This window comes from Camellia sinensis, chromosome 10, assembly GCF_055761805.1.
Source record: "Camellia sinensis isolate YWXY chromosome 10, ASM5576180v1, whole genome shotgun sequence".
Classification (NCBI taxonomy): Eukaryota; Viridiplantae; Streptophyta; class Magnoliopsida; order Ericales; family Theaceae; genus Camellia; species Camellia sinensis.
This window is the reverse complement of record NC_138970.1, coordinates 122,820,130-122,964,308: the sequence shown is the minus strand read 5'-3', so window position 1 is coordinate 122,964,308 and position 144,179 is coordinate 122,820,130. Positions and strand designations below refer to the sequence as shown.

The following is a 144,179-nucleotide window of genomic DNA, read 5'->3' as shown; positions in this document are numbered from 1 at the left end:
CCCGGTGCATGCAAAACAGATGAATAAATGCAAACATGCTATCATACTGTATGCTAATTGAAACATGCCCTAATCTAACCATCATAAGCTGGTAAATAAAAGGGAGAAAGACGTGGGGTTGGAAGACAAACATCACACACACGCACACAAATTACAACATTGCCCTCGCGCAGAGGGTCTGAATAAATAATACAGTCCCAAATGAATAAATAATACAGTCCCGAATAAATACGGAATCCTAATTAATTAACAAATTAATCTAGGAAAGCGATAAATTGGCATGCAAGCCAGGGACTGCCTCAACTCTGATCCGGATGATGAATGATGCATGTTCAGGTTGCCTTGCGCGGAAATCCATTGCGATGCCCCAATTAGCCTCTGTTTGCAATTGTTCTTGGGATGCGTGCCAAGCTCCGGAAGGTTGCTGACTCTTGATTTGCTGTAACAGAGAGCAAGAAAGGGACATGGCAAAGTATTTTCACATATGTATGCATGACTACCCTTCAAGGAGTGTAGTCCTCGATCCTCGTGCCACCAATCACGCATATCGATGCATGATGACCGAGGAGTCGAATTGCACGACTCAATATGAAATGAATGCACATATAAACACAACAAAACCTAAACTCCATCATGGATAATCCGGAGTGTCGGCAACCGAGGAATTGAGACACGTTCCGTCACTCGAAGTACGAAACGTCTCTCGTTTCCCGTGCTCGGGCTAACTCCTATCCCAAGAACAATGCAATATGCATGACATGCATGAATGCAACTAATATACAACCTAGCATACACAATGCTATGAAATGGCATACACGATGCACGAGATAACATGGCATACACAATGCGCTAACATACAGCCTAGCATACACAATGCTATAAAATGAAATGGCATACACAATGCGCAATGGACTTACACCAACATGAGTGGACCACATCCACACTCACATCAGTAGCCATGAGATGAAAATGAGACACTCGAAATGCGTGCACACATGCACGCAAACCGAGGACCGATCCTAAGGCACAAATGCCACTCTAACAAGACATGGCAAGGCATGGAACATGGCATACTAGCATGCAAATTTCAGTAGCAAAATATGATGCAAAATAGCCCCAGAACATGGAAACATGGCACCCGATACATGGAATGAGACCCGAAACATGAAATTAGGTACATGGAATGACCTATGGCTATGCAAAGCATGCATTATTTGAACACGAAGTGTGAAGAAAGAATCAAGAAAGTCCCAAAACAAGAATATTTACAGTTTTAAGCAAGGCCAAAAGGTGAACACAAATAGGGCTAAGTTAACATGCAAAAATGGCCCCAAAAGAGAGATAATGAAGCAAGTAGCATCTTATGGCCCTAAATGGCCAAGATCCCTTCAACAAAGTTGAAGAGGGGCTAAAAATGAAGCACTTTACAGTTTACAACAAGCCACGAAAACAAACACAAGTATGGCTAAACTATTGTGCAAGAAATGGGCCAAAAGGGAGACAAAGAAGCAAGTGATGGTTTCTGGCCTCAAACAGAGGAGGGCCCTTCAACAAAGTTGAAGAGGGGCCCAAAACATGGTGTTTTACAGTTAGTGACTAAACCCAAAACAGTGCACATGCAAGCTTAAAATACTATGCGAAATAAGGCCTAAAAAGAGGTTTAAACACCAAGTTTAAAAAAGGAGCCTCAAACAGCAAAATACCCTTGATCAAACATTAAGAGGGGGTTAAAATATGACTATTTTTAGTTCTGGTCGGAGCCCAAAAATACAAGCACAAAGGGCTAACAAAACATGCAAAAATAAGGCCAAAAGAGGGATAAAGAGACAAGTGACAAAAGAAAGACTCAAACAGTGAAGAACCCTTCAACAATGTTGAATAACGGTTCAAAATAAGCCACTTTTCAGTTTATAACCAAGCTCAAAACAATTTACAAATGAGCCTAAAATACTATGCAAGAAATAGGCATACAAGAGAGGTAAAGAAGCAAGTGTAAAAAGGAAGCCTCAAACAGGGAGAGGCCCTTAAACAAACATGAAAAGGAGCTCAAAATAATGCTCTTTTTAGTTATGGTCGGAGCCCAAATATGCAAGCAAGAGGAGCTAATATATTGAGCAAAAATAGGGCCAAAGAGAGGGATAGAGGACTTACCCTTGAAGACCAAACCTTTGACAACTCTTGGACCAAGTTTGGGAGCCCTTGACCTCTGGAAATGGCCTTGAAGCTGCTGGAATGGAGTGTGAATTGGTTGTCTTGGAGATGGTGTGGAAATGGTGTAGGACTTGAGGGGTTTTGATGGTTAGAATATAGAGAGAGTGAGAGATTGAATGCAAGAGGCTTAAACCAAAACTTTCTAACCCCCTGAAATGCAGCTGGAGGTGCTGTATATATAGGCAAAAGAGGGGAAAAAAAAGGGGGGGAATAGGATTCAAATTTTCCCCCAAAAGTTGGCCCCCCCGAATACACAATCTGGGGGGAAACAAAATACATATTTGTAATGTACCAGAGGAGGGGATCATGGCCGGCCGGGTATTGAAGTTGCAGGTGGCCGGTCGGCCTTCCCCATGGCCACCGCCAAGGGTCAAAAGGGTCAATGAAGATTAATGGCCGGCCATGCCAAAAAGAGGGCCTCTCATGTGTGCACAACACAACCATGTGGTCAAAAACTGGAGAAAGTAAACCACGAGAGAGAAAAGCCCACTTTTTGGAGGGGTTCAAAAGGGTCAAACACAATTACTGGCCGGCCATGTGATATTGGTGGCCTCCCAGGTGTGTACAACACAAATATGTGGTTTAGGGCTGGAAAAAGTGGCCATAAGGTGGTCAACATTGGCTTTCAAGTGAGAAAAACGGGCGACGGAGGGCGATGGAGGAATAAAACTGGTTGTCAGAACAATTGCTGGCCTCCCACCCTTCTACGACCTTCCTAACAATGAAACAGAGGTCCCTGCCAAAAATGAACTCAAACCGATGCAAAATGAAGGTTCGGGGGCCGAAACGCGCAGCCCGAGGCCCCAAAAACTGACTGTTAGGCACCGGAAGTGGTGTTCGACCACGAAGTTGGTTTTTCGAGCCACAATGTCCCTCAAAAGGGAGCAAATAAGATGCATGCCAAAAACCGGAGCAAACGGAGGTGGTTAAGCGGTCCCGAACTGAGGCACACGGCCAACGGCTCCGAAAAATCGAAAACCGGACTCCAAATGGGCAAAATGGCCTACGACCACGAAACGTAGCCTACGACCACTGAGAGATGATCTACGAGACCTCTCCCTCCCTTTGGGAAGAGAAAACAGAGAAAATGGAGCCTGGTTCGCAAACCGAGGCAAGACACGAAAGAGTCCAGAAGTCCGGAGGCAAGGCTCGCAGCCGAGACTCTAAAACCTCTGAACGGGCACGATATGCAACATCACCAAGCGCTCAATCGGTGACGTCTAAGTCTTAAGGTCGGTCGAAAATAGGGTGTCTATAGTTGCCCCTCTTTGACAGAACTCGAAAGTCATAAGTGACGGGAGTGAATGTCAAAGCCCAGAGACGACCCATTTTTGACAAGGCCGAAGACTTAGACAAACAGGTGAGATAAACAGAGATGCGCCCGCAGGCGTGCCCGCAGGCAGGGGCAAAATGCAACCGACAATGCAAGAAGCCGAAGGTACTTCATGATCATGCAAATGCAGTAAGCTGTAATGAAGCAGATATTCACAATAAATGCGATAGTTTTAAGCGGGAAGGCAAATCAAACTACATTTCATGCAGTTATGATGCAATCTTAGCGAGCATGTATGATAGATACACAAAAGTGAAGAGAGTGTGATGGATACACTAAGCAAACACGTGATAGATACACTAAGCGAATGTGTGTGGTGGATACACAAAGTGAACGCGTGATAGATACACAAAATGAGCATACTGTGAAGCAAGTGTGATGGATACACTATATGAAGCAAAGTGTGATAGACACTGAAAATGAATACAAAGTGTGATAGATGCACTATGTGGAGCAAAGTATGATGGATATACAAAAAGTGAACGCAAAGTGTGATAGATGCACTAAGTGAACGGGATGTGATTGATACACTGAAGGTGAACACAAAGTGTGATAGATGCACTATGTGAACAGAGTATAATAGATACACTAAAGGATGAACACAAAGTGTGATAGATGTACTAAGTGAACAGGTGTGATGGATACACTAAAAGCGAACACAAAGTGTGATAGATGCACTATGTGAACAGAGTATGATTGATATACTAAATGTGAACACAAAGTGTGATAGATGCACTGTGTGAGCAGAGTATGATTGATAAACTGAAAATGAACACAAAGTGTGATAGATGCACAATGTGAACAAAGTATGATTGATATACTAAATGTGAACACGAAGTGTGATAGATGCACTTAGTGAACAAAGTGTGATTGATACACTAAAAATGAACACAAAGTGTGATAGATGCACAACGTGAACAGAGTATGATTGATATACTAAATGTGAACACGAAGTGTGATAGATGCACTTAGTGAACAAAGTGTGATTGATACACTAAAAGTGAACACAAAGTGTGATAGATGCACTATGTGAACAGAGTGTGATTGATACACTGAAGGTGAACACAAAGTGTGATAGATGCACTTAGTGAATAGAGTATGATAGATATACTGAAAATGAACACAAAGTGTGATAGATGCACAATGTGAACAGAGTATGATTGATATACTAAATGTGAACACAAAGTGTGATAGATGCACTTAGTGAACAGAGTATGATTGATATACTGAAAATGAACACAAAGTGTGATAGATGCACAATGTGAGCAAAGTATGATTGATATACTAAATGAATGAAGTGTGATTGATACACTAAATGAATGAAGTGTGATTGATACACTAAATGATTGAAGTGTGATTGATACACTAAACGAGAATGTATGTGATAGATACACTAAAGTGAATATGTTCATGGTAGATACACAAAATGAGAATGTGTGTGATAGATACACAAAAGTGAATGAAGTGTGATTGATACACTAAGTGAGAATGTATGTGATAGATACACAAAATGAAAGAAGTGTGATTAATACACTAGGTGAGAATGTATGTGATAGATACACAAAATGAAAGAAGTGTGATTGATACATTAAATGAATGAAGTGTGGTTGATACACTAAGTGAAGAGAGTGTGATTGATACACTAAATAAATGAAGTGTGATTGATACACTAAGCGAACGAAGAAAGTGTGATAAATACACTAAGGGTGAATGAGGTGTGATTGATACACTGAAGAAATGAAGTGTGATTGATACACTAATTGAATGAAGTGTGATTGATACACTAAATGAGTGAAGTGTGATTGATACACTAAATGAATGATCTTAAACGGAACTTGTTTGAATGAACCGTACATACAATATCGTGCATGAATGAGAAAGAAACTTGATAGGTACAATGCATTACAATGCATGATGCTTAAGGAAAGCAATAAATGGACAAAACAGCGCTTTAGAAAGCACCTCATGAGGTGAATGGCGGTGAACTACTCTGCTCCGATGGGGATCTTCCCCTGTGCTCTTCGAACACTTACCTTCAACTCACAGTACAAAGGCTCTAAAATACTGACAAGGATTCTTCACGTAGACCACTTTGGATGTTGCCTTTCTTCCTGATCATATTCACAACTTTCCCTATTCTCCAACGGGGTGACAGACTAGGTTGGTTCAGTATCCAGAATTGAGGTGCATACACTCTATCTCAACCTATGGGGCTTCCATACAGATTTCAAGCCGAGGACACACCTCTGGGTATCTAAACCAGACTTTAGTCCCGGAAATCCCGAACCTTTACGTTCTAGGCATCAGCCATTCGAACTCTAGTTTTCACCTTCGCAGTTGGTCTCTTAGGAACTCATTGCGAACACAGCCAAGATGCCTCTGGCAAGGAATGGTACTCAGGGAGAGCGCTTTTGATCGCCATTCTGGCTTGAAGCAGACTTGATCTTGAGCTTGAGGCAAAGGTACATTCATACTTCGGAGCATTGGCAAGACCTGAAAAGGTACACACGGAATGTAGTCCTGGAACTTACTGAAGTTGAAACAAACTCAGATACCCGACATTTTCCTCTTTTGCTTTTGCTTTGCAGTCCGGAACCATATATAGCTTCAGATAGGTCCTGGTTCTACTGTTCTCACATGACCTGGGTTGAATCCTACGATTTTATGAAAGAACAAATTCTGTTTTGTACAAATGTGGAGAACGGCACAGCACTCGGAGCACAAAACGATTTTATTTTTGAAATTGAGAGATAGGTTTTCGACTAAGTATTGAGCCTACAACTGAACACAACGCACTACGACTCAACAACGGAAAACAAAAGGTAAACAACCTAAACACAAATACAGACACTCAAAAAAACGACTCAAGACAAGAATCAAGGTAAAACAAAAAGACACGACACTCAGACGCGCACAGGGAGCCTGTTTGTCTGGGTATTGTTTCCCACCCTTTCTCATTTGTGATTCTCACATCACTCGACCTTCAAGCTCGGTTTTTCTCACAAAACCCTTTTCTCACTTTTCTTTCATCGTACATCTCTCTATTCTTTATTCTCTCATTTTTATCCCTCCCCAGGGTGGTTGATGGATAAACAAAAAGTTGTGGGCTCTTGCCCCTAGCACTCAGCTAGATTCTTCTTTTTCTGCGCGCAGCTAGTGAGTTCATTCCACAGAGGGGTTGTGCTGCAACTAAGCATGTAGCGAATGTGCAGCTGACATCGGCTGTCGGTGCTCTGCCGGGGAGTTTGGACGTGGTTAGATCTGTCTAGATGAGGGAGTGGGATATCTTGATTCATTCTAGTTCGTGCTTCGCACTTGACTTGATACCTCGTTGCTTGGAGGATGTGAGAGCTTTCTCCCCTGTTGCGGTCAGCTTTAGTGGTGCCTTTTTCCGGCAGGTAGAGTGTCCTTCTTGGCAAGTATGGTGCCCTTTTCTGGCAAAGGCATTGGCAACGGGGAAAAGACAGGAAGCCTGACTCAACTGTGCCCCTAGTTCATCATTTTGACCATTTTTTGTTTTTGCTTTCTACTAAAACAGTTTTAACCAACATGAGAGTTAGATTAACATGTTTGTTCGATTTTCTGATTTAAAATCATGCAAGTCAGGCTGTGAGCACTGAAAATTTTCCTGTTTTAGGTCCAAGAAATGGTTCAGTTTTGGAAAAAATGGAATAATTTTCGAGAGAATCAGTCAACCTCAGTAAAAATTCTCAAAAACTATTTTCGCAAACGACCACTGCACAACGAGCACGGAACCTACTCTTGAGATGCACAACCTTAGATCTGAAGGAGAATTGCCCCTTGCTTGGAGGACACTGCATGGCAACGGAAAGTTGCCCCTTGTTTGGACAGCACCGCAGCGCATTGAATGGCAACGGAAAGTTGCCCCTTGTTTGAATAATGCCACAGCGCGTGGTATGGCAACGGAAAGTTGCCCCTTGTCTGAATGGCCCCACAGCGCATTGTAGTCAGTCCTCAGAGTGACGAACACAACCAAATTCTCGGATACAGAGAAGACAAAGATGACCAGAACCATCACATGGACACAGTCAATTTGAAGTGTTTTAGGGCTGGACTTCAGAATGAAGTTGCCTACGTATCCCAAAGATGGGAATCAAGCCTTACGTAGTTCGGGGTTAAGGTACACTCGAGTATTTAACCTCTCCTTTTTATGCTCTAACTTTTGCCAAGGCACCTGTTGCGGGTTTTCGACCTTGCGAGCTTTGTTTTTCTTTTCTTTTCAATTCTTTTCATTTCATTTCTTTTTTTATTTTCTTTTTTTTTTGTTCTTTTCTTTGCATTTTTCTTTTTTTTTTTGTTCTTTTTCTTCTCTTTTTTTTTTCTTGCTCTAACTTTTGCCTGGGTCGCCCTTCCGGGTTTTCGGCCCAACGAGCCTCTCAAGGATAAAAGTGTAGCTTTGTCCATGTCAAATGGTTTTGAGATCCTGAAGTCGTCTGAATCCAGGAGAATGGCTGTTATTTGCTGACGAAGTAGAAATCCATCCAATGGGGGCTGAATTTGCCCCTAGTGTTGTGGATAGGAACTCGGCTGTCCTTCAGCAATACTTTCTTCTTTCCTCCCTTCTGGGATTTGGCATTCTTGCTGATCTTCATTAACTTGCGGAATGATCCACCTTTGGCTCTCCAAGCTGTCTGACATTTTTTTGCCCCTAGTTCGAAGGGTGCTTCTGACCTAGCTTTGTAAGCTTCTTTTGATGACATCTGGTCTTCTTGATCTGACTTCCTTGCCTCTTGTTCGATGGCTGCTTTGAATCTGGCCACACAGGCCTCACATTGTAGTTGACCGTTGAACGTTCTGAATTCGAGTTCAAGGTTTTGAAAGCAGAGGGGTCAAGTCTCGAGGCTGAGAGCGATCCTAAGCTGCACAATCTCAAGAGGGATTCTACACAGGTCTTCGCAGGATCGCGCAAAACATTTTTTGAAATCTTTTAAGAAAGCGACCAGTCACTCGCGCTGAAGACAGTGTAGAACCAATCTGGATCAAGCTAGGATCCTTCCCAGTACTTACACTAACAAGCATAATCTCAATCATTAAGGGCTTAGCATGTCTCTCTTTCTCTCAATTTGATCAAAGTTTTGCAAATCCCGAGGAATTCCTTCCTCCTTGTTTTCGTCACAATGTTCAAAAGGTTTTGAAAAACTTAGGTCAATGCAATGATCTTCAAAGCACAGAAAAACAGGTGAAAAGCACTGTCGTTTCATTCAGAACTTCTGGCACAACTGGCACAAGGCAGAAGCGAACACAAGAATGTGAAAATCACTATTGTTCATTCAAATCTGTTGGCATTACTGGCTCCAAGACAGAAACAGACTCAAAAGAAAGCAAAACGACAAACACAAAACAAAACAGTGATGCCCGAGGTAACACCCCAGGAATCACCTGACTCTAACAAAACAAGACCGACTCGGTACAACAAGACAGACCCAACTGACTCAGTAAGAAAAGACTGACTCTGTACAAAACAACAAGACTGACCCAATACCCAAGTCAGACAGTACAAATTAACAACATTCGCAAATGTGCTCAAAACAGTGCATGCCATTCCTACGTCTGGAGTTAATCGAGCGCCACCCGCAGCTGGTTCATCCCCTGATCACATCACATTATCCCCCAAGTTCACCGATCTAGTGCCGATAGACTTTGCAGGACCTGACGCGAAGATGACCTTTTTATCAATTAGATCTTGTATTTCATGGTGAAGACGAAGACACATGTCAGTGTCATGGCCGGCTTGTTGATGAAAGACACAGTACTTCGCCGGGTTGGGGAGAGAGGAAGTTTATTCAGTAATGGTCGCGGCTCCAGGGGCTTCAGATGCCCCTTTTCGATCAGGACCCTCAGGGCCGTTGACAGAGACATGTCCAATGGAGTGAACACCCTCTGGCCCCGAGGTGGGTATTTGGTTTTTTGTGAGCTACTTCCGGGCGCATCGGTGAATAGGGTAGCTGTTTTTGATGTGGTGGTGGTGACCATGCCCACTTCAAAAGATCTTGCGGCCGCATCACCACTGGTGGTCCCATTCGAATTGCGGGAAAATGGCCGCCTAGGCTGCTCCTTCTCCTGGTCAATAAGGCCCTGCTTCATGGCATCCTCGATCTGTACTCCCATCTCATGCAAATCTGAAAAGGTAGGGAAAGGGAGCACGATCATTTTCTGCATTAGTTTGGGCTGGAGGTTACGCACAACCATCTGTATTTGATCCTTGTCCATTGGCCTAATGGTCATCATCGAAGCCTTGGCCCTCCATCTGGTCACGAATTCTGAGAAACTCTCTTTAGGCTCTTGCCTTGTTGTCTCGAGATCACGGGTTGTAATCTCGATTTGTGTATTGTATGAGTATTGCGTAATGAAGGCCTCGGCCATCTCGTCCTAGTTTCTCTTGACATCATCTTCTAATTTGGCATACCATATGGCCGCCACACCCGACAGGGTTCGGCCGAACAGAGATAGCTTCTGAAGTCTGCTGAGGCCCATTGGCCCTAAAATGTCTGAAAACAGTCTCAGGTGCACCATAGGGTCCCCGGACCCATCAAATCGATCAATGTGCGGCATTTTGAACCTGTCAGGTAGCGTCACAGCTGCGTCGATATATCCATCTTCGATGTCAGGGATGATCTTGACTCCTTGGGATCTCTTGAACAGCTTTTCGAGCTTGCTCAACTTCAATGCTGTGGGATCTGTCTAGAACTCAAAGGGAGAGTCCAGTAGGTTGATCGGTGCTTTAGATGGCTGGGGTAGGATCGGGGGCGGAGGTGGCCCTGCCGGAATGCCTGTATCTTCCTGGACATTAGCTGTCTCCCCGGGGGTTAGAATTCCTGGCGGGGGAGGAGCAGATGCTCCTGTTTGCTGCTGCAGCCGGGCAATTAAGTCTGCCTGTTGAGCCATGATCTCAGCCTGCTGTTTGGCAAATTCTGCTTGACGAGCAGCCTCTTGCTGCATGGTTTTCATGCTCTCTTGGAGTTGACGCATCATTTCCTCCATTCCTGCCATGTTCTGCTGTTCCGACTGACTGACTGGTGGGGTCACTAAAAACTGATAAAAACTGAGGCCTCAGCCTGGCTATTCACTGGTGGGGTGGATAAGGGCCACTGATCTGGTAACTGCTAAACCGGTGATCTGTGCCTAACTGACCCCTTTTACCCTGCCTCTGGCGGAGGAACATTGATTTGTCCTTGAACTAAATCTCTGACCTGACAAAGTCTATCAGCACAAGTCTGATGTACCCGGGGGATATCGGAGCCTTCTGAAGCTATGGTTCCAAGACTACCCTAGCAAAAGAGAAAACATGCAGCATCTCAGCCTGATTTCACCAAAACAGATATGAGCATAACAGGATGACTGTGCCCTCTACTGAACTCTGCCCCAAAATTCGGCCTGTAAACTGTTACCCTTTGGTAAACCGAATCCCAAAATGCTGAACTAGTGCCCGCACGCCTGATGCCCGAACGCCCCAGGAGGGATGAGTTCCCGTTCCGTTCGATATTGGGCTCACTACAGTTCGGACTCTCAAATTGTCACGGTTCGTAATCTGAACCAAAAAGTCCAAATCCGGCAAATCGTTTTGAGAAAACAGATTTTGAAAGAAGTGCCAAACATGGACTGCTTTGCCAGATACAGAGTCGCCACCTAAATATTTTATTTTTGGGGAAATTTAGGAAACCATGACTCGTTGCCTAAGGCCACGTGTCCGTCATCACCAAAGTTGCCTCGGCTCGGGAACTTGGGTACGATTGGGGAAGGTCACTTCGTGAGCACCGCCGCTCGCCCGATCAAAGATCGGCCTCTACTAACCATGATATCTATTTTTGAAAACATTATGCATTCTTATTCCGGTTATTAGCCTAGATTTACTATGTGATGCGCACATCATACAAGTATAGACTGGATCACCTGAATTGGAACAAAATATTTCATGTTTGTTTGTTTGAAAATGGTTTGATGGTGCTACCCGCAAGTAGGCTAAGACGTGGATTTGCCACCCTCAGGTGGGCTTAGAAAACATGATTTTGCCACTATCTAGTGGGCTTAAAACACACATTTGATGAATTGTTCCAATTCAAATAACCCAACCTTCACCCACAGGCATTCAGGCAGTTATATCACATAAGCATATAGCCTCATGGTAAGCATGCTATCATGGCAGTCACTCACACGCATGCAAGGATACTAAAGCATAAAACTTACCGAGTACTCCAAGCCAAAACAGAAGCTAATTAGAAATCTATGCATGATCCTAACTATACAGAAGTGCCTAATGCAACACATGCAAAAATGCAACTATAGCAGGCTCGGCTATTCTAAACATGGCATATGAAATGCTACAGCTAACATGTATTCAACTTGGAATTGAAAATACAATGCAGTAAGTATGATGCGCCGAGCCCGGTGCATGCAAAACAGATGAATGAATGCAAACATGCTATCATACTGTATGCTAATTGAAACATGCCCTAATCTAACCATCATAAGCTGGTAAATAAAAGGGAGACAGACGTAGGGTTGGAAGACATACATCACACACACGCACACAAATTACAACATTGCCCTCGCGCAGAGGGTCCGAATAAATAATACAGTCCCAAATGAATAAATAATACAGTCCCAAATAAATACGGAATCCTAATTAATTAACAAATTAATCTAGGAAAGCGATAAATTGGCATGCAAGCCAGGGACTGCCTCAACTCTGATCCGGATGATGAATGATGCATGTTCGGGTTGCCTTGCGCGGAAATCCATTGCGATGCCCCAATTAGCCTCTGTTTGCAATTGTTCTTGGGATGTGTGCCAAGCTCCGGAAGGCTGCTGACTCTTGATTTGCTGTAACAGAGAGCAAGAAAGGGGCATGACAAAGTATTTTCACATATGTATGCATGACTACCCTTCAGGGAGTGTAGTCCTCGATCCTCGTGCCACCAATCACGCATATCGATGCATGATGGCTGAGGAGTTGAATTGCACGACTCAATATGAAATGAATGCACATATAAACACAACAAAACCTAAACTCCATCATGGATAATCCGGAGTGTCGGCGACCGAGGAATTGAGACACGTTCCGTCACTCGAAGTACGAAACATCCCTCGTTTCCCGTGCTCAGGCTGACTCCTATCCCAAGCACAATGCAATATGCATGACATGCATGAATGCAACTGATATACAATCTAGCATGCACAATGCTATGAAATGGCATACACGATGCACGAGATAACATGGCATACACAATGCGCTAATATATGGCCTAGCATACACAATGCTATAAAATGAAATGGCATACACAATGCGCAATGGACTTACACCAACATGAGTGGACCACAGCCACACTCACATCAGTAGCCATGAGATGAAAATGAGACACTCGAAATACGTGCACACATGCACGCAAACCGAGGACCGATCCTAAGGCACAAATGCCACTCTAACAAGACATGGCAAGGCATGGAACATGGCATACTAGCATGCAAATTTCAGTAGCAAAATATGATGCAAAACAGCCCCAGAACATGGAAACATGGCACCCGATACATGGAATTAGACCCGAAACATGAAATTAGGTACATGGAATGACCTATGGCTATGAATGCATTATTTGAACACGAAGTGTGAAGACAGAATCAAGACAGTCCCAAAACAAGAATATTTACAGTTTTAAGCAAGGCCAAAAGGTGAACAAAAATAGGGCTAAGTTAACATGCAAAAATGGCCCCAAAAGAGAGATAATGAAGCAAGTAGCATCTTCTGACCCTAAATAGCCAAGATCCCTTCAATAAAGTTGAAGAGGGGCTAAAAATGAATCACTTTACAGTTTACAACAAGCCACGAAAACAAACACAAGTATGGCTAAACTATTGTGCAAGAAATGGGCCAAAAGGGGGACAAAGAAGCAAGTGATGGTTTCTGGCCTCAAACAGAGGAGGGCCCTTCAACAAAGTTGAATTGGGGCCCAAAACATGGTGTTTTACAGTTAGTGACTAAACCCAAAACAGTGCACATGCAAGCTTAAAATACTATGCGAAATAAGGCCTAAAAAGAGGTTTAAACACCAAGTGTAAAAAGGGAGCATAAAACAGCAAAAGACCCTTGATTAAACATTAAGAGGGGGTTAAAATATGACTATTTTTAGTTCTGGTCAGAGCCCAAAAATACAAACACAAAGGGCTAACAAAACATGCAAAAATAAGGCCAAAAGAGGAATAAAGAGGCAAGTGACAAAAGAAAGCCTCAAACAGTGAAGAACCCTTCAACAATGTTGAATAACGGTTCAAAATAAGCCACTTTTCAGTTTATAACCAAGCTCGAAAAAATTTACAAATGAGCCTAAAATACTATGCAAGAAATAGGCATACAAGAGAGGTAAAGAAGCAAGTGTAAAAAGGAAGCCTCAAACAGGGAGAGGCCCTTAAACAAACATGAAAAGGAACTCAAAATAATGCTATTTTCAGTTATGGTCAGAGCAAGCAAGAGGAGCTAATATATTGAGCAAAAATAGGGCCAAAGAGAGGGATAGAGGACTTACCCTTGAAGACCAAACCTTTGACAACTCTTGGACCAAGTTTGGGAGCCCTTGACCTCTGGAAATGGCCTTAAAGCTGTTGGAATGAAGTGTGGATTGGTTGGCTTGGAGATGGTGTGGAAATGGTGTAGGACTTGAGGGGTTTTGATGGTTGGAATATAGAGAGAAAGAGAGATTGAATGCAAGAGGCTTAAACCAAAACTTTCTAACCCCCTAAAATGCAGCTGGAGGTGCTGTATATATAGGCAAAAGAGGGAGAAAAAAGAGGGGGAATGGGATTCAAATTTCCCTCCAAAAGTTGGCCCCCCCAGATTCACAATCTGAGGGAAAACAAAATACATATTTGTAATGTACCAGAGGAGGGGATCATGGCCGGCTGGGTATTGAAGTTGCAGGTGGCCGGTCGGCCTTCCCCATGGCCGGTCGGCCAAGGGTCAAAAGGGTCAATGAAGATTAATGGCCGGCCATGCCAAAAAGAGGGCCTCTCATGTGTGCACAACACAACCATGTGGTCAAAAACTGGAGAAAGTAAACCAAGAGAGAGAAAAGCCCACTTTTTAGAGGGATTCAAAAGGGTCAAACACAATTACTGGCCGGCCATGTGATATTGGTGGCCTCCCAGGTGTGTACAACCCAAATATGTGGTTTAGGGCTGGAAAAATTGGCCTTAGGGTGGTCAACATTGGCTTTCAAGTGAGAAAAACGGGCGACGGAGGGCGATGGAGGAATAAAACTGGTTGTCAGAACAATTGCTGGCCTCCCACCCTTCTACGACCTTCCTAACAATGAAACAAAGGTCCCTGCCAAAAATGAACTCAAACCGATGCAAAATGAAGGTTCGGGGGCCGAAACACGCAGCCCGAGGCCCCGAAAACTGACTGTTAGGCACCGGAAGTGGTGTTTGACCACGATGTTGGTTTTTCGAGCCACAGTGTCCCTCAAAAGAGAGCAAATAAGATGCATGCCAAAAACCGGAGCAAACGGAGGTGGTTAAGCGGTCCCGAACCGAGGCACACGGCCAACGGCTCCGAAAAATCGGAAACCAGACTCCAAACGGGCAAAATGGCCTACGACCACGAAACGTAGCCTACGGCCACTGAGAGATGATCTACGAGACCTCTCCTTCCCTTTGGAAAGAGAAAACAGAGAAAACGGAGCCTGGTTCGCAAACCGAGGCAAAACACGAAAGAGTCCAGAAGTCCGGAGGCAAGGCTCGCAGCCGAGACTCTGAAACCTCTGAACGAGCACGATATGCAACATCACCAAGCGCTCTATCGGTGACGTCTGAGTCTTAAGGTCGGTAAAAAATGGAGTGTCTACAAACATCAATAAAAAGTTAAATAAAATTATTTTATTTTTAAATTTAAACATTTAAATTTTATTGAATTTTATTAAATATAATACATAATGAAATAGTAGAGGGTCAAAATGGTCATTTTACCACCTAATCCCAACAGTGGATAGTCCCCCAAAAGTTGTCCCACACCCCCCCTAGGATACAATAGTCCCCTATATGGGGGATAAGGGGTCCGGCTGGACTCCATGTCCGGTGGACTAAAATAAAAACAAACGGCGGATTGGATGCTTCCCCCGGATTACAATCGGCACAGTAAATAGTCCCCCCTTATCTCCCCAATCAAACACACCCTTATGGCATTATTTTGTTTGATTATTATTTGTAGTGCAGTACTATTATTTAGATTATCTAATTCTACTTCTAATGCTTATATATCAAGATTAGGAAGGCTGAGAAACCAAGCTCTGATATCAATTCTAAATAGACTTTAATTTAATATTAATTATTGTAGAAATTTTTTATCATACTCTAAATTTGTTTTTTTTAATGATATTTCTCTCTTAAGTTTAGCAATTTTCTAACTAGAAATTATAAATTGTCCTAAAAGAATAGTTAAAAGAGACTGTAATCTTTCTAACTCACTTTTTAATTCGAAAATGGCCACTTTTTAAACTGGAAATATAATCCCATTTTTTCTTGCCAAGAAGAAATTCTTTATAACACTAGCCCAATAAGCATAATTGGAATCAATGAGTTTACAATTGATAGCTTGGATTTTGGTGTCCAACATTGTAATAAACCAGGGATGGATTAAAGTGTAATAAACCACAAGCTAAGGGGTCACATTGTTATAAATAAAAGACTTACAAAAGAACATAAGAGAAGAACAGGACTAGCATCAGAACATAAGAGATGAGCAGAGAGAGAAAGAACTAGGGTCATGAACTAGAATCAGAAGTCGTGATGCTGATGAGGCAGAGAATGAGGAGTCGCGATGAACCGAGAGAGTCGAACTTGATGACCAGATGAAGTAGACGAACCCAACCCAACTTAGATGGGTTGATTCAAACCAGTGGTATCACGAATCGACAATGATTAATCGCAATTCACAGTAGATGGGTTGCGATAAGGAGTCGCGATTGAATTGAGAGGCAAAGAGCTCTGGGTTGACTTTAAATAGTCTTCGAACTAGACAAAACCTTTGAGTCAGACGAAGAACCAGATGGAGTGAACCCACTACGGCTGCTAGGGTTTTGAATCTTCAAGCTAGGGTTTCAAACCAAGTTCTGATATTATGTAAGTTTTTTCGAATGATCTATATATTCAACTTGTGTTCTAATACAAAGAATACATCTAATTATATAGTAATCCTAACCTCTGTTATCAGAATCTTACGATTCACGATTCGATTCACGATTTTTGCAAAATCGATACGAATCTATGAGTGAATCTATTTTGGAAGTGAATCACTAGTGAATCACACGATTCACAATCGATTCACGATTCGATTCACTTTTTACGATTCATGCAATTTTTGAAATTATTGTTTTTAACTCATTTTTTCGATCTTTTTAGTGAAAATGACATAATACAACTTCTAATAACATTTAATACCAAAATAACCAACATATATATATGATTTGTTGTTATTTTAGTGATCATGGAGTTTTTTATAGGATTCAATCAGATTCAGTCAAACCTAACATATTTTTAACTTTTCTTCTCATTTTTTTCCCCTTCAAAAAATTGTAATATATCTTCTAAAGATGTTTAAGATTAAAGTTACACTATGAATTATCTATTACTATTTTATTAAATTGAATATTACATATGTGAGGTCAGTTTTACTTTTTAAAATGTTTTAGGCTTTAAAATAAAATATACTAAATAATTCTTTCTTATTATTTGTTCACTCTTATTTAGAAAAGTATATATGCTTATTATCCAAATATCAATATCGTTGTTAACTATTGTTACTTTAGAAATTAATAGTTTGTCTATTTGGTTATTATCTTTATTAAGAATGGTTGATAAAAAATATCTAAAAAATAAAAAAAAAAAGGTAAGATAGTGATTTTACATAGAAATCTTTGTTAACTTCTTACCTATTAAATGACGTGATTATCATTCAAAATAACATTTTTGTTGATTTAAGTCTAAATATTTTACATTCATAAGATATATTTAACATCTAAATGTGTAGATATATGTTTTTAAGTAATTTAGAAAAAGTGACCGAATCTTTACGATTCACGATTCGATTCGATTCACGATTCGGTACGAGGCCATTTCGATTCACGATACGAATCCCGATTTGACAACTATGATCCTAACCCTAAGACTAAAAAGGAAAAAAAAGCACTGGCATATATATACACCTATACAATCTCTCAGAATATATACATAGTATACACTACTATATATATATATATATATATCTAACCTAATATTCTCACAGTTACAACAATAAAGAGTGATGTGCATACTATCCAAACAACTTGAAAGTTTCCATGGAAATGTTGTTGGCTGTTGTTTTAGAGAAGACTAACATACAAGAGCAAAAAGATGATAGTGTTGAAGATTTTAAAGAAACTATGAAAGACCAAGATGAACATGTTGATAATGTTGAAGATATTGAAGAAACGAAGGCGAAAATTAATTTGCTTACTAAAGAAAGCATGAAAGATCATCATGATCAAGGTTCTAAAGCCAAGGAAGCCAAAGAAAATGATGAGAATACCACTGAACTTTCTGGTCTTCACAAGAAAAGAGTTCACATTGAGTTTATTATTCCTAATAAATTTGATGTGGTCAATGGAGTGATGACAACATTGAATTTTTTGATTTTCTCATCATTCATTCAAAACAATTAATTTGAATGGTTGCAAGTGCAAAATTTCATAATTCTTATACTTCAACATTATAAAACTCGAGGTCAAGTTTTTTTTGAATGTAGGGGAGAATGATGAAGATCAAAGAAAGAAGAAAAAGAGTAAATCTGGAATTCCACATGAAGCAAATTTAGCGCATCAAGAATTAAAAATTTGGAATAATTTTGAGTTTTTCATGTCATTATAGTAGGTTTTAGTAATTAAGGGTATAATGGTAGCTCCAATAATTGTTGAACATAGGTTGTAGAGGTCACCCATGGGTTTTATTTTGGGTCAAGTTATTAAATGGGTTTTATATATGGGTTTTATTATGTCTAAAATAATTTTAGTGGCCAAAAGTTTAAGTTTCCTATTTTGATATTGAAGTAGAATTAGAAGTCATTAAAGTTTCCTATTTGATTGAAGTAGAATTGAAAGTCATAGTTAGTCTAGAATATTAGTAGTTGCTAAATATTTTAAGTTTCTAAATTTGAATTATAGTCCTTATAGAATTAGGAGAGCCTTTAGCCTATAAATATATGCGTAACTCAATGATTGAGGAGCCGGGTTAATATTATGAAGATTTGATATTGTGTTTGTATGATTGGCCTATCTCTTGTGAGGGTGAAGCACCTCTCTCTCTCTCTCTCTGTCTCTCTCTCTCCTCTTCTTCTTCTTCTTCTATCCAGCAAAGCTACTGTTCACGTCACTGTTCATGGTGCTTAGAACAACCACCCAACTATCTCTAAACACTTGTGTTTTCATTCCCAAAACCCTACCTTTTTACAAACCCTACCTATTTTTTAAATACTTTTGCAGCCACAAAATCTCACCAAATCTAGCCATGTAAGTCTATTGTTGCTGCTGCCAGTATACTTAAATCGGGCTCACTACGTGTAGGAAAGTAATCTCTACTCGTCTTACATCACTCATATTTGTTCATGAAAGAATTATTCTGTTTTATGGTATATTTGGAAGGTTCCAAAGGGCTATTGTTTGAAAAATGATGAATTCAACTGATGGGATATTGGTTCGCTTGGTCAAGTAAGAGTTGATTTCTTGAGTTAACACAATGAATCATTAAGTTTTTTTCTCCATTATAGTAGGTCAATTGGTGGTGTTATAGTTCTGATTGGGTGTTTTGTTGGTTTTCAAAGTGTAATGTGCAGAGTTTTATTTTTTATGTGATTCTGATTCAGCTCTTATAGATTGTCTCGTTCTAAACTTTGCCATGTTTGATAAATTGCCTAAAAGGAGTGGAGAAAAGAGTGAGAGATTACATTGTACAGACAAAAACATTGTTTCTATTATTGGCTCTTCTACACCTAGATGGTTTCAATGGAGCAAAGGTGGATTTGTTACCTTGGGTTGCCATATAAGCCATTCCATGTGCCACAGGATATTACGTAATATTATTACGAAGGTCAAGTTTTATGTACCTTCTAGAATTAGAACTTAGATCTCACATTGAGCTTCTTGCAATTGACAAGCACTTGAGTCTCCATTTACCTTCTGTAGTTGTTCTTCAAGCTAAATAACATGCGAATTTTGCGAAGTACCTAAAGACACAAGCTGGTGCCTAAAGGCACCCATCAAGATGAGTCGCCTTGTGTTGGAACACTTGGAGGGTGGTTTGTTTTCTTTTGTTAAAGTGTCTATTTTTGTTTTACATTTCATCTTTTTTTGGTATTTTCAGTTAGGTTCAGAAATTTTGCTTTGTTCAACAATCATTCTTTGATATGTGATCACTTTGTATGAATTCAATTTGTTATTAGGGAAGTAGTTTACTCTATTCTAACTTTTGTTTAACTTATTAATTATATGCAAGATGTAACATTTTTTTATGTCATTTGATTCCTTATCCTACTACCCTTGTGTTTTCAAGATTTTGAGGTTTTTTTTTTTTTTTTGAGTGCTTGATTGAAGTTTTTTTTATTAGAGATTTGTGGACAGAAAGAAAAAAGAAAGGAAAAGGTGAAAAAAATAACCTTTATTTCACACTTTTTCTATATATTTTTCTTTCCTGTCACAAATTCCTTTTAGATGGATATAAATTTCAAATCAAGCAGTTTGGAGTTGCTTCAGCTATGGACATGGGCTATCGTGCGAAGCACGACGCCTCACTACTAGTAGATAGATATAGAGATATAGAGATATTTTATTATCCATACTATCTATATAAAAGGGTCATAAAATAATGTTCGGATCCTCTGGATAGCTTTTCTCTAGGGTGATCACGCAGTGTATGAAACGACGTGGTTTTGTGTACTGTTGAACCAAAGGAAAAAAAGAAAAAAAAAATTATAGGCCAAAATGTTAGATGTTAGATTCACATATGAAACAAAGAAGAACAATAGAAAGAAAGGAAGAACCAAAAGACTGCTCAGTTTATTATGTTTATTATCTTACCCTTAAACACATTAGGGTTACACACATTTATAATAAAAGACTAAAGAAGCAAATGGCATAACTACCCTCACACACACTAATACTTAGCACTCCCCCTCAAGTTGGTGCAAAGACATCTCTCATGCCCAACTTGCAACAAATGAGGTGAAAAACCTTACTACTAAGACCATTAGTAAAGACATTAGCCAATTGATCTTCAGACTTCACAAAAGGCATACATATTAAACCCTTATTCAACTTCTCCTTGATGAAATGTCTATCGATCTCAATATGCTTTGTTCTATCATGCTAAACAGGATTGCGAGCAATACTAATGGCAGCTTTGTTGTCACAATACAGTGTCAATGGTTCACTGCAAACAAACCCAATATCATTTAACAAGAACTAGAGCCACATCCACTGTTGGAAATTAGGCTTTTAGCGGCGTTTAAAAAACGCCGCTATAAGTACCAAAAACGTCGCCAATTCTTTTTGTGACGTTTAATACCAAACGTCGATGACGCGGCCGTCGCTATAACTTTATGGCGTTTGGAAAACGTCGCTGTATTAGTATAGGCGGCGTTTTTAGAAACGCCGCCAAATGCCCTGCCCTAACAATACTGTGACGTCAGTATGATTTTAGCGACGTTTTTAAAACGCCTTCATAGGTTTTTTTAATTTTAAAAATTCCAACCGTTATAGTGGCATTTGAAAAACGCCGTCTTATCTTTCTTTTCTTTTTTTGGTTTTGAAATTGTGCTAATTTTATGTGATTGAACTAAAAGAACACCAATAATAAAACTAAATAACACTAATATGAAATAATAACTCCCATTCAAATAACAAATATAGTATTAATTCACTTTCCCATTCAATTTAATATAGCATTAATTTTTCCACAAAATAACATATCCAAAAATTGAATTCACAATTCTCAATTAAAAAATTACTACCTTATATACAAAGCCACAAAAGTTAAATCCAATTAAAACATAAAACCAATAAGTACCTTAAAAATGTCTTGGCTTCGAATTGTGGAAGATACATTACAGGGATTTAAAATTATTAGAGAAACTTACTAGAAAAGGCTTATGCCGATGACTATGAATGGCAATATATTACCTAGAACAACCACAACTAGCTGAGTCCTAATTAATGAATTAGGAATCATTTAGATTATCTAAGGCAATGGCAAATCATTCGTATGCTTATATTAATGCTTCTCCTACGTAAAACATTTTCGGAAAGTGTTAAAAAAAGAATAAAGAACAGGAAATAAACTCGGCCGAAGTTCTGGGTTTTCTCCGCAGCATGCTTTTGATGAGGGCCTGACTGGAAAACAAAAATAGAGCAAGGATTAGATTAAGACACTAATTAAAGGCCACAATATACAAATAAGAACACAATTCCTCACGAGGAAAAATCTAAATTTTCATAGGCATAAAAAATATGCCAAGTTGCAACTTGCATTCATGATTGCATTATAACTTATATATGTATTTATGTGACATTTGTGTATACACTTACCCAAGGACCAAATGTCTGACTTAGAGCCATAAGGTATGTCAGCAAGAAGCTCAGGGCACATATAACTAGGAGTTCCTACAACCTGAGTTACGAAAAAGAAATCTTGAACAATAAAACTAATGCAAATGTTGAAACTTGAAAAATGAACCAGTTAACCACAAGACTTACAGAGGATGCAAGATCATCTGATGGCAACATCTTAGCAAGTCCAAAATCACCTGCAACAGGATTAATCAATGGTGATTCAGCAAAATACTGACACCTCTCAAGACTATTAAAGAAAGAAAACATATCACTTACCAAGACGTATGTCTTGATCTTTTGCCAAGAATATATTTGAACACCGCAAGAACAAGACTGTCAGTAACATGCAATTTCAGAAATTTCAGAAGGATAATTCATAAATCCTCTAGTATACAGATAGATGCAACTTACCTTAACATCTCGATGAAGAATATGATTCACATGTAAGTAGTCAAGAGCCATAAGCAATTGAACAAGCTATTTACACAGCTTCTATAAACAATTTAACATCAATGTATCAGTGAACAAAGAAATTGTGAGCTGATACAAATTGAAAACTGCAGAGGTGGGAGGTAGAATGCACACACTATAGCTCAACCTCACTCTCTTCGTCTTCTTCTTCTTAGCGTTGACACAGAAGCACACACTTAGGGTTCTTGCTCTTCACAGGTACTCATATGTGTTCTTTCATATCATGTTTTTGATTTTCAGAGTTTAGATCCTACTTTCAAGCTCTGTTATGGGTTTGAAAGGGTTTTTTTTGGGTGATTTATAGAGTTGTTTTTTGTGTTTTTTGCTTGAAATCTCTAAAATGTTGTTGTGCTCTTGCTTTGTAGTGATGTTTTCTTGTTGATCTGTTGGGTTTGAGTTTGATCTCTGTTTATTTGCTTTATTTAATTTTGTTTTTTTGGCTTTTCAGTGTTTTGGGAAAGTTTCCGCTCTGTGTTGTAGCTGTGGCTTCTCTGACATTTAGGCAATTTTCTATTTCTTATAATATGGGGTTTTGTTGACTTGTATGACCCTTTTCTGATCTGATGTGTTCACTTGGGTTTGTTTCTGGAAATTCTTCTGCCATTTCTGTTTGAAAGTAGTCGTCTTGCTGCATTCTTTATTTATTTGTTTTTCTTTTTGGGTCTTTTTTTTTTTACTCTCTATTGTGTGTGTGTGTGTGTGTGTGTGTGCGTGTGTGTGAGAGAGAGAGAGAGAGAGAGAGTTTTGCTCTGCCTTTTCTAGCATTTTGTGCTCTGCATGTCTGCACTGTGGTCTCTGTCAACATATCTTGGTCATTTTGGTTGTGTTTTGGCTCTCTTAATGCCCAGCTAGCTTTGTTTTGGGTCTGTGACATCTAATGTTGTAGGCTCCTGAAGTATTTTTTGTGTAACCTTTTTCTATTTTAGCCTCTGAAACATTGCTTCTGGAATTCCTTTTTTCCCTTAACTTCTGTTTTGTTTTTTACTTTTTTAATTTTTTCAAAAAAAAAAAAAATTAGCTTTCTTGGAATCTATTTTCTTGGTTTCTTTTCCTAATCTATGGTGAGGTTATGGTCCTTCAGCTTTATTTGCATGCACTACAAGATTAATGATCTAAGCTTTATTTTGGGGGGCTTTAAGGGTTTATGGTTATTCATGACTGTATATGCCCTGTTGTCTGTTAAGAGTGCTCATTTTTTGTGCTAGAGTTTCATGTCTGAAAGCCTCATCAGGAGTTGTAAATGTATCGAGAGTTTCATATGCTAAATCTGCAACTTTTTTTACATTTTAACAACCAATACTATCTTTTTGCTTTGTGGAGTTTGTTTCATATGTATATATAGTGCTCTTCGCAGCTCTTCCTTATTGGAGCGCCTTCGGTAGCCTAATGATTTCCCGTTCCAGTGTCATCTGTTCCTATGATTTTAATTGTCTATAGTGTGATTTGAGTTTGAACAAATGTTCTGCATTTTTCCTTTTTTTTTTTTTTATGTGGTTTTGTTTTTGTGCTTGTTTCTCCATGCTACTGCTGGTGGCATGTTATGGCTTATCAAGTTATCAAATTTGTTTTAATTCATTTATGGAAGGCTGTTGATTTCTGATTTATGGAAGGCTGTTAATTCATTTATGGAAGGCTGTTGATTCATACATTCATTTTTTCACTCAACTATTCTGAAGTGAATAGAAAAATAAATAAAAGAGGAAAGTCACTGTAACAGTTTTAATTCATGACATTGCTTAATTAGCTTCTCAAAACTTTCATAATCTAGGTGAGCAGAGGAAAACACATGTTGGATTTAGAGAACTACACAAAATAATATATATATATATATGTATAGAAAGAGAGAGAGAGAGAGAGAGAGAGAGAGAGAGAAGTATCCATAAATGATGGCATTTAATGAGTAAAGTTTCATAATGTTAAGACCAATGATCAACTGGGTTAAACAATGAAGCATATGAAAGCAATATCAGCATGACAGGAAGGAAGGAACAAAAACAAATAGAATAGACATTCAGGTAGCCTATTAGACCATCAGAAAACAAAGGATGAAAGAAAATACTAATGTCAATTGAACAACATCAATAATACGAGATATAACATCTACTGACCTTCTCTACCCAAGAATCTTTATACTCCACAATAAACGGATTCCTCATTTTGGCAATAAGCTCCATCTACGTAGTGCAAGAAAAACGAAAATATTAGTCTGTACTCTAGTAATCTGACAATGTCCCAGATAAACACCACAGCAAAAGTTCAGCATGTAGCAAAACCAGCTAAAGTATAAATGTCTACATGCTAATTAATGATAAGTATGCGCAATTGTGTGCATAGCACTTAAATGCTCTTCATTTGACATTCGAAGAGTGCTTCCATCACGAACTTGCTCCATAATAGCTTCCATGGGCCTACCCTTGTTTGAAGCGAGGAGGCCCATTGCATCCAAGTTACCGGAATCACCAACAGCTGAGGGAGGTAAGTTCCTTATGGCTGCCTCAGAAGCTCCTGGTGCCTGCAAGCAGCAGTTAAATATTAAAAAGGCGTCAGCGTGACATTTTTACTTTCATCTCAATTAGTTTGAATAATCCCGAAGTGAGGAACATCAAGGCATTTTGCAGAAGATGAGAAGTCAAGTTATTACAAATTAAGTTCGAAGAAATATATAACTCACAATTTTTCCATTTTAGTCGAAGTTAAAAAGGGATTGTGAAGGTCATTCCCCCCCCCCTCCCCTCCCCAAAAAAAAAAAAAAAAAAAAAAAAAAAAAAAAAAAACCCTCATGTAAATCCACAATATAGGGACAAATTTTCTAGACATCGCTTGCATGCCTAAATCAATGAAGTTAATTGTAGCAATCAACATTCTGGCTTCATTTAAGACAAGCAATTTTAGCCTATCGAAAGAAGAGACAAAATTCTTTTAAATGTTAAATATTAGATACAAGTGATCCACGCCTTCGTTAATTTTGTAAACTAACCCTACTCCAACATCCTAAAACAAATATAAGAATAAAATAAACAAATAAACAGCAGTAAAGGACTTAGACTCACCCTGCTCCAACGTCCTAACCCTTGTTGTTTGGCTTGCTCTTCAAGGCGTAGCAGTTCCGCTAAGAAAGGACTAGCTTCTCCTTTCTGTTGACCCTGCTCCCTAACCTGCAAGCATCAGATTTAGCTAATGCCCATACATACAGAACAAATCCAACGTTGGAAATGTATGCACCAAAGAAAAAGTGATATAACCTTTGCCCAGCCTCCAGCAACAACCATCAATGAGACATTCTTATCGCCGAGGAAAACTGAGCCGAATTCTCGCCCTATGGCTGGTACAGTATAATCCACTCTGAAAGTGACATCCTATTCAAAAAGATAAATTGGGTAAGATGCGATAATTCCAACTCGTTCATTAGAAAACTGATATGTTGCAATCATAGCTAAAGGCATTTAAATGAGCACCTTTCCTATACAAAGCTTCCTTAAATACTCTCTGCTCTCCCAGGCAAATGACTCGTCAATACCGCCTCTACGAGCCTAGAATGTAAATGAGGGGAGGGATGTATAATAAAGAAATAAAAATTTGATAAAGAAAATGTACAAAATATGAAACATGTAATGCTAGTTAAATAGACTAACCAATCTAGGGGCAATAAGGGATGACAGAGTAATTGTCTTCTCAGGGGGAATTTCCGCCTTGGTGCTCCCCATTATCACCAAACTATCACCAGAAGGAACAACTTTAACTTTTCCTCTTAACCATCCTGTGGTTCCAGCTGTTGACGCCATCTCAACAGCTAAGGATCTGATGAAAGAAAAATTAAATGTCAACATCCTACGTGACAAAGCACCAAGACACTTAATGGGAAAAGGACATCTTCAAGACAATTCCATTCAACCGCCATCTAAAGATGTCTTCCTTTTCTTTTCTAATTCTTTTTCGGTTCAATTATCCCATATTTAAAAGAGGCAAAAATCTCAAGCTGTAATGTGTGAAGATACAATTCGAGTATAAAAGAAAACATTACATCCAAATTAAGGCGAATTAGGTTTGTGTCTAGTTGATTTTTCAATTAACTATTATTGATAAGTTTTCATCTCATAGGACTTGTCGAATATGCTTGACAAGAATTCAGAAAAGCCCTTATGACCGAGCCGAAACAGTTGGACAAACAAGTCATAGATACACTCAATTAAAAACATCAACCAGGCTTCCAAAAAAAAAAAAGTGTCTTCAGACGAATAGGCGACAAAACGTAAACTATCACAATTTTACAACACAAAATCAAAGTAAATATACACCAGAAACACTACATCAAAACACAAAGTGTATGCTTTGATTGAATGAATAGATCTTCTAAGAAAAATTGCCCATAAAGAATCTTCAGATCCGTAAAACAAGATTTAATAAAACAATCAAAACCTCCGAAAACAACAACCATACGCATATCCTTTCAAAACTGATTAACAAAATTTAAAATTTAAAAATAAAATTTCTTGATCTGCATAATGAATAAGGTCTTCAAGTACATGCAATCTGCAAACATCGCGAATCAGCTTAATGCAGAATCTATACGAGCTAAAATTGAATAGATAAACACATGCATACACATATACACATACAGATCTGAGAAAAACACCTGATTGATCAGAGAAAAAAGCAGTATGTTCTGGATCGATCGAAACCGGAAATCGGAGAAAACCAAATCGATCGATCGATCAAACTTGTATCAAATTATTGAAATTGAACACAAACGAAGAACAGTTTATGATTAGAATTGCACGAACAATCACAATTGATATGATGATTTATATATAGATATATATATAAGAGAGAGAGAGAGAGAGAGAGAGAGAGAGAGATGAGTACCGAAGAGATTGTGTCCGAGAAGGAGTCGGACAGCGGATCAGAGCGAAACACAAATCTGAAAATACTTGCGAAACACAGATCGAGAGAGAGAGGGAGACAGAGACAGAGATCGAGAGAGAGATCGAGAGAGAGAAGAATCGACGAAACTGAGATTGGATTGAAATCGAAATCGAAATCGAAATCATGCATATCGTTAGTAGGCGATGCAGATGCAGATGCAGATGGTGATGGCGGTGGCGGTGGAGCTTTGAAATCAAAATCATTCTGAGATTGGATCGATCGAATGATGAATCACCGAGCTGAAGAAGGTTGAATCAAGTTAAAGGAACTGAAGGGCTTAGAGAGAGAGAGAGAATCAGAGATTTGAGGGATCGGTTGCTTTGAGACTCTAGGGTTTCTCAGATTCAAATAAGTTGTGAGAGATTTGAGGGCTTGAAGACAGAGAGAGAGAAACAGTGTAACACATTCAAAGGCGCTTTTTAAACGACTTCATTACTTAAACGGTATCGTTTTAATAAAAACAAAATGTGACGTTTATAAAATGTCGTTAAATATTGAAAATAGTGGCGTTTAAAAAAACGCCGTTAAATAAACGCCGTTAAATCATATATTTCCTGTAGTGATCAGTTCACATATACCATGCGCTATAGCCCTGTATTCTGCCTCTGCACTAGATCTGGACACCACTGTTTGTTTCTTACTATGCCATTGTGACTCAATACCCCCCTACAAATGCACAGTAACTGAAGGTTCCCCCCCTACAAATGCACAGTAACCGGAGGTAGATCGCATGTCATCTATAGAACTAGCCCAATCATCATCTGTGAACGCCTCCAACCTCAAGTGACCATGATTGGAAAATAAAATTCCTTTTCCAGGAGCATATTTAAGATACCTCAAAATGCGATACACTGCATCCAAATAAAGTGCACGAGCCTCATGTATAAATTGACTCACTGTCCCAACTGCATAGGCAATATCTGGATGAGTGTGAGATAAATATATAAGCCTTCCCACAAGTCGCTCGTACCATTCTTGCTCCACAAGATTACCAACACCACTACCAAGACGGTGATTAGCCTCAATTGGCGAATCAGCAGGTGGGCAGCCTGGCATGCCAGTTTCTTCAAGAAGATCTAGGATATACTTCCGCTGAGAAATGAAGATGCTTTTGTCAGATCTGGAAACTTCAATTGCAAGAAAGTACCTCAACAGACCAAGATCTTTTGTCACGACCCGCTCCCCGTACCCAAGGGTTAAGCATCGTGATGGACAGTAACTGAAATTACCTCCGACCAATTCTTGAACAAATTAATAAGCGCGAGCGGAAATAATATTTAAGTGAGGGTACCAAAATAATCGTTAGAGCTTCTATTTTTATTACAAAATTTATTGACCAAAAAGACCGATATTTACATATAAAAATATCATAAAAGTGCTGTGTGTGTCTATTCCGCAGCCCCGCGTCTAAGACTTTCCAAAAGCTATTTCTGAATTGCATTGTTTCCTGAAAATTGGTAAACAGTTATATGCACATGGCAGAGTAAGAAATATTATACCAAGAGTATAAGGGACACAAAATAACCATGAATAGTTATGTAACTAAAATATTTAAAATAACTTAATCTGAACAAATAATCATTTAAGTAGCAAAACTAAGATTATGTAAATAAATAACCATAACCACGGTACCGAACGGAACAGAACAGAGGTCACAGGAGTGACAGTCAGAACAGAGGTACAGATTCAAAAGGTGGCTCGTACGGATTATAGAGGTGGCTCCCACAATAGTGTAGCACTTATCTTCGCACAGCACTTTGCTCCGCACAGAGCAGAGGTCAATGAATCCATGACAATAGAGGATCACAAAGTGGTCAAACAGAGACCAATGGTTATTTAAGCCCCCAAGGTGTGGGACTCCTGTGGTGGTACTTACAAAACATAATTGTTTATAAGGTTATAGTCAAATATTCTTTAAAATATAAATAAACATATCCATGGGTTTCATTTTAACAAATAGGATTCAGAAAATAATCCATGTAACTAAAATATTAATATAGTTTATAATAATTTATAAAACATAACTCGTATAAAATAAATTATGGTAAGTCAAAACATAAGTAAAATATATAAGGGTAACTCAAGGTATAATATAGCTCACCTTAACATTGGCCCTTAGCTTTTCTTTTACTAACACAGCCTTCCTGTTTACGTACCTCTTCCTCTCTTTTCTTTTCTTTCTTTTCTTTTTCTTTTCTTCACTGGTTTGATCAACTCTTCCTATTTATAGGGAGGAAAACCCAATACTTGGCCAACACGTGGCCAGCCGAATCAACCCGCGGATCTGCTTCATTACTTCACCTGATTTGCTTATTATGAACCTAGATTTATATTTATCTTATATTTAAGATAATTATACTTTGGCCCAACTTCCTAATATAACTATATAAACTAATTAATCCCTAATTAAATTATACTTTATCGTATACCCACAGAAAATTAATTATTTATTTTACTACCACACCCACTATTATTATTATTATTATTATTATTATTATTATTTATTAATATATCATCACATACAACCATAATTATATTTAACTATTTAATGGACAACTTAAATTTTCGGGTTATTACATCTTTGATCGCAAATTCCTTAGCCAACATCATCTTAAGATGTGCCACTTCTTTCTTATCATTACTTGTCATAACTATGTCATCCACATATACTATAAGCATAGTTACCTTATTTGCATGGCGTTTGACGAACATTGTATGATCTACATGGCTTTGCTGATACCCGAATCTCAACATAGCCTTCAAGAATCTGTCAAACCAAGCTCGAGGAGATTGTTTCAAACCATATATACCTCCTCCTCCAAATCACTATGGAGAAATGCATTCTTCACGTCTAACTGCTGTAAAGGCCATCCCAAATTAGCTGCACATGAGAGAATAGCTTGAATGGAATTCATCTTTGCCACAGGAACAAAGGTTTCTTGGTAATCAATTTCATATGTCTGAGTAAACCCCTTGGCCACTAATCGTGTTTTGTACCGTTCAACTGTTCCATTTGTTTTCTGCTTGATGGTGAACACTCATTTACACCCTACAAGCTTTTTTCCATTAGGAAGAGGAACCAACTCCCAAGTGTTATTTTTTATCAGAGCTTGTATCTCTTCTACCATAGCTACTTTCCACTTAGGATCATTGATAGCTTCCTTCCAACCCTGGGGAATACATGCAGAAGACAAAGACGAAACAAAAGCACGATATGTAGAAGACAATGAATCATATGACACAAATTTAGAAATGAGGTGTTGAGTACAAGCCCTAACCTCTTTTCTAAGAGCAATAGGAAGACTCGAATCATTGACAACAGGACTCTCAACTACAGGTAGAGGAATAGACTGAGATGCATTACTTGGAACTGGCACGAGGGATGATAATGGGTTTGATGGCACAAGGGAAGCTTGCTTTTTCGGACGCCAAAAATAAGTCTTAAGATCAACCTTGTCCAAACGACCACCAATGTCAGGCTCCACATCAAGAGAACTATTAGGCTCCCCCTCATCACAAATAACAGTTCGCTAACTAGGAAGGAAAAAATACAACTTATGCTGACAGGCCATCTCCTCATCTGTAATCTCATCCATACCACTACTACTCTCCCCCTGAGGAGATAGCGGAGGAGAAGGAAAGAAAGACACAGATTCACAGAAAGTGACATCCATACTAACATACGCTTTGCGAGTGTAAGGATCATAGCATTTATAACCCTTCTGAGTAGCAGAATAACCAATAAAGACACAACGCACAGCCTTAGGATGAAGTTTCCCACGAGTACGGGGTTGCAAATGAACAAAACAGACACACCCAAACACCTGGGGAGGAAGAGAGGAGGTGAGATATGCTACAGGAAGCAGTTGAAGAGAAATCTGGAATTAGAGGACATTGGAAGGCATACGATTGATGAGGTAAACAGTGGTAAGAACAACATCACCCCAAAATGACTTAGGGACATTCATGGTAAATAAGAGAAAGCGAGCAACTTCAAGAAGATGGCCATTCTTGAATTCGGCAACCCCATTCTGCTGAAGAGTACCAACACAACTAGTTTGATAAAGGATGCTATGCTCCTTGAGATATGCTCGAAAAACTCCATAAACATACTCAGTCCCATTATCACTACGAAGAATTTTGATTTGAGCATTAAAAAGATTGGTCACCATTTTATGAAAAGTTTGGAAATAAGAAAAAACTTCACTCTTAGTTCGAAGCAAGTAAATTCAAGTCACACGGGAATAACAATCAATAAATGTAACAAACCATCGATACCCAGAAGTAGAAACCACAGGGGAAGGGTCCCACAGATCGGTATGAATAAGCATAAAAGGAAAAGTACTTCTTTTATTAATTGAAGGGTAACAAGTACGTTTATGCTTTGCAAGTTCACATGCATCACAACCAAAAATACTCCTAGGATAATCACGAACTAAAGAGGGAAAAAGTTTCTCTAAAACACTAAAAGAAAGATGACCCAAACGGCGATGCCACTGATGAAGGAGATGAGCCATTAGTGCACTTGAGAGCCTGAGATGGAACAGCAGGAGGAACGACATCCAGAAAGTATAGTCCATCTTGTGCTCTACCATTGCCAATCGTTTTCCCCGTAGCCAGTTCCTGAAAGACACACTGAGTAGGAAAAAAGGTCACTGAGCAATTTAGAGAAGTAATAAGACTACTAACAGAAAACAGGTTAGTGAAAAAATTAGGAACATGAAGTACAGAGGAAAGAGACAGTGAAGAGGAACAATGAATCGAACCCTTGCCGGAGACAGAGGATAAAGTGCCATCAGCCACTTGAACCTTGTCTCGGCCGGAATAAGGAGAATAAGAATAGAAAAGAATAGAGGCACCTGTCATGTGGTCGGTGGCACTTGAATCAATAATCCAAGAAGGCGATGAGGAGGTACTAAGAGCACTAGCCGGAATACCTGCGTGGGCAAAATTGGAAGAAGCTGGAGTGGAAGAAGCTATGGTAGAAGGAGAATCAAGTCGAGCCATGAAACGCCTAAGAGTGTGTAACTCATCTTGGGAAAGAATGCCAGTCTTAGAAGAAGGACTCGCAGCAATCTGAGACACGTGTGCTTGGAGACGAGCTGTACTACCACGACCCCGACCCCGAGTAGGGCGACTATTCAGTTTCCAATAATGCTCTTGATCATGTCTATCTTTCCCACAATAATCACACTTCAATCGATCTTGATCAACCAATGTACCCTGAGTACCAAACTGAACCGGACTAGGTCGAGGAGCTCGAGTTGGAGGAGCAATAACCAAAGCAGAACGATCCTGAATAGAGGAATAAACCATAGCACTACATCGACTCTCCGCATGTTGGACAAAGGCATAAGCCACACGGAGGGTGGGAAAAGGTGAACGACTCAACACCTGGACGCGAATCTGATCATATTCCAAGTTCAAGCCAACAAGAAAGTCATACACGTGCTCCTTCTTCACGGTTTGCTGAAACAAAGTGGCATCTCGAGAACAAATAGCTTAGAAGCTTTGGTAATAGTCTAGTTTCTGCCACAAACTACTCAACATAGTACACTGCGAGTGATCTATCCTTCTGATCTAAGCTCCGAAGTTTCTTCCTCAACTCATATGCTTGTTCATTATTATCTTGTTAGGAGTACATCTGGGCTGCAGCTATCCAAATCTTATGAGCAGTATCTAAGAGAAGAAAGGACCGACTGATAGTAGGCTGCATAGAGTTAATGAGCCAGGTCATAACCAAAGCGTTCTTAGAAACCCACTAAGTACGCGAAGCGACATCAGTAGTAGGCTGGGGAAGGTCACCGGTAATGTGGCTAGTCAAACGGTGAGCAGCAATAGCAAGGCTACAAGAACAGGACCAAATTAGATAATTGGAGCCATCAAGTTTCACATGACTGATTTGGAGAGATGGACTATCACTAAGAGTCATAACACGATGCACGCTGCCCTCTTCACTAACCCTAGGGTCTTTATCCTCAATTCCAGCAATTGAAAAGTAATCCCCAAAATAAATAACAGTCCAGGAAACCAATAATAGTGCCAAAACCTCAACAAAGGACCAGAAATATACCTTTACAGAGCCAAAAACAAGTCAGGAAAGCAAAAAAATGAACAAACATTGAGAGAAACCTCGCCAATTCTTCAAAACAGTGACTCTAGCCTCCTCTAATGATCTAGTTGGCTCCCAAGGAAAGGGAAGGAAGAGAAGAAACAGCCTTAAAAGGGCTCTAGCAGTGGCTTCCGAAAAATAACCATTTTTTTTCCTAAAAAATCTACAAAAATTGGAAACACCACCAAATAATTACCAAAAAATTAAAAGAAAATCATGGAGAAGAAGCCCATAAAATTTTGAGTCTGGAGGAATTTTTTTTTTTTGGTGCAGAAAAACGAAGAAAAAGAGTAACAAGGAAAGACCACAATCTTTAAGGAGGAAGATGTGGCTCTGATACCATGTTAGATGTTAGATTTACATATGAAACGAAAAAGAACAATAGGAAGAAGGGAAGAACCAAAAGACTGCTCAGTTTACTGTGTTTATTAGCTTACCCTATGAAGCACGGACACGGACACGCGACACGACACGGACACGCGGACATAAATTTCCAAAAAATGGGGGACACGACACGCTGGGGAGACGTTCAATATATATAATTAATTTTATTTATTATATGTCATAAAATTATAAAAAAAATCATTAAAAGGTAATAAAATATACAAAATAATACTATTAAAATCATAAAAAATAAACATTTAATTGACTTAACATCATATATATCATTCACAAATAACATAAAATTGCATTCCATTAGTACATAACATGTCATTGGAAGCTACCAACCATCATTTGTTACAAAATGCATGAAAATCAAACCACAAAATATAAAATTATCCAATGTACCAACAACTATTACAAAATCAATAAATATCAAAAAATGTAAACCTAAGTAGAGGAAACTATTACAACATCTTCACCACCGCCTCCATCTTCTCTTCATCTGTAAATAGGACCGCCTCCATAGCCGGTTCATCAAGTGAGAGGTTAGCTATCCCAAACATTCCAATATCATCAAGTGAGTCAAAGCTATCTCCTCATTCCCCAGGTTTTGCTAATTTAGTTATATACTTCCACAATGGTTTGTTCTCATTAAAATCATCATCAGGTACATCATTAAAACTACCGCCCATAGCCATTGTTTCAGAATTAGAAATTTGTTCCTATAATAAAATTAACAGACTTACATTATTAAAATTATATACTCAAGTAATAGAAAAGAAAAAATAAAATAAAATAAGAAATAAATCAGAATATAACGGGAAAAATAAAATAAAATCAGAGGCTGAGAGAGAGAGAGAGAGACAGCGACTGAGGAAAGAAGATCAGACAAGAGGTTGAGAGAGAGAGAGAGTGATTGAGGGAAAGACGAAGAAGAATGAAGATCGAAGAAGAAGAAGAAGAATGAAGATCGAAGAAGAAGAGCAGCGTGTTCCTTAATGAGCGACGACGAGACACGAGTGACAAGTGACAACCGACGAAGAGCGAAGACAAACGACGAACGACGAACGACGAATTGACTAGGTCCTCTCTTTCTCACCCTTTTTCTTATGTTTCTGTTTTAATCGAAGTAGATTAGGGCAGATATTGATCTGTTTTTACTTATTTACAAGTCGACCCCAATTTTTTTTTTGTAAATTGTGAAATTACCCCCGAACGTGTCCTGAAAGTGTCTATAACGTGTTCTGAATGTGTTCAGATGTAAAAAGAAAATAAAAAAAAATGGGACACTCTCTGCTGCGTGTCGGACACGTGTCCACCGCGTGTCCAATGCGCGTCCGTGTCCGACCCTGGTACGGAGCTCTCAGTGTTTGAGAGGTGTCTGTGCTTCATAGATCTTACCCTTAAACATATTAGGTTACACATATTTATAATTATAATGAAAGACTAAGGTTGCGTTTGGTTGAGTTTTGTAAATATGATTTGAGAGTATGAGTTGTATTTTGAGTTTATGAGTTGTGGAACTATGATTTGAGTGTAGAAAATTTGTTTGGTTATGGTTTTTGAAGAGAGTGTTGAATTGAGTTTTGAAAGTTTGATTTGACATGTGAAGTAAGAAAATTTGTTTGGTTTTGAGTTTTGGAAAGAATTTTCAAAACTTAATTCAAATTGTTATAACTCATAACAAAACACACTACTTTTACACTATTAAAAATTCTGGTCAATACTCATAATCAAACTCTTTTTAAAATTCAATTAAAAAAATTTATTATTAACAGAAAATAACATTAATCAATTTTTTAATTGAAAATACTACAAAGCAAATAAATTTTTTTTTTCAAAATAAATATTCAAAAAATTTAAATCATAAATATTTATATAATTTAAATAATCTAAAAAATTTAATAAGTAAAAAATTAAAATAAATATTCAAAAAAATTTAAATCGTAAAAATTTAAATAATTTAAATATTCAAAAAATTTAAAAAATTTAAAATGTTTATAAAATAGAGTTTGAATTTATTTTTATAAAATATTTTAAAATTTAAAAAATTAAAATCGTAATATTTTAAAATTAAAATATTTAAAAATATTCAAAAAATTAAAAAAAATTTAAAAATTAAAAAATCGTAACATTTTAAAAATCTTAACAAAATTAAAATATTTTAAAAATATTTAAATATTTAAAATATTAAAATATTGATTTGAATTGAGTTTTGAAATTTTTTTTTGAATTATATAGTTGGTTATGAATTTTAAAAATTAATAATTATATTTTGAATTGAATTTTAATAAATAAACAATAAACTCAAATCAATAGATAAACTATAATTTAAAACGCTAACCAAACGGAGCCTATAATTTGAAACGCTAACCAAACGGAGCCTAAACAAACAAATGAGATAACTATCCTCACACACACTAATACTTTGACATCAAAACAACCAACACTAATGGCTGGAGACGAAGGAGACCAGTGAACGGTGACGACTTCGGTCGCCAAGAGCAGTGTTTGTGGCCTTCGGACGACGAAGACCAGCGAACAAAGCAAACACAGCTATCTCACCTCTCCCTCCCACCGCCCAATTTCAGGTACATCTTTAGATATTAGGGTTTTGAGTTTTGATATTAGGGCTTTTCAATTTCAGGTGCATGTTCAGATATTAGGGCTTTTCAAGTTTATAATTCACTAATCATTAGAGTCAACTATTTTCTTAATTTAAATGAGTAAAACAATGTCAGTGTAATATTTTAGATGTTTAGTGAAACAATTGGACCATTCGATTGTATAGAATGATGGGGAGAGAAAAGGGTTATGTTTTTTTGATTTTTGATTTTTTTATTTCTTCGTAATGTAATTATTCTTGATTGGGGGTGGTTTAAGAGAGGTTGTGGCTATTTATGTTCTGGTGCTGGAGAAGAATAGAAAGAGTGTTCATCCCAACTCAAGAATTCACTCCAGGTCACCTGTGGTGATGGTGAATATACCTCTAGCTCGTTTTGTATTGGGTATGTCCTTTTTCCATGTTATTATTTATTAATACTATCAACCATTGAGCATGCGATTAATGCGATAGAAAAAAAAAAAAAAAAAAATGAGATCAAGATTCCAATAGGGCTTATATTATGGAACTTTTTTTCCTTGGCAATTTCTCTTTCAGATTCATTCCAATGGTTAATGCTTGAAGTTTTTCATTAAAAATACGAGCCCAGAGCTCATGGACTCAATACAGTAGGTCCAATCTTATTCAGTTGCGCAAATGTTTGAATCCTATCTCGAACGGGTTGGGTCCATGAGCTTAACACCTGACCTTCCATTGTTCCTTATTTACATCATAATGATTTTTCTATTGTTTCCTATCTAACAAAATGTTTTCTCTTCAATATTTTCCCAGTTCATCTCGGTAAAATTTATCCATGGTTTATTCTTTTCTAATGTTTATTAAATTTTAAATGTCTAAGAGCTCAAAAAAAAAGAATAAAGAGAAATGATATCTAACATTTTTTTGCATGATTTCATCGTAGCTTTGTTGCCTCCTAGTTTGGCAGTCATTGATTTTTACAATCCTTTGCCCCAATAATAAGTTACTGTACTGGCTAGATGGTTAAATTGCATTATTACAATGGCAATATTGGCAACACATTGATCTCCACCATATTCAAATTGTTAACACTCTTAATATTCTTGTGTGTCTTGCATGTGTAATTTCAACAATTCAAGCCCCCATATTTGCTTTTTATGTAGTTTTCAGCAATGCAAGGCACATCCCTAAATACGCTTACCAACTGAAAATGTTCACTTTCCTGTTGGTTTTGTAGATGTTAAATAAATATTTTACTATCTCATTTTTTGGTGCAGAAGATGGATCATTCTTGTGTTGTTGCTGGGTAAATAGGTTGCCCTAAGTGAAAACAGGTTAATTGGTTCGATTCAATCAACTCTCTCTCTCTCTCTCTCTCTCTGTTTGTGTGTTGCTCTCTCCCCAAACCAAACCATACAAAACTATGCCTGCAAATCCTTCACTACTTATCCTCAACCCAGGCATCACCTTCCCTCTCCGCCACTTTTCTTTCTGCTGTCGTCGAACTCGCACACTCACAACTCTCGCCCTCCTAAGAACCTCTTCTTCTTCTTCTTCTTCTTCTTCTTCTTCTTCTTCTTATGCCACAGCTAAGTCCAATGAAAATGTTCGGTTTGGGAGGACTGGCTCAATCTCTATTCCGCCTCCCTCAACAGTTGATGTTGTTAAGAAAATAGATGTCAATCCTCCCAAAGGCACCAGAGACTTCCCTCCTGACGAAATGCGCCTCCGTAATTGGCTTTTCCACAACTTCCGACAGGTTACCTATTTCTTTATTATTATTATTATTATTATTCTGAAATAATTTTGAGTGAATGTATTGTATGTATTAGGTCACACGAAAAAAAAAACACTTTCTACAAATTTTAATTTACTTTACACCAATTTCATAATATTTTCATGTCACAAAATATATAAGTTTTATACAATATTATGTATGTGTATGAACCAATTTCATAATATTTTCATGCCATAAAATATATAAGTTTTATACAATATTGTGTATGTGTATGAATATATAAATGTATGTACATGTATATACTAGAGCATCTGATAACTATGGCTTTGAAGCAATTAGATCTAAGAGAACAAGTTTAGAGCAATTGCTAGAGTTGGGGTCATTTTGAAAAATAAAAAAACTGGACAACTATATAATTTGCATGGTGTTGACAACTACATAAGGTGCCAACACCAACTCAGGTCTTTTGCATGGTGTTGACACTTTTATCCCCCATAATTTTTATTTCAAATAGGTCTGGACAACTATATAATTTTCACAAATATAACTTTTTTCCTTAAATTGTTTTTCCATAACTTTTTTTCTACTTGCACATGCATCTCGTGTGCTCAGCTGCTAGTATCACGTAAATTCTTTTCCAAGAATACCTCCAAAACTTGATAACCGCCATAAATTGCTTTAATTCTCTCTAACTGCCTCAAATAGCTGCCATAGTTATCAAATATGTTGTGTGTGCTTGCGTTTATTATATATATATATGCTAGTAGTGCGTGCACCCAGCGCAATTACACAAGGCAAGAAGTTCCAAGTAGTTAGATGAGGGTATTTTGGGGAACTCAAAAAAACGTAGCAGTCTACACAAACTTAGGTCTAGACTTTATAAAATAGTATATATATACTAGTAGTGTGTCCACCTAGAGCAATTACATGAGGCAAGAAGCTGCAAGTAGTTACATGAGGGTATTTTGGGAAACTCAAAAAATGTGATACTCTACATCAAGGGAAATTCTATTCGCACACCACAAGAAATCTTTGTACACCATTTGTGTCGTTCGTATATAAACTTCCGAATAAAAGTTAATTGTTCAAACATATACTTATAAACAAAAATCTGAACAACTGTTTTTTGTTCATAAGTTTTGTCTAAACATTTGACTTTTGTTTGGAAGTTTAAATTTGAACGACATAAATATCATATGTACTGAAATTTTCCGTGGTGTGCGAATAGAATTACCCTTACACCAACTTAGGTGTAGACTTTGTATAATACTATAAATTGATAGTATAGATGTGTAGGTCTATAGAAGTTTATGTATGTATGCATTATGTGTTTTGATAATATGTTATTTATTATTTTATCATATAAAGCTTGTGTGTCTTCCTGTGTATAACTAGTAGGTGATCCATGCGATGCACGAGAATTTATTTTTAAAATGAAAAATTGATTTTGAGTCTCAATACTTTGTGTAGAAAATTTTAACAATTGAAAGCAAAATACAAACAGATTTGCTGATGGCTGATGAGAATTTTTCTCACTATATGTGATTCTATGTAAAAGGCTCATAAAAATAATTTCTTTCAAAATTAAAAAAAAAAGGTGTAATTTCAACCTGAAGTCACATCCTCATTTGTGTTAATCAAATTTATCAATAATCATAAATTCCATTTGTATCAAAATATTTTTTTCCAAAAAAAATTAAAAATAAAAACAACGGAAAATTCTATAATATACAAATTATGACTTGGTTATAACTCATGGTGTATTATTTTGGTTATTAATTGAAAAAGTCTGCTAATTTCTTATATTTTTGGTTATGTCTAAAGTGGCGCATCGGGTCTTTAATTATGCGTAAAGTGGTGTTTGATTATCGGAATTATCGTTCAAATAATAATTATTTATCATTTATGATTATCTATAAAGGAATATGATGATTTGACATTTATTTTGATTTTCAAAATTGTAAAACATCAACTTTCAAATTGAACAAAAAAAAAAATTATGTGCAAAAAAAAAAAAAATTTTTTTTTTTTTTTTTGGTGAAAAGATTGAATTATTTTTTTGTGCAAAACTGAAAATTTTGTGTCTATAAAGGAGCATGATGATGGAACATTGATGTGTAAAACTGAAAAAAAAAAACTTTAAAAATGAAAAAATTGATAATATTCTTAATTTTAAAACTAGAAAAAACTATTAATGTTCTTGATTTTATTAGATAATTGAATCAAACCAATAAGTAGAAGGGCAAAAACGTTTAATCTCATGTTTTGTTTTGTTTTGTTTGTTTGTTTGTTTGTTTGTTTGTTTTTTTTTTTTTTTTTTTCCGGTCAGTTAGTGATACAATTATCTAAAACATTACTATGCAAAATTAATAATATTCTTAGTTTTAAAAATTAAAAAAAACTGATAATATTTTCAGTTTTACTAAATAGGACTTATTGGTTCAAATAGGACTTGAGCTATGACATTTGTAATTAGGTCTTTTAGGTAATTAACTCATTTTTTTTTCCTTCAAATATCATAATAATTAAATTATAATTATATACGGAAAAAAAATATTTCTCTAATAGAGTCCATATGAAATTGGTTATTCTGATTGAAATTGAGTTTGTGTAAAACTGTATATGTAAATGGAAAAGGCATGTTGATGTGGCTTTTATAGAAAAAAAGTAAGCTTTTAGAATGTGCCACATAAGAAAGGGAAAAACGCTGCTTATATGTATAATTTTTTTTTCAAATATCATAATAATTAAATTATAATTATATATGGAATAGAAGTATTTTTCAAAAAGAGTCCATATAAAATTGGTTATTATAATTGAAATTAAGTTTATAGCCTCGTTTGGGAACAGGCTAATTTAGTAACTTTTTGACTATTTGGCTAAAAAGGTAAGTAAAAAAAACTTGTATGTTTGGGATGACTTTTTGGCTAATTACGAAAAGATGTGCAAAAAGTAGAGAGAAAAGAGAATCTTTGACTTTTTGGTATGGGTTGTTGGCTTTTTGGCTAATTTAGTAACTTTTTGGCTAATTGGCTAAAATAGCCTCTTGCCAAACGAGGCCTATGTAGAACTTTATATGTAAATGGAAAAGTCATGCTGATATGGCTTTTTTTAGAAAAAAAAGTAAGCATTTAGAATGTGCCACATAAGAAAAGAGAAAAACACTTATATATATATATATATATATGATGGGTATATTTTTATTGATTGGTTTTTGCATAATTTAGGTTTCGCAAATGTTTGCATTTGAGGAGGTTGATTTCCCAGTATTAGAGTCAGAGGCTCTTTTTATTCGGAAAGCTGGGGAGGAGATCAGAGACCAGGTTTGTCTTTCCTTTGTTCTTGTTATGAACATGCCTCTTAAATATATTCATCTTTGTAACTGACTTTTTTGGTGCCAACAAGCCTGTGTGAGCATCTTAAAATTCTAAGCACAATTTTATAAACGTTCAAATCAAACCAAATTAAATCTTTTGTCCCAATCAAGTGGAGTTTCTATCTAAGTTACACGGACGCGGGTACGAGGATCGGGTGTGGGTGCGTATCTAGGGGTCGGACACTTCAAAATTAAAAATTAAAGATACGTGGATATGTATCCAAATTTGGATACGGGTACGGGGATACGTTAAATATATATATATATATATATATATATATATATATTTTAAATATAGTTATTAAGATGAGTTATATTATATAAATAACAAATAATTATTTTACATATATGTGTTTATTTATTTTTATTAATATATATAAGTGTATATTATCTTATAAATATCTTATATGTTATACAATAATTATTATATAATATCTATATAATTTATATAATATCTATTGTATTATATAATTTTTTTTAGATGAATAATATTACATATTATTATATTAATGTAATTTATACTATATATTATATATTAATGTAAATGTAATACTTGAATAATAATTTATAAAAATTATTATTATATATGATAAATTATATAAATTATATTATATATATTATATATGATCAATATATATGATCATTAAATCAGAAGCGAAGAGAGAGAACAGATTGAGAGACGAGAGAGAGAGAGTAGCAGAGACGAGACGAAGAGGGAGAGAGAAGCAGAAACGAAGAGAGAGACGAAGACGATCGAGCTCGAGGTCGAGATCGACAGTGATCGAAGCCCTAGACGAAGACGATCGTGATCAATAGTGAGAGCCCTAATCGTGATCGATGATCGAAGCCAACAGTGACCAGTGACCAGGTTTTCTTCCTTTCTCCTCTTCCATTTCTTTGCTGTCTGTAAAATGCCGTGTCCGAGAGAGATGAGGTGAATCCGACACAGATCTCACACCCGCACCCGTGTCGTGTCGTGTCGACACGGGTACTTCGCCCCAAAGTGACGAGTCCATGTAACATAGGTTTCTATATGTCCATTTTCTATGCCTAGTTAAATTAAATAAATTCATAATCATAAATACAGATACAGATGTTCTAAAGCTTCTTTTCACTAAAAAAGAAAAAAGAAAACTTAGGACTACGAAACCCTTATTGAAACTCTATAAATATGAAAATTATTTAAAAAAAGCAGTACATTTGAAAAGCTATTGCTATGAATGTTACTAAAACAAATTTAAATACTGCATCATTTGCTCGTGGTCAAGTTTTCCTATAAGTATTTGTTGCTGCTAGGGTGGCTGCTCTAATCAAACTGCCATAACTTCTTGTAGTGTGTGCTCTTGATTGGTACAATATAGATCAGTCATCTAGTGCTCCCAGGGTGTACCCCTTCCAATTTTGGATGCTAGCATCGCCTCTGACTCGTTTACTTGTAGCTTCTGCATCAAATCTTTGGCTGAACTATGGGTTTGAAAACAAAAAGAGTCATCTTTATTACTCTCCATGTTGTAGTAGTAATCTTTATGATGTAGTTTATGAAGATAATGTATATAGCATTATTCACACACAGTTAAAGTGTAGGGAGAAGGCATAATGAGAAAGTGGGAGTTGGGAAATCTAAATATGCACATGTAATTAAAGACAAGCACAAAGTGAGAAATTGGAAAATCTATAACCCATCTACTGGTACTTGTAAAAGTGTTGGGAGGCATAACAATGACCAATCAAAAGCCACACCTTATTTTTTTTTAATAACTCATTACACTTTAATGAAGTGTAAAACTAAACCCATTTGAATGAAATCTTTAAACTTAAAGGTAGTATCCTCCAGTTACTTACAATGATTATAGGTGGTTGGAAGGAAGGCCTAGACAGCTCTACAAGTTTGACATGCATTTATGATGGGAGGGTGACGATTTGATCTTTCTTTGATGATGTTTGTTGATAAGTTATGGCTAGCCAAGTTGGACCCTTGCTATTGAATGAGTTGTCGGCAACGTAATTCATCTGTTTAACTTTGGGAGGAGTGCAATGACAGAGAGTTGAAGGGTTAGATTGGTGTCCAATTGGAGATAAAAAATCTAGATGGTTGGAAAGGCCATTTGATGATTGGAGATTGGACAAGATGGTTTGATTGTGAGAGGGACAAGTCTCCCAGTCCTGATGGATTTACCATGGCAATTTTTCAAGATTGAGACATAAACCTGGTTTGGTTTAGTTTTTCAAGATTGGTTGGATTCTGGGAAATTTGATTTGATTATGGTTAATTTGTGCACAAATGGTACTTACATATGTTTGATCCTTCAAAAGGGAAATTCTTTCAAAATTGGGAACTCAATCCTGTTAGTTTGGTTACCTCACTGTGAAAGATTTTGGCCGAAGTTTTATTTATCCAAAAAAAAAAAATGGAAAAAGAAAAAAGATTTTGGCTGAAGTTTTGTCTAAGAGATTGAGAGCAATTTTGGGAGATACTGTTTCCATTACGCAAGGGGCTTTACTTTTTGATGGTCAATAGATTTTGGATGTCTCATTAATAGCGAATGAGGTTTTGGAGGACTACAGATCTAAGGAAGTTGAAAGTTTTAAAGCTGATTTTTAAAAGGTCTATGCTATGATCATGTGGAGTAGCGCTTCTTGGATTTTGTTTTGGACAAAAATGGCTTTGGGGAGAGATGGAGGAGGTGGATATTGGGATGTTTATCTTCTAATCTTTTGATAGTTGTCAATGGTAAGGCAGGGAAGACTTTTAGAACTTTGAGGGGTTATAGGCAGGGAGATCCTTTGGCCCCCTTTTTGTTTACACTAGTGGTTGATGTCTGGGATTATGGACTTGTTTTCGACTGTGACATTATTTTGGGGGGAGTTTTCCTTGTTGGTTAGATGTAGGTGTCAGTGTCACACCCCAAACCAGCACATAACCGGGGCTATTAGGCCTTTAGTCCAAGGCACATGTAAGCCTAAAAATCAAAATTTACAAAAAAGTAAATACCAAAATCTCATAAATTGGAATAATTATTTAATTCTCCATCCTGACAGAATAATGAATCGTTCTCTAACATTCTAAATAAATCCAATTCTGAATCCAGTGATACCATAAAACAAACAACCCTAACAATCCCCAAAAATATAACAAGTGAAGTGGGACATAAACAACCCACACAATCTAACATCCTTGAAAAGTAATAAATGTAATGAAAATGCATGCGACTCAACATATATGTCCTAGATGTCCATGTGGAAGAGTCCGCCAAGCTATGAATTCAACCCACATATCTTCTCTCACCTGATAATGTTAACAACGGGGTTGCTGAAGGTCAGTGAGTAACATGATATTCAATCTTAAAGTAGAATAAGATTTGCCAAAATAAACAGTCATACAATACATAGTTTTCCAAAGATTTCAATCAATAAGGGCTTGAATTTATCTCTTTGTATTGCCATTCTATTCTTCAAACTGCCATAAACTATGAAAACAACAACATTTCTAAGAAGGTGGTGTGTTGTGTTCAACATAGTGTTGGACACTTCCCAACACTAGTCGGATACACATCCAAACGTGTCCTACTATTTTTAAAAAATTTCTAAACTCGGACATGCATTTCTAAGAAGGTGGTGTGTTGTGTGTCCAACACAGTGTTGGACACTTCCCAACACCTGTCGGATACACATCTAGACATGTCCTACTATTGTTTGAAAAATTTCTGAACTTGGACACGCTTTAGACACATGTCTATCACTTAAACATAAACACATTACAAGTTTGAATAAAAACTTGGAATCCAATGATAAAAGAAAAACAACATAAATTTATATCTATTCTCTTCATTTAGACTTTAAAAATTATTATTTTCGAATTAAATATTCATATATATGACACATAATAATTTTTTTATCCTTGTAAATGCTTTATAATAAAGATATAAAATTATATATTCTGTGCGTGCACTCACGTGTTGTGTCCTACATTTTTTTAAAACTTAAAAACTTCCATGTCGTGTGTCTGTGTGTCAATGCTCCTTAGGCCATAGATATCGCAAAGATAATCAACATCATAACCAATATCTGAAAACCACATATATGAATGACTGTGGGCAACAAATCAAGTGGAGTAGATCCAATCATCGAGCTTAGAGTCATGTCATCCTTAGGTTAGCACCCGAGCCTTTTCCCGAAGTAGATCTGGTGTCAAGTCCGCTGGCGCACCATCCCTGTTCCCTCTGTTGTTGAGAACTAAAGCTTTCACAGTGTGAAAATTCCTTAGCTGCCAGAGTCATGATGATCTTGCCTCGGTGGTTGAAACTATTACCTGGACTTTCATATGGTTCAAATATGATCATGCATACCAATAGTGATATCAAACAAAAAATCATAGCAAAACTATTGTTCAAACCATTATATGCCAAGAGTTTCATTAGTCACAGATATTATGTGATTTATAGTTCCAACTGACTTTATTTCTCTAAGCATTTAAAATGTGTTTGCATTCGTAACAAAGCCTGGGGAGTGGGATGTTTTTGAAAGATGATAGCATGTTCTAATCATCTGACACAACGATGGTACAAGCCCCACAAAGAACAAGGAAATCTAATTAGCTCCCTAAACCAAGTATAAAAGATTACATCACTACAAGCCCAATAAAAGATTACATCACTACAAGCCCAAAAGTCATTATGAAAGGTTATAAAGCAAAGCAACCCCAAACTAAAGCGTGAACTCACACAGCCTAACCCAACTTACCAGAACCTTTCAATGATACCTAAGTTCACATTATACAAGGTCCCGAGTCAAGTTAGACATGGTTTGAGGTCTAAACTAAATTAAATGTCACTCCAAGCCTATGGCACAAATCTGGGTGGATTTTCCTGTTCTGCTGGCCAAGATAAAAAATTGAAGCTCACTATACACTGAATTTAATTAAATTTCATTCTTAATTAGTCTATTTTAAAACCCAATTGGTTTTATGTGATTTCAAAGTCATTAAGTCTAGTTCTAACCCTTATTTTGTCATCAGGTCAGTTTCTGCGCCGTAAACTTAAATCTATTCAGTGTGTTTGGTTTGAGTTTTTTGTTTTTCATGTTTTTTTGTCTTTAGTGAATATTTTTTAAATTTTAAGCAAATTTTTTATTTTATTTTTATTTTTTTTTAACTTCTTTAGATGCACTATACTTAGATGTATCTAAATAGTAAAATATTTTAAAAAATTAATAAATACACAAAAATATGAAAAATGTACAGAATTTTTGTATTTTTTGTATTTTTGGTATTTGGTGAATTTTTTAAAGATTTTTTTTCACAAATATTATACTTTTTAAGTGTATTTATGTTAGGTGTGTCTAAAAATTAAAAAAATTGCTTAAAATTTTAAAAAAATTCAGTGAAAATAAAAAAAATACAGAAAACGAAGAAGTATTATTTTTTGAAAAGTGAATTCTAAAACTAAAAACAAACAAAGTGATTGGTTTTCCCAATTTACATACGAGGTAAGGCCAAGTAACCTAACTTGATTCCAATCCACAGCTGATCCAAGCAACCTAACTTGATTGCAGCTATCACCCCCCTCAATAGACTTAGCCTTGATCAAACCTGGGTTCCCATTTAATTCTGAACTGCTGGGCTTTTCTTCATATCTGGTCTGAATCAAACATAAACCTTCTTAAGGATTTATTCTTGGATTTTTTCCTTGATCCAACTTTTTAACCACCAACTTCCCTTTCTAAATACCATTAATTGAAATTCTAAATGCTATTACTTCATTGAACTAAGGCAACTCCCTGTATAAAAAATAGTACCCAAAAAAGAAGGAAATTGCTATGAAGATAGTTTGGAAAATAAGTGTATTGAAATGGATTTAGTTTTGGAAAACGTTTTTGTGATACGATAGGATTTTTTTTCCTCATTTTTTGTGCAGCTTTACTGTTTTGAGGATCGAGGAAATCGTCGAGTTGCATTGAGGCCTGAACTTACTCCTTCTCTGGCAAGGCTTGTGATACAGAAAGGGTAAAACTCTAATATTGTGAATTTTGTGGCCTTTTTTTTCTTTTTCCATTTTTTGGGAACAATGTATAGTCTTTCTTTTGAATATTTATTATTCTTTCAAAATTATTTGGTAAAATACTTGTGAAAAAGGAGTTATTTATTTTTTGATCTTGGCTAATCTAGACGTTACATTGGCAAAACTTATTGATATGCTAGTTATTGATTTTTTTGGGGCAAGTAATATGCTATCAATTTATTTGTTGTTATTTTTCACTTTTATCCTTGTATAGATGCCAGAATTGATCTCCATTTTTTTCCTGTCCAGAAAATCTGTATCCCTCCCATTAAAATGGTTTGCTGTTGGACAGTGCTGGCGATATGAGAGAATGACTAGGGGGCGGCGTCGTGAGCACTACCAATGGAATATGGATATCATTGGTGTACCTGATGTAACAGTATGTCAAGTTGTAGTTTACTATCTCTCCACAAATCTCTCTCATGTTATGCCAATTAGAATTTGTATTGCCTTTAAGTTCTATGCCTGCTTTTTATCATTGCTTTCTTATTTTAAATAATTGTTTAGTCTCTGAGGATTTCTAGTATTCTTGTGATTTGGTTATGAATCAAACTTCTACTACTATTAACTATTTAAACTATATTACATTTCAGTTTGAAAATCTCCATGTTTAATTTGGAAACATTCTTGCAATATTTGGATAACTTAGAAAATATGAGGAAGAAGAACTCCGAAAATATGAGGAAGAAGGAATATATTTATGTTATATTCAAAACTTCTTATTTTACAAGACCAAATGACACTCCTTATATAGGAGATATTACAAACATCATTATAACCCATTATATGCCACTTACATATTATATATTACCACTATCTACCACTATCATATTATATACATGCCACTATCTACCACCAACACCACTATCATATTCTATACATGCCACTATCTACCACCAACACCGCTATCATATTCTATACATGCCACTATCTACCACCAATACCACTATCATATGCCACTATCTTATTATATGCATTAACACAAATTTCCAGCACTCCCCCTCAAGCTGGTTTGAAGATATCTTCCATAGCCAGCTTGCTAGTCAGCTTATCAAATTGCTTCTTGTGTAGTCCCTTCGTTAGCACATCAGCTAATTGTTCACCTGTTGGAAGGTAGGTCATACAGATTATGCCAGCATTGATTTTCTCCTTGATGAAATGTTTATCCACTTCTATATGTTTTGTGCGATCATGTAGAACTGGATTATGAGCTATAGATATAGCTGCTTTGTTGTCACAATAGACCTTCATAGGTGTCGGGTGAGAAAGTTTTAATTCTTCAAGAATTCTTTTAATCCACATTACTTCACAGATTCCATGGGCAACAGCTCTGAACTCTGCTTCTGCACTACTTCTAGCTACCACATTCTGTTTTTTACTCCGCCATGTAACTAGGTTCCCACCTACAAAGGAGCAGTATCCAGATGTTGATCTCCTGTCTGTAACACTTCCTGCCCAGTCTGCATCTGTGTATACTTCAACTTGAAGATGTCCATGTTTCTTGAACAGTAAGCCTCTCCCTGGAGTTCCTTTCAAATATCTTAAGATCTTATAAACGGCCTCAAAGTGCTCTGCCCCTGGTGAGTGCATGAACTGACTTACCATGCTGACTGCAAAGGCAATATCAGGCCGCGTATGAGACAAGTAAATCAATTTCCCGACAAGTCGCTGATATTGTTCCTTCTCTTTGACTTCTTCAGCCTTAGCAGCTTGTAACTTCAAGTTAGGCTCGATCGGAGTCTCCACCATCTTACAACCAAGCATACCTGTTTCTCCAAGGAGATCAAGAACATATTTTCTCTGATTAACGAATATACCTTCCTTGGATCTTGCAAATTCCATTCTGAGGAAATACTTGAGGGCTCCCAGATCCTTAATGTGAAATTCTTTTGCGAGTTTCTCTTTGAGGGCTGCTAACTCTGCTTCATCATTATCAGTTAAAATGATGTCATCAACATAAACAATCAAAATTGCAATTTTACTATTTTTTGAATGTTTATAAAATATTGTGTGATCTGCTTGACTCTGCGAGAAGCCACAACTGATAACTGCCTTCCCAAAGCGTTCAAACCATGCTCTTGGTGATTGTTTGAGTCCGTATAATGACTTGTTCAATCTGCATACTCTGTCGCTTCCAAGTCTCTGCTCAAATCCCGGCAGTAGGCTCATGAACACCTCCTCTTCAAGATCACCATTGAGAAATGCATTTTTAATGTCAAGTTGATGTAGAGGCCAATCTGAATTTACTGCAAGAGATAACAGTACTCTGATGGAATTTATTTTAGCAACAGGAGCAAACGTCTCCTGATAGTCAATCCCATAAGTTTGAGTGAAGCCTTTAGCCACCAGTCTCGCCTTGTATCTCTCAACGCTTCCATCTGCGTTACATTTTATCGTAAACACCCATTTACACCCAACTGTTTTCTTGTCTTTGGGTAGATCAACTATCTCCCAAGTACCACTTCTCCTTAAAGCATTCATTTCCTCCATGACTGCTAATTTCCAATTCGGATCATCCAATGCTTCCTGTATATTCCTTGGAACAAACAAGTGTGAAATCCTAGATGTGAAAGCTCTATGGTTTTTAGACAGTCTTTGATAGGAGAGGTAATTTGCAATAGGATGTTTAATGCAATTTCGGACACCTTTCCTAATTGCTATAGGAACATCAAGGTCGGAAATAGAAGGAATAGGATTACCTAAAATTTCGATGCCAGAATTCGGGTGGACATTCGGGTCATTAGGATGGACATTCGGGTCATTATTCCTCAGGTGAAATCGCTTCCTAGTATAAACCTGAAGCTCAGGATTTAGATCATTTTGTAGTACTTCTCCCCCTAAACAAGAATCTTCTTGACTAGGCACCATAGAACTTGGTTCTCCTAAGTGATCATTATCAGACAGATGTGGTTTTTGTGTAGGATAAATGACATTGGGGAGCGGGATAGAAATATCCCAAAAACGGTCTTCTACTCCACTTGTTTCCCCCTGAAGAGAAGTGTTGGGGAAATAGGATTTTGTTTCCACAAATGACACATCCTTACTCACATGAAATTTCTTGGTTTGAGGGTCGAAACACTTATACCCCTTTTTGTTTGAGGAATAACCCAAAAAAACACATTTTATAGCACGGGGGTCAAGTTTTGAACGAAATTGACTAGGAACATGAACATAGGCAGTACATTCAAAAACTTTGGCGGGTAAATCAGAAAACAACCTCGTGTCAGGAAAAAAAGTTTTGAGACAATCGAAAGGCGTTTTGTATGTTAACACCTTTGTAGGCATCCTGTTTATCAAATAAGAGGCTGTTAAAATTGCTTCACCCCATAAATATTTAGGAACATGCATGTAAAACATTATAGCACGTGCTACTTCAAGTAGATGTTTATTTTTTCGTTCTGCAATGCCATTTTGTTGAGGGGTATCCTGACATGTAGATTGATGAAAAATCTCATTTTTTTCCAAAAACTCACCCAACTGCTCATTGAAATATTCTGTTCCATTATCAGAATGTAAAATACCAATTTTGGTTTGAAATTGGTTTTCAATCATATTGTAAAAATTTGTGAATAAATTTTTCACGTCAGATTTTTTATTCATCAAATAAATCCAACATAAGCGGGTATGGTCATCAATAAATGTAACAAACCATCTTTTACCAGAAAGAGTAGTGATTTTAGAAGGGCCCCAAACATCACTATGAATCAAATAAAAAGGTTTGGAAGCCTGGTAAGGTTTTGGCAAATAAGTAGAGCGATGAAATTTTGCAAAAATGCAACTTTCACAATGAAAAGAAGAACAATCAATCCCTTTAAATAATTCTGGAAATAAATGTTTCAGATAAAGAAAACTAGGATGTCCTAGCCTATAGTGCCATAGCATTATTTTTTCTCGAACAGAGATTGAACTAGTACTATTAAAGCTCTGAGCTTTTTTATTACTAACAGGTACTTCATCAAAGTAGTAAAGACCTTCAAGCATCCTAGCACGCCCAATCATCATCTCCGAGTTCTGGTCCTGAAATTCACAATGGGATTCAAAAAATGTAACACGACAATTAGAATCCTTAGATAGTTTACTGACAGACAAAAGGTTACAGGCTAAGTTGGGGACGTGAAGAACAGCATTGAGATTAATTTTCTCAGTTAGTTTAATAAATCCTTTTCTTGCAATAGGTGAAAAACTACCATCGGCTATTCTGATTTTGTCATGACCGGAACAAGGGAAATAGGTACTAAATAAATGGGAAAAACTAGTCATGTGATCGGAGGCACCGGAATCTATGATCCACGGAGAGAAGTTTAGGCAAGAGAAGGCTTTAGGATTTCTACCTGTTTGTGCCAACAAAACACTAGGAGTACCGGATGAGTAGTTGGATTTTATCAGCTTTAAGAGTTGATCAATCTGCTCTTTGTTGAAGGGACCTGAATCGGCTTCATTAGCGGTAGGAAAGCCACGATTCTTCTCTCCTTGTTTGCTGCTTTTCCAGTTGACAGGTTTGCCATGGATCTTCCAACACGTTTCGCGTGTATGGCGAGGCTTGTTGCAAAAATCACACCAGACCCGTGGCTTATCATCAAACCTGCGCTGGTAATTTGCAACCTTGTTGGCCGCAGCATCGCTAATTAAAGCAGAAATTTCAATTGATTCACCAGTACCTTTTTTCTTAAGCATGACGCTCCTTCGGCTCTCTTCCCTTCTGACTTCGGCAAATACTTCGCCAATGGATGGGAGAGGAGGTCTGCCAATAATTCTTCCTCGCACTTCATCGAACTCAATGTTGAGGCCGGCAAGAAACTTGTAAATACGGCTGTCTTCCACAGTTTTCTTGTGGTGGTTGCAGTCGTCAACCGATTTCCATTCGTATGTGTTGAAGATGTCAAGATCCTGCCACAACCTTTTCAACGAATTGAAATATTTGGTGACGGAATCATCTCCTTGACGAATCTCTCCCAACTTCAAAGTTAATTCGAAAACTTGAGATTGATTTCCTAGGTCAGAATACATCTGACTAACATTATCCCACAATTCTTGTGCGGTAGGATAGCACATGTAATTAGAGCTTATATTCTCCTCCATGGAATTGACCAACCATGTCATAACCATGGAGTTTTTAGCGTCCCAACTGTCGAACAGCGGATCATTAACAGCAGGAGCCTTCTTGTCACCAGTGATGTAACCGATCTTTCCTTGCCCACGGATATACATCCGGACAGATTGTGACCAGCGGAGAAAATTATCACCATTTAGGCGGATGGTGGTGATTTGGACAGAGTGAGAGTTTGACTTTTTCAACGGAATGGCAGCGGCAGGGGTTGAAGTGGTTTCGGACGTGACTTCCGACATGGCTATGACGGTTTTAGGGCTGCTGTGTTTTTTGTAGCTCTGATACCAACTTAGAAAATATGAAGAAGAAGAACTCCGAAAATATGAGGAAGAAGGAATATATTTCTGTTATATTCAAAACTTCTTATTTTACAAGACCAAATGACACTCCTTATATAGGAGATATTACAAACATCATTATAACCCACTATATGCCACTTACATATTATATATTACCACTATCTACCACTATCATATTATATACATGCCACTATCTACCACCAACACCACTATCATATTCTATACATGCCACTATCTACAACCAACACCACTATCATATTCTATACATGCCACTATCTACCACCAACACCACTATCATATGCCACTATCTTATTATATGCATTAACACAAATTTCCAGCAGGATAATATTTATTTATCAAAATGAAAAGCATCTAGTCAAGGTCGTTTAGTGTGAGCGGTCTATGGTGATGTGGGCTGGCTGGCTGTAAGCCCTCTGGAAATCATGGTAAGAACACAGATAGCACAAGATCACTAGAGGTAAAGAGTGAGCGAGCTGAAGTAGCCTTAGTAGAGAGAGGCATAGCATCGATGCATGGTGCAAGCAAATGTGGTGCGTGGCACTGAGCGTGCGAGGTACATGGCACTAAGCAAATGGACCGAGCACTGAGTGGGTGCTGAAGTAAAGACACTGAGCAAGGTGCAAGCATGGTGATAGTGAAGCAAATGCGTTGGCCACTTGGGTCACAAGTACCCACATGTAGCCCCCCGCCAAAGTATTCTCATGAGCCAAATGAGAGTGCACTTGCGTACCTCATACCTCTTGAGTGGGAGAACTACTTGGTGTGCCTAAATTGAAAATGATGTTGAGGTCTCGTAGTTTGAGGGCAACTATAGCTCCCATTTCTATTGTTGATAGCCAAAGCTTGTTATGAATATATTGTATATATACTGAGCCACATGTTTTATTAAGTGAAAAGGCAAGGGGTCTATCTAAGTCTCGATTACAAATTGTAGAGCCCCTACTATGGCGTGGGGGTGGAGGGAATAGAGCATCGCTATGAGAATCAATATATCCCTCTATGGTATTAGATAATAGCTCCCCATGTGAGTAGTCTTAAATCTAATGAGAATGCTTGTGCATGTCCCGTCTTCTTGCGATTACTAGTTGCGCTCTTTGATGTACTAATTTTAATTACTCGCGAGTGCACAAATCTATTAGAGTATCAGTAAGGCAAGAACAAGTCAATTAATCTTGAAGTAAATTACCTAATCTAGTTGAACAAATTCTTGAATTCTAATAAAAATGCAAATATTAAAAAGAATTTAATCAAATGTATTAAATACTGGGGCAGTGGAATCCATCACATACATCATATTCATATTAATTAATTCTTCAATTTTCCTTCACAATAAATTGGTGGTCGAACTCTTTTATTGCAGATGATATAATCTTAGTAGCAGGAATCGTCTCAGATGCCCACAAATTGGAGGAGAAGTGCGATTCTGCGCTTCTGAGGAAGAATCATAGAAGAATTGCGAGTCTGAGGATGGAGAAACGCGAATCTAGGTTGCTTTCTATCTCTGAGGAAGAATCGAAGAAAAATCTGGATTGTTGTCTATCGTTTTCTCTCTCTTTCTCTCTCGTTTTCTTTCTTCTTCTCTGATCATCAGTCTTCTTTCTGCTTCTCTCTTCTCTCTCTCTCTCTCTCTCTCTCATTTTCTCTTTCTTTTTATTTATTTTGAGGTCATTTATTATATCTTATTTAAAGATAATAACTTTGTGTTTTAAAAAATATCACTTCCCTATTTTTATTGGTCTGTGTTTTATAGATTCAAGAATGTCACTACATTATTTTTATTGGTCCTTGTGTTTTGAAGATTCAATAAATATTATTAAAATATTATTATAATGTTTGAATTTATTAATTTATTTTATTTTTATTTTTATACTTATAATGAATTTTATTTGGTATTTATTTAAAGAAAATATTTTTTATGTTGTATTTTATTAATTAAATATTACATAAAAATGAAAAATTTTAAACTCATTTATAACATATGTATATATATATGTATCAATTAAAAATAAGAAAAAAAGTTTTTGTAGATAAATTAAAAATATTTTCAATAAAAATAATATATAAACGCTCCCAAACTACGACTCTTCTAAATGGTTACAATCCTGCGCTCCTGCTCCCGTCCCTGCTTCGTGCAAATCATGAAAGCTTTTATTTATTTTCATAAAATATATTTTTCTTTTGCCAAACAAAAGTATAAAATCAAAACATTCATTGAATCCATCAAAACACCATTTATATTCGTTTTTAACAAATCATAAATTAAATCCAATAAAATACAATGAAAATCCAATTTTAAATATTTTTAGTCAAAAGTAGGTGAATGAACAATAAAAACTTTTATTAAATTAAAGCACATATTTTTATGGAGAAATTAATTTACATGAATTGTTATAAATAATCATTATGTGATTTCATCCTACCCTAGCAATAAATCTAGCCTAACATCTTCATAATAAAATTAAAAACAATAATTGAAAAATACTTACCCTGGCAATAAATCTAGCCTAACATCTTCATAATAACAGTAGAAACAATAATTGAAAAATAATTACTTGAATTCATTGCATTAAATAATCAAGATACAAACTCTTTTTCTCCTTCTTCAATGATTGGAACACTCTCACAAAATATGAAGAGAAAAAAACTAAAAATAAAATAATAACCTAATAATCTAACCTCCACACTATAGATGTTTGTATCTCTATTTATAAGAAAATAAGTAAAGAAGTTCTAGGATTCTAAAACGATTAGAAGTCTAAAGATAAACATAAATTAGAGAAGTTGCTTTCAATCAATTTACAACTTAATTTTCAAGTCAAACACATCTACTAGGAGTGATGAAGTTGGTTGCTGGAAGAGTTTCTAGCTTGGATTGCTATTCGGTTCTTTGCGGCATGGGTGCACTTGAGCTAGACACTTAGATATGATTTAGGTGATCCCATTTAATTATTTAATCTCTTTTTATGCGGATTCTTTCAAATGCTCTTTTGTTCCAATTTCTTCCATTTTTCATCATATTTCCATAAGCTTCTGAAATACCTACAAAATATAAAAATAAACAAAATAAGACAAAATAAAATATAAAATAGGTTTAACACAATATAAATTAAACGTATGAAATATGCATTATAACAGCCATATCACTCATCAAAATGATAGTGAATCTTTGTTTATGTGGGTGATTCTAGCTCCCATTTTTACAGTTGAGATGAGAGAAATGCAAAGCAAAGCATATGAGATGGAAGTTGAGGCCCTTTACTATTGAGGCAAACGAAGGAGGCTTCACTTCGTAATATGTAGGCAAGCCCCTAGAGGAGAACATTAGTATGGTTCATCCCAAAACATGGACAATAGCATGAATATGGCTCAACCCTCACCACGGAGGGGAGCATGCAAGTGGAGCAATAAAATTTGGCTCGACCGTGGAGAAGAGCATAAGTATGGCTCCACCAGTAGCTATGAAAAGGAGTGAGAAAAGATGGTTCTATGATAGAGGGGGGAATAAGCATGGCTTCACCCTCAGCTATGAAGGCAGTAAGAAAAGATGGCTCAACCCTGGAGCGGAGCACAAGTCTACCCTAAACTATGGAGGGGATCGAAAAAATATTGCTCAACCTCAAAGGGAGCATAAGCATGGTTCCACCCTTAGTTGCAAAAGAGAGAGAGAAAATATGGCTTTACCCTAGGGAAATCTATTACTCCTTGGAGATGTGTGTTAGTGGCCTATGTCAGGAAGAGGAACGAAACATAGAGGGATCATGTCTTGATGGAGAATTACTTGGTTAAGCCAAGGAGGTGTACTAGGTCATGTCGTTACCAAGCAAGGCTGGTCGATCAGAGAATTCTCAACTATGAAGCACTGATACTTCAAAACAAGTGCCGTATCTGTGTTGGACACACGTACACTTCGGGGGCACGTATGGGACATACCACATGGCGTGTTCCTTTATTTAATTAATTTATTTTCGGGGGACACGCTGAGGACTCTTTGGGGACACACTAGGGGCATGCCAAGTTGTCTTTTCCCCTAGTTTATTTAGTGCTTTTGATGAATGTTGAATGTTTATTATTATTTTTCTTAGATTTAAATACTTAATAGATCATCCATAAAAAAACTTAGAAAATATGAGGAAGAAGAACTCCGAAAAATATGAGGAAGAAGGAATATATTTCTGTTATATTCAAAACTTCTTATCTTACAAGACCAAATGACACTCCTTCCTTATATAGGAGATATTACAAACATCATTATAACCCATTATATGCCACTTACATATTATATATTACCACTATCTACCACTAACATATTCTATACATGCCACTATCTACCACCAACACCACTATCACATATTCTATACATGCCACTATCTGCCACTATCTACCACCAACACCACTATCATATTATATACATGCCACTATCTTATTATTAACACAAATTTCCAGCACTACCCCTCAAGCTGGTTTGAAGATATCTTCCATAGCCAGCTTGCTAGTCAGCTTATCAAATTGCTTCTTGTGTAGTCCCTTCGTTAGCACATCAGCTAATTGTTCACCTGTTGGAAGGTAGGTCATACAGATTATGCCAGCATTGATTTTCTCCTTGATGAAATGTTTATCCACTTCTATATGTTTTGTGCGATCATGTAGAACTGGATTATGAGCTATAGATATAGCTGCTTTGTTGTCACAATAGACCTTCATAGGTGTCGGGTGAGAAAGCTTTAATTCTTCAAGAATTCTTTTAATCCATATTACTTCACAGATTCCATGGGCAACAGCTCTGAACTCTGCTTCTGCACTACTTCTAGCTACCACATTCTGTTTTTTACTCCGCCATGTAACTAGGTTCCCACCTACAAAGGAGCAGTATCCGGATGTTGATCTCCTGTCTGTAACACTTCCTGCCCAGTCTGCATCTGTGTATACTTCAACTTGAAGATGTCCATGTTTCTTGAACAGTAAGCCTCTCCCTGGAGTTCCTTTCAAATATCTTAAGATCTTATAAACGGCCTCAAAGTGCTCTGCCCCTGGTGAGTGCATGAACTGACTTACAATGCTGACTGCAAAGGCAATATCAGGCCGCGTATGAGACAAGTAAATCAATTTCCCTACAAGTCGTTGATATTGTTCCCTCTCTTTGACTTCTTCAGCCTTAGCAGCTTGTAACTTCAAGTTAGGCTCGATCGGAGTCTCCACCATCTTACAACCAAGCATACCTGTTTCTCCAAGGAGATCAAGAACATATTTTCTCTGATTAACGAATATACCTTCCTTGGATCTTGCAAATTCCATTCCGAGGAAATACTTGAGGGCTCCCAGATCCTTAATGTGAAATTCTTTTGCGAGTTTCTCTTTGAGGGCTGCTAACTCTGCTTCATCATTACCAGTTAAAATGATGTCATCAACATAAACAATCAAAATTGCAATTTTACTGTCTTTTGAATGTTTATAAAATATTGTGTGATCTGCTTGACTCTGCGAGAAGCCACAACTGATAACTGCCTTCCCAAAGCGTTCAAACCACGCTCTTGGTGATTGTTTGAGTCCGTATAATGACTTGTTCAATCTGCATACTCTGTCGCTTCCAAGTCTTTGCTCAAATCCCGGCGGTAGGCTCATGAACACCTCCTCTTCAAGATTACCATTGAGAAATGCATTTTTAATGTCAAGTTGATGAAGAGGCCAATCTGAATTTACTGCAAGAGATAACAGTACTCTGATGGAATTTATTTTAGCAACAGGAGCAAACGTCTCTTGATAGTCGATCCCATAAGTTTGAGTGAAGCCTTTAGCCACCAGTCTCGCCTTGTATCTCTCAACGCTTCCATCTGCGTTACATTTTATCGTAAACACCCATTTACATCCAACTGTTTTCTTGTCTTTGGGTAGATCAACTATCTCCCAAGTACCACTTCTCCTTAAAGCATTCATCTCCTCCATGACTGCTAATTTCCAATTCGGATCATCCAATGCTTCCTGTATATTCCTTGGAACAAACAAGTGTGAAATCCTAGATGTGAAAGCTCTATGGTTTTTAGACAGTCTTTGATAGGAGAGGTAATTTGCAATAGGATGTTTAATGCAATTTCGGACACCTTTCCTAATTGCTATAGGAACATCAAGGTCGGAAATAGAAGGAATAGGATTACCTAAAATTTCGATGCCAGAACTCGGGTGGACATTCGGGTCATTAGGATGGACATTCGGGTCATTATTCCTCAGATGAAATCGCTTCCTAGTATAAACCTGAAGCTCAGGATTTAGATCATTTTGTAGTACTTCTCCCCCTAAACAAGAATCTTCTTGACTAGGCACCATAGAACTTGGTTCTTCTAAGTGATCATTATCAGACAGATGTGGTTTTTGTGTAGGATAAATGACATTGGGGAGCGGGATAGAAATATCCCAAAAACGGTCTTCCACTCCACTTGTCTCCCCCTGAAGAGAAGTTTTGGGGAAATAGGATTTTGTTTCCACAAATGACACATCCATACTCACATGAAATTTCTTGGTTTGAGGATCGAAACACTTATACCCCTTTTTGTTTGAGGAATAACCCAAAAAAACACATTTTATAGCACGGGGGTCAAGTTTTGAACGAAATTGACTGGGAACATGAACATAGGCAGTACATCCAAAAACTTTGGCGGGTAAATCAGAAAACAACCTCGTGTCAGGAAAAAAAGTTTTGAGACAATCAAAAGGTGTTTTGTATGTTAACACCTTTGTAGGCATCCTGTTTATCAAATAAGAGGCTGTTAAAATTGCTTCACCCCATAAATATTTAGGAACATGCATGTAAAACATTATAGCACGTGCTACTTCAAGTAGATGTTTATTTTTTCGTTCTGCAATGCCATTTTGTTGAGGGGTATCCTGACATGTAGATTGATGAAAAATCTCCTTTTTTTCCAAAAACTCACCCAACTGCTCATTGAAATATTCTGTTCCATTATCAGAATGTAAAATACCAATTTTGGTTTGAAATTGGTTTTCAATCATATTGTAAAAATTTGTGAATAAATTTTTCACGTCAGATTTTTTATTCATCAAATAAATCCAACATAAGCGGGTATGGTCATCAATAAATGTAACAAACCATCTTTTACCAGAAAGAGTAGTGATTTTAGAAGGGCCCCAAACATCACTATGAATCAAATAAAAAGGTTTTGAAGCCTGGTAAGGTTTTGGCAAATAAGTAGAGCGATGAAATTTTGCAAAAATGCAACTTTCACAATGAAAAGAAGAACAATCAATCCCTTTAAATAATTCTGGAAATAAATGTTTCAGATAAAGAAAACTAGGATGTCCTAGCCTATAGTGCCATAGCATTATTTTTTCTCGAACAGAGATTGAACTAGTACTATTAAAGCTCTGAGCTTTTTTATTACTAACAGGTACTTCATCAAAGTAGTAAAGACCTTCAAGCATCCTAGCACGCCCAATCATCATCTCCGAGTTCTGGTCCTGAAATTCACAATGGGATTCAAAAAATGTAACACGACAATTAGAATCCTTAGATAGTTTACTGACAGACAAAAGGTTACAGGCTAAGTTGGGGACGTGAAGAACAGCATTGAGATTAATTTTCTCAGTTAGTTTAATAAATCCTTTTCTTGCAATAGGTGAAAAACTACCATCGGCTATTCTGATTTTGTCATGACCGGAACAAGGGAAATAGGTACTAAATAAATGGGAAAAACTAGTCATGTGATCGGAGGCACCGGAATCTATGATCCACGGAGAGAAGTTTAGGCAAGAGAAGGCTTTAGGATTTCTACCTGTTTGTGCCAACAAAACACTAGGAGTACCGGATGAGTAGTTGGATTTTATCAGCTTTAAGAGTTGATCAATCTGCTCTTTGTTGAAGGGACCTGAATCGGCTTCATTAGCGGTAGGAAAGCCACGATTCTTCTCTCCTTGTTTGCTGCTTTTCCAGTTGACAGGTTTGCCATGGATCTTCCAACACGTTTCGCGTGTATGGCGAGGCTTGTTGCAAAAATCACACCAGACCCGTGGCTTATCATCAAACCTGCGCTGGTAATTTGCAGCCTTGTTGGCCGCAGCATCGCTAATTAAAGCAGAAATTTCAATTGATTCACCAGTACCTTTTTTCTTAAGCATGACGCTCCTTCGGCTCTCTTACCTTCTGACTTCGGCAAATACTTCGCCAATGGATGGGAGAGGAGGTCTGCCAATAATTCTTCCTCGCACTTCATCGAACTCAATGTTGAGGCCGGCAAGAAACTTGTAAATACGGCTGTCTTCCACAGTTTTCTTGTGGTGGTTGCAGTCGTCAACCGATTTCCATTCGTATGTGTTGAAGATGTCAAGATCCTGCCACAACCTTTTCAACGAATTGAAATATTTGGTGACGGAATCATCTCCTTGACGAATCTCTCCCAACTTCAAAGTTAATTCGAAAACTTGAGATTGATTTCCTAGGTCAGAATACATCTGACTAACATTATCCCACAACTCTTGTGCAGTAGAATAGCACATGTAATTAGAGCTTATATCTTCCTCCATGGAATTGACCAACCATGTCATAACCATGGAGTTTTCAGCGTCCCAACTGTCGAAGAGCGGATCATTAATAGCACGAGCCTTTTTGTCACCAGTGATGTAACCGATCTTTCCTTGCCCACGGATATACATCCGGACAGATTGTGACCAGCGGAGAAAATTATCACCATTTAGGCGGATGGTGGTGATTTGGACAGAGTGAGAGTTGGACGTTTTCACCGGAATGGCAGCGGCAGGGGTTGAAGTGGTTTCGGACGTGACTTCCGACATGGCTATGACGGTTTTAGGGCTGCTGTGTTTTTTGTTGCTCTGATACCAACTTAGAAAATATGAGGAAGAAGAACTCCGAAAAATATGAGGAAGAAGGAATATATTTCTGTTATATTCAAAACTTCTTATTTTACAAGACCAAATGACACTCCTTATATAGGAGATATTACAAACATCATTATAACCCATTATATGCCACTTACATATTATATATTACCACTATCTACCACTAACATATGCTATACATGCCACTATCTACCACCAACACCACTATCACATATTCTATACATGCCACTATCTACCACCAACACCACTATCATATTATATACATGCCACTATCTTATTATTAACACAAATTTCCAGCAAAAAAGATATAAATTGTAAGTGTTAATTAAAAAGTATTTTTTTTTTTAAAAAAAATATAGAATTGGAGTTAATTTTTGTTAATATTGATTGTTTGTGGATGGAATATTAATCTATATAGCAAATAAAAATATATGAAAACATATTTTAGTGCCATGTCACTGTCGTGTCCGTATCCCCATTTTTTTGAAATCGTTGTGTCCTATGTCGGCATCCGTGTCCGTGTTAGCATCCGCATCTGTGTTCGTGCTTCTTAGATTCTCAGCCTAGTTGAGTAGTGTTGTAGGCCACGCTTTGTGATGCCCAATACTATGGCTTGTCCACTAAGGCCATAGCTCTCAACTAAGGCGTCATTCGAGTTAGTAGACCACACTACTATATTTAGTAGTTGATATACACCTGATTAAGCTAGGTTCAAAACCCCAAAAAATTAATGTTAAAGATGTCATGGCATAGTGATAGCTTGCCACTTAGAGATACTAGTCCATGGAGAAGTTGTGGCATCAAGATAGCTCACCACTTGGAGAACAGATCAACCTCTCCTATCCTAGAAAATGACGAGGAATGTTTTTTGTTAGATGAAGATATTGTGGTGTTGGTGTTGGTGTTGCTATTGCTCGCCACTTGGAGATTGGTTGACCCTACCTACCTAGGATAGTGGGAATGTTTTTTGCTATATGGAGATAGGGTGGTGCCGCTATAGCTTGCCACTCAAAGCTTCATATACCAAGTTGTAACCAATTTGCGGGGATATCATGGGGTTGTGCTGGCTCGCCACTTACATATCCATAGATCAATGTTGGTTATGATGTGGTGCCATGGTGGATTGTTGCTTGAGGTTAATGTTAGTGGTGCCGTGTTACAGTGACTTGCCACTTAATTTCGTTGGTGTCTTTGTGCCTTTGTAGCTAATTAATTGGTCATGTTATGAGTTCATAATAACGTCTTTGTAGCGTACAAATGACCATACTTGCACCTTGAAAAATTTGCCATTAGAGATAGAGCGAATGTTACGCGACCTTAGCATTCCTCACATAAAATAAGTGATTAGTACAAGGGTGGGACCTGGTTGAAAATAGCAAGTTGTGTTGCAAGGCATAGAATATCATCCTGCTACTGTGGCTTCCACTGTGTATCTTGAGGGAGTGAGAGAAAAGAAAGCCAACATAATATATATGAGCCATCCGCATGAGCCTTGTACAGTTGGTATACATGAGCCTCATACCGGTCGAACAACAATGGAAAGAAATTGAATCTCTTCACCAAATTAGGGATAATGTGAGCTAGTAGTATCCTTTTCCAACACAACCAATAGGTCATCAACACATGAAGTGGCTTGGCCAAAAGACGCAAGTAGCATAGGCTTGTGGTGAGAGTTTTACACACAATAAAGTCTTAACACAGGTTCAGAAATTTAGGGGTTGAGCCACCACCAAGAAAGGTGAGTCGAGATGAGCTCAAGCTAATGGATATAGAACAGAGACTCAGTATGTGCAGAGAGAAATTGTAGATGGTGAGTGGAGGACCCGAAATGGAAAATCTAAACGAGCCCATATATATATACAATCGATGGGTCATGTATTGGCAATTGACTCTCCCTGAATGGTGCACGATTGCTCTTTTGAGACGGAGACTTTGCTTTCCTTGCATCTTAGGTGATGGGGTTGCTTGTTTTACTACTTGTTTTACAATTGGCTGCTATCGGCCTTTGCGGTTGCAATTGACCTCGTGATTGGACTTTGCATCTTCAAACCTTTCTTTAGTTGGCATCTAGTGATTGGGCACCATGTGCGATTGGCAATTGTTGCTTGATGATTCATGTTTTGATTTGATTATTTGAACTAATTTGATTGGTTAACCTGAATAGGTCTTCAATGGAGGACCTCTAATACTAGATGCATTTATCACACCACTTTTAGATGAGGATCATCTTTTCAAGGAGGCCATCCAAGCAAGAACTCGGTTCTTTTCTTAGGAGAAGCAGGGCCCAAAGCAATCAAGGGGAACCTAGCAAGGTTAGGCCCCACTTTGGCACCAATTATTATCACAAAAATATGGCTTGGTAGGTTGAGGCTACTAAAAATCTCACATAGCTCGTAGCACACTGATCTAAATGAGGCGGTTGGCTAAGTGGGCAAGTTCCAAAAACTGATGTTGCAATGTTCACCCCTCTTTTCTTTTGAAAACTCATGATTGTGCATCAAACATGCAAGTGTAGGAAGCTAATCATACAAAGTCAAACGCAATGATGCTACCTAGCAATTGCACTCGACTCATCTCAAATTAGATCGTGAAAACAAATTGGGATGTAATTAGATCATATAAGGTTGATTGAGTTGGCAGATTGAAAAAGATCACGAAGGCAAACCACGCAGGCGATGTGCTGCGATTGGTTGGAGCTTAGTTGAGTGTGAAAACCAACTATTGGGCCTTTGATATCAAATGATGAAGTTTGCAGGTACATAGCTAATTTGGGATTATAGGTTATTTTTTTTGAATCTTGATTGGTGTCACAGGTCAATTTTTGAACTCAAATTTCGCCTATGATGGCACTAAGTTTTAGCACACTTAGTCAGCCAATTAACCAACACTCCCACACAATATGAGGTTTAAGACAAGTAAGATAGAATGCACAACACAACCACGTTCACAGGTAAACGACCAACCTTTTTATTACACCAACAATAATACAAAGGATAACCTATGGCACTCTACTTGATGATTTTCAATTAAGCATGGCATGCCTATAAATAGGCTACAATAAGATCTCGAAATTCAAAGAGGCAACAACAATAAAGGAGAACATTTCACATGACATGGCAGTTGACACCCCCAACTGCCAAAGGGTTAAGACAAATCTGGAACAGGCCAGCAGTTGTAATTGTCATTAACTGACCCTTCAATTCAGCCTTGCTTGTCCCTTGCCAGCATGCCTTGGTCAGTTGTAACTGCCCATAACTGCCCTTATAATTCTGCTGCCTTGTCTGATGTGCCTTAGACAAATTCGAACTGCCTATGTGACCAGCCAAACAGAGCCCTGAGTGCCATCTGTTGGTCTTGGTCAAGCCCATGTCAAGCTATCTGATTGTGTCAAACCCCCAAGTGTGCTGCAGCCCACATTTAGGTCATATTAATGCCTTGCATTTGTCATGTTGCTCACACTTGGCCAAGGGTTTAGTGCTGCCGCCGAACGACACAACTCTTTGTCCCAGCTCGTCACATTGGCATGCCTCCCTCATGCCTTGGCCCAAGTCTGACATAGGTGCAAGGTGCCACCAAATGCCAGCCAACTAGCCCTCAAAACTCAAGGTGCTAACAAATTGGCCCCTTCATTGTCATTTTGTTTTGCCCTTGTCAAAGGCTGTGGGACTCGATAGGATGACTCTAGCCATTCTCGAGTAATTAGAGAGGATGTGCAGAGTTTTCTTTTCTTATTTTCATGATCATGGGAGGTTTGAGAAGAGCTTGCATGCGTCTTTCATGGCTTTGATTCCAAAGCAAAGGACATTAAATACTTTAGATCAGTTAGCTTAATTTGGCTAAGGTGTTAGTTGGGTGCTTTAAGGAGGTGATACCTTACCTTATTTCGGAGTTCAAAATGCTTTTTTTAGTGGTCATAAAGTCTTTAGATGTGCTTTGACCATTGAAGTGGTGGATTCTCGACTTTGAAGTGGGGTTCCTGGTTTGATTTTAAGCTTGACATTGAGACTTGACCATGTTGTGATAGATTCACAATAGAAAGAAGAAATAAAGCGGAAGAGAGAGAAGCGAACACTTGGCATGCTAATGATAGAGACCTGTTCAGAATTAGGGTTCTTCTCCTAGACACTCATATTTATAATATTAGGGTTGGTTTGAGAATATGCTATCTTAGTAATTTTTTTGCTTTTTGGCTAAAGTATGAGGTAAAAAAAAGAGTATGTTTAGGATAATTTTTTGGCTTTTTACGAAAAAACATACAAAAAGTAGAGAAAAAAGGGAATCTTTGACTTTTTTGTATAGTTCTTTGTCTCTTTAACTTTTTGACTTTTTGGCTTTTTGGCTATTATTGTAACTTCCCAAACTTGCCCTTAGTAAGATCTAAAGTACATAAATACCCCTTGGACTAAAATAAAACGTAACATATACCACTCCCCCCTTAAATTGGTGCAAAAATATCTTATGTCCAAGTTGCAAACAATGGGATAAAAAACCTTACTACTAGGACTTTCAGTGAATATATAAGCCAACTAGGCTTTTGACTTCACAAAAGGCATATAAATTAAACCTATAATTAACTTCTTGCATATGAAGTGTGTCAAATTCAATATGCTTGGTTCTATCATGTTGAATTGGATTATAAGCAATACTGATGATAACTTTGTTGTCGCCTAAGAAGCTCAAACACTTTTATAGAGGAGACATGTCTTGTTGGACATGACACTATGGACACCTAAAAGCGTGTCCGACAGTTCTTCATCGTGTCTTTATTAAAAATTTAAATTCATAATATCAGACACTTTAAGGACACTTCTTGAATTCTTTGAACATGGCCTGTGTGATGAGATTCATAGTAACAATATTTTGCATTCTTTGGAATGTAATGTAGTGTAAAGATATTTTGAAACATTTATAAGATGAATATATGTATTACAATGTTCTACAATTGTTTTGCATTCTTTATAATGCAATTGTTACGTGAATTAGTTATGAAATATGTGGCTTCTTCTTTCTCTTTTTCCTCGGGTATGGGCTTCCCCTTGAGGTGCCCCACAAGTCGCTCTTCGACCTTTGGCATGCACCAGGTCATCCTTTTAAGCTATCTTTTGGTGAGGGCCTATAGGTTTTTGTATGCACCTCATGCATGGAGATTTTTGCCCCTTATGGTGGTTTTTTTGAGTTTATATCTTTTATTACTTAAAAAAATTAAATTGTGACTCTAGATGGAGAGAGATGGGCAAAGGGAATTCCTGTAAATGTCAATCCCAAGAAAAAAAAAAAAACATAATTCATGCAAATGGCCCAAGATGTCAATTCTGTGGGTTTTTTTTGAATTGATTGATTCAAGTGAATCTTTATAATATCCAAAAACTCTACTTGAGATGTGCTAAAAACAAAATCATTATTTCCTCAGCATCTTATTGTAGAACTAATAAGCAATATCTAGCTTCCTTCTCTCTTCCCATCATTGTTCAGAATGACTGACTTTCACTGATTAAATCTTGTTCTTTGCATGATTTTGTTCATACTTCTGAGTTTGATGATCATTGGGAAATGTTCTTATATTTGTCAACCTCAACTTTTTGCTCTTTGTGCTCTAGGCTGAAGCTGAGCTTATATCTTCTATTGTCACCTTTTTCAAGCGAATTGGGATCACAGCATCAGATGTTGGGTTTAAGATTTCAAGCCGGAAGGTACAAACTATCCCTTTTTCTTTTTGTATCAATTTAATATTCTAGTAACCAAAGGATCGCCGTCACCTTTTCTGCAATTCCCCTGTCACTTTCATATAATAGAAAAGACAGTTATGAATGAGTATATTTGAGAATGGGTAGGAGTAGTACTGATAGAAGATAAATTGAGAGAGAATAGATTAAAATGGTTTGGTCATATACAATGAGACCAATAGAGGCAGTAATGAAGAGTTACGATAGAGTGACAGTAGATGGTAGTGTTGGGGAAAATGGTAGATCTAAATTGACGTGGACTAGTGTAGTAAATAGAGATATGAATCTCCTTAATTTGACTAACGAAATGGCCTTGGATAGAGTCGAGTGGACAGGAAGGATTTATGTAGCTGACCCCATTTGATAGGACTTAAGGCTTGGTTTGGTTTGCTCAAATACCCTAAAATCTAGCAAGGGTATCTCCAAATAAATGGACAGAACTAAACTAATAAGCACCCTCATGATTTCCAGAGATATCACATAGAACAAATGACTAAATGAAACTCAATTCAACCACTGCCAACTAACAATCAAGTAGTTAGTTACATGTAATAAAGTTTGCAATCATGCCTATGTGATACCATATGGCAGCAGCAGCAGCAGGAGGGAAAGAAAGTACAGATGAAGAACGAAGTTGGAGACAAGAGAGAGATGCAGAGAATAGCATAGGAAGACATAGAAAGGAAGAAGTTGCAGGGAAGAAGTTCCTGTGGATGCAAACAGAGTTGAGAAGGAGATACCAGCACAGAGGAGAAAACAGCAACATAGAAGAAGAAATATATATAGAAAATTAGAAGAAACATAGAAATAAATGCAGAAAAGAAGAAGAAACAGAGGAGGAGATGCTGAGAAGAACCTGTAGAGATGCAACACAGAGGTAGAACTGCAAATCAGCGGCAACAGAAATGCAGAGCTGGAGAGTAGAGAAAGGGAGACAACCCTATTCCCCGTAGCAGTGCCACCACTCTAGAGCCATATGGGTGGTCTCTTAAGTGATCATGTGACTAGCATGTGAATATGGGGACAACCCCACATCATAAGTTAAAACATAAAATAAAATTATAAATTTACCCCAAACCAAATGAAATAAATAGCTAGATAAAAGCAACTAAATCCTGAATTCCATCACAGTGGCACCTATTTTTCTTCGATAAAGTACAACTATAGAGTTGATTATTGGCAGTTATGGGTCATAAATTTATAATACAATGAGAGTTTTTATTTTAATGGAACCAATAAGGTCTTATTTTATGAATATGCTATGTTAAGTTCGTTGTTTAATGGATTGATTGGGCCCAGTGTTACCATAAAACACTTACACCCTAGCGATTTATGTATTGCAATGCACGTTCTGAAATATAGTACACTTATGTTCTAAAATAGTGAATTTAGCGATTCAAAGCGATCCCATAAATTATTTTTATTTTTATGTTTTTCATAAAAATTTAAATATAATGAATTAAAATTGAGATGGAGTGAAGTTTTTGATTGACAAAAAGTAAAACAGTGGGTGATAATACTCATAGAACTGTGTTGTTGAATAATTAATTTGAAGAAAATAAACTATTAATATATTGGATTTCAAATTAAGAAGTCTACCCCTATCATGCCACATTCCCATTCCTATTCCTCGTACCAGAACGATCCGCATTCTAGGTAACATATATTGGGCTGATCACATTTCAATATTTAGGGTTGAAAAGAATGGTTTGAGATATGATTTCAGGTGTAAAAGTGCAATAAAATTAAAAGAAAGAAAAGAGAATGAGGAGATGAAAGCACTGGTGGTATCATATCTAAATCCCATCGATATCACACCTAAGGTTAGTGTTGCATCATACCATTTTAAATGAGCTTCAAACGCTTAATTTTTTTTGAACTGATCTCCATTGAATAGAAAGAATCATTTAGGTCTTTATTGACTTTAAATAAATCTTTACTCTTGTAGGACTTTGATTCCATCTTTGGAGGCGTATTGTGTTTGTCTAGGCACATGTCCATTGAAATATAAATTTACTGTGTAAGAAACTATACCTAAGACTAAAAGGTGATGTTGTTAGATGACCAATTGTCCCAAAAGCTTTAGTCACTAGCAAAGGGGCCCAACAATCTATATCAAGCTATTAAATACCTTCCGTCACTTGTAACCTTGTATTGCATGTGGAGATGTCAACATCCATACATAGAAAGAAGAAAGAATGCAAACAATAGAAGAAAGAATGCAAATGGGGATCAAATTCTTAGGCAAGGCAATCTGTTATTAGGAGTATTACTTGTAGCCTAATGGTTGGGATTTTCAGGTTCTTGTTAAGGGAACTTCTAGAGCTCAATAGAAATGCATTTCTCAAGGATATTCCCATTTTCTTTCGCTTGTTAATTTGGGTGATGGGGCAAATGTTCAATTTTGGGAAGATGTGGAAAGGGGAGGGGGAGGGGTAGTTTGATATTTTATTCCCTCATTATTGTTTATCAAAAAATCATGTTTCTATTTCGTTAATGGCTTCTTTTGTAGCTCTAATCTCGTGGAACTTCAATTTCTATAGGAATCTTAATGATCGTGAGTCTCACTAAGTAGCATCTTTGTTATCCATTCTTGATGATGTTTCTTTGAGAGCGAGGGATAGGAGGAGTTGGACGGTTCATTCTTTATGAGTGTTTTCTTGCAAGTTCCTTCCTTGATAATCTTATTTATAATCCAAATGTACGAATATTTGATAATTGCCAAATGTTTGAAATAGGGTAAATCACACCACTTGTTTCTATAGTTTAGATGAAATTTCACTTTAGTCTTTGTAGTTTTCATTTTATGAATTTTTACCTACACTTCCATTTTGGTTTAGTTAGTGTGTAAAATATGTGAAACTCGGGTTAGGCTAGAGAGAGAGAATGAGAGAATGCAGTTTTTGGTTTCTTAGTTAAACCCTCCAGCAACACCATATATTTATAGAGATAAAAGTGACAATACAATATGACCATAGTACCCTTAATATAAATAATCTAACACTCCTCCCTCAAACTGGAGCATAGAGGTTGAACATGCCCAGCTTGATAGAAAAGTGGTGAAAGGAAGTCTGAGCCAAGGGTTTTGTGAGGATATCTCCTAGCTGATCATCAGAACGAACATACAGAGTCACAAGCTGCTTTCGCAATAATAAATCCCAAATAAAATGGCAATCAACCTCAATATGTTTTGTGTGCTCATGAAACACTGGATTATTGGCAATGAAAATAGCTATCTAATTATCACAACATGTGCATAGGAGTAGGAACTAGAGTACTAGAATCCTGAGTGCATCATGAGAATCAACCGAGGAAGTAGACGGGCCAAGAGTGCTAGATGCCGACTGACAGGGTGGAGAATCCATAACCTGATGCATATGATCACGCTTACCATACTCCTGCCAGCACCAGGGTTCAATATGACCAGAAGAACCACAATGAGTACACTTGCGATTACCACGAGAAGTGGACCTACCACCATGAGAAACGCCGCCACGAGAGCCACCCCTATGTGGACCATGAAAAGAACCACCACGGGAATGAGAGTCGCGAGAACCAGTGTGTGAGCCATGATGACTAGATATGCCATGAAAAGCATATGATCACGGTCACTATTGTTATAAATCAAAGCAAAAGACGGGGTAGATGGAGAGGAGGAACCAAATATGCTATGACTCTGTCCCAAGATGAACGCAATAGATGAGAATAGGCATTAGCGGCGGAAGGTAAAGTCTCACTAGCCAAAATTTGATCCTTGTAACCCCACAAATTGGAATCTAAGCTTGAGACTAAGGATGCCATCATAAACTCTTCCCAATATTTCTTCTGTTGAGCCAAATCAGTAGTAAAGGGTCGATGTTGCAATAACTGATCCCACAAATTCTTAAGGCCACTGTAATAGTCAGAGAGGGACCGGTCAGACTGGCCAGTAGCAAAGATCTGCTTATATAATTCATAGACTCAAGAAACATTATTCTGATTGGAAAACGAGTCGGCAAGAGAATCCCAAATCTCCTAAGAGGTTTCACAAAATTTGACAGTAGTAGCAACATGGGGCTCCAAACCATGCTAAAGCCACCCCAAAACCCCGGAATCATCACTTGACCAATCATCGTAGGGCATCATTTGATTTGGAAGGGATCTCAGTAGGAAAGCGCATTTTTTTCTTGCCATGCAAGAAAACCTTGACAAAATGAGCCCAAGCCATTTAATTTCTTGGTAATAATAGATTTAGGAATCTTATCATCCCTAACCACTGGGGTTTTGCCTTAGCTATAAGAATCAACAACGGCGATATGAAGATAAGGCAACACAGATAAGCTCACAAGAACAATGTATCACATATGAGAATCAACAAGATTTAGCAATCCTAAACCAGAGCAACAATGTATCTCAAAGAAAAAAATAAAAGTAAATAATAGAGAATATAGCAGCAGTGAGGGAGCCAAATACCAGGAACAAGAAGAACAGACAAAAAACTTCAACCCAACACCAACAAATCCACAAACAAATCTCAAAAACACTTTGCTATTGTCTAGTCAGCACCCATAAGACTAATTTCAACGAACAAAATCCTCAAAGAATCATCTAAAACCCAGATTGAAAAAAATGAGACCACAATTCGAAAAACATTCAAAATTCGAAAACTCAAATTAATGATGGTCAAAAAATTCCACAAAAATTACCATAAATCTTAGGAGGAGAAACCAAGCTTGGGGAGACCAACTTGTTTGTACGGATAATGACGTCAGCACGTCGTAGTCACCTCATGTCGATCTCTAGAGCTTGTTGAACACTTGCTAGGGCAGAATCGGACGCTTTGATACCAAGTTAGTGTAAAATATGTGAAACTATGGTTGGGCTAGAGAAAAAGAGAAGAGAGAATGAGAGAAGAAGAGAATACAATTTTGAGTTTCTTAATTAAACCCTCCACCAAAACCATATATTTATAGAGATAAAAAGTGACAATACAATATGACCATAGTACCCTTAACTTAACATAAACCAAAAATAAAATAACATATAACTAATCTAACAGGTTTAATGTAGTTACCTTGTTAAAATTTGTCACAAAATGTTAACGGAAACTGTCCACGCGTATAAGAGGGAAAATTTCCACGTGGACGTTTATGTTAACATTTTTACGGAATTTGACAGAAGGGTTACATTGAAATATAAATGGTAGTGTAGGATTTATATTTATGAAATTGAAAATTATGGGGATCAAAGTGAAATCATTGGTGTATTATGTTTAGATGATTTTTTCTCGTGACTATGGAATATGGACTAGGTAGCTCCTAGTGTTCAGATGATTTAGATTGATTTTAGGGGCTTGCGTTCTAGTACAAAGGCTGGGGCTTTATGGAACGCTTCAATTTGTGTAGTTCTTTAGGTGCTATGGTCGAAAAGAAATGCAAGGATATTTGAAGATAAGTTTTGATTAATTGGGAGAGTTATGAATAGGGTTTGTTACTAAATTTCATTTTGGGTTTGAGTGTCTCCCTAAGAAGCACAAATACTCCAAGATGGGTGATGTGCCCGTGTCCGACATGACGTGTTCACATGTCTATACCATGTGGCGTGTCAATTTTTTTTATTATTGTTTTTTTGCAAGACACGTTTGGGACATTTCATGGATGCATTTTTTGTGTGTAGACATGTCTCGAGACACTTTTGCGGGTTTTGTTTTAGAATTTTAAAAATTTGTTATGGGGTCAAAGTGAAACATAATGAAACAAAGAGGGGGACAAGTGAAAGGAAATACAATGACATAAATCGAGGCCTCTCATATCTCTCTATCCTAAATTTATAAACATTTATAGAAGAAACAAAAATATATAAAAACAAAATTTTCCTATCCTTGTAGTATCTATATCCGAATTTTTTTCAAAATCGTTGTCTCATGTCTGTGTTTGTGCTTCTTAGGTGTCTTCTCCTTTACGAATATTATTTTGTTCTTGATTTGTAGAGATTGGAGAGTAGTGTGTTATTAATAATCTCTTTTTTTAGTTTTTATTTTTATATTGGATCTTTGGTCCTCTCTTTATTGTAATATTTTTTCTTATTTAAGAATATTTTGTTTTGTTGCTGATAAAAAAAAAAGAAGGAAAAATAAAGAAAAAAAGAAGCCACCTTCAATTGTAACAGTGATAAGTAAATGTTCAATATTGTATGATTACACCAATGATTCTCCTTACCTGCTTGCGCTAGTTTTTTTTTTTTTTTTTTTATCGGTGAACGTTAGTTGTTAGTTGTTAGATTAGCACCAATGGGAGTAAGCCTCCCCACCCTTCTAAAGCACCAAGTGCTTGCCTCCTAATTCAACTCCCCTTAGGGTGAGTTGAACCCATGACCTCCCCCTTGGGATTAAACCCTTAAGAGAGTCATGATGGCTAACTAAGCTAAGCCTAGTTGGTTACCTACTTGCGCTAGTTATGGATGAATTGACTAGACACATTTAGGATGATGTGCATTGGTTTACGATGTTGGCAGATGATATTGTCTTGATGGATGAAATTCAAAGAGCAATTAACACTAAATTATGATGAAGTGCCTTGGTATGATGTTGGCAGACGATATTGTCCTAAGGGATGAAATTAAAAGAGGAATTAACACTAGACTAGAAATTTGGATGTACTTGAGTAGAAAGAGTTTAAAATAAGTAGGATTAAATTGAGTACATAGAATTTGATTTTAGTAAACAACAAAAGTAGAAGGGAATAAAAAAGGAGAGAAGTAAATGATCAAAAACCAAGAAATACCCAAGAGTGAACAATTTTGTTATCTACATTCAATTATTAATAGTTTGGAGATTATTAGTAAGTGGAGTGATTTTGGCATGTTTATGCAATTGACAGAAAATATCTAAACTGAAAAAATAAGTTTATGGAACTACCATAAGGCCAACAATGTTGTACTGGATAGAATAATGGACAACTAAGAAACAACACATTAATAAAATGTGTGTAGTTGGATTTTGAGGTGGATGTGTTGTAATACATCAGAAGACAGAATTAGAAATGAATACATTTGAGAAATGGTATGAGTAGACCAGTTGAAGATACGTTGAAAGAGAACATACTAAAATGGTTTGGTCATATATAATAACGACTGGTAGATACAATGGTAAGGAAGAGTGATATGATCAATGTTTATGGAAATGCTAGGGGGTGGGGAGTTGTTAAATTGACATGAAATATTGAAGTGAAATAAAAAAGGACAATTACAGAAAAAACCCCCCCCAAAATTTGAGCATCGTAACAAAATAAACCCGGAGTTAAATGTTGTCAATTTCAATTGTAATCTTTTGAATTGTTTTCAATTTAAACTATCCGCTTATTTTTGTTAAGTGAAATTGATGGAAAAATGGGTATTTTAGTCATTAAACTCAATGTTGGTGTAAGCAAAAGTAAAAAGTTGTCTAAAATATCATTTTTCATTGAGTTTAGTGACTTAAAATACCATTTTTCCATCAATTTTACTTAACAAAAATAGGATGGTTTAGATTGGAAACAAATCAAAAGGTTAGTGTTTAAATTGAAAAAATTAAGAACTTGGGGTTTATTTTGTTACTAGGCTCAAATTCTGTTTTGATTCATGTAACCTACCTGAATTGATTGGGACACAAGGCTTGGTTTTGTTTCTGTTGACTACATCACATCACATTTCATAGAGTTTTATTTTGGATGCATTTGATCATGTTATCTTGTTTACTTATCAGTTTGAAATTATGATATGTACTCTCTGTATTTTAGGGAACTTAGATGGGTCATTTTTGTGTCAAATTTCTCTCATTGTTATAGGTTTTACAAGAAGTTTTGCAGTGCTATTCCATCCCAGATAATCTGTTTGGCAAGGTTTGCATCATTATAGACAAGGTCAGTCAGTTGTATGATCTGTCCAGTTCTGGAATGCTGCCACTTCTCTTCCAGTTACTCTTTTGATATAGCTGCTTATATACTTGTGAAGCTCTCGTCTAGTAGTTTTATACAAACTGTATAAAGGAATCCATATGCTACTATAATTTTAATTTATAATATTGTGAACCTTTTTAAGGTTAACTTGTTTCAAAGCATATGTGTCATCTTACGAGTGATACTAGGCTGGGTATGAGACATTTTCCTGAAAAGCTGCTTCCTGACCACATGGATTAATTTAAAGGATAGCACTAGAAAATCTAACAAACAGTTGTCTACTCTTAGGTTCATGGTCGGTGTTAAGAGCTTGTTGACATCAGTATTATAATAACAACTGCTAAATTAATCTGATAGTGATGAACATATCTAGATCTATCATCCTTTTAGATGTTGCTTGGCTTGGGGGGAAGGTTGTTTATCTATTACCTCTCCTAGACGCCGTTGTATGCATGCCAACTAAGAGCACTCATGTCCTGCATTAACCCATCAACTGCATGCACCTAGATTTTTCTTGTTCCATCGAGAGTTATTCATAGATATTTCCTGCTCTAACGAGAGTCTCCCTACAAGCCCATCAACATCATTTCAACCAAGAGAGTCTGCCCATAGATTGTTAGCCATTGGCTTTGATACCACTTGTTGGAAAATTTAGAGAGCCTGTGAACGTGCAACAACACTGGCCCAATTCGTCATAGAGAAAACACCAAGGTCCAACATATATTGTTTTTTTTTTTTTAGTAGTTAAGCTATAAAATAAAACAGTAAAATATATAAGATTACAAGTGGAATACCCCAGGCCCTACTAAAAAGCTAACAAGAAACAAAAAAGGACGCGAACACTAAATTGGAAAGAAACTATAAAGGAAAACAAACAAAGCCCCTAACTAGGAGAGCAAACTACAAAACGTAGAGACAAAATATCTGCAACATCAGCAGCAGCAAGATAAGGACAGCAGCAGCAGGAGCTGGAGAAATCAAAGAGCAACAGCAGCAGCAGCAGCATCCAACAACCTGCTCGAAACGTTAAGAAACAACATCAACCTGCTCTAAAGCTCAAGAGCAATCGCAGAAGTAGCCAACAAGCTGCCCTCAGCAACAAAGACGAACAAAAACAAATTAAAAACAGCTATCCTCCCTCATCTTGTTCAAAAACCACACATAGAAGAACTATGGGGCCTTGCCTAAACAAAGAGAAACAACATGCACAGCCCACATGGGTAAGCAAGGTAAGACGAAAAAAGGATATGACCAGCAGCATTTACATACAAAGAGTAGCAAAACATGATCATTAAATAAACTAAAAGAAGAGGACTCTATAAAACAGCTCTTCAGAATCCAATCCTGCTAAGTATGACCAGCAGTATTCAAAGGGGTCTAGGCAGGCACCAACATCCATCTTCTTTAGCAAAATTAGAGATACACAAAATCCTGTACACATCCAGCTGGCCCAAACTTCCACAGAGCTAGAGTAACCTGCATGCACAATGGTGGAACAAGCTCAAACCTCTAAGGGAACAGAAGTATGGTATAGAACACACACAACACAATACATATCTGGCTCACCATACTCAACCCACACACTGGAATATGCACTCAAGAAAATAATTTAGGGCTAAATTCACTCATCCCTCAACAAAGGAACTCCCTCACTCAAATGTACCCACTAGACAAATCTGCAAAGCAAACAATTAGAGATAATGATTTTGTACTCACAACACTCAACCCACATATGAGGAGCTCACCCACTCAACCCTCAAGAAGATAAGCACCAATGGACCTAACATATATAAGCTTACATCACTCAACCCTCAACATCCCTAACAAAGTACCAGCTGGACAACCTGCACAGTAAATCATTAGGGGAAATAAGGGCCACAGCTCCCACCAAAGGACACCCACTGCCCAAGGAGATCTGCAAGAGAATGCTGAACTAAAACAAACCAAATCATCTTTAGGAACACTGTACAAACAATGCATAAACAGGAATAGACATCATTGTGCTATAGGCAACTTCTACACTGTGGAGGGGAGCTTCCACTTGCTAATAAACCACTCATTAGCTCTTTCCTCTCTAAAGTTACACACAGAGAGGATCCTAAGCCTAATAAGATTCTCAATTCTTTTCTGAACAACATTTTCAGGAGAGATTACAGATTGAAAGATTCTGAAGTTGCTCTCCTGCCAGATACAGTAGACAGAACGAGTAAAAACCATCTTTTTGATAGTGGCAGCCTATGAAGCATGGGTACTTCGAAAAATATGCCGTACCCGTACTGGATACTTACCGGCGTACCGTACCTCGTATGATACTTCTGCATACGTACCGGGTACACGAAACACGTATCCAAGTTTTTTCTTCTTAATTTTTAACGTACCCAGACGTACCTAGTATATATCCAAGCCGTACCGTACCTCAGTTGAAACAATATATTCCTTCTACTACAGAGATAAAACTCATTTCACTAGATTTCTTTTTCAGTTTTTGTTTTATACTTACCATGATTTTAAAATTAAACTATGGTTTGTTAGTTGTTTAATATATTGATGTTTAATTTTAATTTATACTTTTCCTTTTGGCATTAAATGTTAATTATAGGTTGGACCTTAACAAATTAAACCATTTAATTATTTTTTGCATTACTCTAAATTAAAAATAAATATTTTTTTACAAGCGTACCAAGCCGTACCCGTACCCTATTTTTTTGAATTTTACCAGTATCGACGTACCCGTATCGTACCAGTACCAGTACTCGTACCCGTACCTGTGCTTCATAGGTGGCAGCCATGGATTTACCAGAAATATGCCTGGTCAGCCAATCCACAAAGCTAAGCCAGGGCAGGGAAGACCAACTAACATTGCAGTTAGCTTGCATAGATCCCCAGATGCTGCAGGAAAAGGGTCACCTAAAGAACAGGTGATCATGATCTTCATCCTGGGAGTGACACAAGGCACATTGGACAGAACTCCTAATCCCATACAAAACCAACCTATTTAAAGTACTAAGTCTGCCATGAATAGCCATCCATACAGCAGTACTCACCCTAGGAACATGAAACTTGAACCAAATCAGCTTATTCCAAGACACATTGGGCATATGAAGTCTCAACAAGTCCCAAGCAGAGTGAATGGAGAATGCCCCATCAGGTGAGGGGAGCTGACTGGGCTCATCATCCCTAACAGAGGGGGTCATCTCACTAGGAATGGTGTTCTTAACTTCTATTAACTCCCAAGATTGGGAAACAGGTCAATTCCAGCAGTTGCCTCTAATGATGCTATCAATTTTCAATTGGGCTTGAAGGTCAAAGTCATACACAATCCTATCACCACATTTGAAGTGCAGAGGGCCAAGAAGGTGCCACTTATCATACCACAAAAAGGTATTCCTCCCATTCCCAACTTTCATTTTGATATTATGAATCAAGCTAGACCTAAGACGCTAGACCTAAGACCTAGGATTTTCCTCAAATCCAAGAAGGGTCAGTAAGCACGTTAACACTTTAGAAACTCCTTCCTTTAAGAATGTAGGTCTTAATTCACTGACTACTCACCCCTAGAAACTAGAAACCAAATATGTTTGGAGATAGCAGCTTTATTCCGTATTCTTAGGGACTTAAAGCCTAAACCCCCCCTCATTTCCAGGCACACAAAGATGAACCCAAGCCACCTTGGCCCCTTATTCAGCTTAGGGCCAGACCAAAAGAAAGACCTAAGGGGAGATTCAATATCTCTGATGACTTTCTTATGAAGGATAAAGACGGATGGCCAACAAACTTGCATAGAGAAGAGAATGGACCCTACCAGTATAGGAGAGATTCCTATTGGTCCAAAGTTTGATTCTCTTTGTAATCCTATTAGTAAGCTGTTGACAATCAACATACTTCAGTTTAGTGGGCATGAGAGGCACACCTAGATATCTAACATGGAGCTAATCCTCACTAAATCCATGGTATCCAATAGGATAGTCTTTAGGGAAGGATCCACCCTAGAAAAGAACATGTGGCTTTTACCAAGGCTTGGAGTAAGCCCAAATAAGGCTTGGAACTCAACCAAAGCATCTTTAATAAGTCTTAACAGTGGCTCTATAGCCTTGTTTGGTAGGGCTTATTTCTAGCTTATTTCAGCTTTTAGCTTAATTTAAGCTATTTTGATGTGTTTGGTCCAGTTTAACAATACAACTTATAGCTTTTTGTAAGTCAAAAATCAACTTATTCTTTGAGTGGGGGAGGAGAAGCTTAATTTATAAGTCAAAAATCAGCTTATGTTCACAGCTATAAGCTATAAGCTGTTAGGCTATAAGTTATAATCACTTTTCCACAGCTCTACCAAACAGGGCCTATACCCCTTATAAAAAATCATCAGGTCATCAACGAAATAGAGGTAACAATTTTTTTCTTCTCACATCTCCAATGAAACTTTAACGGAGGAGTATTAGCCTGCAGCCTATACTAGATTTCCATAACTATGACAAATAGATAAGGGGAAAGGAGATCTTCCTGTCTTAAACCTCTAGCACCCTTAAAATACCCACAAAATTCCCTATTAATGCAAAAGGGTTGGTAACACTAGCCTTAATTCATTGGGTCATATTAGGTGGAAAGGCGATAGCAGTCAAAACATCAAACAAAAAGTCTCACGTAACAGTATCATAGGCTTTCGTGATATCCACTTTCATAGCACACCTAGGGGACTTAGAAGCTCTGTGGTAACCTCGCATGAGCTCTTCAGAGAGAAAGATGTTGTTAGAGATTCTCCTCCCATGGACAAAAGCATATTGGACAAGATCAATAAGACCAGGAAGCACAACTTTGATCCTGTTAGCTACGATCTTAGCAATGCACTTGTACAGAGAATTACAACAAGGGACATATCTATAATTCCCCACTTTACTAGGATTGGGCACTTTAGGCACCAGAGCAATCAGGGTACTATTCACCTCCCTAATAACTCTCCAGAACTAAAGAAAGATTTAATGGCACCTATGACATCTCTACCCGCCACATCCCAAGAACTCTTAAAGAAACTAGCAGAGAGACCATCGGGGCCAGGGGCTTTGTTACTGTTCAAAGATTTAAAGACAGTCAATTTCTATATCAGTAACATCCTCAAGTAGAGATTTGAGATTCATCAAGCAATTGAAAAGCCCAGCCCACACTTCTTCTTAAAAACTAGGTATTAAGGAGAGAGAAACTGAAACCTTAAAACCAATACAGATAGGGCAACTCCAAGCGATGTGGGACACATTCCAACACATCCTCCTGGACCACAACATACAATAGCCAGACAAATGGCACACCAGTCACAGGCTCAACCAAACTCTGATACCGAATTGAAAAGCCCAACCCACACTTTTCCTTAAAACCGAGGTATTAAGAAGAGAGAAACTGGAGCCTTATAACTAGCATAGATGGGAAAACTTCAACTGATGTGGGACACATTCCAACACAAGCTTCCATCTAATCAATTCCTGAATTCTATCTAGACCCTAGTAGTTATCATTAAAAGGCTTGCCTAGCAACACAAGTTCTCATAAGCATTGACAAAAGAGGATTTGATATCCTCAATTTTGGTGACCTGGGTACCATCCTCCAAAACAACACAATTAATCCTACTTCTATTTCTGTTATTAGAGATGGACCTAAAGAAATACCTACTGAATTTAGCCATTGAACCCTGGACTTCTGAGAGGCATAGCTCTCCTCAGCCTTCTAGAGGATTCTTGTCCAGCATGACCTGTCTACTATTAAGATCTGCTCTAGCACATCTAACTCTGACAGAGAGCTCACTAAACTCCTTCCTGTTAAGGATTTTAAAGACTGGCTGTAAAGATCTCAGCTTACTACACACCCTAAACATAGGAGAGCCCCTAACATATTGACACCAAACACCCTTATCCAAAGGCAAAAGAGCCAGGATTAAGGCTTCCTAGTATTCTTCTCTAATAGGAGTCCACTTAGAGTCTCCTCCCAACTTCTCACAAGGAGACCTAATAGCATTGAAATCCCCCATAAAATGCAGGGGGAACTCTGAAACTGGCTGGCCAAGTCCTCCAATTTATTCAAAAGAGGTTTTCTAAGAACACAAGTATTATGAGCATAAATGAAAGAAGCAAAAACTGGATATCCCCATCATAAACATGGATTTTACAAAATATATATTGGTAAGATTGGTCAACAATAGCTACCTTACAAAAAATTGGGTTCCAACACATCCAGATTCTACCAAGACTGGCATGAGCATAATTATTAATACTATCCCAATTTTTAAACATATGTTTCACAATATACTCATGCTTACCTGACATCACTTTGGTTTCCAAAAGACCCGCAACATGGGCACCCTCAAGTTCTCTTTGTTTGAGAGGATCATTAAAACCTCCAACATTCCAAGAACAAATTTTAATAGGCATAATTATGAACAAAATGACACAAAAATGGGGGATTCACGGCTAAGAACTTACCTCTTCTTCTTCCTGCGGCTGCTAGAAGACCCAGCAGCTTTCCCAGCAGCAGGAGGTGGAGTCATAGCCTTTTGAACATTTGGCTGACCAGTTTGAGTAGTCTCCATAGATAGTAAGTGTTACTCCTTCCCATCTTCTAGACCAGGTACCTTGTTTGTTGAGTCTTGTTGGTCAGTAGCTGCAGATGATAGCTACCTCAGGGTCCCTCATCACAGGCAAGTCACCTACTTCTTGCACTACAGGGGTAGCAGCTGCCTCCTTCCAATTTCCAGATGCTGCCATAGGATTTCCCTCTCCCACTTTTTTTTTATTTCCCTCCAGCAATGCTCATTCTCCACTCCTCATCTGTCCTTTTCCAGATTCTGCTGATTGTTAAGTTGGGTTAAGCCAGCTACCTGCTTGGCTACACACTCAATATGCCAGAAACCTTGCAATGAGTGCCCTTGCCAGGAGTCCACAGATACTCCACTCTAATTTTTACTATCTCATCCTCACATTTGAGTAGGAAATCATTAGGAAGGGGGGATTCCCCTGTAATTTCGACAAAAAATTTTGCACAAGAGATTCTATTGCCCTGTGCAGTTAGTTTATCCATGTAGAGGGGCTCACCCATGACACAAGCAATTCTACTCAGTCCCTCTTCATCCCATAATTCCATAGGGATATTAAACAATTTAATCCAAATTGGAATTTTATTCAACTATTCCTTGGTTAGCTTTATCATTTTATGCCACTGTTTGAGAATCAGATAATCCTAACCAAAGAACCATGGACCATCCTCTAATATACTGTAACTATTCTAAGTAGAGTCAAACAGGAAAAAGACGAGCCATTGTTAGTAGAGATTACCTCCCTCAACCCTTTTCCCCTCCATAGATTGAATGCATAAGCCTTCATATAGTTGAAATTTAGGTTTCTATCTAGGAAATGGCCTACAAGGCATGCCTCCCACTTGTCAATGTTCTCTCTAGGGGGCATTTCAATAACTAAATCAGCCTCAAAATTTGGAAGGAAATAGCTCAGCTTCACTGATGATTTCTTTTTAGAAGACACCACTAACGCCCGGTTCTTCTTCATTGGCTATTCTCTGTTTGGCCCGAATTTCTCCCTCCAGAGTTGAAGCCTTCTCAACATATATTGGTTGGCACTCGTACCCACCTAAAAGCTTAATTCTTTGAGTGTAGAGCCATACAATGTATATTAGGACTCATTCTTTATATTCTTTATCCAATGTGGGACTTTACCTTCACACATGCTCCAACAATTTTCTCTTCATGTGTGGACCAAACATTAGGCCTCACCTTGCTTGAATAAATAAATAAATATAAATAACATAAAATTTCAAAATAAATAAGGTCTCCATGTCGACTTAAACCAAGCACGTCCTGCATCACGGATCTGTGACATGGTTGCTCTTAATAGAGTATGGTGGCTCATAATGGAGTGCATACTGGTGGCCTAGGTCGGACATAGTGTTGGATAATAATAGATCAGAGTTTAAAGGGAGTGAGAAAGATCTATAATGAACATGCGGATGATAGATCAGACTCGAGGGGGAGCAAGAGCAAGAGCAAGGCGAGACCCAATGTTTGGTTCATACATGAAAGGAGATTGCTAGAGCATGTGTGGAGGTAGAGTCCCACATTGAATAAAAAGTAAAAAGAGTGAGTCGTTATATAATTTGGATGGGCCCTCCACTTACAAGCTTAAGCTTTTAAATGGTTATAAGTTCCAAGCAATGTATGTTGGGCCTTGATGTACCACGTGGACTCTGGACTTTGTCCCTAATGGATTGGACCGATGTTGTTGCACCTCACGGCCTCCCTGAATGTCCCAACAAGTGGTATTTGAGCTAATCCTCTTTCCCCTTTGTAGTCTCTCTCGCCTTTGTTATAGTCCATCACGAGACTTCAGATCTTGTTCGACCCTTGCTAATGCACCACAATAACATGAAACCTCCATCATTGTGACCTTTGACACCGATCTGTGTTTCATGGACTCGGCACTTTGGGGCGAAGTACCCGTGTTGACACGACACGACACGACACGACATGGGTGCGGGTGTGGGATCTGTGTCGGATTCGCCTGTTCTCTCTCGGATACGGCTCTTTACAGACAACAAAAGAAATGAAAGATGAGAGAGCAAGAGAGAACCTGGTCGAAGCTCCATCCAGTCGAAGCTCCATTCGGTCGATCCAGTCGAAGATCGAAGTTCCATAAGTCGATCAAACAGTCGAACACCCCAGACGACTTCGAAAAGCCTCTCTCTCTCTCCCTCGTGATCGATTGCTTCGCTTTTCTTTTCTCTCCCTCTCCCTCTCCCTCTGTCGTCTCTGTCTCTTGATTCATATATCTATTCGTATCTATCTATATATAATAATAATAATAGTTAATAACTATATTATAATAACTATAATAATAACTATTATTATTATATATTATATAATAATTATTATATAACATATAATATAAATATATTTATAAGATAATATATACTTATATATATATATATTAATAAAAAAAAATAAACACATGTATGTAAAATAAAATAAAAAAATTAATTGGGTCAAATAACTATTATTTTTATTTGTTATTTATATTATATAACTCATCTTCATATAATAAATATATTTTTTTAAAAAAAAACTATTTAATGTATCCCCATACCCGTATCCAAATTTGGATACATATCCACGTATTCTTAATTTTTAATTTTGAAGTGTCCGACCCCTAGATATGCACCTGCACCCGATACCTGTACCCGAGTCCGTGTAACATAGACGCCGATTAGTCTAAACCAAGATGATGATGATGGAAGTAATGGCAGAGCAAACCTCTGTTGCAACCTCTTCATGTCTTAGTCATGGCCCTCATCTACAACTATCTGAGTTGCTTCACTTTGATGTTGTAAGCTAGCGTCTGTCCAGTTGCTGTCACTTATCGGTCCTTAGTTTGTCTCCTTTGTGTGTGATGAAGAATCCTAGGGCTTCGATGGTCCTCACATCGTGGAAGATGACATTTGCTGCAAAAGGTTAGATATAACCATTTAACCTGACCCAACAAATATCACCCAAACTCTTAAAACCCGAGAGTTGCATGATCCAAAACCCACCTAGCCCAATCTGACTCTAACCAGCCTGCCTCCAGCCCAAAAATTAACCCAACCTCATTACTGTATTTGTCTAAACCCATATTTATAATTTAGGAGCCACCCTTGTCCAGCCCAACAACCAATTACCCAAATCAACTACAATCAGCCCACTAAAAACCATTAAAAATATCCAGACCAAATTTATAAATTATCCCAACCAACCCTTAGCCTAGTTCAAAGCTCAAACAAAATCCAACAGTAGGAAAAGAGAAGAGAGAAGATAAGAGAAAAGAAGAAGAAGAGGCTACTGCCCTTACACATGAAGAATTAATGAAAGGAGAGAAGAGATAAGAGAAGAGAGGCAACAATATGAAATAGAGAGAATAAGAACTAGGGTTCTCTTCCTGTTCTTTTAATATTTATTCTTAAGGAAATTCTATTTACACCATAAATTGTCTTAGTACATACCATTACTTAGTTCACACCTTTGATATTTTTAACCTTTGATTTTTTACTCAAAACACACCACAATCTTCCTTTTTTAACCTAAGACACAAAGAATAGATCTCAGTATACACCACCATACACATCACACTCTGTACACAGTTCACCATCACCTTCACCATAACTATATATCGATGGTGATGACACATCGACGAAACGATCGCCGACATTGAAGATCTTGGATTCTGACCTCCGAAGATCTATGATTCTCACCTTTGAACCTCACGTAGGTTAGTTTTTTCCCATTTGTTTTTTATTTGCTTAGCAATTCACCTTCCATAGCTGCTTCTTTTTCGAATTTGGCTCGACATTGGTCGTCTAAACATATTATTATTGTATAACAAAATAAAATTGAACAAATTAAATGTTCAAAATATTTCTATTGAATAAAATTAATAAGTTCATACTTTTTATACTAAACAACTCAACTCATTCGGACTTACCATGTTCAATTTTTTACATGTGAATATTTAATATTTGGTCAGCCTTAATAATTTGAACAAATTTTTTTTGTTCGCATGTAAATGCTTGAACATTGTGTAAATGTTCGACTTTGATTAATTTGCATAAACAAAACTATCCTTCTAGTAATTTTACGAACGAGAAAAACAAAAAAACAAAATTGCCTTCAAGTAGTAAACTACCATTTTCATTGATGCGTTGTTCTGAAGCAAGAATTTGAGTGCCATCCATGGGTGCAAATTTTCAAAACCAATTGATTTTAATGCCTTTTCAAAGATTATAATATTTTGAGTTGAGAATATAAGTATAATGGAGAAGAGAATGAGATGATCTAATTGATAATGAATGTAATCATGAGTGTAGTGTGTTAGATTATAATGGAGAGGATGATGAGTGTTGTGTGATGATAAAGAAATACACCGTTTATATGTCTATATGTGATGGCGTGCAAAGAGTGTTTTGTGTTTTTGATTTATGAATTCTTTGGATTGGTAGAAAACACCATTATTGTCTTTAATAGTCGCTTTATTTTATGATATTATTGTAATATAAATTTAATGTTTTAATGGTGTGTACTGAGACAATTTATGGTGTGTAAATAGAATTACCCTTATTCTTATGTAAAATATTACAATAATACCGTCTTACTAATAACTAACACTCCCACGCAAGTCGGGGCAAAGATATTGCGAATGCCCATCTTGTCAAGAACCGAGTGAAACAGTATACTAGACACTCCCTTTTCAAAATATCCAGTTGATCTCCCATCTTGAAATACACGGTACAAATTACCCCCTCATTCAATTTCTCTTTGATGAAATGTCTATTAACCTCCACATGTTCTGTCTTATCATGTGGAACTGGGTTGTGGACAATGTTAACAACAATATTGTCACAATACAGTTTCGTACTTTTGTTTTGATCAAAACTTAACTTTTTCATGAGTGACTTTAGCCACAACAATTCACGTATTCCACGAGCCATTGATCGAAATTCTACCTCCACACTTGACCCAACAACTACAAATTGCTTCTTGCTACGCCATGTCATGAGATTACCACCTACAAAAGTGTAGTACCTTGATGTGGATCTCTTGTTGGCGATGGATCCCACCCAATTTGTATTTGTATAGGCTTCTATCTTTAGATCATCATGTTTTGAAAACAAAATATTTTTACCGAGTGTTAGACTTCAAGTACTACAAAATCCTATACACAACCTCAATATAAACTTTACTAGGTGAATGCATACCATACTAACTGCGTATGCTAAGTTAGGACGAGTGAGTGAAAGGTAAATAAGTCTACCAATAAGTCTTTGATGACGACTCCTGTCAACAGGAGTATCATTTTCACTAACCCCCAGTTTGTAATTCTATTCATTGGGAGTGTCCATAGGTTTACATTCTAACATCCTCGTCTCCTTAAGAAGATCAAGCACATATTTACGTTGAGAGAAAAATTCCATGTCTAGATCGAGCAACCTCAATACCAAGAAGTACTTTAATTCTCCCAAGTCCTTTATTTCAAATTCCTTGGCTAATGAATTCTTCAAATTTTCCATCTTTGCTATGTCATCCCCAGTCAGTACAATATCATTCACACACACTGTCAATGCATTTATCCTCATGCTAAGAAGCACGAACACTTCTAAGAAGGTGACGTATCCGTGTTAGACACCCCCGATACATGTTCGACACTCTTCAAAACGTGTCCAATTGTTTAATTTTTTTTGAAGACCGGACACTTGGTGGACACACATGTCTATCACTTAAACACGTCTATCAATTAGACACGTGTAAAACTAATTATAAATTTCAATAAAACAATTTAAGATACAATAATAAATCAAAAATCATATAAATTTATAGGAATTAGTGTCTTATTGTATTTTTTATTATCTTGTAATGATATATTCATATATATAATATATAATAAATATATAAAATTATCGTGGACGTGTCGTGTCTTGCATTTTTCAAATATTGGTGTGGCGGTGTGTCCATGTTGTATCCATGTCGTGTCCATGTCCGTGCTCCTTAGCTCTCATGTGGTGAATGTTTGACAAACAATGTACGATCAACTTGACATAGACAATACCTAAACCTGAGCATAGGTTTGGTAAATCTGTCAAACTAGGCTCTCAGTGATTGTTTCAAACCATACAAAGGTCTCTTGATAATCAAATCAAATCTATAGGTTTGAGTATTTTCTTTGGCCACTAGCCAAGCCTTATCTCTCAACAAAACCATCTGCCTTATGTTTCACAGTGAACACCCACTTACATCCAACTGGCTTCTTCCCATAAGGTAATTCAACCAACTCCCAATTATTGTTTTTCCTTAGAGCATTCATTTCTTCACACATCAACATTTTCCATTTGGGATCAGTGAATGTTTCCGAGACATTCTATGGAACAGACAGAAGATAGCTGGGATGCAAAAGCATGATAAGATGGTGAAATTGATGTAAGGAAACAAAATTAGAGATAGAATATTGAGTACATGACCTCACACCTTTATGAAGAGCAATAGGAACATGAAGATCAGATTCAACACGAGGAATAAGTGCATGATTAGAGGATTTAGAATTAGGTACAAAAAAGCGATTACCTGAGTCATAGGAATCAGATTGGCAAGGCAGAGGAAGAGGGATAGTCTTATCCTTTTGTCGTCTAGAATATACTTTCAGCTCTCTAGAAGGCGTATCATGGTCATGCACAGGTTCCTTCTCCATTGAAACCTCTTGTTCTTAAAACTTGGATCGAATGATGGACTTATTGACACAACAGGGAGCCCAATTGGGGATGGAGCTTCACTCAACTGCTTCCCTTGAAGCAAAGTCTCAAGTGGGTAATATGACTGAGTTTAAAAAAAAGGTCACATCCATGTAGCCAAACACTGAAGGAAGGAGGATGATAACACTTGTAACTTTTTTGAATGGTAATGAATTTGGTAGTTTGAGGATCAAGTTTATCCCGAAGATGCAATAGAACATTATGACATAGAACACACAACCAAAGACACGAGGAGGAACTACAAACTAATTAGAGAAAGAGGAGACAAATGAGGAGGACGAAAGCTCAATGTGTGATTGGAAACCTAAGACGAGAGAAGGGACCTTGTTAATAACATAAGCAACAGAGAGGACAGCATAATAGACATTGGAGAACACTCATGGAAAAACACAAAGCCTGAGCGACATTAAGGACGTGATGGTTCTTTCGTTTAGCAAAACCATTTTGTTGGGGGGTGTCATTGCAAGTGGTTTGATGTATAATACCATGGTCTCAAAAGTATGAACAAAGGCCCCCATAAAAGTACTCACCCTTATTATTAGATAGAACAAATTCTAACTGAGTTATTAAATTGAGAGAGTGCCATTTTGTGAAATAGTTGAAAACTAGAAAACACATCACTCTTATTCTTCATCGAATAGACCTAGGTAGCACCAGAAAAGTCATCAATGAAAGTGACAAACCATTTAAAACCAGACAAATTAACAACTCGACTTAGACCCCAAACATCATTATGAATAATAGTAAAAGGGCAATTGCTTCTATTGTTACCGATAGGAAAAGACATGCAATGATGTTTAGCAAGTTCACAAGGTTCACAATAAAATTTAGAACTATTCAACTAAGAAAACAAAGCTGGAAAAAGTTTCTTCAACAAATTAGAAGGATCTCCTAATATAAGGTCTATAAGCCACAACTGCTCCTCCGATGAAGCAGAAGTCACAAATTGATGATCCTACCGAACTTGACCATCAATAGTCCCTTGAGGGTCTAGAAAGTAAAGACTCCCCTCATCTTACCACTGTCAATTGTCTTTCTCATGAGTAAATCTTGGAAAACACAATGTGTGGGAAAAAAGTTCACTCAACAATTGAGTTGTTTAGTAAGGCCTATTTCGGGAAGCTGGCTTTTTAGCTAAAAAGCCAAAAAGCCACTACAAAAAAGTCAACTATTCTCTCTACATTTTTGTACATCTTTTTGTAAAAAGTCAAAAACCTATTGAAAAAAATCAATTTTCAAAACAACCCCAAGACTACTAACTAAACGAAGACTAGTAGACAAATTAGGAACATGCAACACAAAAAACTGAGGCATAGATGGAGTGTCACGGATGAAACCTTTGTTGGACACTGAGGAACGAGAACAATTAGCTATTTTAACATGTTGTCCTGAACAAAGAATATATAACAAATTGGACAAACTAGTCATGATCAGAAGTCCCAGAATCAATAATCCATGGGAAAGACGATGATTGACAAGAAGCACTTAAGGCCATGGTAGTATTACCTGATTAGACAAAAGTAGAAGAAGTAGAAGAGGTACCCATTTTTGACATAAGACGGCGGAAGGTCTCCACTTCCTCCTTGGTTAGAACTACAGACTCAGAGGAGTGTAACACATGTATGCTTTAATCTATTGGTGGGTGTATTTAATTCCTTTATTTCTTTTTTGGGAGTCTTTTGAGTTGTTGTATCTTGATTTTGGAGGAGTACAAATTGACTTAAACTTATTGGGATTGTTCGTTCACGCTTGTTTACGTTGAAAAATTGTTTGGGAACTTAGAAATCTTGTTCTGGGGTCGACACCAATTTTGGTGGTGTCGACATTTGCCTTTTGTTGTTGGCCTCAAGGGTCGACTCCGGTCTGGGAAGGGTCTACCCCTGTCTATTGCAGAATTTGGGGTTTGCTTGTTGGAATTTAGTGTTGACACCAGTCTGGGAGGTGTTGACACCTTGTCCTCTACACACATTAATGTCTTAGCTTTTCTTCTTGAAGGGTCGACACCTCTGTCTGAAGGGTCAATCCCTGTGTAATTTTCAGATTTTTGGGTTAGTTTGGGCTCTACGTCAGCTTGGGCCCTACTTTTTAGGGGTTTTTTGACTTGTTCTTTTCATTTGACTTTTGGGCTATTGTTCTATTATTACCTTGCTACTATAAATAGGCTCCAAACACTTATTTTTCTCCTCCTTTCTCTCTCTGCATCGTGAGTTTCTCTTCTCTCTCTCTAAACTTAAACTTTTTCACTTTGATCTTTAGATCTACTCACCTAGAGTGATCTTTTCACTTTGGTCCTTTGCGAAAGATTGTAGATCTCGTCAAGAGCTTCCTTTTGCTCCGAATAGTTCGTGGTTTTGTTGCCGGTGATTTTTGGGTTGCCTTCTGTTCGTTTCAAGAGGTAGGGGTTTCTAGTTCTCCTTTAATACCCTCATTTATAGATAGATTTGTGGTATTTTCTTTATATAAATACAAAGTTTATATTTTATGCATATTGTGATTAATCATGAGATTGGGGGTTAGGGTTTGAAGAGTTGGGTTTACTTGTCGGGTTAGGATTTTGGGTCATGAGTTTGGGTGTATAAGCAATATAAGGGTTGGAATAAAATGTGTTTTGTGAAAAACTTTAATTTCTCTTAAAAATCCTAGTTTGGTTCATGAAGATAGATAGTGGTTTTGCTTAAATTGAAAGTAGTATCATGAAATTGAGGCATCAAATTACACATGTACAAGCTTAATTGAAATTGCAAAGAGTTTGAAAATTTATGTAAAAGTTGCGACTGAATCCTCAATGTTGATATTTTAATTATGTCATAATATGAAACCAAACTTGGGGGAAAGAAATTACTAATGGTATGGATGATATGAGCTTTGTGATGAAATGATGATGTGGAGGTTTAAGAGTTTGTATTGAATTATGCCGAATTGTATTTAATAGTGTTGAATTGGGTTGTGTTGAATTTTGTTGTGTGTTATGTTGAATTGCATTAAGTTATGTTGAAATGTGTTGAGTTGAGTTGTGTTGAGTTAGGTTGAGTTGAGTTGAGTTTAGTTATATTAAGTGGTGTTGGGTTGTGTTGTAATTGGTACCCGCGTGGGGAGTTAGAAAGAAAAAGAGGAAAATGTTTTTCGGTGCCCACGTCCCTCCGTATAAGAGCCAGTAAATGTGGGGGTGGTTTTGAATTTATGGTGCCCAAATGTCCTATCTAGGCTTATCACTGGACGAATGTGGGAAAAATGTTTTTGGGTGTCCACAAAGTCCTGCCGTATTGTAGCTGGCAAAAGTGGAAAAACGGATGGTTTTGAAAATATTTTTGGGTGCCCACTTCCTACCATATAATAGCTGGCAAATGTGGGGATGGTTTTAAAGTTGAAAATGTTTTTGGGGTTCCACGTCCTGCCGTTTGATAGTCGGTAAATTTGAAAAAACATAGTTTTTGAAAAAATATGGTTTTCGAGAAAAGGGTTTTTGGAGTTCACTTCCCACCGTATAATAGCCGACAAAAGGTGGAGGGTGTTATGAAATGGGTGCCCATTATCCTGTCGTATCAAGTCGGCAAAAGGTGGAATATGTTGTGAAATGCATTGAATCGGTGATGATATGTGTTGTTAGCATATTATATTAAGAGTTAGCATATTATATTAGCCGAAAGGTTCACTAGGGTCTGTCTGTAATCATTTTATGCACTCAGGGATAGCACTCAGGGATCATCTTGTAATTGCATTTCTTGTAAACCCTAAATCTTCATTTATAAATAGGGGGTGATATTCTATCATTCCTTAAGCTGGTTACCCAAGCTTCATGGTATCAGAGCTACACCTCTAGGGTTAGGGTTCAAAACGTACCTAGTTGGATCATCTGCTGGGTTGACCTCCTCCAGCCGTCCTCTGTCGTTTTCGTCTTCGTCTGTATCGTCTTCGTCTGCTTCGTCTTCGTCCCTCAGCTCGTCTGCTCGTCTGCTTCGCCTCAGCCCGTCGATCTCCTCCAGCCGTCATCGCCCTCGCCGTCCTCATCTCCCTCGTCTTCGTCACTCTGGTATCTATATAACCTGATATATATAAATATATATATGCTGATATATATATAAATATAACCTGATATATATATTTATATATATAAATACATGTATATATAAATAAATCAATATATATATATATATAAAAAAAAAAAACAAAAAAAAATGATTTCTTAATTTTTTTGTTATGTCATTATAGTAGTCATTGTGCTTGTTATCTCACTACCACCTTCCGGGTTTGTAATTGTCACTAGTTTTGTTGCGGGTTCGGTAGTATTGTATCCATGACAGATTCCACTAGTGTGTCCCCTTCTTCTCAAACACCAAAGAGTAAGAGTCCCATTCTACCTACTACCATGACTGAGAACCCCAACCCTAGTCTGAAAATCACCACCTCTCTATTTAATGGTCAAAACTACCTAGCATGATCTCAAAGTTTGACTTTGTTTTTGAAAAGCAGAGGGAAGATGGGGTATGTTGATGGCAGGATACAGGCACCTAGTACCACTGACTCAGGTTATGACCAATGGGAGATTACCAACTCTTTGATTATGAGTTGGCTTATCCATTCGATGGTTCTAGAACTTGGTGAGGGCTACTTGTCTATGGAGACCGCCCAGGGCGTTTGGGAGGCTGTGGCTGTTACCTATTCCCGCAAAGGAAATTTTTCACAGGCATTTGAGTTGCGCCGCTCTATTGAGAGCTCACTTCAGGGGGAGCAAACTGTTCTTCAGTACTTCACTTTCCTCACCAACGGCTGGAAACGCCTTGACCACCTGGAAGACTATAAGCCCGTTTGCCCTACTGATTCTATCGGGTACAAAAAATTCATCGCACGGGAACGGGTCTTTAAATTTTTGGCTGGCCTAAATGTGGGGTATGATCCAGTTAGGGGTCGAGTTCTGAGTATGGATACTCTTCCTTCACTTCAGGAGGCATTTGCCTATGTACAAAATGAGGAGAGTCGCCGGTCTGCCATGATGTCCCCTGTCTCTACTGACCGTTCCGCATTACTGTCTACTCCTCGAGATGGCCTCAGCCTGCCTCCTCCGTCTGCTAATAAGGAGTCTGTATTCTGTGATTATTGCAAGAAGCCGCGGCATGCTCGTGAGACGTGTTGGAAGCTTCATGGGACTCCATCCGGGGGTCGAGGTGATCGGTCTGGTTCTCGAGGAGGTCGGTCAGGCCAATCTAGAGGACGTGGTTCCTATTCCCGGGCTCATCAGTCTAGTGCCGTTGATACCCTTGATTCTAATTCTACTTCTGTTACCCAAACTTCTGATACTGAGCTGGAGGATGCTTTGCGCCAATTGTTGGACCGCCGATCTTCTATTGCTCTCAGTACCGCTTCCTCGTCCTTTGCCCGCTCAGGTAACTTAGCATCTTCTCCTTGTGCTTTCCTGTGTCATACATCCTTGCCTTGGATTATTGATTCTGGTGCCTCAGATCATATGTCTGGCTCCTCTGATCTTTTCTCTGTCTATAAGCCCTCTTCAGGTCAGGGCAAAGTTAGGATTGCCGATGGTACTGTTTCTTCCATTTCTGGAAAAGGTTTAGTCCAAGTCACTCCTACCATACATCTATCTTCTGTTCTCCATGTTCCCAAGTTTTCTGTTAATCTGTTATCCTTAAGTCGTCTTACTCAAGATTTGAATTGTAGTGTGACGTTTTTTCCTGATCATTGTCTTTTTCAGGACCTTGTCACGGGGAGGACGATTGGTAGTGGTAGTGCAGAAAATGGTCTCAACTTCCTAGATCAACCGGACAAACTTGCTTATTCTTCCACCACGTCTTCTACTACCCCTGCTGATTTATGGCTGTGGCATCGGCGTCTTGGGCATCCCTCATTTCATTTACTTAAGCATTTATTTCCTTCTAGTTTCGCAAATCATCATGTGTCTGACTTTCTTTGTGAGTCTTGTCAACTTGGAAAACAACATAGAGCTTCTTTTGCTCCCAGTTTGAATAAAAGCTTCGTTCCTTTTTCATTAATACATTCTGATGTTTGGGGTCCCTCTCGTGTTCTGTCTGTGAAAGGTCATCGCTGGTTTGTTACCTTTATTGATGATTTTTCTCGTGCTACTTGAGTGTATCTCATGAAAGATAAGAGTGAGGTTTTCTCTGTGTTTCGCACTTTTCATAAGATGATTTGTACTCAGTTTGGGGCCACTATCAAAATATTTCGTTCTGATAATGGCGGGGAATACATAGATTCTGGGTTAGGACAATATTTCTCTACTCATGGCATCATCCATCAGACCTTTTGCACCAATACCCATCAACAAAATGGGGTGGCCGAACGCAAGAATCGGCACCTTCTTGACATGGCTCAGTGCATGTGTTTTTTTATGAATGTACCTCGGCCCTATTGGGGCGACGCTGTTCTCACCGCTGCCCATCTTATTAATCGTCTCCCTACCCAGGTCTTGGACAAACAGGCTCCGCTTCACGTCCTCCTCGGTTCTCCGTCCTTGTTTTCTATTCCTCCCAAAATATTTGGTTGTGTCTGTTTTGTCCATAATCACTCTCCCTCTCGTGGTAAGTTGGACCCTCGCTCCCTCAAGTGTGTTTTCCTTGGTTACTCTCCTACTCAAAAGGGGTATAAATGTTACCACCCTTCTTCTCGTAAGTGGTTTGTGTCCATGGATGTCACTTTCTTTGAATCCCAGTTCTATTTCTTGTCCTCTCCGGTGTCACCGTCCTCATTTCCGGGGGAGCCTTGGTGTGAAGTGATTCCTGTGCCTCCTATGGTGGAACCAGTTGTTCTTGCACCACCCTCTACTACTGTGCTTCCTATGGTGGAACCAGTTGTTCTTGAACCCCTCTCTTCTACTGGGACTATAGAACCCACTGTCACCAAGAATACGGACGGGCATGTTTATGTCCGGGACATAGACAGAAAACAAGTTAACTGGATACACGGGACCGTTTCTGCTACCCCACTGCCATCTCCTGCTTCTGGTGAGAGTCGAGGTAACTTTGAATCTCTCGAGTCCATTGATCTTGATGTTCCTATTGCCAAGAGGAAGGGTGTGAGATCTTGTACTCAACATCCTATCTCACAGTTTGTATCATACTCTCATTTGTCATCCTCATATAGAGCGTTTGTGTCCAATATTTCCTCTGTTAGCATTCCTAACCATTTTCAGGATGCTCTTGCTACCTCTGAATGGAAACTAGCCATGATTGAGGAAATGAAAGCACTTAGGAAGAATGGCACTTGGGAATTGACTGAGTTACCTCCGGGCAAACGACCTGTGGGATGTAAATGGGTATATACTGTGAAACACAAAGCAGATGGGTCTATTGAGCGTTACAAGGCAAGACTTGTGGCAAAAGGGTTTACTCAGACATATGGCATTGATTATCAGGAGACCTTCGCACCCGTGGTTAAAATGAATTCAGTCAGAATACTTCTCTCTCTAGCAGCTAATCTAGATTGGCCGCCTTATCAGTTTGATGTCAAGAATGCTTTTCTCCATGGTGACCTCGAAGAAGAAGTATATATGGACATTCTTCCGGGTTTTGAGGATCATCAAACAGAAGGCAAAGTATGCAAACTTCAGAAGTCATTATATGGTCTCAAACAGTCTCCAAGGGCTTGGTTTGAGAGATTCACTCAGGCTATGTTTAAATATGGATTCAAACAAAGTCAGGCAGATCACACATTGTTTGTGAAACATTCCTCACACGGTAAGACTACAACACTTATTGTTTATGTAGATGACATAGTTCTTACAGGCAATGATGGTGGGGAAATACCTCTGTTGAAGAAATATTTAGCTAAAGAGTTTGAAATCAAAGACTTGGGCAGCTTGAAGTATTTTCTGGGAATTGAAGTTGCTCGCTCTAAGGATGGGATATTTATCTCACAGAGAAAATATGTGCTTGCCCTGTTGAAGGAAACTGGGATGCTTGGCTGCAAGGCATGTGCCACCCCCCTGGAACCCAATCAGAAATTAGGGGATGATGAAGGAGGAGAAGTTGTGGATAGGGGGAGCTATCAACGATTAGTGGGTAAGCTCATTTACCTATCTCACTCCCGTTCTGATATTGCTGTTGCTGTCAGTATAGTTAGTTAGTTTATGCATGCTCCTCATCAGATTCACCTTGAGGCTGTCATGAGAATCTTGAGGTATTTGAAGTCTGCTCCTGGTAAGGGTCTGTATTTTTCAAAGTATGATCATCTTCGTGTAGAAGCCTATACAGATGCTGACTGGGCTGGTTCAGTAACTGATAGGAGATCAACTTCAGGGTATTGCACATTTGTTGGCGGCAACCTAGTTACTTGGAGGAGTAAGAAACAGAATGTGGTTGCCAGGTCAAGCGCAGAAGCTGAGTTTAGAGCTATGGCACAAGGTGTGTGTGAACTTTTATGGATCAAATTATTGTTGCGTAATCTAGGTATTGATCAGACGGACTCCATGCGGTTATACTGTGATAATAAGGCCGCCATCAACATCGCTCACAATCCAGTTCAACATGACAGGACAAAACATGTTGAGATTAAGCGCCACTTCATTAAGGAGAAACTCACTAGTGGTATCATTTGTACTCCCTTTGTCCAGTCTGGTGAACAACTTGCTGACATTCTCACCAAGGGGATTGGGAATAAACCATTTCATGACATATTAGGCAAGCTGGGCATGAGAGATATCTTCGCACCAGCTTGAGGGGGAGTGCTAGCATATTATATTAAGTGTTAGCATATTATATTAGCCGAAAGGTTCACTAGGGTCTGTCTGTAATCATTTTATGCACTCAGGGATAGCACTCAAGGATCATCTTGTAATTGCATTTCTTGTAAACCCTAAATCTTCATTTATAAATAGGGGGTGATATTCTATCATTCCTTAAGCTGGTTACCCAAGCTTCATGTGTGACTTGTGATAAATTTATGAAATTACAATTTGATGTGTAATTTGGTATGGAAGGGGAATGCATATAGAAATTATTTGAAAATAATGGATAAGGAAATAGTAACTGGATAAGGGGTTGGTGATAATGAATTCACCGGGTTGTTTGTAAACCATAAGGAAAGATTAAGAGTTTTGTTTTGTTTTGTAATTAATGGAGAAATTGAATTAAAAGGGTTTATCATCCTTGTGATATGTTGAATTATAATTGGTAATGCAAATGTGGATGTGATGTAGTTGTGATATGTTAAATTTAGACAAGTAGGAGTTGAGTGTAGGAGAACTGCTATTGAATACAAAGGAGATTTGGATTTCTACGTTAAGGAGTTATAGCAAATATGAATAGACCAGTGGGAATGGAGTGCATGAGGGCTGTTTTGAGTATTAAGGGAACTTGAATTTGAGGTTATGGTGTTATAATAAATGTAATTAGTGAAAAGGGAAAATGGAAAACGGAAATAAAAAGAGAAATGTTAAGATGGAAATTAAAGGAGGAATATTTCGGAATGGGTTAATAAATTTAAAATGATGTTGTTCCTTAAACATATTTGTTTTCAAAAAGGATTTGGATTTATGGTCTCCTGATGATAAGGGATAATTTTTATGACTGAAGGTTTTCCTCAAATGTTCAAATTCATTTTGAGAAAAAGGTACTCTACGTATGATATTTTGAAATTACAAAACATCACCTTACTATATGGTATTACCCTGCATGCATGATCATTTCTATCTATGTGTTCATTATTGTTGTGGAACTATGAGATTCCTACTAGACAATTGTGCTCATCCCTTGTTTCATTTTCTTACAGAAAGAGAATTCGGATTGATTGGTTGGAGGGTTAAGAAGTTCATGTATCTTTTGTGTGTAATTTCATAGTAGATGTGAAAAAATTGAATTTTGTACATTGATATTTGTAATTATTTATTTGCAACTCCGTAGCAGAAGCTTGGCATGTATTATTATTATTGTTGTATTCATTGCGAGAGAGAACGTGTGTTATTATGTTTCTATTACTCAAGAGTAATAGATGTTTATTTAAAAAAAAAAAAAAGGGATTGAAATTAAAGGTTTTTGGTAATGTTTCCGAGTAATTAAAAATTAGGGTGTGACAAGGAGCCACTTGCAGTAGGGACCAATGGGACCGACTTAGTAATTGTAGACGGATGAGCAGTAGTATGACGTGCACAAGAACTACCTCTACCACTAGTGTGATGACCTCTACCCCCTAAAGGAGGACGACCATGAAGTTTCCAACAATGCTCCCTATCATGCTGTGGGCGGTTTCAAACATCACAATAAAGCTTATCCTTGTCCTCGAAAGAATCACCATATCGACTCTTTTAGGTTTCTTACCACCCGGCGAGGAGTCTTAGAAAAATGAGGTGAACTCTCTTGGGGTTGTGGGTGTAGCATAACCTCCTGTCTGCTCTCCTCGCACTGAACATTAGAGAAAACGGCTTGAAGAGATGGAATCAGCTATCTACCTAAGATGTGTATCCATACTTGATCACACTAAGGATTTTTTTTTTTTTTGGGGGGGGGGGGGGGGGTGGTTGAATATCCTACTAAGATTTAACCCTTTTGAGAAATTCAATGATCCGATCTTGTTCAATCAATTTTTGCAATTTCAAAGTATCTGCTGTACAATCCATCTCGAGAGTCTAATAATGATCCAACTCCTTCCAAAAAGCATGAAGGGTGTGGAAAAAAGTGACAACAGTAGAATCCCGCCGCTTGGTATTGTGAATTCGACACTTCAGCTCGTATAATTTCCCTTATTGGAGTAAGTTTGTGCAGCCGCATCCCAAATCTCCTTTGCCGTGTCCATGAACAAACAGATCACAACTGATTTCAGGCTCCATAGAGTTGAGAAGCCAAGATATAACCGTGGAATTCTCAGTATCCCGTTGATCTTAAAGGAGATCATCAGCGTTTGGTTGTACAACTTTGCCAGTCATGTATTCCATTTTCGCCCTGCTTTTGATAAATAACTTCGCTGATTGAGACCAAGACAAATAGTTACAGCCATTAAGCCTCAAGGCGTGGGATTATTTGAGACAGTTTGGAGAGCAACAGTGACTGGTGGTTGAGGCATCACACTTCCTTCTGACATGATTAGGTAGTAGTTTGACAAATATCACCTAACAAGAAGGCTGTAGAGACAAAAAACAGCCAGAAACAAAACAGTGCTCTGTGAATACTAGGAGACAACAAAACAGGCCACCAGAAGCACAAAACACCCTCAAACCACCAAAAAAGAATTCACCGCTGCTCAAGACCTATGGATACAGAGTCTATAGTGTTAGTCGGCCCCCTAGCGATTGAGAGAAAAAGATTGATGAACTGAAATACCTTTGGAAGCTGAAACTGGAAAATAGCCCTTGTTTTTCCAAAAAATACAAAAAAAATGGAAAATCCGAGCAAGGCCTCTTCAATTGAAAAACAAACAATATATATAGGGTGAAAGAACTATTCTATAAGAGCAATATTCTTAAGAGCAGGGAGGGGAAGCCTTGCATCTAGGAAATAACCTACTAAACAATTTCTCCACTCATGAATACCACATTGTTCAATCTCCAAAGGCAAAGTAACCATGACTTTATTCTCTGAGAAACTAGGAGGATGATACTCCAAATTCATCATTTTGCTATTAAGAGCAATACAAACCAAAACTTACTTCCATGAATGACAAGTCTGCCAAGAGTAAAAATAGAAGCAAGCTCTAGAGTTTAGGATCTATATGTCAAATAGAAAGTTCAAAAGTGTATTGAGTTGTGTGTTACTCCGATGTTAAGTTGGATGTTGACATTCTGGAAGTCATTCTTTGTTGTGCCTGGTTGCAGAAAGATTATGACATCCAGTTCTTTTTCCATTTGTAGCTTGAATTTATTTATTTATTTATTTTCCTTCTAGATTATTCTGTGTTTTTGAATACTTGCTCCTCCTAAATTTATTTACTATTTTCTATTGGAAATAGATGGAAAAGATTCCAATTGATGAGATCAAGAAAGAGTTGAGGTCTGTTGAGTTGTCAGATGAGGCTATTGAGGAGCTCCTGCAAGTACTCTCTATCAAGTCTTTAACAAAGTTGGAAGGTTGGTTGTTGCAACATAGACTGAGATGTGACCTACACTTTTTGTGATCTTGTCAGTTGAGTCTTACCTTGTTAAACTTAAATTCATTCTTTCCTTGACATGTAAATGATATTATGCTCGTCTAAAAATGCCTTTGGGTTCTGTCTTCTGCCTTACATGTATTGTTCAACCATATGTATCCTTATATTTTGTACATCATTTAGGTCCTTCAAGCCTTGCACTTGTAGAGGCAAACTATTCTTGCAGAGGGAGAGAGCATTGTGTTAAAATTGATGTATAAAGAGAAATACAGAATTGTATTATTGATTGATATTTGTAATTGTTATATTTATTACAATGATTCATGATTCCTATATATAGAAGAGGGTGAGTGTGTAGTAGGTAAGGAGTAGGTGAAGTGGAGGTGGTAGTGGTGTAGTGGGTTAGGTTTAGTGGAGTAGGTGAGGTGGTAGTGGTGTAGTGGGTTAGGTTTAGTGGAGTAGGTTTAAGTGGGTGAAGTAGGTGGAGAGTAGGTGGAGAGTAGGTGGATTTTAACAGCCCCCCGCAAACTCAAGGGGGATAGGAACTAACCAACTTGAGTTTGGAGAGAGTAACAAAACAAGAAAATACATAAAAATAAAAGAGGATAAGAGACACTGTATGGTCGTGTCAGACCATTGGTGAAGACACTGGATGGTGGTGTCATAACGTTGTAGAGGACACTGTATGGCGGTGTCAGACCGATGTAGAAGACAGTTTATGGGGTCATGTCGGACCGTTGTAGCAGACAATGTTGTGACAGTTGTTGTGACAGTTTACAGAGTCTTGCTGGACCCTTGTAGAAACTAACCGGAATCAATGTCGGGACAGTTTACAGAGTCTTGTCGAACCCATGAAGGAGCTAACCGGAATCAATGTCGGGACAGTTTACAGAGTCTTGTCGGACCCATGAAGGAGCTAACCGGAATCAATGTCGGGACAGTTTACAGAGTCTTGTCGGACCCTTAAAAAGTCGCACCCTCAAAAGGTGTGCCCAATCTATCAAAAAACGTGCCATCAAAAGGCGTGCCATCAAAAGACGAGCCATCAAAAGGCGCGCCCATTCCATAAAAAGGTGTGCCGGACATGATGGCGAGACGCGTGACCACATTGGCTTGCGCGCCCGTTTTGTCGTCTGGCGTCAAGTGGCGCGCGATGCGCGTGTCTGCCTCTTCATCATGGTCTTTATAAACCGAAGCGGAGGCTGAGGCTTGAAAGCATAACTAACCAGTGGAAACCTCTTCGTTCTCTGAGAGAGATTTCTGAGAGAGATACTCTGTAACACTCTGTTTTCTGAGAGAGATTTCTGAGAGAGATACTCTGTAACACTCTGGTGTCTCTGTTTTTTGAGAGAGATTTCTAAGAGATATACGCTGTAACACTCTGTTTTCTGAGAGAGATTTCTGAGAGAGACACTCTGTAACACTCTGTTGTCCAGAAAATGGCTTCGTCTTCCCGTGGTCTGCTCACTCTCTTTCCAGACCTTAACGAGTCAACGAGAGATAACTGGTGCGGGGGCCAGTGAACCTCAACCAAGCGTCCCAGGGTTTGCTCCGTTGAACTTTCCTATGCGGTCTGTGGAGCAAAAAATGGCAGTGCAAACTGACATTGAAGCCAATCAGTATACATTGAAATCATGTGTGGAAACCATGACTGCGGTCACAAACCTGTCGCACCGGCTGCAGAGTAGGACAAATGAGGTGCAGCAGTTAAACGCCCAACTGGCTCTGCTCCAACGCATGTATAAAGATGCGCGAGCAGAGATAAGTGTGCTAAAGGCGGAAAACAAGGAGCTGAAGCGGAAGGCCACCGTGATGTTCCGATTTGGAGGGCCGCCATATGCTGCAGTGGAGGAGCAGGGAGTAGTGATCATGCCCAGTGGAGTGGGAAACACGGAGGCAACACCGGCAAGGGCCGTCCAGGACGGAGGCAAGAAGAAGAGACCGGCGGCAGAGTAGAGAAGGGAAAAGGAAAAAATCCCGCCTGTGGGTGGGTGTTTGTGGGTGATGTTTGTTTGTTTGTTTGTTTGTTTGTTTTTTTTTTTTTTTTTTTTTTGTGTGTGTGTGTGTAAAATTGTGATCGGGGTTGATCCCGGAGAGGAATAAAATATGGGTGTTGTGCAAATTTGTAAATTGTTTGGTTTTTTTTTTTTTTTTTTGAAAGAGGGGGAACACGCCCATGTGATAATAATAAAAAATAATGAGAATGAGAAGAAATGGGTTGGTACAGTGCAAGTGTGTTGGTAATATATTAAAATAAAATAAAAGAAATCCAGTGGGGGTTTCGGAACCTGTGGGCTAGGATAGTGATGTGAATATATTAAAATGGGTAGGAGTGTCCATTTCTGCTTGAAGACTTCGTAAAGACCCATTCGGATGGTGGAATAGAGAGTCTGGCGGAGGATGGTGGCGGAGACGCCGGAGTACAAGGCAGCGACGCCTTCTGTTTGGAAGATCTTCACCCCAACCGAGATGAGACCCGCCTTCGGCGGCGGCGGCGGTTGAGTTGAAAGCAAAAGCAGTGGAAGGAGAGAGGTGTTGGTACAGTGAAACTTTTGAAGCACAAGGGAACTGGAAAAGTTCGGCTCGTTATGCGACAATCCAAAACCCTCAAGATCTGCGCCAACCATCTCGTTCTTCCGACGATGTCGGTCCAGGAATACACCGGGAACGAAAAGTCATGCGTTTGGCATGCGGCTGATTTCGCTGATGGCGAATTGAAAGATGAACTCTTTGCCATTAGGTTTGGGTCTGTTGAGAATTGCAAAACATTCATGGAAATGTTTCAAGAGGTAGCTGAATCACAAAAGAAAGAGGAAAACAAAGATGCATCTGCTGCTGCCAGGCTACTTGAGAAACTGAGTGTTGAAGATGAGAGAGCAGCAGAAGACAAAGCCAGTGAAGAGGTGTCTGTCATGGTCTGAGAGAGCCGAGAGGTAAGAGAGAGGAAGATGAAGTTACAGTCTGGGTATGTGTAGAGGTCCGGCGGGCGGCCAAGGCGAGGCTGCCGCCCGCCGGTGAAGCAGAATGAAAAGGTTCTTAACCTAGCTCTGATACCATGTTAAAATTGATGTATAAAGAGAAATAGAGAATTGTATTATTGATTGATATTTGTAATTGTTATATTTATTACAATGATTCATGATTCCTATATATAGAAGAGGGTGAGTGTGTAGTAGGTAAGGAGTAGGTGAAGTGGAGGTGGTAGTGGTGTAGTGGGTTAGGTTTAGTGGAGTAGGTGAGGTGGTAGTGGTGTAGTGGGTTAGGTTTAGTGGAGTAGGTTTAAGTGGGTGAAGTAGGTGGAGAGTAGGTGGATTTTAACATGTTTATTAAGACGTAAATATAGTCACTAACTAGTACTCTCCTGGATGCAGGATGATTAGGGACAGTGCTGTAAGGACTTTAAAGCTGAATTTTTGTGGGTTTTTATGGTGGCATAAAGCTGAAAATTAATAAGAATTTTAGGATTTCAATTAATGACTGGAATGAAGTAGGTTTAGGATTGATAAACAGGGTGAGAGAGATCAGGAGAGGGGCTGTTTAGGAGCTGTGAACAGTAGCTTGTGAACAGTAAACTGAAACAGAAAAGAAGAAGAAAGAAGAAAATAGTTGTATGAACCATTCCTAGAATCCCTTAGGCATGACACTTAGGTTAGTGTCACGACCCGAATCCACCCTTGGATGTTTAGACCATGACCGGCTAGTAATCCTAGATTACCTCCGGCCTCAGAAACAAAACTTATAATTAAAATAATAACGGGGCACTGCAGAAGCAATAATAAAAATACAACCATGTCCATTGAGCGGTGCATACATGAAATTTTCATAAGTAAAACTTCAACCTTCTTCATAGATATGAACTCATAGTATGTCAAACATCTTAACACTTACACAAAATATCCATACAAGAAGTTTCAAAAACAAAAGAACATGAGACCAAGATCGCCCCATCACGGAGGCACTTCGAAGTGGCTTGATAGAAGGGTGGACTCCTGAGGTTGCTCTAAGCTTGACGCTCCATTTGCTCACCTACATATAACTTAGAAAATATGAAAAAGAAGAACTCCGAAAATATGAGGAAGAAGGAATATATTTCTGTTATATTCAAAACTTCTTATCTTACAAGACCAAATGACACTCCTTATATAGGAGATATTACAAACATCATCATAACCCATTATATGCCACTTACATATTATATATTACCACTATCTACCACTATCATATTATATACATGTCACTATCTACCACCAACACCACTATCATATTCTATACATGCCACTATCTACAACCAACACCACTATCATATTCTATACATACCACTATCTACCACCAACACCACTATCACATTCTATACATGCCACTATCTACCACCAACACCACTATCATATTATATGCATGAACACAATTTCCAGCACTCCCCCTCAAGCTGGTTTGAAGATATCTTCCATAGCCAGCTTGCTAGTCAGCTTATCAAATTGCTTCTTGTGTAGTCCCTTCGTTAGCACATCAGCTAATTGTTCACCTGTTGGAAGGTAGGTCATACAGATTATGCCAGCATTGATTTTCTCCTTGATGAAATGTTTATCCACTTCTATATGTTTTGTGCGATCATGTAGAACTGGATTATGAGCTATAGATATAGCTGCTTTGTTGTCACAATAGACCTTCATAGGTGTCGGGTGAGAAAGCTTTAATTCTTCAAGAATTCTTTTAATCCACATTACTTCACAGATTCCATGGGCAACAGCTCTGAACTCTGCTTCTGCACTACTTCTAGCTACCACATTCTGTTTTTTACTCCGCCATGTAACTAGGTTCCCACCTACAAATGAGCAGTATCCGGATGTTGATCTCCTGTCTGTAACACTTCCTGCCCAGTCTGCATCTGTGTATACTTCAACTTGAAGATGTCCATGTTTCTTGAATAGTAAGCCTCTCCCTGGAGTTCCTTTCAAATATCTTAAGATCTTATAAACGGCCTCAAAGTGCTCTGCCCCTGGTGAGTGCATGAACTGACTTACCATGCTGACTGCAAAGGCAATATCAGGCCGCGTATGAGACAAGTAAATCAATTTCCCTACAAGTCGCTGATATTGTTCTCTCTCTTTGACTTCTTCAGCCTTAGCAGCTTGTAACTTCAAGTTAGGCTCGATCGGAGTCTCCGCCATCTTACAACCAAGCATACCTGTTTCTCCAAGGAGATCAAGAACATATTTTCTCTGATTAACGAATATACCTTCCTTGGATCTTGCAAATTCCATTCCGAGGAAATACTTGAGGGCTCCCAGATCCTTAATGTGAAATTCTTTTGCGAGTTTCTCTTTGAGGGCTGCTAACTCTGCTTCATCATTACCAGTTAAAATGATGTCATCAACATAAACAATCAAAATTGCAATTTTACTGTTTTTTGAATGTTTATAAAATATTGTGTGATCTGCTTGACTCTGCGAGAAGCCACAACTGATAACTGCCTTCCCAAAGCGTTCAAACCACGCTCTTGGTGATTGTTTGAGTCCGTATAATGACTTGTTCAATCTGCAAACTCTGTCACTTCCAAGTCTCTGCTCAAATCCCGGCGGTAGGCTCATGAACACCTCCTCTTCAAGATCACCATTGAGAAATGCATTTTTAATGTCAAGTTGATGTAGAGGCCAATCTGAATTTACTGCAAGAGATAACAGTACTCTGATGGAATTTATTTTAGCAACAGGAGCAAACGTCTCCTGATAGTCGATCCCATAAGTTTGAGTGAAGCCTTTAGCTACCAGTCTCGCCTTGTATCTCTCAACGCTTCCATCTGCGTTACATTTTATCGTAAACACCCATTTACACCCAACTGTTTTCTTGTCTTTGGGTAGATCAACTATCTCCCAAGTACCACTTCTCCTTAAAGCATTCATCTCCTCCATGACTGCTAATTTCCAATTCGGATCATCCAATGCTTCCTGTATATTCCTTGGAACAAACAAGTGTGAAATCCTAGATGTAAAAGCTCTATGGTTTTTAGACAGTCTTTGATAGGAGAGGTAATTTGCAATAGGATGTTTAATGCAATTTCGGACACCTTTCCTAATTGCTATAGGTACATCAAGGTCGGAAATTGAAGGAATAGGATTACCTAAAATTTCGATGCCAGAACTCGGGTGGACATTCGGGTCATTAGGATGGACATTCGGGTCATTATTCCTCAGATGAAATCGCTTCCTAGTATAAACCTGAAGCTCAGGATTTAGATCATTTTGTAGTACTTCTCCCCCTAAACAAGAATCTTCTTGACTAGGCACCATAGAACTTGGTTCTCCTAAGTGATCATTATCAGACAGATGTGGTTTTTGTGTAGGATAAATGACATTGGGGAGCGGGATAGAAATATCCCAAAAACGGTCTTCTACTCCACTTGTCTCCCCCTGAAGAGAAGTGTTGGGGAAATAGGATTTTGTTTCCACAAATGACACATCCATACTCACATGAAATTTCTTGTTTTGAGGATCGAAGCACTTATACCCCTTTTTGTTTGAGGAATAACCCAAAAAAACACATTTTATAGCACGGGGGTCAAGTTTTGAACGAAATTGACTGGGAACATGAACATAGGCTTCCAAAAACTTTGGCGGATAAATCAGAAAACAACCTCGTGTCAGGAAAAAAAGTTTTGAGACAATCAAAAGGTGTTTTGTATGTTAACACCTTTGTAGGCATCCTGTTTATCAAATAAGAGGCTGTTAAAATTGCTTCACCCCATAAATATTTAGGAACATGCATGTAAAACATTATAGCACGTGCTACTTCAAGAAGATGTTTATTTTTTCGTTCTGCAATGCCATTTTGTTGAGGGGTATCCCGACATGTAGATTGATGAAAAATCCCCTTTTTTTCCAAAAACTCACCCAACTGCTCATGGAAATATTCTGTTCCATTATCAGAATGTAAAATACCAATTTTGGTTTGAAATTGGTTTTCAATCATATTGTAAAAATTTGTGAATAAATTTTTCACGTCAGATTTTTTATTCATCAAATAAATCCAACATAAGCGGGTATGGTCATCAATAAATGTAACAAACCATCTTTTACCAGAAAGAGTAGTGATTTTAGAAGGGCCCCAAACATCACTATGAATCAAATAAAAAGGTTTTGAAGCCTGGTAAGGTTTTGGCAAATAAGTAGAGCGATGAAATTTTGCAAAAATGCAACTTTCACAATGAAAAGAAGAACAATCAATCCCTTTAAATAATTCTGGAAATAAATGTTTCAGATAAAGAAAACTAGGATGTCCTAGCCTATAGTGCCATAGCATTATTTTTTCTCGAACAGAGATTGAACTGGTACTATTAAAGCTCTGAGCTTTTTTATTACTAACAGGTACTTCATCAAAGTAGTAAAGACCTTCAAGCATCCTAGCACGCCCAATCATCATCCCCGAGTTCTGGTCCTGAAATTCACAATGGGATTCAAAAAATGTAACACGACAATTAGAATCCTTAGATAGTTTACTGACAGACAAAAGGTTACAGGCTAAGTTGGGGACGTGAAGAACAGCATTGAGATTAATTTTCTCAGTTAGTTTAATAAATCATTTTCCTGCAATAGGTGAAAAACTACCATCAGCTATTCTGATTTTGTCATGACCAGAACAAGGGAAATAGGTACTAAATAAATGGGAAAAACTAGTCATGTGATCGGAGGCACCAGAATCTATGATCCACGGAGAGAAGTATAGGCAAGAGAAGGCTTTAGGATTTCTACCTGTTTGTGCCAACAAAACACTAGGAGTACCGGTTGAGGAGTTGGATTTTATCAGCTTTAAGAGTTGATCAATCTGCTCTTTGTTGAAGGGACCTGAATCGGCTTCATTAGCGGTAGGAAAGCCACGATTCTTCTCTCCTTGTTTGCTGCTTTTCCAGTTGACAGGTTTGCCATGAATCTTCCAACACGTTTCGCGTATATGGCGAGGCTTGTTGCAAAAATCACACCAGACCCGTGGCTTATCATCAAACCTGCGCTGGTAATTTGCAGCCTTGTTGGCCGCAGCATCGCTAATTAAAGCAGAAATTTCAATTGATTCACCATTACCTTTTTTCTTAAGCATGACGCTCCTTCGGCTCTCTTCCCTTCTGACTTCGGCAAATACTTCGCCAATGGATGGGAGAGGAGGTCTGCCAATAATTCTTCCTCGCACTTCATCGAACTCAATGTTGAGGCCGGCAAGAAACTTGTAAATACGGCTGTCTTCCACAGTTTTCTTGTGGTGGTTGCAGTCGTCAACCGATTTCCATTCGTATGTGTTGAAGATGTCAAGATCCTGCCACAACCTTTTCAACGAATTGAAATATTTGGTGACGGAATCATCTCCTTAACGATTCTCTCCCAACTTCAAAGTTAATTCGAAAACTTGAGATTGATTTCCTAGGTCAGAATACATCTGACTAACATTATCCCACAATTCTTGTGCAGTAGTATAGCACATGTAATTAGAGCTTATATCCTCCTCCATGGAATTGACCAACCATGTCATAACCATGGAGTTTTCAGCGTCCCAATTGTCGAACAGCGGATCATTAACAGCAGGAGCCTTCTTGTCACCAGTGATGTAACCGATCTTTCCTTGCCCACGGATATACATCCGGACCAAGGTTCTGAAAAGCGGTTGCGGTCGCCGTAACGGTGGCGGTGACGCGGTTGCGGTTGCGGGGTGTAAAGGCCGTAGTGTAACGGTTGCGGTTACCGGAATCGTGAATTTTTTTATTTTTTGCACAATTTGAAAAAAACTTACCGATACGCATATTTTTTTTCCATGATCATATTTATTGGGTTAAAAATAAATATTGATCAATTTTTATAAATTTTTAAGTATGATCCAATATATTTCATATTTTTAAATCACTATAAATTGAGTTTTTTACATTTTATTTTAATAATTAATGACTTTATATTTTACAAAAAATCAATCACTAACTATTATATATAAGATAAATAATGACAAAAGTAAAAGAATAAATAAGAGCCTAAATATATATATATACATATTTTAACCCAACCAAATAGATGATAACCACACTTATTATTATTATTATTATTTTCAAACAATATATAGATAGACACACACAAACAAAATAGTTTAGTGATAGCAGCTGAATAGAATAGCATACATCTTATAGTTTCAACAAATCAATAATATGTTCTTCATCTTCCCTCTTCTCTCTCTCTCTCTATCTCTTGCTCCTCTATTTTCTCTCTTTATCTTCCCTCTTCTCTCTATCTCTTTTCTCCCATTTTCAGCTTTTTTTTGTGTTTTTTCTAAAGAAACAGTTTGGAACCGTTACGTAACGGTGCGTAACAGGCCGTTACGGCTGTTACGGCACCGTTACGACCGCTACAGCAGCCGCTACGGCCGACGCACCTGTGAATCTCAATCACACTGCAAAAGCGGCCGTAACGGGTGGCGGTAACCGCCAAAACCGTTACGTAACGGCGTTACGTAACGGTTGCGGCTGCTTTTTAAAACCTTGATCCGGACAGATTGTGACCAGCGGAGAAAATTATCACCATTTAGGCGGATGGTGGTGATTTGGACAGAGTGAGAGTTGGACGTTTTTACCGGAATGGCAGCGGCAGGGGTTGAAGTGGTTCCGGACGTGACTTCCGACATGGCTATGACGGTTTTAGGGCTGCTGTGTTTTTTGTTGCTCTGATACCAACTTAGAAAATATGAAAAAGAAGAACTCCGAAAATATGAGGAAGAAGGAATATATTTCTGTTATATTCAAAACTTCTTATCTTACAAGACCAAATGACACTCCTTATATAGGAGATATTACAAACATCATCATAACCCATTATATGCCACTTACATATTATATATTACCACTATCTACCACTATCATATTATATACATGTCACTATCTACCACCAACACCACTATCATATTCTATACATGCCACTATCTACAACCAACACCACTATCATATTCTATACATACCACTATCTACCACCAACACCACTATCATATTCTATACATGCCACTATCTACCACCAACACCACTATCATATTATATGCATGAACACAATTTCCAGCAATATATATTGGGGAAGGGGGTGAGCTAAAGCCGAGTGAGTAATACCAGTATAAAGAGGTTAAATGAATGATGTCTATTCATATCACATAAGTTCGAAGCAAATCATAAGTGAGTATTTGTCGTATCAAAGTTCACAAATCATATTCATATGTGGTACATCCAATAGTGCAAACAAAGGGCCCGAAGGCGTAACAAAGGAACCACATGGGTCTAACGAAGGGACCATATAAATCAAGTGAAGGGACCACTTGGGTCAACATTAGAGATCTCTGTGCACATATAACAAAGGACCACGGTATTGTTTCTCCCGGGCGAGGGCCTTATAGCAAAGGGCCACGGAATTGTTTCCCTTGGGAGAGGGTCTTATAGCAAAGGGCCATGGTATTGTTATCCCCAGGCGAGAGCTACACTAAGGATACCACAATTACATTTCAAAAGAGACAATCATTCATTCGTATCAAAATAGCATTTCAAAATAATAATCTTGCGGTAAACCAAAACACACTTTAATAACATATTTTTACAGAGATACTACTCACAGTGGACCGGTATTGATGGTGGACCTTGGTTGACCACCTACACAAATCACATAACACAAATACACATTGAACACGTTCGTAACAAATAATGTATCTTAATTTGATTCTCTTACGTGTGTTCCTAGCTTATTCCATGACTAAGGATGATCAAATGATGCTAAAGAATGCCTAAAAGGACGTGAGGATGCAAATATGCATTTAGGAGTGTTAGACAAAATTTGCTGAAAACAGGATCTTCGCTCGAGCACACACTTGGTCGCTCGAGCGGTGTGACTTGATTGCAAAAGTACTGGTTGCTCAAAATGTGCGCTTGATGGTCGCTCGAGCCAAGTGCTGAACAAAGGTGAGTTCGCTCGAGCGCACACTTGGTAGCTCGAGCCAAGGATCCTTCCCTTGAGCGAATTGGGCAAATTTTGGGTTTTCCAGAATTGAGTTTCAAGCTTAAAAACACATCTTTCTTGTTCAAAGCTTGCATTGTTAGTCTCAAAAGCTTAGAAACTCTTCATAAAACATGGATTGTTGAAAATTATGAAACCATGATCCCAAATTCTCTTTCAAATCCTCAAAACAAAGTTCAAAATACTATTATTGCCATGCATTTAGTAAACTCAACTCTTTCTTTACAAACCATGTTTATATGACATGATACCATGAAGAACTTTAAGAAATGACATGTGTAAGTCCCATGTATGAATTTGTAGAAAACTATGTTCAAAGATGGAGAATTATGCATGCATGTACACAATTCACTCAAACTCACTACACTCATGGTGATTCTAACTCTTTTCTTTCAAATTCATGCAAATGGTCTTACATCTTGGTGAATTCATTTTCCTACATGGATTATCTTCATGAATTAAAGGTAAGGATCATACATAGAGCTTGAATTTGGCCTTAGATTAGCTTAATCCCTTCAATCTCTCTTGAATTCCCTTGAATTCTTTCTTTCTCGCTCTAAAGTGTTGAGCTCTCGTCTCCTCTCTCAATTTTCAGCTCAAAAGTTGTAGAAAAATGAAGTCTTAAGCATGATTAACATATATATATATATAGAGGTGGATTAGTCTTAACTAATCAAGTGGGATTTGGCTAATTAATGGTGCTTAAGTCTAATCAATTGTGATTAATTTATTCTAATTATTTTGATCCGAATCAAATTTTAATTAAACTTACCATATGGTTTTAAATATTCCAACTAGCCCATTGAAATTAATCAATTTCGGTTTCTGAATTTGTTTGGGCTTTCAATTTCAAATTCTAAGTTGGTATTCTAACAGATAATTCACAAACAAACACATAAGCATCAATTAAGCACATAATCATGCAAATGTGCTCAATAAAATAATATATAAAAATAATACAGAGGTCGGGGTTGTCACAGTTAGGTTTGCATCATACAAACCCAAAGAGGTTTCAAAGCTCTGAAAATTCTATAAAATATAAATTTTATTAAAATATAAGCATGGCTTTATATAGAACTAGGAGTCTTTCTAAACCAACTAGAACCAAAAAAGGAAACTATTAAAATTACTTTGACTTTCAAACCAATTTAAGATTAAATAAGAAACATAAATAAAAACCAATTAAATAGCTTGACCCATAAGACAATCCATGGGCGATCCTTACAACCTGTTAGCAAATATGAAAATTACCAAAATACCACTGACCTAAAAATCCTAGAAAATATAAAAATAATCATAAAATAAGACTATAATAATACTATAAATATAATTATACAAGATTCCTATTAGTTTCTCTTTGGAATGATGCCAATGTCCGAATATCATCACAACCACCTTGTGTTAGTTAAGCTAGTAAAAGTTATTTGCATGACGAAGAAGTTTTGGTGAGAGGAATTTTTGTTACTTGTGGAATCTCTTCTGCAAAATTTGGTTGATTAAAGAACTTGAGAATTGTTGAGATGACAAATGAAGGCAGTTGAGGTGATTTAATCATATATAATAGTGTCAATATCACTGTCACTATTACTATCACTATGAGCTAGCATGTGGCATGTTTCCAAGACTCCGCTTTGGAAAGATAAAGGATGAAAATTCCTGGGCTGATTCACCTTAATGAATTTGCTTAGAGTTATTGCCAATTAGATTAATTAGCTAAATAAAATCGCAAGCAATAGAGTAAATCAATCTCTATCTGTCTCTCTTTCTCACACACACAAAAAAAAAAGGCTTGTGATTAACACGGAAAGCCCTACTGTGAAAAATCAGAGGACCTAATCCAACCAACCAATTTACTCTAAAGAATAAAATACAAGTTGCAACTTACAACCCAACCCAACCCAACCCAAACCAAATCCACAATGTCAAGTCCACGAAGTTTTGGGTGTGCTCCTTGTAGTGATTGAATCCATGATCTTCGTCTTCAATTGATGGTTGAGTGTTGAATCTATGATACTTCTAGAATCCACCACGAATTGAACACGATCCACCAAACCACCTTCGGAATTCACCAAGGCAATCCCCAACGTGTGAGCAATGATGTATAAAAGCTCAAATATCGAATGCATTCCAAGCATGTTTTGGTCTTCACCCAAGGCCCCTATTTATAGTTGAGGTGTCCTAGAATGACTTAAAGACTTCTTTAGCTCGTCCCCATGTGTTAAACTAACTTAATAAACCTCGTAAAATCAACACCTTGCGCTTGAGCCCACATAAGCCCTCTCAAGCTCCCAAAAAAATTGTGCATTTTGGAATAACCACGCCTAAGTTCACTTCTCAAATTCCAATATGTTTGATTCTTTTTACGGTGAAAGGTATATGTTAATTATTCCTCACTTTGTTTTACACATGACCCCATGCCAAGCTAGTTGTCACGTGTTCCCAATTTTGTCATGTAAGGTAGCACAAAATCATCCATGCATATCTTTGAGGGAAATATTGAGAAATCAAGAACTTATTTTTGGGCTAAGTAGCGCTATTTGTTGAAATGGAGGTTTTGTGGATGATAGCCTGGGCAGATGCATCGAGGCCTACATGATCTTCTCCATTGAAACTGATTGATATAAGATGAAGTATGATGAACTGAATTTGGTAGAGAGGGGGGAGGGGGTATTAAAGAGGGAAGAGAGAGAGAGAGAGAGAGAGAGGGGGGGGGGTGATACAGGAAAAGTGAACATACGGTGAGAAAGGACAAGGAAAGTCATGTAAGAATTTCCTGAGCAATGGATCGTGTAAGAATTTCATTTCAATATGGATGAGACACATGTATATTGTGTGTGTGTCTCTCTCTCTGTTTCTTAATGGATTGTGTAAGAATTTCATTTCAATATAAAGTTTAAATTGATTATATTGCCTTTATGCAACCCTTTCACACTTGAAAGTGTTATATGCTGTTTATTTTCTTGTTTAATTATTTCAATATATATATATATTTTATTCTTATTTTGTATAAACTATGAATATGGATGAGACACATGTTTGACACATTAAGTATTCGTCAGTTTGATAAATTCTATAAAAGCAGGTTGCCACTTCAATCTCACTATTTTCCTGTTCTCGAGGATGTTAACAAATTATTGAAAAATATTATTGGATTTATACTAATAATTATACTAACACTATGCAAAAATTATTACAATCTCAAATTCATAATAATTCAAATGTATGACCTTGATTAAAAATATATATAATTTCTCAAGTATTAGATATGATTCTAATATCGGCTGTCAGTGTGAGAATCCAAGGAGTATCTGTATTTGATACATGTATGATATGGATATGACTGCTTTTAGAAGTATGTGTGCTTCATTGGTGTGGACTCTTTACATTAACAAAGGTGATTTTGTTCTAGGAGAAAAGGAGTGATGCAACATGGATACATCTTCTTGGGGTACTTGGAGTTTTGGAAATGACCTATATAATTCGTGATATAATAAAAGTTATTGACTTCAGTGTTTCGACTGGTGGAACAGGACTTATGTTGCTGGAATCAAAAGTTTTTTAGGCTTGGTTTTATAGAGCAGAAGTTAAAAAAGAAAAAGAGAAAAAGAACTCCTCTAATGATCAATTCCTTGTGCTCGTGGAAATCCTTTATTCCTTGGGCCTGAGAATCTCATCAGTATGTGGCAGATATAGTTGCCCATGCAGCAATCACCCCCTCCTGGAGTTGAATTGATAAACTTGGGGTTAAATCTCTTGAAATTGACTTGCTTGCTGTTGCGGACACTGCATTTGTACCAATTTCTCAAAAAATTTCCTTTGCTATTTGGTCCTTTTGTTTTTTTGTTTTTATTTTTTATATTTGTTTGAATTTTTAAAATTTTTAAATTTTGCAGTTAATCTTCTGATGCAGTCCATAATAGGAGCTAGGAGAACTAAAATTAAGGAAGCATTCGTGTTTGGAAACTGTTTGGTTTCGAGCCGAATTCAATTGGGATCCATTGAAACCATCTATTATATTTCTAGTCTTAGAAGAGTATTTTTGTTTATTTTAGGTTAAGAAAGTTGCTAATCGGTTTTTATGGTTAGGGGTATTTTGGTAATTTGCAGAATTTTTGGACATGGATTGTGCGTGCGCCCACGGTTTGGCTTGTGGGTTATGTTGTTTAATTGATATTTATTTATGAGTTTTCTTTGGTCTTAGATAGGTTTTGGATGTCTAAAAGTTTAGTAGTTACCTATTTTGGAATCCTAGTTAGTGAAGGAAATCTGTAAGGTCTATATATAGTCATGTAATTTATCTAATTTATTAAAGTTGATATTTGAGAGAATTTCAAGAGTTTTGAAGCTTTCTTATGGATTGTGTCATACCTATGGAATCTACATGCGATGCTTAGATGTTTCTTCTTTCTTTTCTTTTCAATTTACTGTTCATGAGGTACTATTCAAAGCTCCTGAACAGCTTTGTTTTGATCTCCTTTCCCCCACTTTATCGACCCTAAACCTAGTTCATTCCATATGTTAATTAAAACCCTAAAATTCCCACTGATTTTGAGCCTTAACCCAAAATCAAAAGCCACAGAAATTTAGTTCTAAAATCCTCACAGTGCTTTGCAACATTATCTTCATTCTGATAATTTTATTTGTAATTTGTTTGTTTGAAGATATAGATTTAACTAATTAAGATTCTTTCACTTTTGCGAAATGTAATTATTAAACATAAGTTTGGAATAAAAAGTGCATCAAGCCACAATGATATAACCAATGATATAACACCGTTGGCGTGAGTCGTAGAATGATGACTAGTGTCCTGGAGATCTCAAGGAGCAATTACTATTTGTGTCTTCTAAATCATTTCTTTTTAAATTTCCTCTTAAGTGGTTATTGTGCTGCTTTGATATTCACTAAGAATACCACATTTGCTATATGTAGAGAAACTTGGAGCAGCAGGGGAAGCAGTTGCTGATCTGAAACGACTATTTTCACTCGCTGAAAAGTTTGGATACTCTGAGTGGATTCAGTTTGATGCATCTGTTGTCCGTGGTCTAGCATATTATACTGGAACAGTATTTGAGGTTAGATTTGTAAATTAATTAAGTACTTCTTTTGCCTGGACAATTTGAAATTCCATATTAGAAAAAGGAGCTGAGATTGTGGTTCCCTTTAATGGATCTTTTACTTAAGAAAAATTGGGAAAAGAAATAAATAAAAAAATAAAAAATCAATTTTGAACCCTGTTCCTGCTTATGGGACCTTTATTTCACTTGTTAATTTGCGCCAGTCTTTATGGCATGATAGCTAGCGGAGGAGGCTGTTGTTGTTACCTGGCAAGGCCACTTTTGGGGTGGTAATGAGATCTGGGCAACTGTGATACCGCCATGCATGACCAGTTTCAATTATTGAATTGTAGATAGGACTGGTTTCCAAGAGTGAATATGGCAATTTTAACATGGTTGAAAAAGCCTGCAGATGATTACCCTGAATTTCTTGTATAAATGGTTGTCTTTATGCTAGTGATGTAGAATGGGGATGGCGAACATTAGAGAGAGTGGGTGAGAAAACATGCAAAGGCGATAGCCATAATCATACAAAGGCTTCAAGTCTGTTTAATACAATGGCAAGCCTCTTATTTGTGGACAAAACAACTCTAATAAAATAGAAAACTAATACTAATAAGAATTTAAATATAAATTCTGTAGGATATTATTTAATAAAATGGTAAATTAAGCCTCTTCGTGGTAGAAAGTTGCTGCATGTGAGTTGAATTGTTGCGGCCTGATTTTTAAAAATTAATTAGGCAGAAGATTTAATTAACCTAGGCATAGTTTGTTACCCAAAAACCATTGTTTTGCCTTATTAATTACTTAGCCCCATTTCCAATCTTTATTTCCTTCTTGTCTTGGGAAACGTATTCAAATCTGCTCTGTATATAAAAATAAAGGGGCAAATTACCCACAAGTCCTTTTTGAAAAGTGTATATTCTATTTAATCCCAAAACCTTTTAAATAGACCCAAAAGTCCTATGCCCATTTATCTTCTCTTTCCCTACACCTTGTTTCTTCTCTTTATCTCTATTTCTCTGATATCGGCGACAACCACGACCACGCCTTCCTTTTTTCTTTCTTTTTCTAATCTATAGTCATCGGCGACTGGTGACCACCATTGATTGGGATTCACCAGCAACCATCGAGTACCAACTCTTTGGTTCGTGGTCACCGACGGCGAAAGAGATGAGTTTCTGACGAAGAAAATGATTAGATCAACTCAAATCTGATTACATCAGATCTGAGTAGATCTACGCTAGATCTAAACCAAAAATAGTTGCCAGAATACAAGCATCTCTCTATATTTGTCTCTTTCTTTCGATCTGTCAATTTTTTTACTTTTTTTGTGCTACACACTTCTATTTTCCTATTATAATATAAAAAATTTTCAAGTTCTGAACAAGTTGTTTTCGAATTTTAATTACAGGAGGTAAAAACTGTAAAATTTTACAGTTTTAGTTTTTTGGTGTTGAAATGAATCATTCTTTATAACTGTAAAATTTTGTAGTTTCATAATTTTCTTTGGAACTGTAAAATTATGCAGTTTTGTAACATGTTTTTCAGTTTGATTAATAAGGATAAATACTTGATAGAATTATATTTTGAAACTGTAACATTTTACAGTTTCAAAGCTTACTTTTCATTTAATCAATATTGAAAATTATTTGCTTAAATCTTACAAAAATTAAAAATAACATACGTTTTTTTCCATTGTTGCTCTTTGTTGTTCTTAGGTTTTTTTTTTTTTCCTTTCAATTTATCAATATTTAGCACATCTTGCTATGTTTTTTCGCTTTAATTTCTCAGTTTATTCCTTTTTTTAAGTAATATTCTGGACATTCTGGTAAGTCTCTAGCAATATTCTTGATGTTCAGTGAACATTTTAGACATTCCGACGACTTCCGGTGAAGTTCAAAATATTCCGGCGACAATTTGGCAAATTTCTGGTGATATTTCGGTGATTTCCCGATTATGTTGAACATTCCGACGAGTCTCCGATGACTGTCCAACAAAAGTCTGGCAGTGGTGGGATGTAGCAGCATCTTTAAATTAAAAAAATATATATAAATTTTTTGGTAACAATTAAAAATATATAGGACTCATTAGTTCGAGTGTTTTGTTTTGGGACTAGATGAGTTTTGAACTTTGTGTATGGGACTTATCTTTAAGTTCCCCAAAATGAAGAAAAGGGGCCCAAAACAACTGCGGAATGGCCTTTGGGCTTTACAAAGTCTGTATAAACTTTGCAAAGTTGTTGGTTTGCCAAAAATGTGCTTTTAAAAGGTCTTTGCAGACCAAAACGGCACAATTCAATAATCCAGGCAGATTAGTCCAAGTAAAAAGCAAATAACTGAAATCCAACAATATGCAAAATGCACACAAAATGATATAGTACAATACTATATTTATCTGATATCTCAAATATCAATGTCTACTATAGGTCCTACACATTCGGTGCTCCTCGAAGACATATCAGCCAAATACTCAAGGAGTCCTAGTTTCCTAATACCATGTCCAGGTTCCCGGACTCTAACTAGTAGGCGGCATTGTGGTCCATGCAAAGCTTACCGGGCCATACTAGCCTATTGGCCTAACAAATAGCGGCCATGGCCCAGTCATATTTCAATAAAAATATTGGGGCCCATGGCCAAATCATAAATTCACATAATGTAAACTCAATAGTCTTACTTTGGACCCCTCATTTCTTTGACCATGCTTATAAATTTCAAAACCCTTAAAATTTCTCTCCTTCCCCCAAATAATACCAAAATTATTATTCTAGAAACTTCACACCCACTAAAATGCACACCTCTTAGCACACCCTACCAAAATTATCTTTCTAAAAATCATTCATCTCCCAAAAGCCTAGAAGTTCAAATCTAAAGTTTACCATGGGGATATCTCCCTGTCGATCATGTTTCTCACTCTCACAGTGGTATCTCTCTTGCTCTTTACAATTCTTTTTCTCTCTAGAGTTCTTGATCTAAAACTCATCTTCCTCTCACTCTTCCTTGCAAGATTTGAGATGGGTATTTAAAAAAATAGCCATTAGAGGCTTTGCTAGTTGGCATTTGGGTTTCAAACTTCCATGGAAGTTGAAAAGAATGTTTGTCAACACCCTGAAATACATAACAATACAGATTAAATTTAAAAATGCGATCTATAGAACAGGTCCGAACAAAATTCATTTGTTTAGAACTAAGGTGCCCAACATATGAATAATGTTGCCATTTTTTTGACCTGAACAAACTAACTTGATGTCCGCACACATGCTGACGTCATGATGACATCATCATACGGAACATGATGTCAGCACGTCTAGGTCACCGTGTGAAAAATTTCAGACTTCAACAAGACAAGTTATTGTAAGATCGAAGTGCTCTAATACCAAGTTAAAGTGTAAAGTTCATGAAATTGGGGTTAGGTTGGAGAGGAAAGAGAGGAGGAGAAAAGAGAATATAGAAAATAGGTTATTGGGTCATAATGAAAACCCTCACCTAACACATATTTATATTGAAACATTATTGTCACTATGACAATAAAACCCTCAATATAAAATAAAATAACATAATAATGACAGTTTGCTTTCAAGATGCTATGCTGATTTGAAAATGCTTCTAAAGGGGAAGAAAATAGATATATGTGCTAGTAAGATTTCTTTTATTCACAAAGATGAAAGTGTGTATAAACACATTGTATAACTCGGTCATGATTGTGAAAATTTTTGTTTTTTTTTGTTTCGTTTTTTCTTTTCCCTACTAATGTTATCATTTTCAAAGGGATTTGATAGAGAAGGGAAGCTGCGAGCCATTTGTGGCGGTGGGCGGTATGACCGATTACTCTCTACTTTTGGGGGTGACGACATTCCTGCCTGTGGCTTTGGATTCGGTGATGCAGTAATTATAGAAGTGAGTTGAAGCCTTTTATTCTTATTCAATGTTTGCCATAGGACTTTTACATTTAATCCATTCTGTACATAAACATGTATATACGTAATACATTTAAATATATATGTGTGCGTGCTTGTTGAAAATTATTGAACTTCAATATTATTGTAATGAACCTCTATGTATTTGTGATTCATATGAACCATATTTAAAACTTGGTCAAGATTCTCTTTCAGCATATTATATCATGATGTCAAGTTGACTACTTTATAAGAGAAGAATAGCATAAGTTAGTGCTGCACACCTTGCACATACGTTACTTGGCATACACACGGAGCTGTATCTTAACCTACATTTTTATGAAGAGGGAATAGTTGAAAATTATGCAGTTCTAACTTGTTTTGATTTTAGAATTTATAGGAAAACTTGAGATTCTGAACCAGTGACTAGGCAAAATCTTTGGTGGGATAGATGGGCAGCCTTACAAGTTAACAAGTAGCGTGTGCTATTGAAAGTCAAGTGGATATGATAACTTCATCTTTTGTCTGTCTTGTTCAATGGTTGTTTTTCTACATTGGCGTAAATTTGAAAATGTATTAAACAATGTAATTTTGTGTTACCGATATTTACTCAAATCAGCGAATGAGTTCTGTTACTAGCAACAATGCATGAGGCCTTTTTTGAGGATACCTTTCATTTTGAAATTTTTTAATGTTATTGTTCAGTTTTTTAAAAAAAATCTTACAATTTTTTCCTTCTGGTTAATAATGGTTAGCTGCTCAAGGAGAAAGGGCTTATTCCAGAAATGGGTGAGCAAGTAGAGAACATTGTGTGCCATCTGGATCCTGATCTTCAAGATGCAGCTGCTGCTGTTGCTACCATTCTCAGGGGAAAAGGCCAAAGTGTTGATTTGGTGTTGGAGAACAAACCACTTAAATGGTACATAATTTCATCTTTCCAATGTTTAGAAGGTTTTGCATCAATCAATATTACATGTTTCCTAATAAGTATTCGCTTATATATATATATATATATATCTTTATGATCCTCCTTTGGTAGGGTGTTCAAACGGGCAGCGCGGATAAATGCCCGGAGGCTTGTATTGGTGGGAAATTCTGAGTGGCAAAAAGGTATGGTTAGTGTAAAAATCCTTTCATCTGGTGAACAATATGAAATTGAAGTTGACAAGCTAGAGTGACAAAAGTTATATATATATATATATATATTGTTTTATGGTTCCCCTTTCAAGCAACTGTTGATTTGTGGTGGGATAATAATATATGTTTTCCCTTTTATATGTTTATATATATTATCACTTGTTTTAATGACCTTAGGCCATGTTTGTTTGGGTGGACATGAGCTTGGGATTGGACTAATAGTCCAATAAAATTATTAATTCGATATTTGGTTAAACAATTGAAGTACGGACTAATTATTTTAAACTTGACTATTAGTTAAGATAGGATACATAATTCAACGGATTCGTAGTCCTAAGACTATTAGTCATGGGAATGCTAATCCAGTTCGCCTAAACAAACATGGCCTTAGTGTATATCAGATCACTTTGATACTGTGAATTTCTAAGATTGTGTTTGGATTATGAATTTGAGTAAGAATTTGAAAAGAAAAAGAGAAAAAAGTGTACGAGTGTATGAAATGTAGCTTTTATTCAGATTTTACTCACATTTTTTCTTTACTTTTCTAAATTCCCATCCAAATTTATGAATTAAATACAGCATAAGAAATTTAATGTTTGACATCTGATCCAGTCTTATTTTTGTGCCTCCCATTGTAATTCTTGCAATCAAGTTTCTTCTCTTTAACCATTACATATTGTTCTGTTCCTCAGTATAATCTTCTTCCTCCTCCTCCTCTCTCTCTCTCTCTCTCTCTCAAAGAAATAAAGAAAAAAAAAAAAATCTGTCTGATTCAATCAAACCAAACTAAGGCCAAGTTTGGCTATCTTAAATAAGTACACATTTTTTATCTTTTTATCTTTTTTCCATCACATCATCTCTCTACTTTTCTGCACATCTTTTCGTAAAACGACAAAAAATGTACTTATTTAGATCATCTCAAACAACTCCTATATCTTATGTTTGTACCTAATACTAGCGAGGTAAAATAACACTTTTTCTTGATGATGATGATGATCGTATATAAGAAAAAGAGTTCCTTTTGTTTGGATAAATAGAAGCAAGAGGAAAAGAAAAAAATTTCTTATTTTGTTTGGTTTAAAAAAAGAAGGATGAATTATAATAAAGATCTTATAGTTTGGAGTTTGTGTAACTTTTTAATTGTGATATATTTGATCTTGAGTTTTGAATTTCGTTTCAATTAAAGACAATTGAAGACATTGTTATTCTATTTTAAGGATAAAGTTGGTAATTTAATAAAATATAAACTAGTTTGTTAAAAATAAATATTAAAAAATTATTTTTAAATTTTTTAAAATTATTTTTACCCGTCACAGATAAAATTATATAAAAATAATAAATCTTTTTGTAGTGTATGTTTAGATAATGAATATGTAATGGGTGATTTTTTTGGTTGATATTTTTGGATGATCATTTAATAGATGGTTGTATTTGTTCTTAACAAATATTTTTAGATGGTTTTCGTGCAATGAATGGCTATTAGGTTTTTAATGTGTAATTGATAGATTTAATATATGAAATATTTTTAGTTTGGAATTTTTGAATTTAAAGGATTGGTTTAATAATGAAATCAAAATTGTCACTATATTTGAGTTTTGAAAAAATAAAAACTAATTCACTGAAAATAAATATCAAAAAAAATTATTTCTATCATTCTAAAAGATAAAATTAAATAAAAATGATGTGTTTTTAATTTTTTTTTTTAACAATTTAATTTGTAGTTTATTAGAAAAAATTTCTGAAAATAGATTTTGAAAATTAAATTAAACAAAACTTTATAGTTAAAAATGTTCTAACATTATTCACAAAATAAGTTATATGAGTCTTTGAAATGAATCGTTTACAAATGAAACATTTTTTATTGTTCTGATGTAGAAGAAGATTCAAAATTCAAGAGGCCTCGTTTGGGAATCTTTTCGTTTAGTCAAAAAGTTACTAAATTAGTTAAAAAATCAACAAATCATACAAAAAAGTCAAAGATTCTTTTTTTTCTACTTTTTGCACATTTTTTCGTAAAAATTCAAAAAGTCATCCCAAACATACTAGTTTTTTTTAGCTCATATTTTAGCAAAACAGTCAAAAAGTTACTAAATTAGCCTGTTCCCAAACGACACCTAAATGTATCACAATTGAAAAGTCATGGATCAAAGTGACATAAGTTTCAAATTAGAAGGATATTTAGTGTAATTTGTTCAAAAAAATTTATTTCATGTTATATTATTAAAATAATCCTTTTACAGGTTTTGTTTTTTGGTTCTTTTTATATCTAAAATAGTTTTGGTATTACAAAAATAGTAATATTACATGCACCAATTAGTATATTAACTAGTGTATTAATACTAGTTATGACATTATTATTGATCTCACTCATTAATTATATTACCAATATCAAAAATTTCTTAAATTATGTCATCTCATCAATTGATACATTAATTAGTATACCAATTGATACATATAACATTATTCTTATAAAAATAACAATAATGTGTCATTTTTATTTTATTTATTTTTTGTTCTCAATCTCTCTACTTTTGAAGTGATTGAAAATAAGAGTTAAATGAGTTTTTTTCTCCTTCACTCAATTTTTCTGTTCTTTATTTACCCAAAACAAGTTATATGGACTAAGGCCCCGTTTGTTTGGAGAGTTAGAGGGGGGATTGAGATTGGTAGTGAGGTGTGATTCAGTAATGTTGTGTTTGTTTTGAGAGATGAGGAGGGGATTGATAATGAACTCCGGATTAGGATGAGCCTCCCCAAGGAGATTCGGATGGGTCTCAAAGATTTGGTATTAAAAAAATAATCCGGCGGACTAGAAATTTTTTATTTTATTTTTTACATGTGGGACATTTTTTTTTTGAACATTATATTTAATTTTTTATTTTTTTTGTAAGTAAAAATCATTATTTTATTTGTTTTATTTTTTTCTGAATTTTTTTTTTATTTTTATTTTTTAATTTTTTTACATGTTGGGCATTTTTTTTTAAAACATTAATGTTTAATGTTTAATATTTTTGTATTTTTTTTATTTGTTTTATTATTTTATATAAAAATAATTTAATAATCTCTACACTAACAACTATCATCAAAATAAATACAATTTTACTTAATCTCCTCACTATCAATTTCTTCCATTCTACCTTTCAAAACAAACGGGCCTAAGAGAGACGCATTTCTTTCTTTTCTTCTCAAACCATCACTCAATCCAAACAAGTTGAAAGACATGTTTGAGACCTTCCAATAAATTTTTTATTTATTTTTTTAATTACTATAAGCGCAACCATTCTCTCGGAGGAGCAAGTCAACTTTGATTGATTCATATTCTCCTCATAATCATATATAACACACAAGCTTGTTGAAAATTCGATCAAATAGTCTTGTATAGATATTTTTCCCTTTTTTTCGCATAGGCTAAGTGATCAAAATAATCAACAATCAAACTTGGAGCCACTACTTTCACGTTTTGCGGATGGGCGTGCAAGAAGGAAAAACAATTCAACGTGCTTCGCATGAGTAGAGGAAAGCAATCCAAACGCTTCACATGAGGGGACATGACAGGAACATCCTCAAAAAACTTGCATATGATCGGCAATTAAGGATATAATCGGTTTGATACGGTCAATATTTAAGTAAAAAAATTTACCGAATTGATAATGTGAGTTTTATTATTTTGAATACTGATACAAATTGCTTGTCCCATCAAATCATATTGAACCGAACTAATTAAAATAATTTAGTTCGGTGCGGTTTAATCGGTTTAAGATTTTTCAAACTTGAGTCACTTTTAAATATAATCACTAATCTATATAAAAATATTAAATTAGTTATTTGTCCACCATTTCAAACATATGTAATTCGTCCATTTAATAATTACTTTTAATTCCTAGATTAACAAAAATAAAAGCAAAAAATAGTTAAAAAATGCTAAGATTTCATGAATAATGAGTTAGAGTCAAAATTATATATAATAAGAGTTTACAAACTTAGGTTATAAAGATGAAAATGTTAATTAATTAAGGTTAATAATTTATTATACTTATTAATATCATTATATTATTAGATTATATATATTATAAATACAATATATGTTGAAGCGGTTGATTTTCGGTTTAGTTTAGTGCACAAGGTGTTTGAATCGATACCAAACTGAAAATAAAAAAAAATCAAATTTAAAAGCTACACAGACCAATTCATATTAAAAAACAAATCAAATATAATCGATTTAGTCTGATTCAATTGGTATGATCTATTTTTTTTTAATTTTTCTAAGATCCCTACAGACAATCATCACAATAGTGAACTTCGATCCCAACCTAGTAGATGGTAAAGGCAAACCTTGGGGTGTGTGCCAAAAATGTTTCCACGTGAGTGGGGGGTATAACCTGTCAGTGTCTCACACTTTAAGGAGGTAAAATGACTTAAACATGCTGCTACATGAGTGAGGGTACAACAATCAGCATTTCCATGTTTCAAAGAAGGGAAACAATCCAAACGTGTTTCTCGCGAGGGGATAAAACGGGGGAGTGAGTATGTGAGCAAATGCTGAGAACTCCAATCTCAACCTACCTGTTGATCAAGGGGAAATCAAGAGTGCAACCCAAGACATGCTACCACACGAAATGGTGGGTATAACAGTGTCTCACATTTCAAGAAGGGAAAATGGCTCAAAGATTTTGCCACAAGAGTAAGGGTACAACCTATCAGTGTCTCACAGTTCGAGGAGGGAAAATAGCTCAACTGTGCTACCACACTAGAAGAGGGTACAACCTGTTGGCATTTCCATGAGCATATTTAGAACATGAGCATATTTTAGTAATAAATCTCATATCAATAATTAGTAGAGGTTGTTTTATTGATTGGGTGATCATAGGTGCTCAATTCATGACTTTCTCGTCCATACCTAAGTTCCTAAGCCTAGACATTTTGACTGTGCCTTCATTTGGCACGAGTCAGGAGTTCCTAATTTTTTCAAAAAGATTAAGTATCAAATCCAAGTCTGGTGATGTGGTCTTCGTTTGGCATTTCTTCTGATTAGTGGATTTTCTATGGATTTGCTAGATTTAGACCCTCACTCGTTTCACATTGCACATTTGTGAACCAAACAAGGGTGAACTATTATTGGGCACGCTGGATACCCTCCAAGAAATCCCACACCCATGGCATATTTGAGCAAAATAACAATCTCCATCTAGGTTCGGTGGCATATTTGACCAAAATAACGGTCTCCATCCAAGTTGTGACAACCCCGTTCCGTATTATGCTGTTAATCCTTAGTTATATTTATAATTATGTGCTTAATGTGAATTTGGATGCTAATCATGTGATTATGTGTTTTTGAATTCATAGTTGTCCATTGTAGAGATTTCTGTACTATATTCTGTTATAATATGAAATTGAGGGCCGTAGAGGCAACAAAAACCGAAATTGACCGCACCGTTGTGATTAACATAATTTTTAGAGCCTACGATGAAATTGATTAAAAATTAATTCGGATCAAATTAATTAGATTGAATTAAATAATGAGCCTTAATTAATTAGACTAACCCTTAGTTAATTAGCTTAAGCTAATCACTCACTATTTATATATCTGTTAACTTAGTGCCTAGGCTCATAACTTGAGCTCATCTTCAATATTTGGTTGAAAATATACACTATATATATATATATAGACAGAGAGAGAGAGAGAAGTGAGAATTCAACGGAGAAAAGAAGAGAGGTTGGAGAATTGCTCAAGAAATTTAAGGATAGTGAAGCTAGGCACAAGAATTTGCTACACCTAGGCTCATTGAGTTCAAAGGTAAGAGATTGAACCTCAATTCATGAGTTTTAGTCCATAGCTATATGAATTCAAGAAGATTATGAAGTTAAGCACATGAATAAAGTTAAGTTTGATGAATTTGATATCAATTTGCACATGCATGCATGAATTTGTTATGAAATCTCATTGCAGAGCATGAATCGTGTAATCCATATGGAATTGAGAATTGTTTGACACATGCATTCATGAATTGTTGTGTTTTGGAGTCCAATTTTAAGCTTAAAAGCTTGTTGATACAAGGTGTAAAAGATTGTTTCTCAAATATAAGGTTCAAGGCTTAAATTTCGTTGAATTCATGGAATTTTGAGTTATGGGTTGAAGTCATCTTTAAATATATGTTTTTGGGAGTGTTTTTACACAAATGAACAAGACATGCATGAGTTTGGAACCTTGAAGCTGTGTTTGAAGCTCAAAACAGAATTTTGAAAATTCCAGAAATTCGATAGACTGTTCGAGCAATCAAAAGGTAGCTAAAGCGCACAATTCGAGCATCCAGTAATTTTGCAAGCATTAGAGGTTAGCTCGAGCGACCAAAAGACTGTTCAAGTGACCGCCCTTTATTTTCAGTTTTGTCTCGAGCGTAAAATGAGAGCATCTAGTACTTTTGTAAACTGAGGACTTTGCTCGAGCGACCAATGTTGCGCTCGAGCGAAGTGCCATGTTTCAGGAAGCTTTGAAAAGTTGTTTTATGTTTTAAGTTCTGTTCTATTTCATTTTTGAGCATTCTTAGGCACATATTGTGCATACTAAATGAACTAAAGAGTTAAAAAGAAGCCTAAGAAAGATAAACGAATAAAGAATGGATTGAATTGCATTGTGACCCAAATTTTGCATGTGTTACGAATTTTGTAGAGTCAGCTCTGAGGACAAATCAGCCAACTGAACACTGTGACTAATATCTTAATAAAGATATTTTCATGTATATTACTTTCTAATTACTATCTATGTGTAAGTTCTCTAGACTTGTTAATTTATATTATGAATGAGTATTCTATCTGTCTGATTTGTAAAGGAATTTGTAAAGTGATTGATGAATACAAATACAAAATGGGCCCAAGGCCGTTTGGTATATTTGACGATGATATAGAATGGGCCTAAGATCGTTTAGAATGTTTAACAAGATAGACCTAAGGTCATCTTATATATGAATTGGACTGGAAGTCGTTTTGTATGTTTGTCAAATGGACCAAAGGTCATTTTAAATAAGGAATTGATTGGACCAAAGGTCATTTTGAATATGAATACGAATGTGAACATGATCACGACTATCAAAATGACCACGGAATTGATTGGACCAAAGGTCGTTTTGAGGATGGATATGAATGTGAACATGATCATGACTATAAACGTGCGCACACATATGAATTTGGAAATGAACCTAAGGTTGTTGTGTTTTGAAGGACAAGATGGTCATTTGTGTATGGATCCATTAGACTTAAGGTCAGTTTATAAATAAATGTTTGGACCCAAGGTCGTTTTACCCTTTTGATATGCCTTGAGTATAATGGAATGGATCTGAGGTCGTTTTGTTTTGATAATGGTCTACATGTGCTGCCTATGAGTATGATTGAGCTATATATGAATCTCATTCATTAACCTCTTTACTCTGGCATTATTCACTGGGCGTTAGCTCACTCTTTATCTATATGTATGTAGGTGAGCAGCTGGACGTCCAGCCTTAGCTCTAGTGATCTTGTGAAAGAACCAAGTTTTGTGGAGTCAGCCCAGGATGCCTCACACAAGAGGCTTTGTTTTTAATCCTTTAATCTTTTGCCTTTTTGTTTCCTTTTGTTGGTTACTTGACCATATATGTAAATATTGTAAGCTTTAAGCTATATGTTAAGACACGCTTGAATGGTCCTGGAAACATGAACTCTGTACTTATCTGTTGTGTGAGTTATCATATACATATGTGAAAAGTTTTTGTTTCACGCTATATATTCACAAGCTCATTGGACAATCTTTGTGTTTTTGTTTCCGCCTTTGGCCCTGTATATGTAATTATAAATTGATTTCTGTTTGAGGCTGTAGGTAATCTCATGATTACTGGCTGGTTATGATCCTAATCCATTGGGACAGGTTCGGGTCATGACATAGTAGTATCAGAGTACGAATAATAACTCACACACTTGTCCAAAGAAGCAATAGAGTGTCTAGAAAAGTTTGAAGTTGTATTCATGTGATAAATATATATTTGAATGCATTAAGAATATGCTAAAGTGTTCTGAAATATGTGACTACATGATATATAAACTGTTGCTTATTGATATATGCATGCTCTTTCTGTCTATGTATATTGTGTACATTGTTATTGTATGAAATATAATGCAAGTCTCATCAGATAATGGTGAGAACAAGATTAAATGAAATAGAAGAATCTTCTACTGCTAGGCTAGAACGAATGGAAAGACTAATACAGGATATGACAGAAATACTAAGGCAACAACAACAATGGCAACAATAATGGCAACAACTGTCACCCCCACCTCTGGTACAACCTGTGCAACACTTGCAAAGCGATGGCTGAACAATAGCTTTCACCAAAGAGTTTAAGAAAATGAAACCATCATTATTCCACGGGGGAGTAGATCCATTGAAGACCGAGGCTTGGGTCCTTGGTATTGAGAAACTGTTTGAAGTTTTTCCATGCCTTGAAGTATAAAAAGTACAGTTGGCCACCTTCACACTGGAAGATAAAGCAAGAAGGTGGTGGATGTTGATTCGTGATGACAACAAGGGCATAGATTGGACAAGGTTTCTTCAGCTCTTTTATGACAAATACTTTCCGCAATGCGCCCGTGATAGAAAAGTGTCTGAATTTGAGGGGCTTAAACAAAGCAATATGACCGTGGTAGAATACGAGGCAAAGTTTACGAAATTGGCCAGGTTCACACCGCATATGGTCGACACTGACTATAAGAACGCAAAAAAGTTTGAGGGTGGTCTCCACAATGATATTCAAGAAAGAGTGAATGTATTGAGACTGCCTACTTATGTTGATGTATTAGACCGGGCTTTAATGTCAGAAACTAATATGGCCAATCAGAGTGGACCACCAATTGACTGGAAAAGTAAGAGACGTGGCTTTTTCTCAAAGAATGAATCATTGAAAAAGTGGAATATGGAATCCTCAAGCACTTCGGGCTCCACCAGAGATACAACACCAATATGTAATCATTGTGGTAAGAAACACAACAGGGTTTGTTACCGTATTTCCGAGGCTTGTTTTAAATGTGGTTAAGTGGGACACATGGCAAGGGATTGTACCCAAACTGAGCAACAAAGAGGTGGAAAACTGGCTGTTAGTTCAATCAGATCCATTCAAATGCCAGGAAACACTGGATCAAACATCTTTTCCAGCTTGGCTATTTTTAACATAACTGGATTGAACTCATTCATGTCCATGGGAAAAAGTCCTCCTATTGGTTGTGGAAGGGGAAAAGATCCTCCTGGCGATTAAGCAGGAACCCTTAGGTTTTCTGGTAAGTTGGGTTCAGGAAGTTCCTCACCTGGTGGAGGTGAATTTGGAATTGGTTAAGTCACTAGAGGTGGTTGAGTAATGGACGCCCTAGATGGGCGTTGCAATTCGGCGAAAGCTTTACCATGGGTGGCAACCGTATTGGTAATGGCATCCATGCTTCGTTAAAGGGCCAAAAACATGTCTACTACATTTTCTGGAACTTAAGCCATCACTAGTTTTGGTGAATTGAGTGAGAATGATCTAGTTAGTGAAGAAAGAGGACTCTGGACTATTGATGAAGTTTTAGCTCTTCGTCTTCGTGTAACCGACGGTAAAGAAACCAACACTGGTTGTCCCCGAACCAAAATCTATAATTTTACAGAGTCTACCAGCGCGGGTCCAAAGAAGTTGAAGGATATCAAGCCGTTCTGAAGCTAAAGTGCTACGACTACATAGCAAAACAAAAATTAGACCCCCAATTAGAATTTTAGTAGCATTTCAGCTCAACTAATTACTAATAAATCATGCCCACAAATTGATATGCTTGAAACTTTGAACCCCTGTATAGATCACATACATTGCACATAGCAGGAAAGAGAACAAACACCCCTATAGAAGGTTTGAGATTATCTAGGATTTCACTATTGAAACAAGTGGCATCATACATCCTAGAATGGGGTAGCATCCTATCCTAATTTTGGAAGTTACTAGAGCTTACTTTATGCACTAGGTCAGTCTTGGTCAAAAAAGGTACCTCAACAAGACACCGATATACCTACCCAGTCCATCACTTACAAGTGAATGACGGATCAAGTGGTATGATGGTGATCCAGATCCAAGGCTTGTGCTCCCACCATGATAGAGCCCATGTTCGTCTATCCGGCCGAAGCTGAATAGCCATCTAGGATAACAGGTAACGAGCATGGGACTTAGGCGCACTAATGCATGCAATGCAATGAACATACAATTGAAAATAAAATTCATATCATGGAGTTTGAGTCAAGGTTTCTTAATATTCATAGCAAAATTGCCAGGAACTGTAACATCGCCTAGGGGGTACCTGTGCACATTAAATAGTTCAGACCCTCGATCTTTTTGATTTAGTCTCACGAGTGCAATATGAAATATAAATAAGAGTCAAAATCTGAAAAATTTATAGAAAATTTATTTTATTGCAAAATATTTTCCAGAAATGAACTACATCACCAGATCTCATAGTCGCCACCTAATCTTTTGGAAAAATTAGAAAACCCGTGACTCGTGCCAAGGCCACTATTCATCATAACCACAGATGTCTTGGTTAGTCTTTCATGTTGTGTATCTACTCATTCTCCATTGTCAAAAGAGCTTACCTCTTCAAAAAAGGAGTAACTAAAGCAAGGGTCAAGTCCTAGGAAAGTATGCGTGATCATATATACAAAATCATAATGCAATTCAGTCATGATATGCAACTAGCGATTCGGCTTCTAAAATATGACATGTGATTCATCTCAAGAACATGAGGTAGTGCACATAATCACATAATAATTGATTAAATCTATAGATGTAAATTTAGCTGAATCTAGATGCATGAAACACAGATGTCAAACATGGATATGATAAAAAGCAATATATGATGCATATTTACAAATAAGAAAAGTAAGTAAAAGAATGGGATAAAGAGAAGCGGAGTGGGGAATTGTTATAGCACTTACATAATTACATATCTGAATAAGGGAAGAAAGGAAGAAAATATTACAACAAAATATAACTTCACAAATCTCTCAAATTACAATAAAAACATAAGATATGTATGCCTCGGGGATCACCGAAAACTATTCTATGCAATGCTGAAAGACTACTCTATTTTATCTAGAAGAAGTTGGTTGGCCGACCAATTAATTAGCCAGCCAGCCAATAAATTGGCCGGCCGAGCAATTAATTCTGGCAAAACTTTATTTTTTTTCTTTGCTACACCAAAATAGAACAAGCAAAGAATATGTAGATGGCTCAACTAATCACTTCCAGTTAGATTATAACAGGTTTATAATATGATATGAAATTAAAGCAAGAAGATCAATATAAGAAAGAAAATACAAAAAAATGAAAAAGATTGAAAATTCAGCTTCCAAAGAAAGAATGAACTTGTTGATTTTCAAACTTCCTTTTGATCACCCTCAAGTTTAGGAAGTGCGTTCTCAATTCTCAAGATGGTATAACAGTGTAGAGGGAATATGAAACAACTTCTTTATTTTGGCAACAACTTTCTCTTAATCAAAGCTTTCTCTCTTTTTTCATCTCTAGCCTCTTTTTCTGCATTCTGATGTTTTTCTTATAGACAATGGTGGAAGACGAAATGGAGAAGATTGCGGGAGACAAGGTGAAAGACAAAGGATCATGGGGTGACAAGGATAAAGGACTTGATCCTTGCTTTAGCTACTCATTTTTTGAAGAGGCAAGCTTTTTTGACAATGGAGGATGAGTAGATACACAATATGGAAGACTCAATGGAGAAGATGGTAGGAGACAAGGTGGAAAATAAAGGGTCATGGGGTGACAAGGATAAAGGACTTGACCGTTGCTTTAGCTACTCTTTTTTTGAAGAGGTAAGTTCTTTTGATAGTGGAGGGTGAGTGGATACATAATTCATGCCTAAATATATCAGAAATATCTAAGGTGGCTGTAGACGTCCCCGAACGTCCCGGGAGGGAAATCCCGTTTTGTTCGTTGGGCTCACTGCAGTTCGGACTCAAAAGTCACGGTCCTGTATCTAATCTCGCAGAGTGCAATGCAAGACCGATGAATCATCAAAGAGTCCAAATCTGGCAAATCGTTTTGGAAAACAGATTTTTAGAAAGAAGTGCCAAACATGGACTGCTTTGTCAGATACAGAGTCGCCACCTAAATATTTTATTTTAAGAGAATTTAGGAAACCCTGGCTCGTGCCGAAGGCCACGTGTCCGTCATCACCAAAGTTGTCTCGGCTTGGGAACTTGGGTACGATTGGGGAACGTCACTTCGTGAGTACCCCCGCTCGCCCAATCAAAGATCGGCCTCTACTAACCATGATATCGAGTTTTGAAACATTATGCATTCTTATTCCGGTTATTAGCCTAGATTTACTACGTGATGTGCACAGCATACAAGTATAGATTGGATCGCCTGAATTGGAACAACACATCTCATGTTTGTTTATTTTGAAAATGGTTTGATGGTGCTACCCGCAAGTAGGCTAAGATGTGGATTTGCCACCCTCGGGTGGGCTTAGAAAACGTGATGGTTTGCCACTCTCAAGTGGGCTTAAAACTCACAGTCAATGCATTATTCCAATTCAGATTATCCAACCTTCACCCACAGGCATTCAGGCAGGTATATCACATAAGCACATAGCCTCATAGTAAGCATGCTATCATGGCAGTCACTCACACACATGCAAGGATGCTAAAACATAAACACTTACCGAGTACTCCAAGCCAAAACAGGAACTAGTTAGTAATCAATGCATGATCCTAGTTCATGTTAAGATGGCTAATGCAACACATGCAAAAATGCAACTAAGATAAGCTCGACTATTCTAAAATGGCATACGAAATGCAACAACTAATACACGTATTCAACTCGGAATTGAAATACAATGCAGTTAGTATGATGCGCCGAGCCCGGTGCATGCAATACAGATGAATGATGCAAACATGCAAGCATAAGTATGCTAATTGAAACATGCCCTAATCTAACCGTCATAAACTGGTAAATAAAAGGGAGAAAGACGTGGGGTTGGAAGACATACATCACACACACGCACACTTATTACAATTGTGCCCTCGCTCGGAGGGTCCGAATAAATAATACTGTCCGAATAAATAATTAATTACTCTAGCTAATTAAATATTACAAAACCCTAATTAATCAACAAATTAACTAGAAAAGCAAATAAATTAGCATGCAAGCTAAATGGACCACCTCAGCTCTGTTCCGAATGATGAAAGGTGTATGCATGCTCGAGTCGCGTTGTCAGTAAATTCTATCGCGATGCCTCGCCTCACCCTTGTTTGCAATTGATCTCAGAAACTTGCACAAAGCTCCAGAAGGCTGAAACTCCACCTTGGGAAGGCCACCGACCAGTTATTAGCATGGGAGACCACCTGCCGACCACCCTTTGTGGTGGAGACCAAAGAGGGTGGTCGGCTTGCTAGAAAATTTGGTCGGCTGACCAGTTTCCATCTCTGGTTTCTGGTTTTTCTGCAACAAAGGCAAGAGAGAGAAAAGGCAATGTATTTTCAACAAATGTGTGCATGACCACTCTCCCTATCATTGCACAAGCTCTAGGGAGTGTAGTCCTCGATCCTCGTGCCATCAATCACGCATCTCGATGCATAATAGCCGAGGAGTCGAATTGCACGACTCAATGGGACATGAATACACATATAAGCAACTAAAGCCAACGACTCTATCATGGATAGTCAAGAGTGTCGGTGACCGAGAATCGAGGCACGATTCATCACTTGGGATACGAAACGTCCCTCGTTTCCCGTGTTTGGACTAAACCCTACTCCAAACACAATGCAATATGCATGACATGCATGAATGCAACTCTAACATGCAACCTAGATACAAATGCCACTGAATGATGCAAACATGCAAGGGATGACATGCAAACATGGTACTAGCATACACAATGCTATGAAATAATCAATGGCATACTCAATGCAAGATGATTCTATATGGCATACGCAATGCATATGATGACTAACAAACACAATGAAACGAACAGGGCATACACAATGCAATGATCAAATCATGCAACAACGTGAACTAAATGGCATACACAATGCAAGATGGACTTAAATCAACATGAGTGGACCTCAGCCACACCAAAATCAGTGGCCATATGATGAAAAATGAGGCAACAAGATACATGCAAACATGCACGAATGCAAAGGACTGATCCTAAGGCACAACATGCAACTCTAACAAAGCATGGCAAAGGATGAAATAAGGCATAGAATGGCACATGATCCAGCTCTGAAATATGATGCACAATGGTCCCGAATCATGCAAACACTTTACCTGATGCATGCTAGATGGCCTGAATACCGAAACTGGTGAAGTGCGTTACACTAGAGGTACACAAAGCAATGCACAAATGGCAAAACCAACCCCAAACAGACCCTAGGTAGGTCCAAGATAGTGGGAAATTGGTCTAAAATGATGGCTCAGAATGCATTCAAATGAAGCCCATGCAATGGTCGGTAAATGAGGCATATAAGCCCGACTCTCTAATGCAGTTAAAGAGTGGAAATCATGGGAATATGGCATGCATATAAGCTCTGAAATATGATGTGCAATGGCCCCAAAACATGAAAACACCTCAGTATATGCATGCGATGGACCTCAAAACTCAAAGTTAAGCATGGATATTGAACTACAGGCATGCAAAACAAACATCATTCGACCATGATACCCAAAAACAGAGCTAAAGCAGTCCAAAACATGCACAAAATCAGTTTAAGGCATGGCCAAAATATGCTAGGAAAGGCGGCCAAAACATCATGCAAAACAAGCTAGTGAACCATGATTTGCACTACAACTATATGAAGCACATGAGAGGTCACCAAACCAACAAAAAATAGAAGTATGCCATGCCAAAATATGACCAAAAACCCACTGAAACTCAGTCAATGCATGCAAGAATGATATGTCCCTTTGAAAGGCCAATAAGAGGGTTATTCTACACATGTATAATGGACATGTAGAATGGCAAAACCACCTCTGGATAGAGGTTATGAGGGCCCTAAAACTCACTGAAAAGGGCCTAAAATGAGGCTAGGAAGCATGCAAATGAAGGCTCCTTTGAAAGGCCATGAAGAAGATTACTCTACACATGTAGGATAAACATTCAACATGGCAAAAAGGGCTCTAGACAGAGCCTATGCAGGTCACAAAACTCACAAAAAGTGGCCTGAAACATGGCTTTGAAACATAAAAATAGGGGCTCCTTTGTAAGGCCAACAAAGCTAGTAAACAAAACAAGGGGTGAGAGGGTCACCCCTCTCTGATTTTGAGGCTCAAAAACACATATTAGCCACTGAAAATCTGTTGGATTTCAATGGCTAAAAGGCCAAACCAAGGGCAACACAAATGCTCTAATGCATAGCTCAAAACAAGAGAAAATGAAGCATGCAAGGGGGTAGATGACCCCCAACACAAAAATGGCCTTAAACAAACATGTTTAGAAGCTCAAAACAAGACTTTTTTCAGTTTATGAAAAAGCCTAAATATGCTTGCAAATAGAGCTAAACTATGAAGCAAAATAAGGCTATAAAGAGGGAAATTGAGACTTACCCTTGTAGAGAAGAAGGCCAGCAGCTTCTGGACCAAAATAGGAACTCTTCAACCTCTGAAAATGAGCTCCTAGGTGCTTAGGTTGACCATGGAGGTGTTGTGCTTGGAGGTGTAGTGCAATGGGGCCAAGAACTAGGAGTTTTGGACACCAAAAGAGAATGATATAGAGAGAGAGAGGTGTATGCCTTAGCCAAAATTTTTCAACTTTGGCTCATGAGGGAGAGGCTCCCTCTTATAGAAGAGGAGGTCCATAGCTTCTCTAAGAAGCTTGGAGCAAAGAGGCCAAGCTTCTAAAGGAAGCTAAACCAAAAGGGTTAAGCTTCTTGAGGAAGCTAGACCAAAGGGGTCAAGCTTCCTCAAGAAGCTCAACAAAAGGTCAAGCTTCTCTTAGAAGCTAAGCAAAAGGGACCAAGTTTCTTTAAGAAGCCAAAACAAGAGGGACAATCCTCGGAGGATGGGGCAAATACCTCTTAGCTGGCACAGCTGGATAGCACTCAAAGAGACAAAAAAACAGAAGGCTGGCCCGATCAGTTCAAGTGGTTGGCCGACCGCTTGCCCTGGTTGGCCGACCAGGGGTCAAAAGGTTCAAGTTGAAAAGATGGTCGGCCTACCCATATTGGTGATCTCCCAGGTGAATGCAACTCAATGGTGGTATGGAGACCAGAAATTGTGGCTCAAAAGTGAGGGAGACCACTTACCTGTCAAGAAAAACCAACCGACCGGGGAAAGGTGGTCTCCAAGAAGAAAAGGTGGTCTCCTACCCTACTACCACCTTCCTAACAATGAAACTAGGGTCCATGCCAAAAATGAACCCACACTGATGCAAAACGAGGGTTCGGGGGTGAAAACGCACAGCCGGGTACCCCGAAAACTGACTATCAAGCACCGGAAGTGGCGTGCGACCACGAAGGTGGTCTCCCGGGCCGTAGTGTCCCTCTAGGGAGAGGAAACAAGGTGTGTGCCAAAAATCGGAGCAAACAGAGAAAGTTAAGCGGTCCCGAACCGAGGCGCACGGCCAACGGCTCTGAAAATCGAAAACTGGTCTCCAAACGGGAACAATGGCTTACGACCACGAAACGTAGCCTATCGCCATTGAGAGATGGTCTACGAGACCTCTCCCTCCCTTCGGAAAGAGAAAATAGAACCTGATTCGCAAACCAAGGCGAAGCACAAAAGAGTCCTGAAGTCTGGAGGCAAGGCTCTCAGTCGAGACTCTGTAACCTCAGAACGAGCACAATATGCACCATCACCGAGCGCTCAGTCGATGACGTTCGAGTCTTGAGGTCGGTAAAAAATGGGGTGTCTACAGTGGCATGTCCCACGCGCATTCAACAAGAATTTTGCCGAAACTGCCCTGTTTTTGGACAAATTAGTCAACTGACCAATTAATTGGCTGGCCGCCCAAAATATTGGCGTTGGCCTGACTATTTTGCACGAAATATGATTTTTCGATAGAATTATCATCGTTTCCTCCTAATTTCACACTGTTCTTTGCTCAATTCCCTGAGAAAACATTTCATCTTGAAGTTTAAAAATAGGTCTTGGAACATTACGAAAATGCTCGGAACAAAACGTGGAGAAAAAGTTTTGAAAGAGAGTTTTGAACTGGTCTGAAGTATTTGGCCAAAACAGGCTTAAGGTTGGGAATAAAACACATGTTCCATCTTTCTTACTTAGGATGTTGTAAGAAACACATTCGTGTTTTCATCATCGGGTAAGTAAAAGAAAGCGCCCAAGTCTTAGGGCTGGTCAAAATGGGATGTCTACAGTCCCTTTGCTTTAGTGCATTATGATGTTTGGGGCCTGTTTGTGTATTGTTCTACTCAATATAAATATTAGATGTTGTTCATTGATGATTTTAGCAATTTTACTTGGATTTATCCTCTTCTCTATTAAAGTGAGGTGTACTCTAAGTTTTTAGAGTTCAAAAGCTTATGTTGAAACACAATTTACTTCTTCTTTGAGGATCCTTAGGACAAATGGTGGTGGAGAATATACTAGTACCAAGTTTGAATAGTATCTTTCCACTCAAGGTATTGACCATCAGATGAGTTGTTCCATACTCCATTTCAGAATGGAGTAACTGAAAGGAAACATAGACATCTCATTTTGAAACTACCATCTGTCTTCTCAATCAATCCTCTATTCCCTTGCAATATTGGTTTGAAGCCTTAACGACTACTACCTATCTTATCAATAGGTTACCCAAACCTAAGCTTCATCATCTTAGCCCTTTTGAAGTTCTGGTTCACATTTCTCTAGACTAGGCCTTTTTTTAAAGTCTTTGGTTATAGGTGTTTTCCTTGGTTAAAACCATATATTGCTCATGAACTTTAGCCTAGATCCAAAGCTTGTGTGTTTCTTGGGTATCATCCATCCATCAAAGGTTACAGATGCTTGGATCCTCTCACTGGCACTGTGTACATTTCAAGACATGTTGTCTTTGATGAAGGCACTTTCCTTTTTTACTCTTTCTTCTGCTTCTTCTCCTAAGTCTGCTATTCAATCTTTCTTTTGGGGTTCTTTTCCTAGTGTTGTTTCTTCTTCCTTTTCTATCCCTAGTCCTTCATCTACTTCTTCTTTTAGTCTTTCTTCACTTATGTTTGTTGTTGTTCTTTCTCTTGTTTCAGGGTCTGTTCTTTCTCCAATTTCTCCTCTTCTTCCTTATTCTCCTTCTTATTCTCCAGTTTCTTCTCCACCTAGTATCCACTTAACTATTCCTATTTTGCAGCCTCCTATCTCTAATGCTCATCCAATAGAGAAAAGACTGCTGTCTCTCATAAATTAGCTTCTCCTTTTTGTTTTTCATCTTCTCTTATTCATACTGAACCCAACTCTCACAATGACGCTCTTCTTTTTAAGGAATGGACTGCCTTTATGCTTGAAGAATTCCAAGCTTTGCAAGCTCAAGGCACTTGGTCACTTGTCCCAGCTCCATCCAATATAAACATTGTTGGCTAGAAGTGGGTTTACATAAACAAACAACATTCTCATGGCTCCATTACTAGGTACAAATCTAGAATGGTTGCTAAGGATTATCTTCAAGAAGCTGGGTTTGATTTTCTTGACACTTTTAGTCCAATAATAAAGCAATCCACTATCAAGATTTTTTTGTGCCTTGCATTGCATTTTCACTGGCTTATTCAACAGCTTGATGTGTCTAATACTTTTCTTCATGGAAAATTAGAGAAGGATGCGTTTATGGCTCAAGTGCAAGCTTCATAAAGCCCTTTATGGTCTTAAATAAGCTCCTTGGACTTGGTTCACTACCTTTTCTTCTTCAACTTGGTTTTGTCAATAGCCATTGTGACAATACTTTATTTGTTCAAGCTACTTCTATTGGTGCAAATTGGTAAATGTGATGGAAGGAGATAAAATATAAAATAATTACGATTGTTTCAATGCACGATACAATGTCTCTTTACTTAGGATAATATTTGACCCTACTAATTCTGTCAAATATGGTATGCACCAAGTTTCCTATGAATTTGCTTCCAAAATATAATGAAGCCCAGTTGAAAGACTGATATCTGACTGCGTTATGCACAAATAAAATCAGATCCCGAATACCTTTGAATTTTTCTAATCCAGCAAGTACAAGAAAATAACAATATGAATCCTTTAGTGAAATTTCATGGATTTTTTATGGATTTTTTTTTTTATATCCAATTGCTAACTCATTCCCCATTTAGATAGGAATAGGTTTGTGACCCTTAGACCAAAAGTCGTATCCTTTAGATTCAAAAGTGGCATCATTTAGACCCAAGAGTCATGTCTTTTGGTTTAAATCCAATGATTACACCCCATGGGTTAAATCTAAAAGACACACCTCTCTACTAGTTCATATAAACAAAATATATATTAAATATATACACATATATTATGAAAATGTTCTAACAATCCCCTACTATTTTCAAAATATATGAAAATAACAACTAGGTTAGATTAGGAAAATTAATACATAAATGAAGGTATCTTTTCGATTTGAACCATTCACTTAGTGAAAAAACATCAAAGTTAATTAAGATGACATAGTAGACTTGTCTTTGAACTAGCGATCTTGTACGACGAATCGAACACATCTCAAACACAATTTTTTTTCTCCTTATATAATTCAAAAAGCTGACACGTGGATTGATCTTGTGTCTATATCCTGTTTCATGAGTGCTTTAAAATCAAGCTATTGGACTTATAGGAAGCGGCACAACCTCCTACACTCACGTAGGTATATTTACTGATAGCACCCTTGTAACTATAGTACCCTAACTTACACCGTTGAAAACTTATTTAGATCTAAGTAGCTCAATCTCCTCAGCTAGCATCAAGTACTTTACCTTGGGATGGTTATAAAAATAAAAATTTAAGTGCTTGCAATAATGATGTATGATGTACTTGTGCTCATTGAACTCAAGGACTTGATGTTTCTTCAAGTATTAGGTATGTTATTTGGGCTTAATACTCATCCCTTTTGACGATCTCACATCAAATCCCTTGCAAGTATTTCTAGATAATTCACAATCACATGGACAATATTCTTACATAGTTATGTGTTACCATATTTTATGATGTGATCAACATGTACGGACTGACATTGTCATAACTATCAACTCAAATTGATGATGAGTTTGTATCTTGAAAATTCAAGAAAAACCTATGACTACAATAACATGCTACTCCATCTCTTTTGTTATAATAGACTAAAAAATTATCTCTCCAATTCTAAGAGATAAACCCCCACTAAGAGTAATATTTATTTACTCTAAGTCATAGTTTTAATGCTAAGTGTTCAAACATGTGCCTTTGTATCCTTTCAAAAAATTAGATACCCACTTTAACATATAAGCTAACCATTCTCAATAATTTTCAAAAATTAAATTATGCAACTTAAACAATCAAATACTTTAGATATAAAGAACTAACACTTTCTTATATCTTAAGTTTTATGATTTGTGCTTATATTTGTTTTGAGCCATAAATTCACCAACCAATATGAAACTTTCATTCAAATACATGTTACATAAATTAGAAATTCTAATTTAATTACATTCATAAAATTTGCCAAATATATATATACTCTATATATTCTCAAGTTTCAATAATTCACAAACCAAAAATCATACCTTGATTTTAATAATTAAAATCATAACTTGATTTTAAAAACTCGTTCTTGAAACTTCTACAAAATATATTTCAAATATTTTGTGCTTTTCCTTAAGAGGGACTTGAGATACCAACTTTCAAACAAATATACATAATTGAAATTCTAACAATTATAAAATTTAAATACGTAATATTCATCAAATAAAAGTTACGCATGATCATATACAAACAGAACATTTATTTAAATAAGGCAAACATGTTATAAATAGAATCATAACACTAACCCAAAAAATGTGAACTAATTATTTATTGAGTTTGAAAAAGATATCTTTTGAACCAATACACAAATCATTGTAAATGGATCCCTTATTGAAATTTTAAGAATTTAATTTCAACCCAAACCTCCCTATTCATTGGATGAACGGTTGTAACAATTTCAATCGTTTTCTCCGGCACTATTTCGTACCCAAGGTGGGCTACTGCGTTTTATGGTTTAATAATGCCAAACATATATATGATTTGAACCCATATGACAAATAATCAGAACCATAACGTGCCATAACGGAACACTATCATGATTCACACAGTTAGTCAAAGCTGGATTACTACATTTTTGTCAAACTTAAAATTTACAAGTCATTGGATTTTTCAACCGCCAAGGCGGCTTACTTCCATGTAAGAAATCAGTGTTAATAACATGAAAAATAACCAAATAATTTATAAAGATGTTAGACATTCCAAAAATTTTATGAAATGTCTCATATAGGCGTGAGACTTACATGAGACTCGCATTGTGTGGGTCCTACGCCCATGTAAGACATTTGGTAAAAATTTTGATAGAATTTTTAAGTCTCTAATATTACTCAATAATTTATTTACTTTAAACTAAATAAATTAAATACTCTCATTTAAAATATATATATAAATTATTATACATAGCATTTATCACCAAGTCATACTCTCTCCCCACTAACGGTGACAAAACGAAACTGCTACCTCCTTATACGTGGGACACGGCATGAGACGGGGGTCTAATGTGGATCGTGAAATACAAATATGTGGTTTTAAGACATGCCTTCTCTTTGCATAATTTGCATGATATGTCCACACGGATTTTGATTGAGAAGACAAGAAAGTCAAACAAAACAATTAATAAAAGACACATTATTACTTTAACATTTTATGTTAAACTTCCGTACTTATTGATACGAGTATACCAGTATTTACCGTCAACATATACATATACATAAAAAATAAAAAGTAAATTACAAACATATC

At 37.2% G+C, this 144,179-nt stretch overlaps 3 protein-coding genes across 15 annotated transcripts; 1 reads left to right on the top strand and 2 right to left on the bottom strand.

The window, feature by feature from the left end:
• Positions 1 to 21,772: 21,772 nt before the first annotated feature.
• Positions 21,773 to 22,761, bottom strand: LOC145801716 (serine/threonine-protein kinase Nek3-like). 3 transcript variants are annotated; one of them, XR_014343361.1, is made up of 5 exons: positions 22,597 to 22,761; positions 22,462 to 22,518; positions 22,330 to 22,379; positions 22,162 to 22,243; positions 21,773 to 21,966 (listed from the first exon to the last, which is right to left on the bottom strand). XR_014343361.1 is itself a non-coding variant. In XM_082893435.1 (4 exons), the coding sequence occupies exons 1-4, from the start codon at positions 22,529 to 22,531 to the stop codon at positions 21,860 to 21,862; spliced, it is 309 nt and encodes a 102-aa protein (XP_082749561.1). In that variant the 5' UTR covers positions 22,532 to 22,761; the 3' UTR covers positions 21,773 to 21,859. The 3 variants fall into 3 exon arrangements, 1 of the variants encoding a protein (XP_082749561.1); XR_014343362.1 differs by having other exon boundaries at positions 22,462 to 22,479; XM_082893435.1 differs by having other exon boundaries at positions 22,462 to 22,761.
• A 2,197-nt stretch (positions 22,762 to 24,958) lies between these two features.
• LOC114302263 (ribonuclease TUDOR 2-like) lies at positions 24,959 to 27,413 on the bottom strand. Its single transcript, XM_082890395.1, has 6 exons — positions 27,290 to 27,413; positions 26,289 to 26,454; positions 26,112 to 26,186; positions 25,899 to 26,012; positions 25,707 to 25,811; positions 24,959 to 25,168 (listed from the first exon to the last, which is right to left on the bottom strand). The coding sequence occupies exons 2-6, from the start codon at positions 26,436 to 26,438 to the stop codon at positions 24,959 to 24,961; spliced, it is 654 nt and encodes a 217-aa protein (XP_082746521.1). The 5' UTR covers positions 26,439 to 26,454; positions 27,290 to 27,413.
• Positions 27,414 to 36,446: 9,033 nt separating this feature from the next.
• HRS1 (Histidyl-tRNA synthetase 1) lies at positions 36,447 to 122,373 on the top strand. 11 transcript variants are annotated; one of them, XM_082892206.1, is made up of 14 exons: positions 36,509 to 36,666; positions 36,959 to 37,083; positions 37,934 to 37,990; positions 38,246 to 38,415; positions 41,622 to 41,717; positions 47,683 to 47,771; positions 48,076 to 48,205; positions 67,713 to 67,805; positions 75,641 to 75,715; positions 100,970 to 101,087; positions 117,049 to 117,191; positions 120,941 to 121,069; positions 121,824 to 121,987; positions 122,108 to 122,373. In XM_082892206.1, exons 4-14 carry the CDS (start codon positions 38,377 to 38,379, stop codon positions 122,244 to 122,246), a joined length of 1,215 nt encoding a protein of 404 aa, XP_082748332.1. In that variant the 5' UTR covers positions 36,509 to 36,666; positions 36,959 to 37,083; positions 37,934 to 37,990; positions 38,246 to 38,376; the 3' UTR covers positions 122,247 to 122,373. The 11 variants fall into 11 exon arrangements, with proteins under 11 accessions (XP_028081494.2, XP_082748329.1, XP_082748325.1 ...); XM_082892200.1 differs by having other exon boundaries at positions 36,491 to 36,666; positions 37,934 to 38,415; XM_082892205.1 differs by lacking the exon at positions 36,959 to 37,083 and having other exon boundaries at positions 36,498 to 36,666.
• Positions 122,374 to 144,179: the final 21,806 nt, after the last annotated feature.

Coding starts and splice junctions, on each gene's coding strand:
- LOC145801716 (XM_082893435.1), bottom strand. CDS start 22,531: ATGTTACTGACAGTCTTGTTCTTGCGGTGTTCAAATATATTCTTGGCA. Junction 22,380..22,461: donor AGATCAAGACATACGTCTTG/GTAAGTGATATG, acceptor ATCCTGTTGCAG/GTGATTTTGGACTTGCTAAG. Junction 21,967..22,161: donor GTCAGACATTTGGTCCTTGG/GTAAGTGTATAC, acceptor TTTGTTTTCCAG/TCAGGCCCTCATCAAAAGCA.
- HRS1 (XM_028225693.2), top strand. CDS start 38,080: ATGCCTGCAAATCCTTCACTACTTATCCTCAACCCAGGCATCACCTTC. Junction 41,718..47,682: donor GGGAGGAGATCAGAGACCAG/GTTTGTCTTTCC, acceptor TTTTTTGTGCAG/CTTTACTGTTTTGAGGATCG. Junction 101,088..117,048: donor GTCTTTAACAAAGTTGGAAG/GTTGGTTGTTGC, acceptor TGCTATATGTAG/AGAAACTTGGAGCAGCAGGG.
- LOC114302263 (XM_082890395.1), bottom strand. CDS start 26,438: ATGGCGTCAACAGCTGGAACCACAGGATGGTTAAGAGGAAAAGTTAAA. Junction 26,013..26,111: donor GGAAGCTTTGTATAGGAAAG/GTGCTCATTTAA, acceptor CTTTTTGAATAG/GATGTCACTTTCAGAGTGGA. Junction 25,169..25,706: donor GGTTAGGACGTTGGAGCAGG/GTGAGTCTAAGT, acceptor TGCTGCTTGCAG/GCACCAGGAGCTTCTGAGGC.